General features: G+C 45.3%; 2 protein-coding genes across 10 annotated transcripts; one reads left to right on the plus strand and one right to left on the minus strand.

Moving 5' to 3' along the window:
- Window positions 1–13,756: 13,756 nt before the first annotated feature.
- PDLIM4 (PDZ and LIM domain 4) lies at window positions 13,757–28,274 on the minus strand. 4 transcript variants are annotated; one of them, XM_082835545.1, is made up of 7 exons: window positions 28,159–28,274; window positions 23,478–23,629; window positions 19,624–19,705; window positions 15,024–15,205; window positions 14,644–14,807; window positions 14,203–14,320; window positions 13,757–14,068 (listed from the first exon to the last, which is right to left on the minus strand). In XM_082835545.1, exons 1-7 carry the CDS (start codon window positions 28,249–28,251, stop codon window positions 13,864–13,866), a joined length of 996 nt encoding a protein of 331 aa, XP_082691671.1. In that variant the 5' UTR covers window positions 28,252–28,274; the 3' UTR covers window positions 13,757–13,863. The 4 variants fall into 4 exon arrangements, with proteins under 4 accessions (XP_082691671.1, XP_082691673.1, XP_082691672.1 ...); XM_082835547.1 differs by lacking the exons at window positions 23,478–23,629; window positions 28,159–28,274 and adding an exon at window positions 20,082–20,277 and having other exon boundaries at window positions 14,644–14,826; XM_082835548.1 differs by lacking the exon at window positions 14,203–14,320 and having other exon boundaries at window positions 13,869–14,068.
- Window positions 28,275–49,801: 21,527 nt separating this feature from the next.
- P4HA2 (prolyl 4-hydroxylase subunit alpha 2) lies at window positions 49,802–90,974 on the plus strand. Of its 6 annotated transcripts, none has more exons than XM_082837193.1 (16): window positions 49,802–49,840; window positions 50,385–50,645; window positions 58,717–58,816; window positions 59,426–59,522; window positions 59,810–59,961; window positions 62,948–63,085; window positions 66,548–66,787; window positions 68,072–68,265; window positions 69,049–69,225; window positions 73,077–73,147; window positions 73,384–73,483; window positions 77,577–77,630; window positions 78,072–78,131; window positions 80,010–80,078; window positions 80,471–80,567; window positions 90,508–90,974. In XM_082837193.1, the coding sequence occupies exons 2-16, from the start codon at window positions 50,610–50,612 to the stop codon at window positions 90,576–90,578; spliced, it is 1,656 nt and encodes a 551-aa protein (XP_082693319.1). In that variant the 5' UTR covers window positions 49,802–49,840; window positions 50,385–50,609; the 3' UTR covers window positions 90,579–90,974. The 6 variants fall into 6 exon arrangements, with proteins under 6 accessions (XP_082693319.1, XP_082693318.1, XP_082693317.1 ...); XM_082837192.1 differs by lacking the exon at window positions 78,072–78,131 and adding an exon at window positions 78,180–78,245; XM_082837191.1 differs by lacking the exon at window positions 90,508–90,974 and having other exon boundaries at window positions 80,471–80,919.
- Window positions 90,975–143,459: the final 52,485 nt, after the last annotated feature.

Consider the following 143,459-nt stretch of genomic DNA (forward strand, 5'->3'; position numbering starts at 1 on the left):
GTTGCATAGACCCTTGATGTCCCATTGGCAGGTATAGCCAAATAGCTGCTTTTCAAAAGGCAAATAGCTCCCTGCTACAGAAGGCATGACGTTGCTCTGGCACCCTAGAGATCTTACTGAAACTCTTTTATTATGGCTTATCAGAGACTTTACCCAGCATCCTTATCACCATGAACACCTCTAGCAACATTGATTCTGCTGGGTCATGTGGACCAAATGGCAGGGAACCTTGTACTATGGTTGGACACATTGTAGAGCTCTCTCTTGCTCTGGGCTTCACTCAAAGGTGGGAGCCTTCCAAGGCACCCATTAAATGGGTTAGAGCAGTATTCTCACCAAGCACTATGTCTTTTTATTAGTGGTAGAGGGTACAGGGTACAACAACTTGCCTTTACCTTACAGAGGATGGCCTGGCATGCTTCAGACTACTGGATCCCTAATAACTTCACCAGTTGGCTTGAAAATAACATGGGGCTTCCCTGGTGGCGCAGCGGTTGAGAGTCCGCCTGCCGATGCAGGGGTCACGGGTTCGTGCCCCAGTCCGGGAAGATCCCACATGCCGCGGAGCGGCTGGGCCTGTGAGCCATGGCCGCTGAGCCTGCGCGTCCGGAGCCTGTGCTCCGCGGCGGGAGGGGCCACAGCAGTGAGAGGCCCACGTACCGCAAAAGCAAAAACAAAAACAAAATAATATGGAATGAAAGAAGTGGGTGAGGATATAGATGAAATAAGATTGGCCATAATATTGGTCCTAGGGTTTCATTTTACTACTTTGTCAACTTTTATATACATTTAACTCACTCTGGAACAAAAAGGTAAAAAAACCTTCACCAGCATGGAAGGCCCTCAATCATACTTTTTATCTCCCATCTTCTGGTATGAACGTGTCTTACTAGGACATCTGTCACTAGGTTATGATATATTAGCATTATGTCATCAGTACAGTGGACCATCATGATGTTCTATGGAATATCAAGACAAAGTCACTAAATACTATATTGTGACAGAGAGCCAGAGAATTAACATAACCTAAGGGCAAGACAGTGATATGTACTGCTATTCATCCCACATAAAAAAAGCTTTTGATCCTCCATACTGAGGGATAAAAAGAAGAAAACCTTTGATGTTGGTGCTAATCTCTGTAATTCCTCCAAGGAGGTGTTTTTACTTCTGATGTAATAAATTGGTCAAAAATGTGGGTGTGTTAGAGGCTTCTGATTGGTCCTTCCTACCATAATTTCTCTTATTTAATAGGACAGGGAGTAAATGTTAGGGTCTTGCCAGCTGCTAAGTGTATCTCTCCTAGGTATGCACTTAGGGACCAGGGAACTACTAAAGATCCAGTGTGGATCTTTACATCCACTAGACTTGCTTGCAGGAGAACTCCATTTACCACCTGGCTTTCATGAGCCCCCAGTATAACTGGGGGACCCTCATGGTGCTTCCTGTCCATTAGTATCAGGGCCAGCTCATACTCTGTATCCAACAGCTCTTGACAGCTCTGGGTCTTTCCCTTTCCTCAGGCCAGAGTTACTCGGGTTAAAGGCCACTGCTATGGACTGAATTGCATCCCCCGCCCCCCCCCCCCCCCCCCCCCGCCAAATTCATATGTTAAAGCCCTAACCTCCAGTGTGGAAGTATGGTTGGAGATGGGGCCTTTGGGAAATAATTAGGTTTAGATTAGATCATGATGGGTAGTGCCCTTATGAGAAGGGACACCAGAGAGATATCTACAAGCCAGGAAAAAGACTCTCACAGGAACTGAATTGGCCAGTACTTGATCTTGGACTTTCCAGCCTTCAGAATTGTGAGAAATAAATTTCTATTGTTTAAGCAACCCAGTCTGTGGTATTTTGTTATAGCAGCCTGAGTAGTCTGAGATAGCCACAGATCCCTTACAGGGAAAGATTGGGGAAGTAATTATCATAAATACTTTAGCAGTATAGGAGGGTTCTTCCTTAAAGAGACTTGGACTCCTTTTCAATTAATAGGCTCTGAGCTCGTGAACTGGCCTGGATCTGGGAAATTTATGAGGAAACACTATTTTCCATTGTAGCAGTTGTCATCAGCCTTCTGATCACTAGCTCTTCCTTTTGGGGGTGAGGTTGTTATATAAGTCAAGTAATAGTCATCTGCCCATTTATTTAACTCCTAGGAAAAGCATGGTGTATTAGCCATCACCACAGATCCCATGGGTTGAAGCCCTCTGGTTGCCCCTTTAGTCTGTAATTACATCCACCCTGCCTCTGTTGTTTAAGTGTCACCATCCAGCCTCTGCTATTCTAGAATCCTACCATCCCCACTAACACTAGAGATCCACACCTGTGCATTTTGTATTGCCTTAGTGAAGGGAGTGTCTGATGAACTTGGCTTGGGAATATAATCCGGTGATAGGTTCTCTGGTCTTGCGTGTTAAAAACAATCTAACATTCTCACTCCCCTGGGCCTTCTGACTCCTTTGATACTGTCAAGAAAGCTCTGGTATTTCCACCTCATTTCCATAGGCCATAATTGTATCCAAGTACCGAAGAGCCATCTCAGAAGCTTATGAAGATGGTTTTATGTATCCTTGCTTGGATGTTAAACCCAGCGTAATGAGAGAATGCTTCCAGATTAGTAAATTCCCACACATTTTACCCCTGTTCCTACCAGAACATAGGTCCTGTCATTTTTTCAATATATATGCTATTTCCTTGTGGATCAGGGACTGTATTTCCCCACTTAGGCTATGCTGAAACCTAATTCTAGTATAGAGACCATGAGGGGAGGTAGGGAGGATCCGGAGGAGGATAGGCGTCACCTCTGGAGCCACTTGCCTTAGGAGGAGTCTTGGCAGGGATTCCAGTCAAGGAGAGGCTACTCTTCTGTAGTATGGGGAAGAGAGCTGCTGCTGCTGGCCTTGAAGGTTTGGGGGAATCCAGGAATTAAAAATTCTCAATTAACTGACCCAAATGTCCCTGTTCCATGTTCCAGAGTTCTGTGTATTTTGTATCAGGGCCATGACTTTGTCATAGACCTAACAAAGCTGTGCATGCAGCCTTTTGTTGTAGCTCTCCTACCCTTATAGTTACATCAATTAAATAAGCCCTGGGTTTGATTTCCAACACAGTCTGTCCTGTGGCTGCAGGAGATAAAGGTCTCTTTAAAAGCTTCTATGGAGGCCTCCTGGCTTTCACAGTGTACCTTGAGTATAGAGTTGGCTGACCTGGGACTATCATTTCTTTTTTCAAGGCTTCTAAAGCACTTAGCAAAAGTCAGTCAAGGCCATCATCCTTATAATCACCATTGTCCTCATATGTTCTCTGTGCCATAACCAGGGTTTCTCAATCTTGGCACTATTGAAATTCTGACCCAGATTATTCTTTCTTGTTAGGGGCTGTCCTGTGTATTTCAGGATGTTTAACAGCATCTCTGGCCTCTACCTATTAGATGCCATAGTACACTCTCCTAGTGGTACCAGGCATTTAGCAATGTCTCCAGACATTGCTAAATGTCCCCTGGGGGGTAAAATAGCCCCTGATTAAAAAGCACTGACACAAGCCAATGCTTCACTTTCCCCTTGCATCTCTTTCTAATCTCTAATCATAGGCGTTCTGGTAAATGATGCTACTGCATGCTGGGATTATTACCATCCTACTTACTAACAGTAATGGGGTCCTTATCTCTGTTAGAAAGGGGACTGTTCCAGTTCTAGAGTCCCTTCCTTGCAAGTCTGCCTTCTAGACTGTCTTCTATTTGGGAATGACTCTAAGGGAACAGGAGTAAGGGATGGTGGAGAGTAAAACAGAGAAGAAGAAAAGCAAGTACAAAGGTACAGCATAGGGTTGTTTACAGCTGTGGGGACCTGGGGGAATGTGTCTCAGAAATGTCTAAGATTCAGAAGTAGGCAACATTAATCCATAGGTTCCCACCCTTCTTGGTTCAGGTGTGCCCTGTTGGGTGTTAACCCCCCAGTACTTCCAGATTGCACACCCATGCATGTTGAGCGGGTTTCTATATGTGTTCCATGCCTCAGCGTCCGAGGGGTCCGGGAGCAGAAAGTGAGAAGTAAGCAGCACAGCTGAGATTGGGATACCCCAGAGAAGCTGGTGGCTATATCAGTGGCTGGTTGCTATAAACAGTGTGCCTGGAATATCTGAAGTTGTGAGCTTGAGGAGTCCTATGTGGTCATCCTACTTATATATGACCACAGAGGATACAGCCTGTGCTGCCCTTCATTGGGTGCTGCCCAGGAACATGAGGAAGGCTAGACCCTGGCAGCCTCATTTATAGGTTCAAACCCTGCCTCTGCTCCTTCTGACCAAAAGGGCCTGGAGTCAACTATGTGGGGCGGGTGGATCCCTGGGCCACCCCCTGGCACCCAGGCAATCTGCTCCAACCCAGACACCTGCCATGTGAACACTAAACCAGTGGTTGGGAAAGGCAGACGGATGAGATTGCAAAGGTTGGCAGAGGATAGACCATACTTGACCTAAAAGATTCTTAATTTTAAAAATTTAATTAGTTAATTAATTTTTATTGAAGTGTAGTTGATTTACAATATTCAGTTAGTTTCAGGTATACAGCACGGTGATCCAGACACATAAATATCTATATCTCCATATATATATATATATACTATATATTTTTAGATTTATATTTTAAAATATATATGTATTTCAGTTATATATATATATATTTTCAGATTCTTTTCCCTTGTAGATTATTAAAAAATATTGAGTATAGTTCTCTCTGCTGTACAAACCTAAGTGGAGTCACAGTAGGACAGTCAGCTTAAGATTGAGCCTGTAGGGGAAGAACCATCCCTTGGCTGGGCCTCTGAGCTCTATCCTCCCAGACTAATTCCAGTGGGACTGGGTGAGACTACAAAAAGAGGGCGGGGGAAGTTTGGAAGGGATCTATTATTAGGCAGTGCAAACAACCCAAGGCACTCTTGAGAATGAGCATTTGGAGAAGAAAGGAGAAGCTGGGCCAGAAGCTTGAGGAGGCTGGTGCCTCAGGGACAGGCAGGGGAGTGGACAGGAACACAGGCTGAGAAGGCACAGCATGAAGTGGGAGGGGGAGGTGGTGAGGAGTCAGAACAGCCCATTTAGTGCAGGGATCTGAACCTGACCCCAGGCCCAAGTCAGGCAGGTGTGGGAGTGGGTTCGTGCAAGCCAGAGTTTATGAACAGGTGCTGTGGGCACCAGCCTTGTCTACACCCAGACCCAGAGCTTCAGGGGTCACCTTGACTCAGCTCATCTTCCACCATTCCATGCTCCATGGAGGAGCCTGGCCCTGTGTGAAGAGCTGGTGCATCTGAGCTGCACTCTGGGCTGTTCTAGGGACCCTTGACAAGCAGAGATAGGCCAGCACCCTTCAGAAGTGTCCTGGCAAGAGTCACTAGGCCGTTGGTAGGACAGGCAATGTTCTCCAGGGAAGATGCGTACTTGCGACTGCCCTGGGTGTTCTTGCCATGGAGATCAGCTAACCAGCGTGTGACCTCGGCAAGTTTCTCAACCTTTCTAAGCTCATCCATGAAGTGAGGATAATAACTGTACTTCCTTTCAGGTTTATGTGAAGAGTAATATCAGTTCACTAAGGACTTGAAGATGAAGACCTGGGACATATTAGCTCCTATGATATTTCTTACCCAATTTGCATCCTCTGAGACTTCCTCTGAGTCTGTAACCACTCTGGCTTCCCATGAAACGTGCCTTTAGGCCAAGAATACCCTGGAGAGAAGCCGAGTGTCCTTCCACTGCTGCCTATATTGGTAAAGAAGCTGGTGTATGGTGTGGTGCTTCAGCCTCTGAGCTTCGCTAACCCAGTCAGACTGGGGAGACAGACCTGCTCACAGGGCTGGTCAGTCAGGTCTCTGAGCCCACATGGCTGAGGCCAACCCCAGACCCTGCAGGAACAGGCAGCCTTTCCTGGGATTTCTAGCCTCTGCCTTCAGCCACAGATGGTCCACATCAGACAGGAGCAAAGATAAAATTTGGTTTCCAAGTAGTTTCCTACTTGTGGTAGAGGGGGCACAGAAGAACAGTCCTTGCTTATTACAGACCCCTTTACTACCCTCATTTCTTTTTAGACTTCCACCTCTTTTCAGAGGTGCTAAGGACTATTTTTTGGGAAAATTTTGAACATTATGTGAGAAAATGATAAACCAGGAAATTACCCAGAGTTGTAGAAAGCAAATCAGGGGTTAGCATGGGGACTAAAGTCAAGAAGCTGTTACCCTGGGTAAGAATGAGCCCCAGGATGGAGCTGCACTGCAGATAAGCTGGGCAGGGGGACCCACAGGTGGAGGAGGGGGCAGGGCACTCCCTGAGTGGTCAGCAGGACTCTCTGGGCCCATAGACCAGGCTTCTGGACATCACAGTGCAGGTCACAACACCCCTAACTCAGCTGTTCATGGGCTGTTACCACAGGGCCAGGCTGCTGTGCCACCAAGAGGGGCTGAGTCCTTGGCCGGGAAGGGAGGGCTGGCTTGAAGGAGCATCTGGGTTTCTCCTGCCCTCACCCCTTTCCTTGGTTCTCAAGGTGGAAGTTGGGAGAATAAAGCTTATCACACAGAGAACCAGAAAGAAGGACTCAGTTTTCATTTCTAGCTCCTTGGAGGGTCAAGAAAGCCTGTAAGAGTCTGGAAAAAGATCTTGAGGAAGCTGAATTTACAGATCAGCACAACTGCCATTATGGGGACCTGAGGCAGGGCTGTCAGCAAATTTCAGCAGGGACTGCACCTCATGGGACCTTGTGGGCTGGGTTCAGGAGTTTAGACTTTGTCCTAATGGGACTTTGTCCTAATGGGAAGCCATGGAAGCTTTAATAGACAAGAGTGGCATAGTCAGATTTGCATTTTAAAAATCTCTCTTTGGGCTTCCCTGGTCGTGCAGTGGTTGAGAGTCTGCCTGCCGATGCAGGGGACACGGGTTCGTGCCCCAGTCTGGGAAGATCCCACAGGCCGCGGAGCGGCTGGGCCCGTAAGCCATGGCCGCTGAGCCTGCGCATCCGGAGCTTGTGCTCCGCAACGGGAGAGTCCACAACAGTGAGAGGCCCGCATACCGCAAAAAAAAAAAAAAAAAAAAAAAATCTCTCTTTGCTGTTGGGTGGAGAAAAGATTGAGGGGCCAGATGGGAGACAGGAAGGCCAGTCAGGAGGCTGTTACAGGCCAGGCAGGAGAATGTAGGGGCCTGAACTGGGTCTTGGAGCTATGGAGGACAGCTATGGAGGCTAGTTAGGGATTAGTCAGGGATGAATGCAGTCATGCCTACGAACTGGTCTCCTTGCTTCCACCTTTGCCCCTTACAGTCTATTCTCCATACAGCAGACACAGTCATCCTGGTTAAAACATAAAAGCCCAGGTCATGCCACTCCTCTGGCTTCTCCTCTCCGAGTAAAAGCCAAAGTCCTTCCTGAGGCTTACAAGGTCAACGTGGCCAGTCTTCCCACCCCCACGTCTCTCTGAGCTCGTATACTTCTACTGGCACCTCACTTACACTACTCCAGACATTTCTTCGCTGTTCTTAGGACAGGCAAGCACATGTCTCCTCCTCCCTGCCCCGTCCAGGGCCTCTATGTTCCCTGCTCCCTTGGCCTGAAATGCAGTTTACCAGATATCCACACAGATGCTCCCTTACTCCTTATTTTCTACTGTAATATCCTATTTATTTCCATTAAGCACTGCTTATCATCTGTGCTTTTAAAATATGTTTGTTCAAACTGTCTCCTAGTATGTAGCACAATGCCTGGAACATAGTAGATTCTTAGTAAATAATTAGTTGAATGAATGAGTTGAGGTTGAGGTTGAGGATGCAGGAATGAGGCAGTTGCCCTCTAGGCCTTACCTCCTCTTGAGGGTTTAGGCAGTATGCCAGCAGAAACTAGGAGAGCAAGGTGAGGATGAAAGTGGTAAGAGGCAGGGAGGCCCAAGGTATATGTGTGTCAGAGAGAGGGTCGGTGCTGGCCCCAGGGCCCCTGCACCTCTCCATGCCTGACCTGAGATCTGGGCAGGATGGTGGTAGGTCTGGGCCAGGCTCTGACCAAGGAGATCATAGGCTGTGTCAGAAGCATCAAGAAGGAATGGAAGGGGTAGGATGGAGGGCATGTGGATGGGAACTACTACTGATTTTGCCTGGGGATGGGCCGGTCAAGGCTTTGCTCTAGGGGAGGGGACAGTGGAGCTGGGCCTTAAAAAGTGAGTAGGAGTTTGCTGAATGAAGAAGAAAGAATAAAGGCATTTCGAGCTTGAGAAAAGGTCTGAGGGTATGAAAAGCCAGGATTGCTCAAAGAACGGTGAACAATCTTGGGTAGCAGAGGAAGTAAGACACACGGTCGGTCAGCAACCTGCAGTCCAAGAGGCCTTAAATGGTAGGCCTACAATTGATCGGTCAGGGGCTCTATCCTGAGGGCCCTGGGGCCATGTTGGCCAGGGGAGGGGGTCCATGAAGCAAGGGAATAAGAGAATTCTCCAGCTGTCCTGAAATGGGCCGCAGAAATGCTTAGGAGGCAGAACCCCAGACACAGTGATGGGTAGGATGGGATGGCTGGGGAGAAGGTGTAGAGAATGATGTCCAAGCCTCTGGTTTGAAGGCCCATGAGGTGAAGATGTGAGAGAGAGGCAGGTTTTGGGACAATAACGAGGGGTTGGTCTGGGGCAGGTGGGCTGGGATTTCTGAATTGGGGACCCTAGATCTGTGTCTCCTCCTGGAGACTCAGCTGCCCCGTCTCAGGACTGGGACCCTGGGTCACAAAGACCTTGTTCCGCAGCTTGTCCCAAGCTTTTCATGGTCCAGCACATTTGGGGTCAGTCAGGGCCCCTGGGCAAAGGAGGTAGTTGGGGGACTGGGTAGAGCCTGGGCCTTGAAGCAGGGAAGACTGGCAGCTCTGGCGCCACTCCTCTTGGCTACTGCCCCCCCTGCAGGATGCCTACCTTGGCAAGGGTTGATCTGGTTGTGAAACCGTGTACAAGCCCCTGTGTCCTTGTCTTTTGAAGTAAAAGGCTGACTCAAGAGTTAGTGATTGGGAAATGTGAAGATGTAGAAACAAAGAATAGCTGTTGGGCTGGGAAAATGGTAAAAATTAGACTATAAATCTGTCACATGGCAGAATCACCGAACTCCCAGTTCCCTGAAAGATATAAAGGTCTGACACACATTACTAAGCTGTGTTTATAGGAAGCAGCCCCCCTCCCACCAGATGAAAACTGCTGACCCCAAGAACATAGACCCTAGACTGGTTAAAGCCAGAAGGTTGATGATGCTTGAAACTTCACCTTATGCCAACCAGTCTGAGAACTGTCCACAAGCTGATAATGCCCTGCTCCTTGAACACTATAAAACTCCTCACTACCCCCCTCCAAGGTGGGTCACCCAGTCTCGAGGGCATTAGCTCACTATGGCCCCCTTTGCCTGGCAAAGCAATCAAAGCTATTCTTCTCTACTTCACCCCAAAACTCTGTTTCCGAGTTTCTATTCAGCACTGGTGAACAGAGGCTGAGTCTCCGCAACAGTTGCTGCAGCTTTGCTCGATCTTGATCTTAATGGTACCTAGGTAACTGGAGGACCCCTCAATTGGGGTGGGTAGGCCCCGTGTGGGGAGGTGGTGACTGTGGGATTAAGGCGAGTAAGGGCGGCTGCTGGGAGTGGGGAGCCAGGTTTCGGCAGGTTTGAGTCTGGGAGAGGGGTGGGGGCCTGTGCCTGAGGCTACAGGATTTTTTCACTGGAGATCCTGAGCCTAATAGCTTCCCCCGCTGCGGGCCAGTCCTCTGCTCACCGCATGAGCCGGTGGTGCCTGACCTTGTCTGCAGACTGCACGGGCCTGCAGGACCAGGGCACAAGACTCCAGCCACTCAATTCTCAGAGGACACTTGCACACTGCCCTGTGCTCCTTGAGGCAGGGGAGGGGTGGGGTCCGCGGGAGGAGCCTTGGAAGAAATTCCTAGGAACTAATTAAAGCAGGAACACAAGATCTATAAAAAGAAAATGGAAATAAAAATATACCAGAGTACTTCACAACACTCTGTCAATGAAAAAAGTTAATCAATAGTCAACCTAAGAAAGAAATGAAAGATTTTATTTGAGCCAAACTGAGGATTATAGCCCAGGAGACAGTCTGAGAGTGCTCTGAGAACTGTTCGTAGAGGTAGGTGGGGAGGTCAATATATATGTGATTTTGTTTAAGTGGATACTAGCAATCCAGCTCACATCTCAGTAGAAGGTTGCTGCTAGCCATGAGCAACAGACATCTTAGTTAATGGTTTTAGTGCTTTTCTCAGTATGAGAAGATGCAAGAATCAAGGTTCTTAAAAATTTCTCCTGAAAATATCTAACTCTCTGAAGGCCTGTTCTACCACCTTTCCCAGAACACAGAGTGCCTCATCCCGATCTTTGCCTTGAATTCTTTTCAGGGTCTACTGTAGGTCAGTGACTGAAGTGGCTAATGACTTGATTCTTGTAGAACTGGATGGTGGGCAACATTCTTTATTTTACAATCCCTTCCCTTTCAGTCTTAATTTCAACTGAGGTCTGGGGGCCAATTCATGACCAATTTGTCCCATGACACTAGGAATGTTCACTCCCAGGTCAGTCGAGGATTTCATTGATAGGCCACTCAATGTGCTATTACTGGACTAGGCCCTGTTAACAGTAACTAAAGGCCTCTGGACTGCCTATCTCACTAGTCTGTTATGGTCCCGGAAATGGTTCCCTGTTGTTGCTTCTTCACATATCTAGAGTTACACTATCACACTCATTGATCTTATAGATCTATATATTTGGTCAGTCATTTCAAGTTGCCTAATCATTAATTTTATCTGAGGCTCAGTCACACATTTGGTAATGCAAGAAACAATAATCTGGCAAAATAGGCAGAATATAAGAAATATATCGAGGGCTTCCCTGGTGGCGCAGTGGTTGAGAGTCCGCCTACCGATGCAGGGGACACGGGTTCGTGCCCCGGTCCGGGAAGATCCCACAGGCCGCGGAGCAGCTGGGCCTGTGAGCCATGGCCACTGAGTCTGCGTGTCCGGAGCCTGTGCTCCGCAGCAGGAGAGGCCACAACAGTGAGAGGCCCGCGTACCGGTTAAAAAAAATATATATATATATCGAGTAACATTAATAAGGTCATAAGTAAGTATTTAAGCTAAGAACTTCCACTAGGTGTGGCCCAGTATTTACCCAGGTCGTCTGACCAGTCTATTCTGTACCAATCACTATCTTTAAGGGAAATTATACACTGGCATGGTACATAAAGTTCACCAAAGAGGTAGGCACATACAAGGCAAGTGGAGGTGTGTCATCATGACCCCTTACAGGATTGAGAAAGGAATGTTACCTTCTAAGAGTTACATGGCTGGCACCAGGAGAAAAATTGATATTTATGGTTTAGGAGGTATTTCTGCCATTGGGGAGGTCTAGTTAACGCACATGGAAGCTGCGCAGTGCACACTAGGGGGAGGGAGGAGGCTAAAGGGCAGAGAAAAAGTTTTATGTTTAAATTTTTTTTGGTCTTGCCTTAAAATCTGAATTTTTATTTCATCAACCTGAATAAATGCAGAATAAGCACAGATCACAGTATTCTCTGGGAGGAAAGGATTCTAGCCAGTTCTCCCCAAGTGAGTCTCTAGAATCAGGGCAACCCCAGTCACGGTTCAAAGGGGTTTGTTGTCTGTTTTTCCAGAGCCTGATACTGAGTCTAAACCTCTGGACAATTGGAAATGTATGAGAATAACCTTGGCAAGTTTGTAAACGAAGAACAAGGAGGAGAGATTAGCACGTTAAACTCTTTAAGAGGTAATAATTAAATCAATATGATCGTTTCAATAATAAGAAAATATTTCAGTGGAATAGGGTCCAGTAACAAAGATTCTTGCAAAAATATGAAAAGTTCCTATCTATCATTAAGAAGTTAATCCTCAGAAAAATGAGTGAAGGATTTAGAGGAATTCTTGGAGGGAGAAGACCATTCTATTCCATGTTCATTCAGCACCCACCAGCAAACACAACAAATGTTTGTTGAATGAATGCTCATCTCTGGTAATCAGAGAAATGCAAATTAAAGTAACTACATATCGCATTTTACTTATCAGATTGGCAAAAATGAAAAATAACAACCTGGTAATACCCTGTGTTGCAAGAGCATGAGGAAATGAGTACTGTCACGTGCTGATGGTGAGAGTGTGAATCGGTAATGTTGCCGAAATATCGGCTTCCTGTGCACCAATGCCGAACAGAAATACAGAGACAGAGATTTCGGAGGAAGAGAGAGATGGCTTTATTTTTCTTCCATGCGCAAGGGAAGACAGAGCATGCAGCGCCTCAAGAACTGTGCCACTCTGTCCTGGGGAATTACAGGGGGTCTTATAGGTGGAACCCGCAGCCCAGGGTAAGTGAAAAGGATCAAAGTGGTGAACGTCTTGCATTCTTCTTCTTCTTCCAATATTTTAAAAGTTACTGCTGGCGTCAGGCAGCCTGGTAATTGGGTCTGTTCATCTCTGGGTTATCGGCCTGCGACCTTCTTTCTGAAATGTAAACAGCTAAGAGGGGTGATTTGCTACAAGAGAATGCAGCAAGAGTAAGTGCCAGGTGCAGGGTACAATTCATATGGAATCAGAGAGTAATTGGTTTTGCTTAGCTTTGTGAAGGACAAGTGTTTGTTAGTAGTAACAGCTAAAGTATAACCAAGATTGCTTAATTCTTTCAGGCCTGTTTATGCTGTTTCCCCAGCCTGCTCATTGTTTCTTATTTTCTTTGTTTATCAGAAGATTTCTATCTTTGCTGCAACAGTAACAGTCTTTTGTGGTCTGTGATAGTACAGAACTGAATATAGCACAATCGTCCATTACTCGGGGCTCACTAAATAAACGAGGCTGCTTCCTCTTCCGAGCAACCTAAGGAGAGGGTAGATCCACGTGACCCGGAGTCCAGGATGCGTCATCGAGTGCGAACAGCCACAATTCACCAACTCTGCTATCACTTATATTTTTTAAAAGTGCGAGTCTCTCCAGGAGTGTGCAACCGAGCTGTGAAAGGCCAGGCCTCGGAGAAGGAGTGGCGTGTACTCTGGAGGCGAGTGTTCTTTTCTTTCTACTAAAATCTTACACACACACACACACACACACACACACACACACACACACACACACACACACACACACACACACACACACGCCCTGCACGCTCCCTGGTGGGGAGAGTGGGAAAGGAGAAAGAATACAGTGGGGGGGTGGGGGTGGGCGGGGGCGGGAGGATCGGAGAGGACGGGAAGAAACCCGGAAGAGAGAAATGCTGAGATTGCCGGGAGGCAGATACCGCCCCCAACCAAACTGGTGATCTCCCCAGTCCTATCCGCCGCGGGGCAGTCCCTCCTGCAGCTGCTAGGGGCCGCCCGCGCTCGTGCTGGTGCCCACACGGGGCCTTTGCTGCCTGTGCTCGCCTTTGACATATCTTTGCACACAGATCCTCACGCTGTAGAGCTCTTCCCTCCCTCATCCCTTAGTTCTCTGCTGACACTTTCCCTGACTCCATCCAGGTCAAACCCTTTGGCGTGACGTCCCCTTCTAGCACCTCAGACCTCGCTTCCCTATTAACAGGACTGCCCTTGTGATTCATGTCTGCCATCCACCCAGGCTGTGGCTTCCTTGAGGGCACCACAGTACCTGTCTTGCTCCCCCTTGCACCCAGTGCCTAAGAAAATGCTTGGCACCTGAACAGGTGTAGCACTCAGGAGCCATGGCCTGTGCTGGAGGGAGGCAGGCCAGGGCACCGACACGTTTGAGGCCAAGCAGAGGGAATTTATTAGAGAGGCAAGGCGTAAACATATTTACACGGGTGCGCGGGGACATTAAAAAAAGCAGAGGCGGGGATGGGAGGTTCCGGGAGCGGCTCAGACGAGTTCCACCTTGGCATTGGGGTACACCGCCACCACGTCGTAGCCCTCGGGCGGTTTGACGCGCGCCTTGGCGTGGCTTTCGCAGTAGAGCCGGTCGTCCAGAAAGAAGTAACCGCGCTGCTTGAGGTTCAGGCCGCAGTCGCTGCACATGAAGCACTCGGGGTGGTAGAGCTTGTCCCGCGCCTTGACGATGGTACCCCTGACGGGTGATCGGAGAGGACAGCGTCAGGAGCTGACCGATCCGAGAGCACGCCCCCACTAAGGGCCTCGGGCGGGGTCAGGGGACCACGGGGGTGGGGGGCGGGGGGGGGGGAAGACGGGGGAGGTACTCACACGATGCCGTGGCCGCAGCGCGTGCACTCTGGCAGCCCCTGCAGGCCGCTCAGCGGAGCGCCTAGCTTGCCCGCCGTGGGCTTGAGGTTCCGGGGGCCGCCAGGCCCGGGCCGTTCCCCTGAAAGCCAGAGCACGATTGGCAAGAGCCCGGTGCGGAGGTCAGAAAAGGGAAAACTTCATTTCTGCGGAGTGTGGGTCTGGGCCCTGCTTCCGTAGCCACCGGCAAAGAGACTGGGATGGGGGTTGGAAGGGCGACAGGGGTTGGGTGGGAATGAGAAAGCCCGGGCGCAGCGAGGTGTGTGGGAGCGCGCTGAGCACACGGGGGGCGGGGCTCATGGCCGGGAGGCCGGACGTGGGGTCGCAAAGGCGTGGCTTGGGCTGGTTGGGGGCGCGGAGTTCGGTACCTCAGGGAGCGGGGAGGCAGGTGAGGTAAAATCTTACCGCCCTCGCCGGCCTCTAGCATGCCCTGCAAGTAGCGGAAGGAGCCTGACTGCTTGGGCTCCGCAGCCGTCGGCTCGGCCGACTCCCGAAGCATCCTGTACACCTCTGAGCCCAGGTCTACTCCGCAGTCGCGGCTCCGCGAAAGGCCTCTGGCCAGGTCAGTGCTGGGCGAAAGAAGATGCACTAAGGGACAGGGTTGCAGTACCAGTCTTCACTCTGCCAGCTCAAGGGTCTGGTGTGGTTTCATGAGTCAGAAGGCAATCAGCTGAGACCCAAGGATCAAGTGTTAAGGGTCAGGATGGGACCTGGTCTGAGATTTAAGGGCTCGGGGATTAGAATGGGATCTGGGTATGGCATCAAAGATTACGCCTCTGTACTACCTGTGGGGTGGAGACACGTGCAGGGTGCCCAACTGGGCCAGTAAAGTAGCCTCACTGCTGCTGCCGTTGTGAGGGACTGGGAGGCGAGGTGACTGCCCGTAAGGAGATCCCAGGCCTGGCCTGCCATCTTCTGGCCCAAGCCCCGTGGCTGAGGGCCACCTGCTTGTCGCTGGACTGCCATCCTAGGAGAGAGAGGAGCCTGAGGCACTGGGAGACCCTCTGGGGTAGGCCCTCTGGCCATTCCTTGTACACCCACCCCTGCCCTGCTATGCCAAGCCTTCTTGGGTGTTGGCTGGCTACTCTTGCTCGGGCATCTCTCGGCTGTGGTGCCCGGTCAGGGAAGGGGCTTGTGGGGAAAGGCTGAGCCTTGGGCCTGGTTCAATCCCTGCAGAAATGAGAAATGCTCATGGAAAGTCAGACACAAAAACCTGAGTCCCTGAGACTCAACGTTGGCTCATGAGCCCTGTGGTGGTTCTGACTACCAGTGCCCATGGGGGGCAGTGTTGGGGCAGGACCATCCCAAGAAGCTTTTTAAGGCCAGCATGTCTGGTTCTGAGTGTATGGCTTCCTTGCAGAGGTGGTCCTGATACCAAGTCTTCTTCCCTGTCAGAACTGTGCTGGGTACTGGATGGGCCCATGGCTGGGAATGCAAAAAAGGAATTCCTGTTCTGCAGCCAGGAAGGGTCATCAATCATTGTGTCCCAAGACCTTTTAGTGGGAGCAGGCTGAGGTTTAAAGGTACCATTGTGAGGTCAGCCCCCTCCAGGCCTGTATTTTTTCCCCCATTTCCTGCTTCCCAGGCCAAAATAGGTGGCCTTCTGTAGACACAGCAGATAGGGGCAAAGGCTTGGCCAGGGCTCAAAGCTCCCCACACCACCACCCCACAGCCAGCCTGATGCCCACGGCTGAAACATTTGAGGAAGAATGCCCTGAAAATGCCTCCTCAGTCCATGAGAAGAGGTCAGTGTCTCTGCAGGCGTGGTTTCTGAATTGGGACCTCAGATCTTTGTCGCTGCAGGGCCATGTTGCCCCTCGCTTGCAGGCACACAAGCCTGCCCTCAGCAGTGTGATAACAGGCATGCACACTCTCACAAGTACATTTACAGACATACCCATGCATGAAGGCAACACATAGGCACCAGCCAGTCCTCCACCTACATACACCTAATCACACAGACACAGTTACATATACTCAGAGCCAGTGCTGGTCATACTGGGGATGACCATGGTGACCTCCATGACACAGTTGGTGGCCAGAGCAGCCTGACTTTGGGGTGGGGCCCAAGAGCCCAGGCCATGAAGTTGTTCTCAGCCTCAGTCTGGGAGGTGACATGTAAATTTTTCCTCCCCTCTACAGTGTGAACAGGGATGCTAGGTGGGGAGGAAAGGACGCCTACCCTAGAGGGAAAGAGCAAGCCTTGGACTCGGTCAGCCTCCAGCTGGGGCACAGCTGAGCCTGCAGGGCTTTGCCCAAGCTGCTGCTTTCTACAGGCTCTGAGCTGGGCAGGGGCGTGAGGAATGGGCAAACTAGCAGCTGAGTGACTGAATGGGGGTGGTGTCCCAACTTCTCCCACCCCAACAGACAAAGGAGAGGGGGTCTCTCACTGCTCAGGTGGGCCCCCATCAACGAGGCAACAGCAGCAGAAAAACCTTTAGCCTTAGCCTCTGAGAAACCTGAGCACTCTCACACATGTGTCTGCAGGGCAGGCAGGCTGGGGCTGGCCTGGCCTCTAATGGGGACCAGATGGGCCATGGGCCGTGGGGGCAGGGCTGGGCCCCCGTACAGAACAGGCTTCAACAGGAAGGGGGAGCTGGAGGGACCTGGAGGGAGGAAGCCCTCACTGACCCCCACCCAGCAGGGTGTGGGAGTTTATTGCAGGATCATCAGAGCCACTGCCCCTCCCATGGCCACCCATGCAGCAGCCTCTCTAGGTCTGAACTCAGTGGTTAGGACACACGTGGTGACCTCAGTGTTGGTTTGAGTCTCAGCTCTATCACTCGCTCACTGAGCAAGTTACATCACCTCTCTGAACCTCAGTTTCTTCATCTGTGAAATGGGGATGATGGTTTCTATCATAAGTTCCTCGTGGAGATAAAATGAGACAGTTGCATACAAAGCACTTAGCATAGTGCCTGGCACACATCCATTTTTGGATGAATGGCTGTCATGGGCATTCCTGAGCCCCCATTCCTGGATTTCCCTTCTCCATGGTGTGCCTGGTACCATGTGTTCCCCGTGTCTGAGTACCCGCCAGCTGCTGATTTGGTTGTTGAAGTCTCAGTGGGCTAGTCAGCAGCATGGTGGTAACTGCTAGCTTGCTCATCAGCTCCAGCATGACTGTGGTCAGAATCTAGGACACTCAACTTGGACAGAGGTGGGCACTAATCCAGGTGAGCAGGTGGCACCTCCCAGAGGCCAAGCTCTAGCTCCCTGCCGGTCTGGAGAGGACAGGCTGAGTCCTGCGCTGCCTGCTGCACCTGGCTTGCCTTAACCTATCACCTGGTTCTCAGTTCAAATGCCACCCTCTCTGGGAAACCTTTTCTGATCACCATCCTTCCTCCACTCTGGGCTGTGTTCCCACGTAAGGGCTGAGAGAAGGAGACTCCAATGACTCTATATGGAAGGTGGGCCTGAAGCCCCAGTTGATGAGTGCCAGGGTACCTTGTGCTGGTCTTAGGGCCAGCTGTCGTCTTCCCCTCCTGTGATGGCTCCAGCTGGGCCCACCGCCCTCCCCACTGCAGGTAGAGGGTGGGAGCAGTATGGAGACAATGGGCCCTGTATCTGTGTTACTGAGGACACGGCCCTACAGGGGCTGGGTGTGGGTGTTTCTGTCCCCCCTTCCATGGAGCTTATGACCTTTTAAGTACGAAAGGGGGGCAGCAGCTGAGGGGCTGCCCTGTTGCTTGTGGAAAATCCCCCCGCTTCCAGCCTGAGCCCCACAGCCTGGCCCTTGAGGAGGTCAGGGAGGGAAAGTGTGGGACAGAGGGAGCTGTTCTCCAGCCCCCAGCCCCACTGGCCCAGAGCCTCTTCTGGAGGACTCAACAGACTTGAGCTTCATATTCCAAAGCTCAGGCCCCCTTGTCCTATCCATCTTGGTACTTACACACGAGAGCTGGGCTCACACATGAGCTGGGGGCCTATACTACGCTATTGCCGTTTCGCCCATGTCAAGCCTGGGTGATTTGTCTATGCCCCCCAACCCCTGTCCCCATGGGTCCATGGAACTACCAGAGCAAGCTTCTGAGACCCAGGTGTGGCCACAAATCTCTTCAAGAACAGCTGAGGTCCTGGGTAGAGGAAACCGAGAGCCTCTCTGTGCCCTCAGCCCTCACCTCTGCCCCCTGCCACCCCTGGGACTTTTTTCTCTGAACCTACGGTGCACAATCTTACCTCTGGGCCTTTGTATGTGCTTCACTTTGTATGTGGCACACTTCTCTCCATGCCCCTTTGCCTCCCTTATTCTTCCAGACCCTTAGGTCTTGGCTTGGATACCCCCTCTTCCAGAGAGCGCCCTCTGACCCCTTGAGTCAGATACCTACTCTGGACTCCTTTGACCCCTGGCTTCTTCCATCCCAGAACTGCTAGGTGCCTCTCCCCTTCCAGAATGGGCACTCCCTGCGTATGGTAAGCACCTGGCCTCAGGGATGCCAGCAAAAGCAAGGTAGGGAACAAATGTCAGAGAAAGATGGAGACTGGGATAGGGGGTGAGGGAGAGGCCATGGCAAATCATTCCGTCTGGTACAGCAAAGCCTCCGTGGAGAGACAGTGGATATGAGCAGGCCCTGGGGGCCATGGTCCCACATGCTGGGTCCCAAGTTCTGGCTCCATCATAGACCAGTCGAGTCTCCGCCTTGCCCAAACTCAGTGGCCCAGAAATAACGAGTTCACTCTGGATACCTCAGCTTTGCCCACTTGGCCACCCCTCAAGCCCATGGCAAAATGAGGTCCTAAAGCAGCCTGGCTCCACCTCACGCTCCTTGAGGACAGCACCGTAGCTGTGACTCCTGTCATACACAGAAAGGTGAATGAGCAGACAGGCCTGCAGCCTGAGGTCTGCTAGCTGCGATCATGGAATGGCCAGGAGAAAACTTCAGTCTTGGATAGGGCAAGGCAGTGCCTTATATTCTAAGGTTGGCTCTGGCCAGGTAGGTGCCCAAGGCTAGGATGAGACAGAAGAGTGCCCCATAGCCTGAGGTCACTCCACAGCCTATGGCTGTCCCCCACCCCTCCCCCAAGTCTGGTGACTTCCTCCTGATCTGGCAACACTGGGCGACAGAGTGAAACCCAGCTGGGTAAGTGGTAGCCCTGAGCCAAGGCCTGGCCCAGTCCCTGCCCACCACAGGCACTATTGTCCCAGAATCCAGGACTGCTTAGAGTACTGACAGAGCCCACAGCAGGGACCCGTCACCTTGGGAGCCCCTGATGGGGCATGGACAGAGCCCAGAGAAACCTTCTGCTTCAGTCTCTGACCTGGGCATCTGAGAACCACAGTGAGGACATCCAACGCAGTTAAACCCGTGGACAAGGCCCGGCCTCTCTGCCCTGGGCTTGCTCTGAGCTAGGCCAGGCCAGGCCAGGCCAGGTGGTATATGTACATACCTGGGCCTCGGGATCGATGTGGATCCTGTGTACCTGAGCCTTGCTGTCCTCTGGGGTATTGGGCCAGCTCCTGCCTTCAGGCCTGTGGCAGGAATTAGGATTGTCAGAAATCTCTGCTTACTAGCCCACCGTGCCTGGGAACTAGGACCAAGAAGCGCTGGGGTCTGGGCCCAGGGCCACCCGGGACCAGGTTTGGTACCCTGCATGGATAAGGATACTACCCCAACTCTTTCCCCTGCGCCAGAATGCTGGCCTTCGTGGCAAGGAGACACAACTCTAGATCTGCCACTCACCTGGGGTAGGCTGTGTGCCCTTTCTCCACCAGCTGCTCCTTCCCCCTCTGGTCTGGTTCCTAGAAAGGAAGCCCTGCAGCTTCCCCACCTTTCCACCCTCTCTGTGGCCTATGGAAGCTCAGCATAAAGAGGGCCAAGCTCATGGCGGAGCAAGCCAGGCCTTACACGTTGATCAGCTAGGAGCCCATCCACTCCTCCCGCTTCCATTCACAGCCTCTGATGGGGCCTGGGAGTCAGGCATCCGTGGGCCCAGGAAAAGTGGAATGGAGGCTCTGAGGGGTGCACCTCCCTGACTGCTGCCGCTGGCAGAGTCATCATCAATGTCTGCCCAGCCCAGATGGGAAACAGGCCATTAGGAAATTCCTGCTTCGCCATAGAAACCAAAAGCCAAACACCACTCAGGAGGGAGAAAAACATCATAAACCTGCCATAAGTGGGGGCAGGCAGGGCCGAGAGGCTACAGGCCTGGGGCCCAGTCCTGCCACTGAGTAGTCCTGTGAGAAGGCAGGCCAGGAGGGTGTGTGGACCCCGGATTGGCAGGTGGGTGTGAGTGAGGCTGGTTACACCAGAGGGGAATAACGTCCCCACTCTGCCCCACAGGGCCTCCTGGGTCTTCTCAGGGGTCTTACCACTGGGCTAGCAGCTCAACCCTGCCCCTGTCCCCCGACTCAGCAGAGGATTTTAACAATCTGATTACACGTGTAGTCCACACTCACTCTGCTCTTCCTCACCATTGCCCATTCCTTGGTCCCCTGCAGGCTACCTCTCTTCTCCACAGCCTTTCAGAGGCCTGTGGCCCCAAGGCTCTGCTGTTCTATCCCCCACTGGCATCTGGCTCCAGCCCCCTCAGCCAGGCTCCCAACTGACTGCCCCAACTCACAGCTCTAACTATGGTCTCTATGCACTCAGAACTCTGCTGGAATAAACCTAGGACATCTTGTGTGGCTGTTTGGCCTTATACTTCCTTGAAGTCCTGCCCAGAAGAGAAGTACAAGCCTGCGGTCTGAAGATCAGAGGGTACAAAGTACCCAGAGCCATCAGAGTGGCCCAAAGGCATAAGATTGGAATGAGAGGCTTATTCATGTGTCAACCTCCACCCCCAGGTCTCCACACTTTAGGCTGAGCAGGTAGCTCCATCTGCCATCTTTAAGCCCACCAAAGGGTGGGCTGTACAAATCCATCCTGTATCCCATGTAACAGGTGACAGGGACCTCACCAGAGGCCCCAGGGTTGCAGCTGATGCCAGGAAGGTCCTGGACCTACAGAACATGCCCAGAAATTATGGGTTAGCTTGGATTGCTGGATACCTGGCTCTGAGTTCCAGACAAAGTAAGCATAGCGGGGAAGCTGGGCCTTTACTTCACTTTTCATCCTGTGGAGAAGTCTGTGGAGGAGTACAGCCCTCTGTACGCAAGAGGGCAGGTAGGGAAGCTGGCCTAGGTAGAGCTCTGGGAGCGCTGGCATAGAGTAGCTCCCTCCAAGCAGCTCACCAGGCCAATCTTCCACAGACCCCATGTTGGGGGTTGTCTTTGGAGGCTCAGGCATAAGTCCTGGCATGACAGGCAGGATAGAGAGCAGGGTCAGAGGCCTTGCAGGTGAGAAGGCACCCAGGAGAAGAGATGCTGGCACAGAAGATCAAGGTGGCCCCTGTGTCTTGATCCCCCAGAATCTGCATGTGTGAGAATTAGGGATAGGGGGCTGGGGGACAGGACATCAGGTTTTCACCCTGACGAAGCAGACCCTGTATGTCATCCTCACTCAATCCCAGATCCCCCATTTTGAAGTTGAGGAAGCTAAGGGCTCTGATATTAAATCACTAGGACAACACAGTTCTCAAGTGCAGAGCTGGGACTGGAACCCAGATCTGTGATAGGAGAGAGTGTGCTCTCACCTGCTCCATGGCCAGGCAGCATCTGGGGGCTCAAATACCCAGTGTGGAACAGGTCAGTGGACCCCTGGCTCATCCATGCCTGGCTTGGAACAAATGGCCAGGGAAGGAAGGAAGGAAGGAAGGGGGACCTCCACCCTGCCCCCACCCTGCTACCCTCCCCTGACATCATTCCCTCTGTGGACCTCCTGAATCAGGCCCCCTGTGAGCCTCCCCTGCCCCTTGTCCCACTACTATCAGGGCTTCCCTTATTCAGCCATGCAGAGACAAGGCCAGAGGTGAATCAGGGCCCAGGAACCCAGCCAAGTTGGGTGGCCTCAGAGGCCCCTCGTGGGCAGAGCAGTGCTGATGCTTCCCCCAGACAGCCTGTTCCTCGGTCTCAGAGAGGGTGATGAATGTGATCCTGCTTTATGGAGAAGGAAACCCAGGCTCACAGAGGTCATCTGGTGAGCCTAAGAGCCCAAAAAGTCTGGAAGAGGGCCAGCTCTGCTGAACTCCCAGGACAGAGCCTCCTCACTGCAGGCCAGGTGGAGTGTACAAGGCCCTGGACTTGCAGCTGGGCCCACTCAGCGCCGAGAGCAGAGTCAGGGTCCTGACTTCAACACGGACCTGGGCCAGACATAAATGGGGCTACTTCAGAAGGCTTCCCACCATGTTTAACGGCTCTGAGCCCATGGATTACACGCTGCCCTGCTGGCTCTAAGGCCTGGTTAGCCGTGTTGTGGTTTGAGGAGGATTCACCTACACACACCCACATGGGGTCGTGGAAAGTCGCTGTTAACAGTGAACGGGGCAGAGGTGAGCAGTTATGTCTGACTTCCCTGGATCTAGGCAAGACAGGGGGAGGGAGATCCTGCCCAGCCCGGACCCAGCCGACTGCCATCAGCCTGAGCAAGGCTGGAGATGCCCCAGGTAGACCTTCCATCCTGGAGCATGTCCAGGGCACAGATGGGGCTTGGTGACCCCCCAATCCTCCCCTTCCTGATGGGCAGTATAGCATTACACAGTCCACGGCATCCAGATTTAAGCAGGGCAGAGGTTTGGGCCATAGTGGGGACAGCTGAGGCAGGGCAGCTGTGGGGCTCATAGAAGTGGTCAGCAGTCAAGCAGAAGGAATGGAGTCTTTGGGAGTGAGGGAGACCTGAGGTCAGATCTTGCTTCACCACTGCTCTGCTGTGTGACTTGAAGCACCCTCCAAACTTTCTGAGTCTCAGTTGTCTCACGTGTAAAGTGGAGACTATATCAGGTTTTACCTTATCGAGTTGGTTTGACAGTTAAACAAGGTGTTGAACGATAGAATTCTTTGAACTGGTCATCGAGCTCGTCACTCATGGGTGGGAAAAGGACTGAAATCACACACACCTCACCCCCGGTTTGAGGCTACTCAAGGTCTTCGTTCAGCCCTGATTTTGGGCTGCCTACCCCCTGCCGTAAGTCCCCCAACATAGTTCCAGCCATAGGTTAAATGGGTGCTTCTTCCTCTCTTAAGCCACCTGCATCTCCAAACAGTGCCTGTCAAACCCCTGTGAAAGTGCTGCTCCATAGGAGTGGGGTGCCAGGAACTGAAGCAGAGAGGCTGTGTGAGGCCCAGCTCACCCAGGATGTTGGCCACCCAGAACCGAGCCTCCCCTGATTCACCCGCATCATCCTGGCCCAGCCTGCCCTGTGCGTACCTGCTCACGGAGAGTATGAGGTGGTCATGGCAGCCCTTGATGCGGTTCTGTGCCTCCAGGTGTGTCATGAGCTCTGTGCTCTCACCATTGATGGCCTGGATCAGGTCTCCAGGGCACAGTGCAGCCAGGGCAGCCTTGCTGCCAGCATGGACCTGTGGATGGACAAGCCAGATGGCTGGACATTGGTCATTACGTGGCCTTGCTGCGGGCTCTGTTCTAGACCCCTTCCAACCTCAGAACTGGGCCAGTGTAGCCCTGCTGCCAATGTGACCTGTGGGTGGGCAAGTTGAGTTCCCACATGGCTTTGCTGAAGCCTCTGCTCCAAACAAGCCCAACTGCAGCACCTGGAGGTCTGGTGAGGTATGAAGGGCATATGAGAGGGGCTTCCTCTGGGTTGGGACAAATGGGATGTCACTCTTGCAGCCTGCATACATGCAAGGGACACAGAAGGATATGTGTTCTCCAGCAGATACAAAGCATGGACATGTCACATGTACCCTGTATTGCCCCACCCAGACAGACCACATAGTAGCCCCTTGACCTGATGTTCAAACTCTTAGTGAACTTTTTTCCTCTCATCCCCACCCCTCCACATTTACCTCCACACACCCACACTCTATCCAGACCATCTGAACGTCAAGGGGGTACTCACGGGTACCAGATAGCTCTCACCTTCACACTTCTACAGATGCTGTTCCCTCTACCTGGAACACACTTTCCTTTGACCCCAAACCCTAATTACCAGCTTACGCCTCCTCATCCTTCAGGTCTCAGGCTCTCAGCAGAGGCCATTTCTCCTGGAAGCCTCTCCTCTGGGGTCCCACAGTACCCTGTGCACCCCCTTTCCCACTAGGCTCCCCTAACATTGTTAGTGCCTCATTCTGTGCTGTCACCTCCCCAGGCAAGTCGAGGGCCATCTACTTTTAGCTGCCAGCCTGCACTCCCGGGTCACAATTTCACCTCCCTTTCCTCTGGAGGACAGGCACAAAGGCCACCCCAGTGCCACTGTTGATCCCAGAGGGTCAAGCAGTGTCCACATCTGGAGCCTCCTACAATGCCGGTCCCTTGACATGTGCCACATGAGGTTGGGAATAAGCTCACAGGAGGCCTAAGTAAGCAGCCTCGGGAGGGAATTCAGGCAACAGGACATCCTTTACCCTGTCCCTGGTCCCAGCACAGCCTTTGGAAAGAGACTTTAGGGGCCCTCATTCCTCCCAGCCTCTCAAGTTGTGGCTCAAGAGCTGTCAGTGGCACTGTCCCCGTTGGGGTGGGAGCTCCTGGAGGCCTGGCCAGGCTCAGCTTAGCCAGTTCTCTGTAGTGAGTGGACAAAGCTGAGGTGCTGGCAGCTCCTTGGCTGGAGTCCTGGTGTGGGTACTGCCAAGCAACCTGCCCTGAAATAGGCTGCCCCAAGGAATGTTCTTCTGGAGCATGCTACCCTCAGCCAACCAGCCCACCATTAATGTTCCTTTGTAGGGCATGGGCACCTACACAGGCCTGTCTTCCCAGGGAAGGCACCCACTTGGCACCATCCCACCCTCCCCCCAAGGCCCTGCTCTAGGCCCCCTCTCCTACACGGATACCTGCTCTGTGACATGGCCTGGGCTCAGTGCTTTAGCCATAACTAGCTCATGGCAACCTCTCAACCACCTGATGAGACAGAGGCTGTTCTCATTCCTATTTTCAGATGAAGAAAGAGAGGCTTTGGGGATGGGGCGTTTTGCCCCAGTCCCCATGCTGGAGAGGAGTCTTCTTCCTCAGGGGGGTGGCTAGCTGCAGGCTGACTCAGCCAGCACAAGGGGTGCATTCAGGCCCCTGTGGGTGGAGGAAGTTCTCGAAAGCAGGGGTGGCTGGGACTCTGCCAGTTCCGTTAGCTTGGGAGTTCTGGTCAGAGAGGGCGTGAGGCCAGGAAACCGTGACTCTTCCAACTGCCTTTACATGCATTGTTTCATTAGTCCTCAAGGCAAGCCTATTTCCTAGATGAGGAAACCAAGGTCCAGAGAAGTACAGGACACTCAACTGATAAACGGCAGAGTTAGGATTTCAGTCCAGACCAACCAATTCCAAATGCTATGCTCTTAACCAGTGTGCTTTTCTGCAAAAGGGAGTGAGGGGAGAGACAGTGTCCCAAGTAGAAGGATCAGCATGTGTAATGGTTCATCTGGGAGTGAAAGTAAAAGCAGGCTCCTGTGGCAAAAATATCACCAAAATATCGGTGAGGAGAGAGTGGAAGAGATGAAATGAGAGGAAAAAGCAGGGACCAGACCTACAGGCCTTGTAGGCCCAGGCGAGAGGATTCTAAACAGGGACATCGCATGACAGAGTTGAATTCAGGCTGATCCTTCTGGCTGCTGAGTGCAGGATAAACAGACAGAAGGAAGAGAGAGGGGAGTGGTGAAGTCAGCTGGGAGGCTGGGGCGTGAACCAGCCCCTTCACCTATAGCAGCTACATTTAAAGCCCCTGTGTCACTCCACCTGGCCTAGAGGCAAAAAGCCCCTACAGGGAGCTGGGCATACAGTTAGTGGTGTTCATTCCAGGCACTAGTTTCTAGGGACCTGGTGGCAACAACCCATTAGGATTCCAAGGTCAGTAGTCACTATAGTTTGTGAGGAAGGAGCCCTGGGCAATGTTTGGGGGGGCTCCCAGAGGCTTTGTGGGCTGAGGTTGCATAGTCCCAGCTCTGCCAGGCAGCCAGCCTCCTCTCTGTCTGAGTGTGGCTGTCTCCACTGGGTGGGGGAAGTCCCGTAAGCACGGGAGGGGTCGGGTCTTGAACCCCCTCGATGAGGACACTCCCACATATAATCAGTGTCTGTAGACCTGCCCTTGAGGTACCTGCTGGGCAAGCTGTGGCCTGTGTCTCCTCAGCCCTGTAAATCTCCCCAGATCCCACCCAAACCCAGGCTCAGCCATCCTGGCTCCTCAGGCCTTAGCTGCTGCTCTGAGACTTTGGGGGGACAAGGCGGGGGTGTTCTTCCTGGTAAACCCTTTCCAGCCTGTCTGCCTGCCAGCGGCCTGCATCCCGATTAGCTCCAAACAAGGCCGCCGCTGTTGCTGCCGCTGTGACGTGTGGAGGCCTTTCCTCGGCGGGCAGGCAGCCGCGTGGGCAACAGATGTCTCTGCTCCCTGCTGCCTGCGGCCGTCAGCCGCTGCCACTTAGCCTGTCAGCGGCCTCACGCCCAGGGTGCCTGGCCCGCCGGCTGGCCTAGCACCCCCAACAGCCTGCCTTGGTGGTGGACACACAGCATGACACTCACTGGCAGACACAGATGTGCACTCTCTCTCTCTCTGTCTCTCTGTCTCTGTCTCTCTCTCTCTCTCTCTCTCTCTCACACACACACACACACACACACACACACACACACACACAGGCCCCCAGCAGGGCTCTCTCAGGGAAGTGGGAGATGAAAGGCTCCCGGATGTGTTGAAGGCCCACCTCACTCAGCCCCAAAGGACCTGGTGGCCATGGGGTGAGGGCAGATGTGGGAATCCTCCCAGGACAGCTGGGCCTGCCTGTCACCCTGGCCCCCAGAAACGGGATTCCATGATTCCATGCTCCACCAGGTGCCCACCCCTTCCCCTAAACTGGAAAGAAGACTCTGAAAGCCCAGCCAGCTTGGTCCAGCCCCCATGGCCAGAGGTGGCGGAAGGGTGGGGGGAAGGTGCTCTCAGTTCCCCCGATACAGGGCCCCGAAGACCAGAGCAGCTTGTATGGGGTCAAGGGATGGCCCCAGGTCCCCTTCTCTCTTCCCTTCAGACTGGGAGCCCCCAAGGGCAGGGCCTGGGTTCTCTCCTCTTCTGTCCCCTAGGCTGGGACCCCCAGGGGCAGCGTCTGAGTCCCGTCTTCTGGCCCTTCAAATATGGGACCCCAAGGCTGGGCCAGGATCCTGTCTTTCCCAGTTTGGGCACCCCCCTCTGACAGGGCCCGAGTCATGTCCTCTGTTCCTCTGTCCTCAGATTAGCCACCGCCTGGGGTGGTGCCCCCTCCTCCTCCTCCTCTGCCTAAACCTGGGGCAGTGCATGGCCACAGAAACTTGAGGAACTGGGTGGAGGTTATCCTGGCCCCCGGCCTTGTGTGTCTTGTGGCAAGGGGGTCTCACAACTGCATAGTCAAGTCTCCCTTTCCCTGGAAGCCCAAAATTCCTCCTGGTCACTTCCCCTTAGGACAAGTGAGGTCATGGATGAGAGACTGACCAAAACCAGAGTGGGGAACTGGATGGATCTTTCTTTCTTCAGTTTCAGAGAGGACCCCAGACCTCCTTGGGATCACTCAGCTCTACTGGCAGGGACCCTTGATAAGCAGAGTCTCTCAAGTCATTTCGCTTGAAATTTTCAGGCTGCGTTCAGTCGAAGCAGCATCTCTGGGCCTCTGGAGATCAGTCCAGATCTCTGGCCCATGACTTTGGCCTGCAGTGAGTCCCCCAGAATGAGGCCAGCAGGGAGGCTGGTTTGTGAGCTCTTGGGGGGAATCCTTCAAGGGATAAGGGCAGGTAGGCCCAGCGGGAGGGGGAGGGGGCTGTGGCGACGCTGCCCAGCCTGGAAGCCTCCTCTACAGCCTGTGGGTCACCGAGGCCAACCCTTGGCCTTCGAGCCTCCAGGACGTCGGGGATCCGGGTCCCGGGTGGACTGTAAGGACTGGGTCTCAGATTCAGGACCTCCCCGCCGCCCTGTGGCCGCTGGACTCACCCGCGAGATGGTGAGGGGTACGCTGAAGTCCCGGCCGCCCACCAGGCGGAAGCCCCAGGGCGAAGGGCCGCGCAGGGTCACGGAGTGGGGCATCGCGAGCCGGAGCTGCGGCCGGAGCTTGAGCCGGACACTGAGGAGTCGCCGCCGCCGCCGCCGCCGCCGCCGCCGCCGCCGCCTGGACGCCGCGCCCCGCCCCTGGCCCGCCCGCCCCCGTACACCCCTTCTCCCGGCCCCCGCCCCTGCTCCCCGCGCGCCGGGATTGGCCCCGCGGCCGACCCGACCCTCCCACTTCGGGGGGCTCAGAGGACCCGCCCCTCAGCCCCGGCCGCCTGCAGCCCGGCACCCCCGCCAGGTTCTCAGAGAGCCCGGACTGGAACGGCCCCGACGTCCGAGATCCTGCCCCGGCCTCCGCTCTGCGGGCCGCGGACCGGAGCCCGGCTGTGGAAGCTCAAGCCTGGCCCTTTGAAGTCGCTTCTGCGGGGCGGCGCCCCAGCCCGGGGAAGGATGGGGGGCAGGGGCAGCCCAGATGGGGGATGGGGCCGTGCCTTGCTCCGAAACCTCCTCAAGGTCCTGGCAGGCAAACCTGCGACCCCACCCCTCAGTGCGAGGAGTCCTCTGAACAGCGAACGAGCACTGATGGGGAGCCCTGGGCCTGAGCAGGCCTGGGCCAGTGTCACAGACCCAGGATGACAGTGGGCAGTGCCAAGTATGGGAGCAGGAACAAAAAAGTATCCAACCTCATTTGGAGAGGTCAGGAAGGCTCTCTGAAAGAGGTGACCGCTGACTTGAGTTTAGAAGCAAGGTGCCCTGTCTTGTCCTTCCAGGTGTCATTGCTTCCCCAGGACACTCAGGCCTTCTCCAGCTGCCCTGTCCTTCCAGGCCTTATCCCTGCGTACATGACCCCCTTCCTTCCTCCCTTGCAAGGAGCTTCGTTTCCCCAGGCTACCTAGAAAAGGAGCAGCTAGGGTAGCTGGGGTCTTGGCTGTGCCACGTTGGAGGTGTGTGAAGTACTGAGGGGAGTGGAATTTGGGGCAGTCCTTCTCTTGGGACCCTCCCTAGTCTTCTCTCCACTCTCAACCATTGTCCTCCAGGAACAGCCTTTGCAGGTGCCATGGCCTAGCCAGGGCCCCACTTACCACTCTCAGACCCTCCTGGACACTTTGGTCTGGCTACATCAGGGCGGCACTATCTGTCGTTCCAGACCCTGAGGGGCCCCTAACTTAGCCATTCTTGATAACCCTGTGTGCCCTCTTGTCCAAGTTCTGTTATGGATGCCACCCTTGGGATGCTAACAGGTTATGGGGGAAGATGTGTCTATGGAATCTGTAACACCTCAAGAAGGAGGACGCTTGAGAGGCACAAACTTAGGGTAGTCCAAGGAAGTGCGGGTGCCCTTCAGGGTGGAATATGGATGCCTTTCTGGGAGACGGGGTGCTGCTGTCTGTTCAGCTGGCAGAGAAACATGAGGGGTGTGTGTGGCAGTGGTGTGTGTGGGGGAGGATGTATATGGGTGTGTGTGTGTGTATGTGTACATATCCAGGGAGTGCCAGCCATTGGGCTCTCAATACTGTGAGGGAGAAGGTTTCTGCTCAGCTCTGTACAGACTTAGGCTCAACGGGGACCGAGTGGAAGGCCCAGTAAGAGAGTTGGCTGCTGGATGGTCTCTTGGGAACCCTTAGGCCAGAGGCTTCCCGGGACTTGGACCCCATTGGATTATGTGAAGATTGGGCGCAACTATCACTATCACTGACTGTCCGAGGATTAAGTGCACAGCATGGCTGGGTGGTCAGAAACCTCATCGGGACTCCAAGAGCCATGGTGAATGAAAATGGTGCAGAGCTTTGCTGTGGGGAGGGGGACCTCAGGAGTCTGTGGAAGTTCCTGCCCAAGGCATCCCACAGTGGATTCCTGAAACTCTTCCTTAGACGTTGCTTCCTTCTCCCAATTTACACACCCCCAGGGACTGCCAACCCCACCACCCACCATCATGAAATCGCTTCATTACCTTCCTGTTTACTTCCATTTGGGGGGGAGCATATCACCCCCTTGCAGAAGTGGTCCTCCCGAGTATGACTTTCCTAGCCCTTCAGCATCTGGGCTGTGTAATCCACCTCTGAAGGCTTCTCGCAGAGGGTTGAAGACAGGGGTGTGGTGGGGAGTGGCTCTTCTAGAATCAGGCGAATAAACTTTCCCCATTTCACTGAGCAGTTTCTGGGGTAGTTCCAGGGTCCATGCCAGTCATCCCCCACAGTGGGTCCTTGATGGCATCCCTGTCTTGAGAGGACATCAGAGGCCCACTTCTGACAGCACCCTCCCACAGGACACAGGCCTGGACAAGGCTGTGCTCCTGAAGACTGGAAGCAGCCCTTCTTAGGGGCCACACTGTAGGCTCATTCCTGAGATACCCTGCATCCTGGACAGCAGGTTAGACAAGCTGCTACCAATGCATCCCTAATACTCCCTCCAGGAAACTCAGAATTTCCTTTTCACGCTTAATGCCCTTGTTCCTGGGGGATTGCTGTATTGCTGAATCTCTATCATGCTGGAGCACCAGGTCATGGGACAATTTACAAGGGTCTGGGAGCCTTCTCCAAGGTGGGGGTGGTGGTGGCTGAGTCACACCTCACCTCTGCCCTAGTGGCCTTCACTTGTTCACTGCACACCCCACCAGGCATCTGTGCTGCTGAGTATAACCAGACTGCTCATTTCATGCATTCTTTATTCATTCAACACAAACGTATTGGGTGCTTTCCATATGCCATGGCCTATGCCTGCCCAGCGCTGTGGTAGAGGCATCCATGGGGACAAGGACTGTGTCTATCTTATTTATTTACGTTTCCCCAGCACCCACAGAGAGCCTGGCACACAGAGGGTGTTCAAAAACATTTGTTAGTAACAATATTATTACCGTTATGGGAATTATTATCACAGCTCACCCCCAGGCCACAGCCCAGAGAGAGGCAGGGAGGGCATGAGGGGGCCCAGGAGGGGGAAGACTTCTGCTCCTGCTGTGTTGGAAGCACACTCAGTGGCCCTGTCTTTCAAGGGAGCCCCAAGTAGCTCAGGGCACTATGCCTAGGTCTGCTGTGTGTGGCCAGGTCTGTCCAAGGTCAGGAGAAACTACAATGCTTTTTCCCCAATGGACTGGCAGGCTCCAGCAGGAGCAGATGCCCTTGGAAGATGCCTTTGGGACTGAGCGCAGGGTGAGCAGGAGGGAAGGGCCAGAACAAGAACAACCTCAGGCTGAGGTTGAGGCCCACCCCAGGGACCATCCAGAGTTGGAAGCAGCCCTGGGTGGAGTGTGTAGTGAAGCTGATGGAGCAGCCCTTTAGGATACCTTCCTGTGAGGTGCCAGGGGCTGCCCAGAGAGCTCAGACCCTAACCTGCCCTGTCCTGGCCCCGTGACCACAGGTCTCTGGGTAGAATCTGCTCCATTCAGGCCAATACATCTTTCCTTCAAGGCCGAGTTCTCTCTCTTCAGTCAATAGCTTGGATTCCAAGGGGATCTGAATCTTGATGGGGCATTTCCTCTTCATGGGATGCCCACTCCCCAGTACTGGCCACTCCAGGGCTCAGAGGGTAGCCAAAGAAGAACCTGAGAAGCCCTCATTTCAGTGTGGTCTAATGTGGCCTAATGTGGCCCAACTCCCAGGTCCCATGGCCTCTGGCCTCCTTGGGGTCTGCTCTCCAAGAGGCCTGCTGGTCAAGGCTAGGAACCTGTGAGTCTGTAGGGTGGAGAGGACAGCAGTCTGTGGCAGGGCTGGATGGGGAGGGGCTATGTGGGCCTTCTGCAGGGCCGGGGCTTGGCGCCACAGTGGTAGGGAGCAAGGCAGGCCTAGGCAAGGTTTGAGGGGCTCTGAAAGGAGTGAAGGCAGCCAGGGGCATGGGCACCAGGCGACATCCAAAAGGAAGGTCTGGGGTGGTGTAGCTTTTGGGCTGGCTGAGTATCTGATGCCCCACATATCCTGGGATGACAAGACTAGTCAAGGAGGCAACAAAGCTGGCCTTCGGTGCAGCAGAACACAGGGGAGGGCATGCCTGTGACAAAGGGAGTTTCCCAGCTCTAGTTTTGTGCCATTCGATCCCTCAACAAACTCTTATTGAGTGCCTGCTGTGTGTCTAGCCTAGACCTGATTCGCTAGACTTGGGGGTGTGGTGGGGACTCCCCACTCTGTTGCACCTCCTCTGGGGGCTGAGAGGCTACAGGCTCTAGAGAGAACCGGTCTCTGAAGGTCCAAACAGGGAGAAAGCCAATTCTAACAATTGGAGCCTATTCCAGGGCGGACACGAAAGCAGAACCAATTCTCATCAGGAAACCGAGCCTTGGAAAGGGTGAGCGTCCAACCCAAGCTCACATAGCTTCTAAGCAGTTGATCAGGGGTTTAGACGCTGCATTGGTGACATTGCCATGCCCCTTGCACCAGGGACTAGACGTGTCTCAGTCATACTTGCAATCCCCAATAGCACCCCTGTCAGACCTGCTTTGTCTCTGTTTTTACAGAGAAAACCCATCTGCTCTGCGACCCAACAAAGGGACTGCCACGCAGCAGGGCGGGGCAGGTTTACCCAGCCGGGCCCAGGGAGGCCCTGGCCCTGAGGGCTGGGAGTGAAGGGTGTTGGGAAGAGTGGAGGGAAGCAGCAGACAGGTGGGAGAGCCAGGGGCAGCTCAGCCCAGCCCAGGCAGGGAGGTGACAGAACAGGCTGTGGGAGGTGGCGGTGAGGCCCATGTAATTGAGTGCTGTGCTACTGGGGCCACAGGAAAGCAGCTTACAAAGCCACCATGGTCTCAGCCCCTGCCTCAAGGACACCCCCCATCTTACCCTCCCTCCTACTTCAGACCAGAGGGTGCAGGCAGCCTGCCCTAGATCACCCAGCCTCTCCTAGCACCAAATGCCTCAGTTCTACCTGTAGCCCCAAAATAGAAGTCCAGTGCAGGTGTTCTCAAATTTCCAGCTTCCCCTGAGAGTTGAAGGCTTCTATCAGCCAGCCACACTGGTCCCTGTGCAGAGAAAGTACCTCCTTTTACAAATCAGCTTCTCCAGGCAGAACAGCAGAGGGATCAGAGAGCAACTGGACTGTTCATTTTGTTCCCTGGACGCTCTTGGCCCTGGCCCGATCATCACCATGCTCTAGCATAAGCAGGACTATTCCCTCTGCAGCTCAGGAGGAGAGACATGACTGTCAGGTGCAGGTAAGGCTCTACCAAAGGTGCAGGCATGACAGAGAGGAAACAAGCATGGGAAGCAGGCCAGGAATCTAATCATTGGGGCTCCTGAGACACACACCTCTATTTGTCTGTCAACTTGGGACTTGCTACCTGGGCCTGGACTCCTGGCACAGCTTAGCTCTACCCCAGTCCACACATCCACAGACACTCACATTTGGCAGTGACCTGGCCAGGATACTCTGTTCTTCTGGCTGAGGACTTTCCTCCTCTTCCTGACCATTAGAGCTGACACCCAGGCCACTCAGGGAGAGCAGGAGTGGTCCTGGCCACTTGCATATTTCTAAGCTCTCAGTGAAATAAAAATGGAAAAAATGTGAAAATAGTGTTTTAAGAATCATGGCATATGTTATTTTTGCTTTGGTCATTTATTCAACAAATATTTTTGAGAGCCTCCTATAGGTCAGGCATTGTTTTAAGCCTGAGTATCAAACAATTGAATGTCCGTAACACACATAAAAATGTGTAGCCTCATTTGGAGATAACTTCAGAGATTTAAATTCTAGTCTTCCTAGTCCTTCTCCTCGAGATGAACCTTAACAGCCCCTACCCCTCGTAGTTTTCTTACCGGTATAGATTTGGCCTCTGTCCCTGGCTACCCAAGAGTCTTGGGGACCACAGTGAGATTGGTGGAGGCCACGAAGCCTTCCTCAGGAGTCCAGCAAGCATGGCCCTGTTTCCAGCTTGTCTTCCCAGCTGCATCTTTTCTATGTCTAAGGACCACCCACCCCACTACAGCACCAGCAACTTTAGGCACTGGCTGGTCTTGGTGAAATTCCCTGCCCCGTGGAGCACAGCTCTGCCAAGTCGTGCCTGTGGTGCCTCTAGTGGCTGAGTCACGGGCTGGCAGGGACTGTTCAGGCTGACTTCACCTCCGGGCCTGGCAATGGGACACCCCAGCTGTGGCCACCTGGTGTGAGCCTGACCACCCCGGTTGCTGGGAGAGTGGGGCAGAGCTGTGCCCGCAGAGTGCAGCAGTCACCAGCTGGCCCCAGGGTGTGGGAAACCAGGTGCAGGGGGCCACGGAGATTAGAGCAGAAAGAGCCAGATACAGGCCTGGAAGGGTGAAGCTGGGTTGAGGCTTCTCCAGGCCCATGGGGTGAATGGACTGGAGCAGGACCCATGAGTGAGCCTCAGGTCCTGGGTGGCTATTTTTTGCCTCCCAAGAATTTTCAAAAAAATCCTTTCCCACTTACTTTCCCTCCCAAGGCTAGGTCCATAGCTGTGCAGACCCAGGCTCAGCAGTGGGAAGTGGGCAGAGCCCTCAGTGTTGGGGGCTGAGCTCCTCACACCCCACATCTCTCATACCCGCCCACAGTGGAAAGAGTGTATATGTGATGTGAGCCCCCGCTGAGAGGACACTGGATCAGACTGTTTGCTGCCTGTGAGATCATTGTATTTCCAGGAAGGTAGGCTTGCCAAAGAACAGGGGAGGTGGGGCTGGGGGGTGCAGAGGGCTGCCTCTCCCACACAAGAAGCCAGGATTGCTCGCAGAGAATGTATAATGAGCATTCTGTGTGCTGAGAGTTAAGCAAGAACCGTCTCATCTCAGGGAAGATGAAGGGAAAATGGCAGGTCCGGACTAGACATGCACTGAGTGTTGGAATGGGCCCTGCCCAGAACTCTGGAACCAGCAGGCCCTGAGAGGTAGCTGTGTCTAGCATTAAAACAAGTGACCACAAAGAGCTGTGACGTTGAGCATTCAAGCATGAAGCATTGTTGGCCCAGATAAGGAACACAAGCATTCTCCCTCTGAGAACGGTGGTGCTCCAGAGCCAGCGCAAGATGGAGAGCTTCCACAATTATTGTTAAGATCTATTTATTATCCTAACACCCAGGCAGCCCCTTGCAGAGAAAATGGCAGATCCATCTAATTTGTGAATATAACAAAGTGGCTTCCGTAGTGTGATAAAATAGTTATCAACTTGGCGATTTTTTTCTAGGATTGCAAGCTTGATTTAACATTATAAAATCCATTGATTAATAGATTAAAGAGAAAAAAGGAGCACTGTGATCATCTCAAAAGGCATTTGATAAAATTCACCAGCCATTCACAGTAAACAGTTAGAAAATCATGAAGAGAAGGAAACGTTAACACTTTAAATAACATACACTAGAAACCAAAAGGCGATATTGGACTTAAGACTCTAAAATTCCCATTAATGTCAGGATCCAAACAATGTCCCTTTTGCTACTACTGTGCGGTGTTGTTTTGGAGGTGCTTACTAGGACGATAAGGTGGAAAAAAAGAAATAATGGATAAGTAAAAAAAATAAGTAATGGAAAGAGTCAAAAGGGTCATTATTGCCAGATGTTATTATGGTTGTGCCTTCATAAAATCCAGGAGAATCAACTACTATGACTAGGAGAGGGATCTAGTCAGATGGAGCAGAATAAGGTATATTCGTATATGTATACAGGTTTTAATAGCTTTTAAAAGTATTAAGTCACAACTAATTAAAAAATATGATGTAAACAATTTACCATTCACAATAACAGTGACACATGAGAAATACCTAGAAACTGACTTAGGGCACATGGAAGGCATATAAGTTTTGCTCTAGGATAAATAGAAAAGAAAACAAAATAAATAGAGGCATATGTCATATGTTCCTGGAAGACTCAGTATGTTACATTTAGTTAATTGATAAATTCAAAGTAATTCTAATCAAAATTTATTTGGGTGAGGAGAATTGGCAAGATGATTCTAAGATCAACTGGAAGGGTAAATATGGACAAAAACCAGAGATTTGCCCTACAGGCATTGAAATATGTGATAAAGCTGAAGTAATTGAGTGTGGTGCAGCATAGGAAAAGACAAATATATCAATGGAACAAGACAGCTCATAGCATGTGGTAAAGGATACATCTTAATTCAGAGGATAAATAGTAGTTTATTCAATAAATCGTGTTGGAGTCATTTATTATCTATACAAAAAAGTATGGTTATAATCCTGTATACTATATACTTCTCCATACTATAAAATGACTTCCAAACTGATTCACAAATTATGTTTCAGTTTTTCTGATCTGAGTGTTCTTATAAACTATTCATATACTTAAACACAAAAAAGGGCTGGTAGAAATTATAGACAAATATTTTATAATATCTTTTTCATCAAGATAAATACTTTAAATATGGCTTTCTGTTATATATAGATTAAAAAAAGTCAAAGCAATATACTGCAAACTATTGAGAGTTATTGCTGGTGATAGTGTTTTGTGACATTTACATTTTCCAGGTTATGTATTTCTACAGTGTTTTAATTTTATATAAATAAATTTGTATGGTATTTATAACTAGAAAGATGAAGATAATAAAATGAAAAATAAAGAAGAAAAGGATAAATTTTGCTTCTTAGACAATGTAAAAACCTTACAATAATATACTTCCATTTACCGCCCCCCTTCCTTTTTACTATGTTGTTGTACATTTACTTCTACAAATGCCATAAACTCCATAATGAAGAGTTGTTATTTTTGCTTTAAACAGTCAGGTGTCTCTTAAATAATTTAGGAAACAAGAAAACATATTTTATATTTACTTATTACAAGTCTGTTCCCTTGTTTAGAGCCAAATTTCCATCAGGTATCATTTCCCCTCAGCCTTAAGAACTTCCTTAAACATTTCTTTTAAAAAAATGTATATATATATATATATTTATTTATTTGGTTGCACCGGGTCTTAGTTGCGGCAGGTGGGCTCCTTAGTTGCGGCATGCATGTGGGATCTAGTTCCCTGATCAGGGATCGAACCTGGGCCCCCTACATTGGGACCGTGGAGCCTTATCCACTGCGCCACCAGGGAAGTCCCCTCCTTTAACATTTCTGATAGTGCAGGCCCACTGGTGATGAATTCTTTCAGCTTTTTTTTTTTAATCTGAAAATATTTTTATTTCTCATTTCTTTTTTAAAGATAATTTCTCTGGACATAGAATTCTAGGTTGCTTTTAATAGCATATTTAATATGCAATATATCATCTTATGTTTCCATGTTTTCTGGCTTACATTACTTTTGATGACTCATAAATGTTCATTCTTATCATTGCTCTTCTTAATGTAATGTGTTTGTGCTCTTTCACTGTTTTTAAGATGTTCTCTTTGGTTTTAAGATATTTGATTATGATTTGCCTGGACATGGTTTCTTTTGTGTTTATCCTGCCTGGGGTTTTATTATCCTAAGCTTTGGAGGATGATGAGTTAATAATTTTTAAAATCAAATTTAGTATTTCAGTTACTATTCTTTTGAAGTTTTGCTGCAATCTCTTTCTCTCCTTTCCTTCTGGAACTTCAGTTCTATGTATACTAGTCTGCTTGATATTGTTTCCAGGTCACTTCACCGAGGCTCTATTCACATTTCTTCAGTCCTTTTTTTTTCTATGTTTCCATTTAGATGGTCTCTATTGACTTAACTTCAAGTTTACTGAACTTTTCTTCTGCAGTGTCCAGTCTGCTCGTAAGACCACCTGGTAAATTTTTCATTTTATATATTATATTTTTCAGTTCTAGAATTTCCATTTAGTTCTTTTTTACAGTTTCCAATTCTCTGCTGAGATGGCTCATCTGTTCATTTATTATGTCTCTCTTACAACTCAAAATTCTTGAACATATTTATAATAGGTGTTTTAAAGTCCTTATCTGCGAATTCCAATATCTGTGTTATCTCTGAATCTGTTTCTATTCATTATTGTTTCTCTTGGTTATAGATCATATTTTCCTGCTTCTTCACATGTCTGGTAATATTTGATTGTATGTTGGGAATTGTGGACAATACATTGTTGAGAGTCTGGACTATGCTCTTCTTTATAGAGTGTTGAGTTTGTTCCACTAGGCAGTAAATCTACTAGAGGATTAATTTGATCCTGTTGAGACTTTGTTAGAACAGGTGTAAAACTAACGCATTTTGTATGGCTAGAGTAGCCCTATTCCTAAGGTACGGACTTTCTAAGATTTTAATTAAATGCTCAGGGTGTTCAGCAAGGTCTTTCCACTCTGACCAGAACAGGTCTCAGCACTGTGTTAACTCTGGAATCCCCATTTAGTTCACAGACTCAGAGTTTTTATCCATCAGGCCTCAAAGATTCTTTCCTTGCACATGTACAACTTAGACAAAGCCTCAAGAGTGCATCTATGCAGATTTCTAGAGCTCTTTCTCCATGCAGCTCCCTCCTCTTTAATACCCTGCCCCCGAAGTTCAGCCACCTCAGTATCCTCTATCTCTGATCTCTGTTTCCTTTACTCAGGGAGACCATTGCTCTGTTGGGGCTCCACTTCCCTCTGCCATAGTTGGGAAAATGCCCTAGGCAAAGAACTTTAGTGAATGTGGAATTCACCTCATGTGTTTCCTTTCTCTCAAGGACGAAGTCTATTTGATGTCCAGTGCCTGTAATCAGTTGCTATAAATGTTTTATCTAGCTTTCTAGTTGTTTAGGTGGAGAAGTAAGTCTGTTACCAATTACTCACCCGTGTTTGGAATCCAATAAAATTTTAAAAGAAGAAAGGAAAACAGGGAGCCCTAATTCAGAATGTGGATCTGATACCACAGGTGTCTAAGAATATAAGCTGGAGCTGAAAGCAGCTGGGCCAGTGGGGCCTATCTCTTTCCAATATTTTCTAATCTGGCATCAGAATTGGACTAAATAAAACTTCCAGTTCTGGCCATGGTGGTAGGTTGTATCAGACTAATACTCTTGCCAAAAACATTTATGAAAGTTGGACAAAATATAAAGAACAACTATTTGAGGGTACTGGAGAACAACCAATACAGGTAAGAATTGAAGGATTATGATCCTTGAGAAAGGGAATAATGTGTAGTGAGTTCCACACTTACCCTGGCTTTTTCTGGGGGCATTTCCCACATTGTTGCATGGAACAACGGGAACTCTCATACATTGCTGCTGGGAGAGTAATTTTGTGCAACCACCTAGAAAAATGGTTGGAAGTAACTACTATAGCTAAATATATGTGTATCCTATGACCTATCAATTCCACTCCTGGGTTTATGTTCTACGTAAATGAATGTTTATTTCCACTAAGAAATAAGAATGTATGCTAAGAATATACATGTGCAAACATATACAGAACAGCTTTATTTAAAAGCTTTATTGCTTTATTTAAAAACAATCCAAATGTTCACCTACAATAGAATGGGTAAATTGTGATATATTCAAACTCTGGAATACCACACAGCAATGAAATAGAATGATGTACTACCAAAAGCAGCAAGGTGGATTGCTATCACAACCATAATGTTGAGTTTAAGAAGCAGACATAAAAGTATACAGTGTATATGTTCACTTTTATAAAATTCAAAATCTGTCAAAAATAATCAAAAGAGAAAGAAGAAAGAATAGTAGTCAACTTTGGGAGATTTTATTGACTACCACGGGGTACAAGGGAATCTTTTGATATTGCAGAAATAGTCTATATCTTGATCTAGGTGATGCTTATATGAATTTATATATATCCAAAACACATTGAGCTATATATTAAGATATGTATAGTTTTCTGTATGTTAATTATATCTTAATAAGAAGTTTTTAAACAAAAGTTTAAAACGGCACTGGCTGCCCATGCCATCCCACCCCTGCTAGTAGGGGTCTGTGAAGTTCAAGCAGGAGATACTAGCTTTCCAGTGGGTGGAATGAGGCCCTGCCTGGCCACCACAGGCTTCCATGTGAATTAGTCATCCCCTGCCCCAGCCTTTCTATTTTTTAATTTTTGGCCATACCACGTGGCTTGTGGGATCTTAGTTCCCTGACCAGGGATTGAACCGGGCCTTCGGCAGTGATAGTACAGAGTCCTAACCACTGGACCGCCAGGGAATTCCCTCACCCCCACCCCCACCCCAGCCTTTGTTCCCTCTGTCTCCCAGACCTCCAATACTCCCCCTGGCTGAATACTTAGGGAGCCCCAAACCCCACTCCCTTACCTGACCACTCAGCAGGTGAGATGCCCCTTCTGCAGTTTCCCTCAACCCCTAGGATTCATTATCAGTTTCCTGTCTGTGTCCTTTGCCCCCCTCAAAAAAAAAAAAACAAAAAAAAACCCTTTAGCTCTGTCAGACGCCTTTGTCAGACTCATCTCTGTATCTATGTCCCTGGGCACCTAGGACTGGACACAGAGAAGGTGTCAGCAAATATTTATTGACATGGGTAAGTGAGGGTGTAGAAGGCTTCTGAGTCCTCGGGCTGAGTGATCCAGTGTGAATGCCCTTCTAGAGCAGATGGGCCTGGCTGCCCTTCAGTATAGCCAGGGCAGCTCAAAGACAGTCCTGAGGCTGAGTAGGTCACTGAGCCAGGCCCTCAAGTGTAGGCTGCAGGCAACTTCCCCAAAGTCCGTTTCCTCCCTCTGGCTGACCATTTCTTGGTACTCCCCATTGGTTGAATCTAATCAATAGTCACATGGCAGGAGCACCTGTTGATGTCATCCATATGGGTAAGCAGCCAGGAGCACAGAGCAAGGGAAGGGAGAGAGACAGGGATCTGAAGGAGCAAGCAGAAGCCATCCAGCACAGACGATGTCTGCGAAGTGTTAGGTTACACTTGGTACCAGGAGAACGCTCCCTCCATTAGCTGCCCTATTACAGAAGCACTTGGAGCATCAGGGGAACCCAGATGAGGATTGCCCATTCCTTCTCCTCTGGCCCCTCTCTTTAAAGGAATTATCTCAACAGGAGCCATGATATTCTAGGTACGTTCAGAGTCCTGTCAGTGGCCTCCCCCATCTCCTTACCTAACTTCACTGCACTACTGGCCCTTGGTTTTTCTTTAGGCCTATTGGCTCCTATGGCCTGAGTCTCCCCCAAGGCTGCAAGTCAGCTTAATTGGATGTGAAGGGCCTTGGTCACCCATGGCTGAATAAGGGGTTTGGGACCCTCCCAACATCCTCCCTGCCTTTCCCACCACTAGAGGTCCCAGCATTGGAGGCATTCCTTATGGCCTGGTAAACATCTCTATCTGCCCCAGTTGCTCATGATTATGCAGTTCTAGGCAAGGGTCCCAGTTAAACCTTGGCAGCTTGGAGGGGTAGAGCATGGGATCAAGAACTGAGGAGCTTTTTCAGCAAGGCTGGGACTGCTCCTTTGACTGGGTGGCCCATGGTGGGCTCCATACACCCTCTGCTGGCCATCCTCATTTTTGCAGATGCAGCTCTGGGCAGGACCAGAGCAGCAGAATTCTCCCAAAGGGTTTTGAGGCCCCATGCATCTTAGCCCAGGGACACAGATAACTGCTATTGTCCTGGGATGGAGTAAAGATAAAACCCCAGGTTTTGATGAAGGCAGGGTGTCAGCCTGGCCTAGAGATATTGGGTGACTGTTGGGATGAGAGAATAACGCTTGCTTCCAAGACTATTGACGCATGATAGTGTCTGATGGCTAGACACTGTGGGAAAGCCATGTCTCCGCCTTCACCATCTGGATCACTCACTCTTCAGCCAGGGAGATACGCTGTCCAAGTCATCCCTGATCCCTTTGGGGGTGTGATTTCTGCAGATGATGGAAGTGGACATCTTTCTGTTTCTAAGCCTCAGCTGACTGGTTCAAGGTCAGGGATAAGGTCAGATTCTGTTTCAAAGTTAATATTAAGTTGTGAGAGAGAGTCAAGCTTAAGGGCAGAGCCAGAGTACAGATCACAGAACCTCCTCCTCCTCATGTGAGAGGCCAAGTTCCACAGGCTTGTGCATGCCTGCACATCCCTGTGTGCATGTGTGTGTGTGCCTGCGTGTCCAGTGGGTAAAGATTCTCCTACCAAAGGCTGTGGCCAAGTCATTCTGTCTTTCAGCACTAGAGGCACAGGGATCATCAAGCTTCTCACAGGTTCATGCAAATGATGGAGACAGGAAAAAATGTAGAAAACTACAAAAAAGAAAATGTAAGTACTAAATGCTAGCAAATATAACATTATGTCATGGAAACTAGTTAACTGTGACTCAGCCATGTTCTTACTGGGGAAGTATAAAATGTACTTATATGAGATGTGGGTGTACTGCAGTGTGTTTGATGTGGTGTGGGGTAGTCAAGGCGTCCAGAGGAATGAGTGCCTTGGCCTCCCTGTGGTGGGTCAGAGTCCTGGGCAGTGTCCCTCGGGCAGAGGACAGGGCTCACCAGTAAGTTCAGGTGACTGTGTCTACTCAAGGGGCTGGGGGAGAGTCAGAGCCACAACCAGAGCTGATACAGGCAGGATAGTTGAGAACAGGAGAGAGCCTACAGGAGTTGGGGTCCTTAAGGCCTTATCGAAAAGGGTGACTCAGGATCCTATGATTATGTGGAGGTAGATGTACCAAATCATATGGTGATTTTTTACAAATCAGCAAAGAATACCCCATTTGCAATTCACTTTATTTCCATCTACTGGTAAGTTGTAATAAATAATCAAATCTACAATGTCTGTGATGTGGATGGAGCCCCAGGCTTGTGCAGCACAGAATTTGCACGACTTGACTGGGCTAGGGTCAGTCATGGATGGATATCCATCTCATTACAAAAAGGATATAAGGCCCCTTAGAAACATGTAGCACTAGAGCAGAAGTACATTCATTTAAAAATAGGAGGGGGGGACTTCCCTGGGGGCGCAGTTGTTGGGAATCCACCTGGCAATGCCGGGGACACGGGTTTGAGCCCTGGTCCGGGAAGATTCCACATGACGCAGAGCATCTGAGCCCGTACACCACAACTACTGAGCTTGCGCTCTAGAGCCCGCAAGCCACAACTACTGAGCCTGCGTGCCACAACTACTGAAGCCGGCACATGTAGAGCCTGTGCTCCACTACAAGAGAAGCCACTGCAATGAGAAGCCCACGCACCGCAGCAAAGAGTGGCCCCCGCTCGCTGCAACTAGAGAAAGCCCGTGCACAGCAACGAAGACCCAATGCAGCCAAAAATAAATAAATAAATTTACCCCCCAAAATAAATAATTAATTGATTAAAAATAGGAGGGGGAAATGAAGCACAGGGAGAGGAAGGGTGACGTTAGTAAGTTAGTGCCAAGACCATCATTAACTGGGTGGTTACCTTGTTGTAGAAGGAGCCTCACGACTGAGGAAACCAGACGCTGTGATTAGGATTCCATGTCAGTCTAAAACTCCAAAGGGTGCTGGTGTGTTCTCTGGGGGTAACCAACTTGCTCCCCATTCTTGTGTTTTCTGAGGGCTGCCACTGATTTCCTTTAGCAGGGCCTGCTTTGCAACGGCAGGGCTGAGGGAGCCAAGGGTGAAAAGACCTCATTCTGGATGTGAAGTAGGGCCTCATCCCGAAGAGGGAGCGCAGAATGGGGAGCAGAGCATTCAATAAATGTTTGTTGAATAAATGAATGGACATAGACTTCCTGTTTTACCTCCTTATGAATTCTTAAATCTGCCCCCTTCTTTCTCTATGCATTGCCATTCCCTACTTCAGATCACCATTCAGCCGTCATGTAGACTTTGCACCAGCCCCGTCCCCAGTCGTTTCCGGGCTCTGCTCTTCCTTCTCCCCCTTCCCCGACAGTAGGCAGGCGGGGTGCTCTTCCTGGATCCCAAATGGGATCCTGCTCCTCCCTAGCTTTCACTCTGGGGTGGCTGCTCCCTGCCCTCAGCATGACATCCAAATCCATTTTGGGGGGCCCACGAAGGATGATCTGCCCCGGGACCTCTGCAGCCTCACCTCTCGCTTCTCCTCTACCCTCTGCTGTACTGGCTTCCTGACATTTTCACAAGGCCTGAAAAAAATAGTAAACCCACTGAACGTTTGGTCTTTTAAACAGTAGCTAAGTCAGATGTCCAATAACTATCCCCACTCTCACCTCATCCTCACCCATCCCTAATCCCTACCCAGCCCAAGGCTGGGGGAGGAGGGACAGGGATGGGAGTGGGGGTGGGATGAGCTTCTGTGTTGTAATAATAATAATTTTTAAAAATATATTTACACTGTATGCATTAAAATATCAAGATCTGTAAGCACCATACCTAGCTAACTCCTGGCCTTCTGGGTATTTGCACCAGCCCAGAAGTTCCTTGCTCAAGATGGAAGTGGGGAGAGTGTGGTGAGGAGGGAAGCTGAAGTCAAAGCCCACTGACTCGACCCTGAGGGTCTGTCCTGGACCTGCTGCATAACTATGGTTCCCAGAGGCCCTGGATGCCTCTCTCTACCCTGTAATGACAGCCCAGCTTGTGCTGGCTCTGCTTGGGCTGCAGGGGTCCATGGGGGAGGCAGCTGGGAGGGGACTTGTTGACATTCTCTCAGGCCTGCCTCATCTTTTGCATGTACCAGGTGGGCACTCTGTGGGGACCCACTTGGCCCTGTCCAGGGCTGGCATTGCAGGCTCCTGGGGTTTCTGCCAGATTCTCTGTCTCTACCCCAGTGTCCTACACCAGGCTGTAAGACCAGACTACCTGGCAAGGCCCTATTTCTGAAGCAGTAAGGCCACCACTAGGTGGCCCCACTCAAGCTGCACCCTCTCTCACTGGCCTTGAGTCAAAAGTGCTGGTCAATTGGGACACATCCAGTCTTTTCTTGGTCCCTAAAGGAAGAACCTGGAGGGGAGGGTTGGTCCCAAGGTCCAGTGGACAGTTCTTTGCTGACGGTGCTGAAAGGTACAGATGTGTATGTATAATACCCTCTGCGGCATTCGTTAATCCCGGGAGCCCTGCTCTGGGGAATCCCATGAAGGGACCAGGTGCTCATAAACCCTGGCCAGGCTTCCACATGCTGTGGTAGTTGCCAGGCCCTAAAAGTGCCATCAGCAGTCAGGGAGGCCTCAGTGTCAGGCAGTGGAAGCTGACCTTTCCTCTTCTCCAGGGCAGGGATCACAGGTGAGTGGGCGAAGGCAGAAGCAGGGCAAGCTGAGGATGCCTCTGTTTAGAGGGAGAGCCTGCACCACACCTGCCCTCCCATTCATCCAGTTACCTGTCCATCCAGCACAGATATTTTTGCCATCCTTTTCTGGAGAGATACCAGGTTCTTCTCCTGGGATGAGGGTGGTGGGCAGACAAGTCTAGCCTGCTTTGAGGAGCCATTGGCCAGGGCTGTCACTTAGGGACAGCGTGGGGCTAGGGCTTCATTTGGCAATGCTCCTGGCCAGGCTGGGGTCAGTGGTGGCAGTGCATACCTGATCTTGAGCCTGGGAAGGGTCTCTAAGACTGGGACTAGGCAGGTAGCACCTTCTGTCACCAGTTGGAAATGGCTGGGCATTTCCCTCCCTGGGTAAGTTTGCTTTGTGGGTCTCTGTTCACCTGCCAGTTTTCCCCACTAGACAGAGCCCTTTGATCTTCATGGTCCCTGAATCCCCAGCCAGGGCCTCAACTGGTGCCCAGCAAATGTTTGTGGAATGAATGCATGAATGAATAGGGTAGAGCCATTACCAGAAGGGAGGTGTGACTTTATTTACACAGTAGATTTGGGGGAAAGGAGTGTGACATGGCTGCTCAAGATGGCTGTTGATTTATTAAGTGACCCAAAATGGGTGTGCTTAGTGAGGCCTGCTGGAGGCCACATTAGTGGAGGATGTTCATTCATTCATTTATTCATTCATTTATTCATGTATTTTTCTTCCCCACTCCCTCTCTAGGTCCTGGATTCCAGACCCTATGCTAGAGCTGGAGACATAGTGGTAAACAGGACAGAAGCAGCCCCCATTCCTAGGAAGGCAAAGTGGTGAAGGAAGTAGACATGAGAGTCAGATAGCCTGCATGAAATTCATCCACGAGGAGCTATGGGGTCTATGCAGGGACCTGGCTCAGGCTTGGTCCAAAGGGAAAACCTTTTGGAGTGTTCCAGACAGGAAGAATGACACAGTCAAAGGTCAGGGAACTGAAAAATGCCTCAGGTGCTGGAGCATCAAGTTTGAGGCTACACATGATAAGAGAGGCCATCAGGGCTGTATAAAGGGGATTGGCAGCCTTGGTGAGATCTGTGTCTATCCTTGTGGCAGGGACACCTTTGAGAGAGGTTCTATGTATGGAAATGACATGATCAGAATCACACTGTTAAAATATCACTCTGCTTGTGGTGTGAAATAAGGATGGAAGGAGCTGAGTGAAAGCTGTGGGCCAGGATGGACCGTCCAGGTAAGAGATGGTGGTGTCCTGAATTTGAGCTGTGGCTACAGGAATGGAGAGCAGTAAATGGATTGAGTGATCTACTAGGTAAGATCTACAATGGGGGAATGTGATGGGGAAGAAAATGGAAATGACCAGGAGATGTTGATTCTGCTTCCTGAGATATGGGAAATGCTGGGGTGGAAGGAAGTGTGGGCAGTGTGAGGTAGAGTGTGGGGAGATAATGAGTTCACCCATCAAGTGGCCTCAAAGAAAATGCTATGTGGGTCTGGAGTGGGCCTGGGCTGGAGAACTAAGAGCCAAGGATTTATAAGGGGCCCAGGAGCCCCTGGAGGGCATGAGGGCATGTCAAGTGTAGTAGGTTGAATTGTGGCCCTGAAAAGATATGTCCATGTCCTAATACCTGGACACTGTGGATGTGACCTTATTTAGAAAGAGGAATTTTGCAGATGTAATTTAAGGATCATGAGGTGAGATCATCCTGATTACCCAGGTGAGTCCTAAGTCCAATAAGTATCCTTATAAGAGACAGAAGAGGAATAGAAGCAGACACTGAGGAATGAGTGGGGTCCAGGACTCTGAGGCCCTGTGGAGGCTTTAGTCAGAACTTTGGCTATGGTTTTGTGGAGCAAGGCATTAAGGAGACACCCATCCCTTCATATAATCATGAAATATTTATTGAGTCCAGTTCTGTCGTAGTTGCTGAGGATGTCATGATGGACAAAACACACATTGTTTACGTACACCCAGGCCAGTGGTGTGGGGGGGGGGAGGGGGGCAGACATGAATCAAACAAACATTCAACTGTGGCAAGTGTTAGGAAGCATGTAGGACATGAGAGGCTGTTATAGGAGATTTTGACCTGACCAGGGAAGTGAGGAAATTCCCTCTGGGAGGACCTGAAGGATTTAATTGGGGAGGAGGGACATTTTCCTAGACAGAAAGAACAGCATGTGAAAAGGCCTGGGAGTGGAATGGGGAGGGAGAATGACCAGTTAGAGGGACTGGAGAGGAATGTCAGTGTGGCTAGAGGAGTGAGCAGGGACCAAACCATGCCGGGCCTTATAGGCCACTTTCAGGACTTTTCCTAAGAACAATGCAATTTACGAAGCTGAGAGTGATGGGTTCAGATCTGCATTCTGAGGAGGTCACTGTGGTTGCCGTGTGGAAGAGAGACGGGAGGAAGTAAGAATGGAGGGGGACAGTCAGCCGAGAAACTGTTGCGATCATTCAAGTGAAAGAGGATGGAGAGAAATGAATGAATTAGAGAGGGATTTAGGTGGTAGAATTGAATGGACGTGGGATATGGAAGGACAGGGTTTGGGGGCGGGGCAGAGGGAAGTGCTGAGGGTGATTCCCAGGCTTCTAGTTAGGTAACTGGTGGTGGTGCAGGGGGCTGGGTGGCTCCCTCAGTGAAGCAGGGAATATGAGAGGTATGGGGGTGGGGGAAGGGCAGAGAGCATGAACTCAGTGCTGGGCACGTTGTGATTGAGGTGCCTGTGGACACTCAGCGGAGGCGTAGACTCAGCAGCCATTCATACGTGTCTGGAGCTCAGGAGTCAGGGCAAGGGTAGAGAGAGAAATTTGTGTCATCTGTGTATAGGAAGAAATTATAGAAAGAGGAGAGGAAAGTAGAGTGCCTAGGCCTGAACTCTGAGGAACCCCCAACCTTTATCGACTAATGGGGAGAGAGGGAAAGGCGGGTGAGCTGGGTCGAAGATGCCTGGGCAGAGGTGGCCAGAGAGGTTAGTGGCAACCGAGGGAAAAAAGTGTTCAAGGGAGACAGTGGCCAAACACTGCTGGGGTGTCAGGTGCTGCTGGGGGCTTTGGCAGATGACGACTGAAGAGTGGCTGTTGAATTTAGACTTGGAGGTTATAGAGAGTTTGTTGAGATCTGGTTTGGTCTTGTCGGGAGGCCAGAAGGCCCACTGCAGGGTTCTGAGGGGTGGGAGCAAAGTGAGGACAGACTGCTCTTTCGGGGAATTTTGCTGTGGTTGAGAAGGAGAGAGGCACTGCAATAGTTGGTGGGGTCTAATGAGGGTTTTGTTTCCATACTAGAGACCTGAAAATATTTACAGGTCAAGGGATGTATCCATTTAAGGAGAGGAGGTTGAACATTCAAGTGAGAGAAGGGATGATTCACAGGGCAAGCTCCTGAGAAGGGGGAGAGGATGGGAGAACCTGAGCAGACTGAGAGAGACTCCTGCGGCATAACAGGATGTAGCAGAGGCAGGAAGATTTCTGTCTGGTTTTAGTTGAGCTCTGGGGAGGTCAGCTGGTGGCTGAGGAAGAGCAGAACAGTGGCTCATTCTGTGTTTTATGTGTCTTGTGTGTATTTTTCTGCGTGTTCATGCCTTCCCCAGGTCTGGGCTGCCAGCCTGGATGGTGTGCCATAGGGAATATCCCCACACTGGACTGGGCAGAGGCTGAGCACCTCCCATTCTGGCCTAGCTCTCTGATGAGATTCTCAGACACCGTTTCCCCTCATTCATGACTAGGAAGGTTCACAGAGCAGGCGTGGGAACCTGCTTGGCGGCCAGGGACTCCTCTAGCCCAGGTTGAGATTTGCAGCATCCCTGCCTTCACTCCCTCCCAGCCTGGATTGGCTGAAAGAAGTGTCTACTGTTTTTGGCCCATGTTGTATGTAAGGGCTTGGGGAAAACGAAGGTTAGATCCAGGGTGCCCCCCTTCCCCCCCCCCAACGCCCCCAGGAGGAGTGTCGGATCCAGGAGCTGGGGACAGTCTGAATCCCTTTGGGAGCTTGGCCCTGGGGGTGGATGCCAGGTCTCCAGTCTTCTTAAGGTCCTTCTCCACTGTCCCCAACCCTGAGAATCCAGCTCCTGGGCCGGGTGACCCCACCCCCTGTAACCTGATGGTGGTGATGATGGGGAGGCAGCAGTAGGAGCCGTGTATACAGCAGGACCACGGAGGAAATGGGCATGAGCTGGGGCCAGGGTAGCTGGCCAGCAATCAGGGATGCTCCCCGCGACAGCACCGGCTTCAGGATCGGGTCGTGGGCCCCTCTCCAGCCGCCCAGGGGCCGGGGAGGAGGGCGGGCCGAGTCCCACAGGTGCGAGCGCCAAGGAGAGGCGGGCGCCGTGTACGTGCGGCGAGCGGCGGGCGGCATGAAGGGCGCGAGCGGCGGCCCCAGGCCCGCTCCCGGCTTCCGCGCGGCCGGGCGGCCTCGCCCTTCCCGGGGGTCGCTGTCTGCGGTGGTGACCCCTGGCCGAGGCTGTCTGGGCGCGGAGCCAGGGGCCGGGGGCGGGGGAGCGGGGGGCGGGGCGGGAGGTGGGGACGTGGCTGCCGGTCAAGCGGGCGGAGCCCGGCGACGACGGGAGGTGGAGCCGCCGAGGGAGGAGGGCCCGAGCGAGCTGGGTGCCGCCGCGGGAGGTTCTGGAAAAGCCGGGAGCGGCGCGTGTCCGGGTGAGCGTCCCGCGCGCCCGCCCCCCGGGTCCGCAGCGGAGCTCGGGCGCGGGCCGGGGTCGCCGGTTCGAGCCTTCTGCCCGCGCGGGGCTGGGAGCTGGGGACCGGGCGTCGCGCCGTCCGGGCCGCAGCCCCGCGACCTCCGCTCTGTTTCTACACCCGTGTGGGTTCCTGTCCCGCCGCCGCGTCGCCTCCCCGAGCTCAGGGTGGTGAGGTCAGCCGCACTCTTCCTTCCAGTCCCCTCGGGGCGGCCGGACCTGGCGGGCAGCGTGGCCGCCCCGCCTGTCAGGCTCCCGGGAAGGGGCGGCCTGGCCCGAAGGCTGCCAGAGGTTGGAGGCGGAGGCAGGGGCGCCGGGCAGGCCCTGAGGGGCCGCTTAGTATTAGGGAGGTCCACCATCCTGCCTCCAAAGGGCTGGGAGTCTGCGGCCATGGCCCCGCTTGCTGCCCATTGAGACAGGCTGTTGGATGAGAAAGTTTTGTTTTTGTTTTTCTTTTTTCCCCCTCCAGACATCCTTTTCTAACCTGCATGGTTTTGCCTCAGCAGGCGCGGAGACTTGTAACTAGTTAATTAATTCAACAAACGGACCCTTCTTCGTATCAGAAACTGCGAGGAGTTGCTAGCCCAGTGGGGCAGGCAGACTGGAAGACCAGGAAAGGCCAGGCCCCGGGCAGTGTGGTGAGTGCTGTGCTGGGAAGGAGCACCGGACTGTGGGTACTTGGTAGAGGACAGGATGCTTCAAGCCAGAGGGCTTCCTGGAGGAGGTGACCCATGAGCTGGAGTGGTCAGATGAAGGCAGAAGAAAGGGTAAGCCGGACAGAGGAACAGCGTGTGTGAGTGGAAGCAGACCTGGGCACTCTAGTGGAAGCAAGGTGATGGGGGAAGGGACACTTTAGGGAATAGCTGCCCATGGACCCTGTCCAAAGAGCTTCAAGTGAGAGGACAGTGCCTGGTATTGTGCCCTGTATGTGGAGGATGCTCAGTGAACCCTTGCACCATAAACATGGATCAGCATAAACCCTCCTTCTTCAGGGCAGAGGGCCTCTGTTTTCTAATCTGACACCTTTAAGGTGGTGTAGGAGAACATCAGAGCCCCTCCCAAGGCTGAGACTGGTGTCTTCTGCTGTAGAGTGACACCTAAGGCTTGTGCTGCTTGATGTAAACCATCTGAAGCTTAGCAACCTCAGTGCTTTTGCAAGAGATCCTGGCCCTGAGAGCAGGAGTTGGGGAACATTGCTTTGTAGCTTAGGGCATTCTCAAATGTCCCTGATTTTGCAGAGATCCACTGTCCACCTAAGAATTTATAGAATGGTTTTGCAAGCTGCTGCCCGTATCACATCTGGGATAGCAGGTTCCATGATTTAGTTCTCCGTTAAATGAACCATGGTTTCCTTTGGCTTGTGCTTAAACAGCCCCTGAAGCTTCCAGGGTGCAGTCTCTCATTTTATTCTGGGCCTCAAGGGCCAGCCTCTCTGTTCAGTTCTCCCTACTTATAAAACGTTTGGGCTTTGAATCCTTTTATCCTTGGGTATCATTTGTAGACGGCCAAGCCCACGCGCTGTGTGGCCCAGCCAAGGAAGCCACGTAGCAGAGTTGGAGTGTGTTGGCTGGGGGCCTCATCCCAGAGATGCTGTCATAGTGGGCCACCCTAGTGCTCTGAGAGGTCAGCAGGCAGACATGGTGGCGACTGAGTATTGTCTGTGGCTTGTGATAGGCCCTTCTACCCTGTCCAATGCTCTGAAATGGGTGTGCCCAGGAGAGTGCCTACTTTGTCACTGGTTTAGCCTGGCCACAGCCAATCTCTGTTCATTCCTGGAGTACCTCCTGTGTGCTGGGCTTCTGCTTAAAGTGTACCTGGGGCTGGAATGAGGGAGGAGGGAAAGGAGGCAGTGGCGGTGGCACTGTCCTTGCCCATGGGTGGCTCACAGTCTCTCTGAGATTGCTGTTTCACGCTGGCAGGTGGTCATGTGCCAGGGAGGAGCTCAGAGTGTGAGTGCTCGTGAGAAGGGGAGACCGCATGGGTACAGCCCTGACGAATGAGTGGGGTGAGAGAATCGGGGGTCTGCTCATTTCCTGAGAGAACCTCCCTTTTTGACTCTGCCCTCCCACATCCTTGGGAGGGTCTGAGACTGGATGGAGGACCTTGGCCAGTGTGTGGCCACGCTGGCTGTAGTGTGCATTGGGCTGGCCGGTGTGTCCCTGGCTCCTGGGATCTCTCAAGAGTTTAATTCTATGCAGATGGAAGTTGGCAGGAGATGCTGTGATGCAGGCACGTGCAAGCCCAGACAGGGTGCTGGAGTGAGAGTTAAGCTTTGAAAATGTTGCTCAAATCTAGCAGTTTGAACTTTTGAAGGGCACCAGGATGGGACATCAGTCTGTTCTTGAGCAGAGAGGGCTGGTGGCTCCTGTGGTCTCTGGGGTTTGAGCTGGAGATGTGGAATGAGGGATATAGTTTTTATTCTCAGAAGGAGCAGAGGAGCATGAAAAATTTGGATTAGAGACCGAGGAGACCTAGGTCTTGGAGACCTAGGAGAGAGTGTTTGTTCAAGTGGTGTCATTGCAGGGCAGAGGATTAAATGTTTGGGTAGTGAGTTCCCCAGCTCAAATAGGATGTGAGCCTGATCACAGACCAGCATCTGCTCTAGACCTTTCATGAAGTGCTTGCTAAAACATAGCCTGCTCTGTACCCGGCATTCCTGAGGGCCCAGGGTGTGGCCGCGATCCTGAGGCCTGGTACTTGTCGGAACTCGGAGTGAGCAGGTCAGAAACGTAGAAATATGTGAGATTCTAGAGTATTGGTCCAGTCACCTGTTTTTGCCAGAGAACTTTCCTTCCTTGCTGAGAGTTAGAGCCAGTGATAGACCAGTTTTCAGAGTTATTCCCTGATGGTCAATATGTTGCATTACGCCTGACTCCACCCTCTGCTGAATCTCTTAACACTCCTGGGACATGGAGTGTTAAGAGATTCAATTTCTGTCTTGTTTTCATCTTCACTGTCCCCTAGACTGGACCTCCTTTCTCTCCAGGGATCAGCTAGGAAGCTGGCTGCTTCAGGTCTATTGCCGTTCCTCTAGTACCCTTGGTGCTCTTGACTGGTATAAGTTGTGCCTGGTGCTAGGCTGCCCACTGACATCTGTCATCTTATTCAATCTTGAAAACAGCCCTATGATATGCAGATTCTATTATTTTAACTGTTAAATAGATGGGAAAACTGAGGCTCAAAGAGACCCTGTAACTTGTCTAAGGCCCCAAAGCCTGGAAGTGATTGTGGAGCTAAGCTTTAATTCTGGGGGTCTCTGACCCCAGGGTGGGTGTGCCTGCCTACTAGACTGTACTGTCTTGCCCTGATCTGGGCCATTCGGTCACTTGTGAGTGCTGTGGTGTCTGGGCAGGAGTGACTGCTCACTTGGACTTGAAGCACCATGTTTTTGTCTTCTGGGTCCATGTTGCTGTCTGTCGTCTGGTGGGATCCAGCCACGGACGTCATGAGGCTGCTTTGTGAACCACAATAAAGTCCTTGACCTGGGCAGGCCTGTTCTGCTAGGCCAAAGTGTGGCTCCTCCTTTTGGGAAGTCCTTGTGCTATAAGACAACAGATGTTACTGAGTAGGATTGAAGGCAGCAATAGATAGTAGAAAGTATGTTTCGGATTTGAGTCTGGGCTCTGCCATTAATTTCCTGTAGCATGTGAGGTGTGCAGGAAACTCTCAGTCTCAGTTATGTATCTTATATATCTATATCTGAAATGGAGATGATTATCTAGTTTACAAGGTGTTGGTGAGGATTAGATGGTAGAAATGAAAGATTTTTGGAAACATGAATAGTGGTTATCTTAGCCTAGAAAACAGAGCCCGAGGCAGAGCTTAAGTACTTAACGCTTTGTTAGAAGGTATGGTTGTGGAGTAGCAAGGGTAAGGGAAAATAAAAGTGAGGTCGAGAAGGAGGCGAAGCATATACAAGGTGGTGCATTAGCAAGCTGGCCAGTCTGCACAGAGATACACTAGTTGCTCAGCCATGAAGGACATCTTTGGGTGAACTCTTCAGAAGCCCCGTGCTGCAGAACAGTTTCTCAGTGAAGGCCTGGAGAGGGAATTTATCTGCTGACATCCTCTTGTTTCTGTCCTTCATTAGTCACAGTTCCCCCAGGAGGAGTTAATTCCCCCATGCTCACTCCTCAGTTGCACTCCCAGGGTCCTCTAGCAGCCCCTGGGGAGGTCAGCGTGGTGCTTCGCTGGAGTCTGGAAGTAGCAGGGAGAGTCAGAGATTTGGGGACTGCACAGTCTCCTTCACTGGGTCTGAGGCAGAGCAAGTGGCCCAGGGCCCAGAAGGCAGGTGAGGCCAGGAGAGTACAAGGTGGTATATCAGATGCATCCAGTATAGTGGTGTGTGGATTTTATTCTTTCCTGTAGTTCCTTATAAGGTAGTCTTACCTGGACTGCCAAGTCTTTGCCAGGACTGATTGAAAACCCAGCTGGCTTTTGCATGTTGGTTTATACAGCCTTTTCTGCTACTTAATTGTCTAGTTACTGAAGCAGGAGACTTTGGAGTTTTGATGGTACCCACGTGGGAAGTACAAGTCAACATGTCCAGGTACTGGATAGAGAAATTGCGGTCAGCCCTCCATATCCGCAGATGCAAAACCTGTGGATACGGAAGGCTGGCTGTACTACACCTATTATATAAGGGACTTGAGCATCTGTGGATGTTGGTATCTGCGGGGCCTTCTGGAACCAATCCCTTGTGGGTACTGAGGGACAACTGCATAAGGATAGGTATGCATGAACCTTTGTTAGGTTCTCAGTGAAGGAGAATGTTTTTCATGTGATGTGGTAGTTGAAGGTATGAAACCTGGAGTCATGAGATGGGGCTGGAGAGGGCAGTAGGGCCAGGTCACGCAGAGTCAAAAAGGCCCTTAGGGCTAAGTAATTTGGACTTTGTCCTGAGGGTAGTGGAGAGCCTTTGGAGGGTTCTTAGGGAGAAAGAGACTAAATGAGGAGCTGTAGTAAGCTGTGATGGCTATTTTGTAGAGCAGAGGTGGGAGGGAGGCCACGTAAGATGAGAGACCAGTGCAGGTAGGGGCCAGTATAGCTGTAAGAGGGACTTAGGGGTGGCTCAAATCAGGGTGATGATTGAGGCATGACATCAGGTAGGGAGAGTAGGGTGCCTCCCATGCTTCCCTGAGGTGCCAGTGAGAGCAGCTTATGGGCCCAAATGGACAGCCATGTGCATAGGTAGGTAGGGCCTTCTGGAGCCTCTGTTGAACTCTTCCTAGGTTGAGCATGCAGGTCCTCTTGGCTCTGCCATTCAGAGTTGGCCACACTACTGGTAAGACCAGTAAGGTAAGACCGCTGCGGGGAGCCCTGTTCAGGCTCATTTTGCCCCTTCACAGAAGGCAGGCAGCCTCTTGTTCAGAGCTAAGCCAGACAAATACATTGTTAAAACTCAAGCTGTTGCATTTGGGTTGCAGCTGGGAGCTTGGCAGAGGTTCCTGCCTGATGAGGTAAGGGGAGAAGCTAAGGACACTGCTGGTTTGCAGTTGGAAACATCTTTTCATGGTTATTTGGCCAGGTTGTAAACGTCCTTTCCAAAGAGCGGGCGTGCTAAGGCCTGTGATTGTATGTCTTGGAATTGTCCTGTGCTTAGAAATAGTGCCGGTCGCCTGGTGGGTGATTTATTGTCACTGGGGTGTTGGCAGGCTTTGGAGGACCTCCCTGTGGGGGTCCAAACTCAGGCTGCTGGGCCGCTTTGGAGTCCGTTTGAGAGGGCCTGCTTTGTTTTCTTTTCATTTTAAATATGAAATATATTTTAAATTTCCCATAGAACTCCTTGTGGAAAGATTAGGAAATAAAGTAAACATAAAGAGAAAAATAAAATGATTTCACCAATATACAACTAGATTTCTGACTCTCCGCTTGCATATATATGTAGGTATGTAAATTTCCATATATAAACATTTTTCCTCATAAAAATGAAATCATAGAGTATATCTTGTTTGGGAGCCTGCTTTTCTCACTTAACGGGATGCTTTGATCTTCTCTCAATGTTAATGTGCCCACAGTGTCCATTTTTACACAATCCATAACAATCCACTGTTTGGAAGAAATGTAACATCTTCTGTTGTTACAGTTTCCTGGAATGAACAAGTCTGTGGTGAGGGTTTTTTTTTTTTTTTGCTGTTGTTGTTGGGCCAGACTTTGTTCTGAACTTGGGATGCAGCTCAGAAAAAACTCAGTATTGGTTTTCTGTTCAGACTTGGTGATACTTTATTTTCATAAAAGGGGCCTCAATGTTGCCCATTTCTAGGCCTATTCAGCATAGATTTCTGAGGGTTCCTGGAGGGCTTTTGACAGCACTGGACACTGGTGGGGGCACTGGGCAGGCATACATGCTCCCACTTATTCTGTCATAAGCAAGCTCTGGGTATAGGTATGAGATGGGATGGGGGCATGTAGGTGGTTGGCTTTTCCCATTCTGTGGCACACAGTCTTTCTTGGAGACTGCCTCCTCCCAGCCTGACCCTGATTAGATGGCCTTTTGTACACCTAATACAAATTAGTGTTCGGGGGCTCAGGATCAGGAGAAATGGGCTGGGACTCTAGTGTACCTTTGCCTGGGGTGGCAGTGTTGATTGTGGTGGTCTGGGGGCTGCGTGGGAGCGCCTAGCTCTCTGGACCAGCAGGGTTGTCATCCCCCTCCTCCATCAGAGCAGGACTTCGTAGGCTCTTGGTCAGCCCAGAATCCCATCTGTGATTCTTTGGGCTCTGCCTCCAGGCTGGGATTCGTCGATAGGCTCAGTCTAAGCCAGATAGCACATTCCAGAGAAATGACAGCTGGTATTCATGTAATGAAGGAACTTGGCTGCTTTTTCCTGAGTGCTGTAAGGCATGAACCATGGGCAGTATCACCAGGGTGACTTGAAAGGAACAGAGAGTCTTCTCCCTCCCTTAAATTTGTTACCTGATCTCTGAATGGGCATGCTGCTGCAACTGGTGACGGAACAGGGGACAAACGCTGGTGCCCCCCAACTTCCAACCGTGTTTGGTCTGGTCTCCTGCCTGGGCACTGCTCTCCCATCACCCCAGCCTGATGGGTAGTTGGCTGATGCCTCATTGTCCACAGATACAGCCTCCTGGCTCTGGGTTTTTACTGTTCCCTCCCTACACACATACAGAAGGTGTTCTTCTGAGCTGATGAAGCCTCTTGAAGTACAAGGAGCAGACCCTAACCCTGTGAATGGGTCTTATGTAAGCAAGAAGAGAGGCCTTTTGGAATCCCAGGGTGGAGATGTGGTATGCTGAGACCTGGGAGCAGATTTGTGGCTGGCAAAAGGGGGATCTGGGCTTTACCTTGGGGTAGGCTGGGCCGTCTCACCTCTTCTCGGTGACTTGCTTTCATCTGCTGCCCTAACTTTATAATGGATCCCTTAGCCCATACTCCCTACCCTGCAGTAGGTTGTGGGCTGAAGGATCTTGTTCTGTGTATCTCTGGGCCCCTGACACCTAGGGTATTGATGGGCATGATGTCAGCTCTGCAGACATTTGGCAAGGGATGAACAAATGGGGACACTCACTTATTCTCTCCTCTTCCTCATATAGGAACCCGTTTGAGGGTGGGGGTCGTGGTTGGGCTTCTCTGAGCCTAATCTGGAACCACAGTGGATTGAAATTTCTTCTGAAAGGGTGAGGTGAGGAATGATGGGCGTGACTGTGCATCTAATCATCACAGGCAAAAAACTGCTGAGCTGGCGTTAGCTCAGACTTAGAATTCTGTGAGATAAGGCTTACATTTTGGAGAGAAAGCATTTGTATTTCCTTTATAGTCCTTGTTTTCTCTCAGTAAATTTCCAGTGGGGCTTGGCTGAAGTAGAGCAGGAAGAGGAGGGACTGACAGAACTGGGGCTTACGTGGGTGCTGTTCCTTCAGCGTGCTCCAGGCTGCATGGCTGAGCTTGGAGATGATGTCCAAAGCCTCCATTGTGTACTTGGGTCCATGGCCAGTGGGGCTTGCCCCATGGTGTGCCTGCTGCCTTCAGAGCTGGGTCTCGCTATTTCTAGGCTGATGAGAAGACAGCAGCTGGCCTCTTACTCATGTCAGCAACCCAGCCTGGCCTAAGGTTTTGGCCCTGTGTGGCCGATTCATTTTTGTATCCCGAGTGCGTAGCTCAGTGCCTGGCATATGTAGGTCTTTAGTAAATATTTGCGAATGGTGATTCTCCATGAGGACAGTGTCTTCCAAGGAGCTCACTACAGGAAGAGCAGTGTCTGCCCAGTCTGCTCTAACTGTGGCCAGGTGCAGACCAGCAGGGAGCAGTCTGATTTCTCTTCTGGCTCAGCATCTGCTGTGCACCTTATTTTGGGTGTGGGTCCCCTGGGGCATATTGTGTCAAGTTCTCTTTCTGTCATTGTCTCTCCTGTACTTTGTCTTCTTGTGGGCAGGGACTGTGTGTTACATCTGGGTCCTCAGCACCTGGCACTGTCCTCACACCTGTGTTGGAAGGAAAGACAGAAACAGAGAAGAGGTCTGGGCCAGAATCTTGAACTGACAGACTATTAGACCCAGAGGTGACCCTTGTCCACGGCCTCCACCTCCATTCAGCCTTCCCGTGCTGTCAGTGGTTACCAGAAGTCGAAAGGCAGAGTCTCTCCCAAGGGCACTTGGCCTCCCAGAGCAGGGGACAGAATTAAGCATACATCTCTGGTTCTATACCCTGGCATCTTTCCACTGGTGGTCCTGAATATTTTCCCTGGCTTCTGTGTGTTAGGTCAGGATTTTGGCATGTTTGAATGTGTATATATATGTGCACATGTGTATGTGTATCCTTACTTAAGTTGCTTTTTACCATTGTTGATCTAATGACTACTATCACTGAATGCCTTGCAGACACTGCCCTCTGTGACCATGAAACTCTGGGTATCCATGTTGCTGGTGGCCTGGTTTGGTGTCCTGGGCTGTGTGCAGGCTGAATTCTTTACTTCTATTGGTATGTGCCAACAGGACTGTTGTCTACCTGAGCAATCCTTGGCTCATGTGCCAGGGGATGTCACTGCCTGAGGCCTGTTCTCATTCAGGGTGGGATGGCCTCATCCACTGGTTTTGACCGGATCTGGGGAGAGCTGCTGTTTCCCCCTCTGAGCCCTGATGACCTGGATGTCCTTCCTGGGAGCCAGCTGTCTCAGCTGAGCCTCCACCCTGGGTAGTGCAGGCTGCTCCTGGGCTGCCTGGCATTTCTGACCAACTTTCTCCTGGACTAGAGAGTAGTTCTGAGCAGAGAAGCCCCCAGGATGTCTGTGTCCCATAACATGACCCAACTGGGTGGCAGTGGGAGAATGAGATTTGGGGTTTCTTCCTTAAGGTGTCCTCAGTGCACTTAACATTCCCTTGGAGCCTCTGCCTCTCTCTTCCTGAAGCGGGGGGCCAGGACCATACGAATGTCTAGGCCTCCTTTAACTCTAGGTCCCCATGATCCCAAGAGAGTTGATATGCCCCTGGCCCAGGGGGCTGGCCTCTGTGCTGACGTTTTGTGCCTCAGGTTTGGGAGCTGGATGTCCCTCATCCATTTCTTACTGGCCCTTTTTTCTCTCCCTTGCAGGGCACATGACAGACCTGATTTATGCAGAGAAGGACCTGGTGCTGTCCCTGAAGGAGTACATCTTAGTGGAGGAAGCCAAGCTCTCTAAGATTAAGAGGTGTCTAATGTCCTAAATCCCCACACCCACCCTGAGCCAGCCCTCCTCCCCTGCCCCAACCCCCACCCCCAGAACCCATCCTGGGTGCCCATAAGATGAAGCCCTTGAGGGGCCAATGTGGGGCTGGCCTGGAGGTTACTTCATGCCAGTCTCCCAGAGTAGCTAAGTATGTGGGCTAAGGACTCACTGCTTTTTCCTTTTTAAATAGAGACCCCCTGAATCGCTCCAGGAAAATTACCATAGGTCAAGATCCGTGTGTTAACCTTCCTTTTTCTCTGGTTCCACAGCTGGGCCAACAAAATGGAAGCCCTGACCAGCAAGTCAGCTGCTGACCCTGAAGGCTACCTGTCCCACCCTGTGAATGCCTATAAACTGGTGAAGCGACTAAACACAGACTGGCCTGCGCTGGAGGACCTTGTCCTGCAGAACTCAGCTGCAGGTGAGGGACAGTGAGCAGGTGGTTGGGTGAGCCAGTATGTCTGTGTGCTGGCACCTGGGGGGGTGTGGGTCTGAAACTGTCCTGGGTCGGGGTGTGCACGTGCAGTGTGTGAACATGCAGCCTGCCAGTCCAGTGGCTGTCATCTCTGTGGGGACCTGGCAGTTGTCTGTCCTTGCTTTTAATATGTCATAATAATCAGTTCTTTGGGATTCCCTAGTGGTCCAGTGGTTAGGACTCCGAGCTTCCACTGCAGGGGGCACGGATTTGATCCCTGGTCGGGAGCTAAGATCTTTCATGCCGTGCTACGTGGTCCAAAAAAAAAAAAAAAAATCAGTTCTTGCCTTTTCCTAGTGTTTTTGGGTCCCTTTTTTTTTTGGTAGTGACTTTTTTCTAATTACGCTTTAGTAATACATATTTATAGAAACGTTGGAAAACACAAAAACAATCATATAAGAAAATTACAGTTCTTAATCCAATTGCCTAGTGATAATCACTGTTAAAATTCTAGTCTTTTTACACATGTATATACATTTAAAAAAATGGAATCATACTTATATATCGTGGAATGCAAACTTATTTGCTTCGAGGGACCAAATGCATTAACAAAAGTAAGATAAGTGGGCTAAGTGGTGGGACCAGTGCAAGCTGGGGAGCACGGGCCTCACCTAAATTCATTCCCATTCATATCTTTTATTTCTTTTCTTTTCTTTTTTTTTGCTGTACGCGAGCCTCTCACTGTTGTGGCCTCTCCCACTGCGGAGCAGAGGCTCTGGACACGCAGGCTCAGTGGCCATGGCTCACGGGCCCAGCCGCTCCGCAGCATGTGGGATCTTCCCGGACCAGGGCACGAACCCGTGTCCCCTGCATCGACAGGCAGACTCTCAACCACTGCGCCACCAGGGAAGCCCACCATTCATATCTTTTAGAAAGAAAACATTATCTGTTGGCAGAGTTGTGACATAAGCATATACTGTTTTCCTGAATTTTTCAGCTTCTCTATATGTCCTTTAAATGTCCTTCTGCAACATGGTTTTAATGGCTGGACAGTAATATGTCATACTGGTGTAGTGTAAAACTGGTCAAGTCAGTGGATGTGGAATTGTTTCCAGATTATCAGCAATCTTAAACATATCTTTATGCCCATCTCTGATTATTTTCTCATGATAAATTCCTATAAGTGGGATTTGCAGGTTAGAGTATGAACTTATTTAAAGCTTTAACTGTGCTTAGTCTTTTACTATGGTAGTACTTTCTATGCTCTGATATTTTCCTCTTAGCAGGAGATGGTGGGGCAGGCCTGGAGGTGGGCCCTTCTAATTCCAGCCTTGAGCCCAGCCCCCCTGGACTCACTGTCTCTTCTCCCTGAGTTGGAAGTGCTGATTAACTTCAGACTCATCGTTGTCTCTCGGGGGCTGAGGCGTTTTAGCCCTTATGGCCAGACTGGGCTGGGCTTGGCTGGGAGCAGGGTGGCCTCCGGGCAGGGATTGGTGAGCTTAGCCGGGCGGAGCTGTGCCCAGTGACCTCACTGCCTCCAGAAGCCACGGCTGCCTTTCCCAGACCCTGCCTCCCAGCCTGAGCCTGTAGCTCAGAACTGGCTGTCCTGCCTGCAGTGTGGGAGAATAAGCCTGCCCATATGATCTTCTGTTCTCAAGTCTTGTTCTTCATACCCATCCCCCACCGTCAACATCTGGTTCCTCTGGAAAACCTTATAATTACCCGGAGGGAGACAGGACAGCCCCAGACAGCAATACATTGTTTTCACCTCTTTCTTTCAGAGTTTCCCGTGAAATGGGGAGAGGGGGAGGCAGGGAGACATGCTAACAATGTGGCTTTTTCTGGAAGCATTTTTTTCCCCTGGATTGTAAACTCATAGAGTCCCTGACCATGCAGCCGTGAGGAAGACAGGGTTGCAGCATCTTTGTCCCTGGGTCCCCAGGCAGGGCTAGAAGTGGGTGTTTGAGCCTGAGGTCGTGAGAGTAGGTGGATATGGGTCCTGCTGCTCTGGGGAAGAGGCCAGAGAAGAAATGGCCTTGGACTTCCCCTACTAATTCTCAGCTTATGAGCACAACTGAAGCCTCTGAATCAGCATGGGAGGGCCTGGCCTCCACCTGGAGTCCTGAGATTGCAGGAGGTGTATATCTTGCTTTACAACTAGGGTTTGGAGTCCCCAAACAGCTTCCTTGGGTGCTTCTGTGCTCAGGGGCTCTCCCAGGCTCCAGGCTGTGGTCTTGAGCTCCACAGTTGGGGAACTCATGCCCTGAGCTCATTGTGGGTCTGAGTGGTAGGAGTGCCCTAGTAAGCAGAGCAAGGCCCAGTGTGGTCTCTCAGGGGAACCATGCCGGGCTTATGCAGCCCCACCTAATACTGACCTTGGTCAGATGATTCTCCAGTCCCTAATCTTGGCGTGGGGACAGCACCAAACACCTCCAGGACTGTCATCATCACCCTTCTGGATGATAAGGGCTAGTGGTCAGTAATGAGTGGCCAGCTGGGCTCTCTGAGTTGACCACTTCTGTCCCTTGGGCTGTTCAACCTGAGATGTAGGCTAGGAATCTGTGATTACCTGGCCAGGCTAATAATCCTGGATCAAGGTTTTCCATGTGATTTGTTTTCCACTGAGTGGTCAGCAAGTCCTCCCTGAGTCCTTTCCTGTGTCCCTGTCAGTTACCCTCACTGTCCTCTTTTCCTTCTTTCTCCACGCCAAGACTCTCAGATTCCCATGTGTAAATTAGTGTTAGGGGGCCTTTCTCTTCAGTTCCAAATGAGCAGCACAGGCAGTTGGTACAGTGAGGAGTGAGAAAGGGGAGGTCTCCCTGGACTGGAGCCATCAAGGAGGGCTTCCTGGAGGAAGGGGAAACAGCCTTTGAGGGAAGGGGCAGGGAGATTGCACTAGCCAGAGACCCTCCGGTGGGTGCCTGTCTGGTTCCAGGTGGAATTCTATCCCTGGACCAGAGTAACCTTTTGTTCTCACTCTCTCCTTTGGAAGGCTTTATTGCTAACCTGTCAGTGCAGCGACAGTTCTTTCCCACTGATGAAGATGAAACAGGAGCCGCCAAGGCCTTGATGAGACTTCAGGACACATACAAACTGGACCCAGACACAATTTCCAAAGGCGAGCTTCCAGGTAACTCACCACTCCATGCAAAGCCTGTCCAGCCTGTGTGTCTGCTGTGGTGTATGGACAAGGATGGAGCCACTGCTGACTCATGGTCTCTACGCTCAGGCTCACCACGACCTCTGGCTGTAGTTCTTTCTTGGGTTTCCAGTTGGTGTCAGTCCTCTATTCCCATGACAACTGTCTCCCCTCAGCCCCTGCCCCACCACCTCCCTCCAGTATTAGCCCAGGCCTGTCCTCTCTCAGCTCAGAGAATGTCGATGTTGCTGCTCAGGACCTCCTTGGTCTCTGTCCCCAGGGCACCACTCAGGTCTGCATCCACACCCACTTCTATTCCCCACCCTCCGATTTCATCTTGCCTAAGACTGACCTCTGGATTCATTGCCCCATGTCCTGTGTGCCCTCAGTTACAGTCTCTGCCCCTGTTCATTCTGTGTCCACCTCTCTGGACTCTTCTCCACATGCTCTGTTCTTGCTTATCTAACAAACCACTCCCTCAGGATCCAAGGTCCTTTTGAGTCTCTGCTGCTGACTGATTTCTTCTCCCTCCTGGCTAGGCAGCTGGAGAGTCATCCACACTCTTTCTCTACTTCCTTGGTTCCTACGTCCTCTTGAACACGCAAAGTCTGGCATCTTTCCCCCCCATTGGCCAATCCTGCCCCTGCAAGGTCACCAGTGGCCACTTGGCTGGTAAAGCCAAGGTTTCAGGCAGGATGTTCTTTAGCTCTTCAGCAGCATTTGGCACACTGATTGCCCCATTCTTCCTGATAGTCTCCCCTCCTTTAAATGCTGGGGCACTGATCTTGGCTGTTTCTCTTTTGGCTCCTCTCTTTCTCATTTTTTTATAGGCCCCTTTTCAATTCGGTTGTCTGCCTCAGTATGTTTATAAGAAGACGTGTTGGGGTTTGGGGGCTATTAAAGGCCAATAAACCCAGGGATTCAGTTAGACTCCATTAGACCTTGGATGCCACCTCACCCGTGGGGACCCAGTAGGAGGCACAGCGGAGGGAATCACGGTGAGTGGGAGGGATGCACTGTGTTGCCAGCTGGTCAGGGCCTGGAGCCTTGGTACTGAGGAGTCCAGTGAGCCAACAGGAAGGAGTGTAGTCTTCTCCTTAATCCTCACTCAGTCAGGTTTTGGACCAAGCCAGGCCATGAGGCCAGAGAGAGAAGGTGGCTTGGGGCACCTGCAGGATATTTTCACCCTGTAGCTGTGAGAATGGTTGGTGGGAAGAGAGAGCCAGGCATTGACCTTTTACATTCAGTTAACAGGCCCGTGCATATCCTGGAGGGGAAATGAGGGGTGGATGGGAGTTGTTCCCCAGGATGCCACCCCTACCTGGTGTCTCCCTAAGCACCTTCTCCAAGTGAGCCCAGCCATTTCCATCACTTGAGGTATCACCTGTACATGGATGACATCCAGATCTGTGTTCCCTGTCAGGGCTTGTCTTCTGAGCTTTCAACCAGTGCAGGCAAATGGCTGTGGGACATCTCTACTTGGATGTTCCTTGGGCTCCTTAAAATTCACGTGTCCCAAACTGAAATCCTCATCCCTTTTTGAACTGTCTACTGTCTTTCCTCCTTACATCAGCAAAAAGCACTCCATCCACTGGCTGCTCTGGATTCTACCTCCCTACAATGTCTTTTGTACTTGGAGGCCCTGACTCCAGCCTCATGGTCACTTCTTTCTCAACTGGATTATTGAAATATTATTCTAATTTATTGTATACCTCCAGCTCACTCCTTAAAATCATCCTCCATGTGGTCTTAAGCACATATCTTTTTACACGAGTTCCTGATCACAATGCTTAACTTTTAGGGCTAAACCAAATTCCTCTTGATGTGTGGTTTTTGTGGTCCTGTGTGGCATCATCTCCCTGGCTTCCTTGTCTGTTGTACTAAAGCTTTGCCACTGCTCAGCTTCTTTGTTCATCCCACAACCTCTGCAGGAATACCTTTACCCCCTTCAGCTAGGTTTCATCACGTGTGATTGCCCTTCAGCCCTCAGCTCTGCTGGCATTCTCCAGGGAACGCTCTCTAGGGAGCAGACTTTCAAGTTGGCTTCTGGGAAGGATGCTGAGTGTCTGGGAGCCATTCTTGACATTCTTGGTATCTGTGAGACATGTTGATAATAGCTACTGATTATTACCACTCTGGGGAATCATAGGAGACACTTTCATATGTCGTCTTGTTGAATTCTTGGCGCAAGTCCTCTAAAACTGATGGTATTATCTCTATTTAGAGATAAGGGACTAAGAATCAGAGGGGCTACGTAACTTGTCCATAGTCACACAGTTGTGGGGTGCCATAGTTAGGCCCACACAGACCCTGTGTTGTCCAGTTCACTCAGCTGTGTTATACTGCCTCCATCAGTGTTCAGTCCCTCGGCCTACAGAGCCAGAGATCTGTGGAGGTACGTGGAGAGTGAACAGGGACTCAAGGACCTCCCCACCCCAATCTGTGGTCTGCCTACTAGCTCTGTCTTGTGTTTACTCTCCCCATTTTCCTATCCCACATTGTCTGTTCCTGAGCCATCATGGCGAGCAACCCTTGGTCTCTGAAGCAGCCAACACATTGCATCAGGGGTTTCATCCTGGACATCTTGGACATCAGGCAGCAAGAGCCTGCTTTGAGGCAACTCTTCCATGTCAGCCATGCCTAGGCTGCTCTTGATGGGGTTGTAGGGAAACTCCCTTGCTTTCCAGGGAGGGTCACAGCCTAAACCCTGCATCTCCCCATAGCTTACACACCACATCTCCTTTTTGACTTGAAACTCTCTTCATGGTCACTTTCCAGCGCTGAGCCAACAGCAGATGACCTGTAGTCACAGGACCTGCTGAATTGATCTTCACCAAGGGCCCCACCACCTAGTGGTCAAAGCTGGCACTGCAGTCTTATCTCTTGCTCTCCCTTGGCATCTGTCACATCACTCCTGCTCCTTCTGTTTCTTTCTCAGTGTTATTCACTCTGTCCTTTCTGTATAGGTGGTCTCCGGGGCCCTGGCCTCAGCCACCTTCTCTACTCTTTCCTGACACTATTTCTGGAAGCGATTATCTTCATCCATGGCTTTACCTGCCACCTAAGTTCTGTTTTTTTATATTTAACTTATTTTTCTGACTTCCAGTCTCAAATGGCCAGCTGCCTCATAGACATCTGCCATGTGGCTCACAGGACCTTTATACTTTCCTGAACACTATTCCTTGGGCTTCCTTGGCTCTTCCATAACAAAGGACCCTTCCCACTTGGGGAGTCTGCAGTTAGGAGGTAGGCTGTGCACCCCAGCCCGAGGTAGGGCCAGCCTGGCTGTGCTTTCTGTACTAATGGCCCTTGGAGGTGTGTGGTCTGAAATTCTGGTGGGGCTCTGCTGGGCTGATGCCCCCCCACCCAGGCACCCGGGCTCCCTCAATGGGGGAATCTTTCTCCCTAACCCAGAGGCTCTTTGAGCCTGACTATTTGCCTCTCCTGCTGCAGGAACCAAGTACCAGGCAGTGCTGAGTGTGGACGACTGCTTTGGGATGGGCCGCTCGGCCTACAATGAAGGAGACTATTACCACACAGTGCTGTGGATGGAACAGGTGCTGAAGCAGCTCGATGCAGGGGAGGAGGCCACCACATCCAAGGCCCAGGTGCTGGACTATCTGAGCTATGCCGTCTTCCAGTTGGGTGACCTGCACCGTGCCCTGGAGCTCACCCGCCGACTGCTCTCCCTTGGTAAGGAGGTTCTAGGGGAAGGTCAGATGCAGAGGGGGAGGTAGCAGGGGAACTGGTCACCCTGCTGGCCACTACCTGACTGCTCTCCAGGAACTGAGCCAGTCTGACCTGCCGCCTAGCCACTGACTAATGCTTTGCTGCTTTCAGGCGCAGTCCAGCTGCCAGCTAGCTCTTTACCCACTGTAGTTCTGGCTTAGCCCTTGCCCAATCACTGATGGATACACTCAGGCCTATGGCACCCGTGGCCCTACACATGGATCCCTAGTCCATTTCTAAATACGAATCCAGTGCTTCAGTGCATCTGCTGCTATGTAGGGTGGAGCCTATACTGCGTCAGGAATAGCTTGAGAGGCAAGCTGTATTTCAGGGTTGCTGCAGTGACAGTGACCTGACCTGTTAGAGCCCTGAGGTCTAACTGGTGGACTTGCCATGGCTTTGGTGATTTCAGTTGTCCTGTGGGGTTAGACTGAAGGGGATCAAAAGCACTGTGTCTTAAGAACCCATTTGTTCCACCTCTTACTCATATATGGGATATCATAGTCTGAGATTTCACAGACCAGCAAAGACTTCCTTTCACTGCTCCTTTTCATGGGCTTTGGGTCTGAGACCAGCTAGTGTGAATGTCTGTAAGATGGATGTAGGAAGAGAGCTTTTTTGGACTCTGTCGTGTTAGTAAGAGCCTTGTACAGGGAGTCAGGACGCCTGGATTCCTCTTCTGAATAACCTAACCTTAGTCTCTAACATCTTTGGGCCGCAGTTTCCTCATCTGAGGGGTAGCACAGTAATCCTGCCAAGCTTGCTCCTTCTTGTTGTGAGGCCCACAGGACAAAGCTGTGGGAGTGTCACGTGGCCCTTCTTGCCGCCGGTGTTTCAGCCTGCCTTCTAGCTGTGGCCAGCGTGTGATGTTACCAGTAGTGGATGTACTCTAGGGGACGGCTGTAACTAGCACACAGCCAAGTGGGGAGGAGGAGGCAGAACTCTGACCTGCTTCTCTGGACCTGTGTCCCTGGGACTTCCAGGGAATTCCGGAGGAGAGCCGCGTTGGTGGCTAAGCGTCCCCTGCGCCCCGCTCTTGTTGCTCATTTCTCATCTCTGACCAGAGTAGGGAGGGCCTCTGTTGGCCTTTCCTCTACGACCAGCAAACTGTGCTTAGGTGCTGTGGAAGGCAGAATGCTGCGTGCGAGTGAGCTGCTGGGAGAGAAAACCACTTACAGAATAATTTCTCTAAATGATCTAACAGATGTTTGTGGTTTCCTTTTGCTTCTTCTTCTTTGCTTTTTCTAGACCCAAGCCATGAACGAGCTGGAGGGAATCTGCGCTACTTTGAACGGTTGTTGGAGGAAGAAAGAGAAAAAATGTTATTGAATCACACAGAAGCTGAGCTAGCACCCCAGGAAGGCATATATGAGAGGCCTGTGGACTACCTGCCCGAGAGGGATATTTACGAGAGCCTCTGTCGTGGGGAGGGTGTCAAACTGGTGAGACACGTGGATGGGTCAGGGCCCAGGCTGTGGACCTAGACTTTGGCTCTGGACAGGCAGATCTGAGGAAGATGTTCCTCTGTCTGTAGGTAGTTTTCTCAATTCTTGGTAGCATCTGCTGAGGCTGACACGTGGGTGTGCTCTGAGGTATAGGACAGGAGACTTGTCTTCCCTGATGTCCTAGACAGAGTTTCAATCCTCTGAGTTATTACTGAGCTCCCCTCCCCACCCCAACAGGGCAGCTTCTACTTGACTCACTATTCTGAAGAAAGCCATGAGTGTGGATGTGCCTTGGGCCTCCACTGAAGTCATGATCTCTAGCAAAGACCAGGCAGTTGCTAGAGTTTGGTGTGGGGTATCACTGGCCTTTGAGAGCCCTTGGACCCCAGTGCTTCCTCAAGGAGGCTCAGGTGTGAGACAATCTCTCGGTCTTCTCCATGCCCATGTCTGCTTGGCTCCCACTGGCTCCTCTGTCTAGAAAGACTTCTCCCTGGCCCTAGCCCTCCTGATCTACTCATATCTCTGTGAGAGGGGCCAGGGATTACACCCTGCTACAGGACTTGTCAACATGAGGTATTCTTGGGAGGGAAGAAACATTGCATGATTTGGGGGGTATCATTTCATGCCAGTCAAACTGAGGGGCTTTCGTTTTCTTCTCTGGTGAGGCGGGAGGGAGCGGCTGCTGGACATGGGGTGTGAGGCCAGTGTCTGCAGCCAGCTAGCCTGGGACTGAGGGTTAGGACTCACTCATTTCAGGGCTTGTTGCTCTGTGCTCCTCAGACACCCCGAAGGCAGAAGAGGCTTTTCTGTAGGTACCACCATGGCAACGGGACGCCACAGCTGCTCATCGCCCCTTTCAAAGAGGAGGATGAGTGGGACAGTCCACACATCGTCAGGTACTACGATGTCATGTCTGACGAGGAAATCGAGAGGATCAAGGAAGTTGCAAAACCCAAAGTAGGTGTCTCTGCAGTTCCTTCTTGGGCCACTCACTCCTGGTACCATGGGGCAGTTTGGTTGCTTACCCGGCTGGCCTTTGCTTATGTCTTGCATGAGTCCACTGTCGGGTACTGAGGTACTACAGACTCAATTTGACCTTGAGGGTTCATAGTCCAGTGGGGGAAGAAAATTGAGGGAACCAGTATGGACAGACAAGAGCTGTGATAGAAGGGCACACTGGAAGCAGGGCAAGCCCACAGTGAGAAGTGTCACCTCACCGTGTTGGGGGCTGGTGTGTGGGCTAGTTTTTAGGAAGTTATGCCTTGGGGCACTGCCAAGCTGGGTCCTGTGGGTCTCCTGATTAGGATTGCAAAGAAGTGATTGACTTGGAGGAGCACGAACATCTCTACAGTATTGAGTCTTCTCATCCAAGAGCACTCTGGGTCTCTCTATTTATTCATATCTTTAAAATTGTTCTTCACCTAAGCCCTGCACTTTTCTTGTTAAATTTATTCCTAGGCAGTGTTTTTTTTTGTTGTTGTTATTGTAACTTCACAAAAAACTGTTTCTTTCGTCATTATGTTTTTACTGGTTACATTATTAAATTAGTTTACTATTATATACTAAACTATTGATTGTAAAAATATATTTCATAGTAATAGCTAATGTTTACTGAGTTGAGAAGTGTGGCAGGCCCTGGTTTTTTTTGTTTTTTTTTTTTTGGTAAATTTATTTATTTTATTTTATTTTTGGCTGTGTTGGGTCTTCGTTGCTGTGTGCGGGCTTTCTCTAGTTGTGGTGAGCAGGGGTACTCTTTTGAGGTGCACGGTCTTCTCATTGCAGTGGCTTCTCTTGCTGTGGAGCACGGGCTCTAGGCACATGGGCTCAGTAGTTGTGGCACGCGGGCTCAGTAGCTGTGGCTCACGGGCTCTGGAGCACAGGCTCAGTAGTTGTGGCGCACGGGCTTAGTTGCTCTGCGGCATGTGGGATCTTCCCGGACCAGGGCTCAAACCCGTGTCCCCTGCATTGGCAGGCGGATTCTTAACCACTGCACCACCAGGGAAGTCCTGGCAGGCCCTCTTCTAAGTCCTTAACATATGTTAACTGCTATGTCTATTTAGCAGGCTCTGTCATCATCTTCATTTTACCTGCAAGGAAACAGACATGGTGCAGATCACAGCTACTTGTTGAACTCACTTATTCTTCATTTGGATTTTAGCTAATCATCTTGGGTTGTCCAGATAGTATTAGCATCTGCAAATAAGAAAAATTTTGTTTTCTCCATCCTAATAGTTATAGTTCTTTTGTTTTTGTTGTCTTCTTGAACTCCCCAGAGCTTCTAGAGCATTTTTACAATAGGAATCTTAGTCTTGTTCCTGAATTTCATGGAAATTCTTTTGGTATTTCATTGCTGAGTATGCAGTTGGCTATTGGTTTTGTATATATTCATCATGTTATAAAATTATTCTTCTATTTCTAGTTCATAAAAGATTTTCTCCTTTTTGACATCTTTCAAAGAGAACTATTTTCTGCCATATCCCCATCCTTCTCCTATCACTGGTGATTAGAAGGGAGGATTTAGCTGGAGATCCTCTATTGCTCTGCTCCTAATAGAATTGTAGAGGCCAGGAGGCCCACACTCCTGGAGAGATCTAAAATAGGTTCCTATCCTAGGCCCTGGACTGTATCTTGGAACAGCCTTGGCTTGAGATACTAGGACATCTACGGCTCAGAGTCAGTTCTTAGTGTCATTGATGTCGCTGAGGGAGGGTCTAGCCAGTGTGTGTGGAGAATGGGGACCAGAAACACCTCGCCCCCTGCCCCCCAGCTTCCATTCCCTGGACCAGCTCCAGATTCCTCCAGGAAAGAAAACTGCTTTCTTGGCTGTCAGGTGGGAGAGGCACTGTTGTGCCATAACCTCCTGAGAGAGTTCTCCCTTGTCTCTCCGACCAAAGCACTAAAACATTGCTGTGTGTGTGTGTGTGTTGATGTTGGGTGCATGTGTGCACATGGGTGTGGCTGGGCAGTGTGGGCAGGGAGGAGCGTGTTGGGAAAATTTGTCTTTGAACAGAAGCCATGTGAAGAGCCAAACATGTTGGCTATTACAAGCTGACCTCTCCTTTCCGGAGCCTGTGAGGGACAGATGCTATGCTGGCTTTGAAGTAGGGCCCATGAGCTTAACTTGTCCTGTGGGGAATGCCTGGCAGCTGCCTGTGGGTCTCTGGTCTGCTTTCAAAATAGCCCTGTCTATCCCTGGGAGCAGAGCCCCAGCTGCCCAGAGCCTCCCTGTGGGTGTCAGGCCAGTGCTGCGGCTCACATGTTTGGGTGGGGTCTAGCTGCAGCTGCAGTTGTCATCAGGAAAGAACCGTAGATACGATCTCAGGGAAGCTCTCTGCTCTGGGTGCAGTGCCATCCTACCAGAATGTGCTGCAGCAGCTCGTGTCCAGGTTGGTTGATCTCACCTCCTGGCCAGTCTTCTAGTCCATCCACCCCCTCCATCCCTTCTGCCACCTCTTGCCCTGACCTCTCCCTTACATCCTCACTGGCCTCCTTCTTCCTGCTTTGACACCTCCTTAGCCAGCCCTCCATGATGTCTCCACAGTGATCCTTCTTACATTCAGATTGTGGTGTCCCTCCCCTGCATAAAGCCTTCCCTGCTTCTCATTGGTCATAGGTTGCATCCAGCCCAACCCCCACTTGCCTCCTCAGCCTATTCTCATCTCTTTGCTCTGAGTTCTAACCCACAGTCATAGTGCCACATCCATTTTCACCTCTGGGCGTCTGCATCACTGTTCTTTCCCTGTTCCTGTAATGTTCTCCCACCTGGCTAACTCCTACTTACCCTTCAGATCTCAGCTAGGTGGTCCCCCCTGTAGGAAACCATTCTTGACCCTGTAGACTGAGCTCCCACAGACATTGAGCTTCCCCTCTCCCAGTACCTACCATGCTGTGCTGTGATTACCCAGCTAGTTTTCTGCCTTCCCCACTTGACTGAGTTGTATGAGGGCAGGGGCCATGTCTTAGTCACCCAGCAGTGCCAGGCACATAGTAAGCACTCATTAGGACAGTCCACAGCCGAAGCACTGGGGGCTGGCTCCAGGCAGCAGGTCCTTCCTGGGAGTATCACTGCACCAGTCTGTGGAGACTGGGGGGATATGAGGTAGGTGAGGTGGGGTGTGTGCGTGTGTGTGTGTGAGTGTGTGTGTGTATGAGTGAGTATGTAGAGGTGGCTTCCAGGCAGCAGTTTACTTATTGCATCTTGTAGATTCCTTTCCTATTCTATCATCTGACCTCGCAGGCCTCCCAAGGTAGTGAAAACTGTGCCTTCTTTTTTTGTTCCTTGCAGCAGTGGGAGGCCAGCGTGGGCTGGTGCAGTAGGAGAGTGTTTGGGTAGGTTTCTGGGCAGAGAAGGCCGCTGAGGTTCAGAAGGACAGTGTAGTTGACCACGTTGAGAGGAGCATGCAAGATTGAGGCTCAGGGATGGCAGCACAGTCTGAATGTGATAGGAGCAGCCAGGTGCAGGAAGGTGTGGTGGGTGGGCCTGGTGAGAAAGGGGCTGTCCAGGCAGATGGGCAGATGGACAAAGCAGACTCCATAGGCATAATTCTGCAGACAGCATGGACCTGGGAGGGAGCAGGGGCAGGCAGCAGCCAAGCAGGGTAGTGGCTAGGGTCTGATAGAGCAGGAATTTGGAGGCCCCAGACCACTGCCCTGGCCTGGCTTGCAGGATCATGGGGCCTTGGCTAGAGCCACTGACTGCAGAGCTCCTTCCCGCACTGGCCTGATTGACAGATCAGGTCCCAGTCTCTCCAAGAAAAAAATACTCAAGGCAAAGAATGATACGTCTGCCCTTTCTTCCTGCCTTCCAGCTTGCACGAGCCACTGTTCGTGATCCCAAGACAGGTGTTCTCACTGTTGCCAGCTACAGAGTTTCCAAAAGGTTAGCAAAGGTGATGGTGGTGGTGGGGTGGCTGCTCAAGCCCCAACTCCTGGGCCTCCCAGTTCCTATTGAAGGGAGGGTGGCTTGGTTTGTCCTCCCTGCTGGCACCTCCCCTACATGGAGCGCGCACCCTGTGCTGCCTGTTAGTGCTGGCCCTGATGCTGGGGAGAGAGTGCAGAACCGCATCGAAACCTGCCTTCCCCACCTTCCTTTCTCTCCCTCTTGTTTTGGCTTAGCTCCTGGCTGGAGGAGGATGATGACCCTGTTGTGGCTCGAGTGAACCTTCGGATGCAGCACATCACAGGCCTAACAGTAAAGACTGCAGAATTGTTGCAGGTATGGCTTGTTTCTGGGAACCCTGGAGTTGGGAAGGGAGTATTTCTAGCTAGATGTTCTTCCAGGGTGCTCAGGGCCAGACATAGGGAGGCTTGCCCAGTAAACTGTAGGACTGCAGGATGCTATGAGTATGGAGTGGCCTCGTGTTGGGAAGCCAGAATTAAGTATGCCCACTGGCATTCAACAAGTAGCATTGAACAAATGTCAACTGAATGTCTTTTGTGTGCCCAAGTATCATACTCGGAGCTAGGGATCATTGGTGGGCACGCAGGCCCATTTATGTCTTCTTGACTACAAAAGCTGAAATCCTGAGTTGTTTCAGGGACACCTCTAAGAGCTATAAATATCTTCATAGGTCATGGTTCTGAGTCATAGTCAAATGCACTTGGAGGTAAAGTGTTCTGTAATACATTGGTAGCATTGAGAGGCCTGGACTGGTTGGCTGGTGAAGGTGGAATGCTCCTTTCTAAGTACCCCCTTGGGACCCTGGCCTCCTGTTTTTCATTTCAGAGGTGATTGTGAAGAAACATGGTAGCACCATGCTGAAAATTTTGGGTAAAGCTCCTACTAATGTGTTGTCTATTCTGTTGAGTTCAAATCAGTACTGGCCACACTCCCTTCTGAACATCCCAACTTCTGGGTTCTGCTGTAAAATGACGATCTGAGACACTGCCAGAGAAGTTTCATTGGCATTTTTCTTGAGCCCCCTGGATCTGTTTGGCCAGAGTTCCTGTGTATTTAAGAATATCACACTTTACCTGATCAACCATGGCTCTTCAGTAGAATACTGAACTGAGATCACTTGGAAAAGAGTCTCTGAACTTTTGCCTGGACACATACAAGCAAATCAGCACTCATTTCCCCCCCCCCCCCATAGCTGTGTCAGCAATCAAAACCAATTTTGAAGGTCCTCCTTATGAATTTATGTGAAGTCCACCAGAGTTTTGAAAAACATGCTGATTATCTTACAGTCCTGTGAAATTTTAATATAATTTTTTCATTTCAACTCAACTTAGTGTTGAGTTTGTAAGCCTAATTTTGGGGTAAGTTCTGCAGACAAGCACATCAAGAGAGGACTTCTGCCACATCTCCCACTTTCCTCTTACGTGTGAGAACACCACCATTTCAAGAGCGATAGGGGCTCTCCATGCCCTGGGTGCATCCCTGTTGGCGTAGTTGTGATTCATATCTTCCTGGAGCAGCTTTGTTGTTGTTGTTAAGACATCTACCACTGCATATCAGAGCCAGTGTTAGGACTGTTGTGGCCCTTACTGAGGATGATGTTCTTCTTGGTTGCTGATTCTGTACCCTGGACCAAGAGGCTGAAAAGAGTGTACAGGACCTGTGCCCCTGTTGCTCTCCTGGCTGCACCCTCTGAACCCTATCTCACATGCAACCCCAGAAGACAGCAGCTTCGTGCTTGGACCGGCTTCTCTGCCACAACCCTGGTTTCATCTTAACTGATATCTTGTCATGTTGTAACTCAATTGATGAATGGGATCTGAATGCCGCAACTCCAGTGGAGGGGCTTTTATGGTCAGGGCTCTTCTGGAAGAAGACCACAGCTGCCAGGAGGTTGAGACACCATTTTTGTTTGCTTTCATTCTCTAGGAACTGTCTTGGCATTTTCTTGGCCAGCCAGCATTGTTGAAACCTTTGATCCTACATGGTCTGAGGATAGGAACCTGGGTTTCAGTACCTGTCTGTGCTCATTCCACATTCCATGCAGTGTGATACATGCCTAGGCACCAGCAACAGCCTTCTCACCAGGGTCCCTACAGGCTTCTGGAAATGAACTGGTTTTTATGCTATCTATTGACACTCTTTCATCTGTAGTCGATGTGTTTGCTATAGATTATTTGGAAGAAAGGGCAAAAGAGGCTTTCTTTTGAATTGGATGAGGGCCTAAGAGTGGAAGAGATGCTACCTTGCCAGAATTCTTGAAGATTGAAGACACTTCCGACTAGATGTGTCAACCTCACCAAATAAGTGATTTCTAACCATTTTTTCCCCTTCATTCTGACCTCAGTATCATAAATACCCACATTTTTCAAAGGACTGATTCTTCTACTTTTGTAACAAATGAATACCTCCTCCCAGGAATCAGTTTTGATTGTTATTAAAGGTATGGGTCTGTGGTCCGGAGTTTTCCCAGGTGGTGATTCTGATGGCTGCACATCCGGAAGTTCCCGTGACCCTTGTACTATTTGGGGACAGTATTAAAATAGTATAGGTATAATAGCTTTAGCACCATGATCAGATGTGATTCCCAAAACTGTTAAAAGATGAGCCAGCTGTTAACAATACAGCTTCTTTCATTATCCCCAGGTAGTGAAAGTTTAAGCACTCCATCCAACAAGTGGGAGTGTTGGAAAATGCAGTCATACCCTGCTGCTCCAACAACAAGCAGCAACTGGATTTTCCTGAGTGCACTGGCAAATTGATCACAGTCATGTTTAAAATTTTCTTCAAGTTCTCGACTATAGTGGATCCAAAGAAAAAGCATTTGTAATGTCACTTCATCAACTGCTCTAGAACTTCCCTGCTTAGATGAACCTCCAGGCTTAGGGTCACCTGCTGACCTCCTTGCACTAGGCCTCCTTGCACTGTTGATAGGATTTCTAGCTATTTTTGGTGTGGGACTCTTTTTTTTTTTTAATTGTTTAAAAAATAAATTTATGTATTTTTGGCCTCGTTGGGTCTTCGTTGCTGGGTGCGGGCTTTTTCTCTAGTTGCTGCGAGCAGGGGCTTCTCTTGTTGCGGAGCACGGGGTCTAGGCGCGCGGGCTCAGTAGTTGTGGCGCATGGGCTTAGTTGCTCCACGGCATGTGGGATCTTCCCTGACCAGGGCTCAAACCTGTGGCCCCTGCATTGGCAGGCGGATTCTTAACCACTGTGCCACCAGGGAAGCCCCTGGTGTGGGAATCTTGAAGGCTAAAGCAGTATATGACAGCATATTTTCTCACTGATCCTGATTCTTCATATCAACATTTTAATTTTGTTGGACACGGAAAAATCATGCTGCCGAAAATCCACATTTCATCACATTTGATAAATACTGTTTTTTACTCCAAGAGGAGGATTTTCTCTCTTGTAAAGCTCACCCGTCCTCTCTCTCCCTCATGTCCATGGGTCGCCATTATTGCCAGTTTTGCAGCATCTTTCACCTGTTAGAATTGCCAAAACGGATATACAAAATCAATTTTCTGAGGACTAATATTTGAACTCCAAAGGTGTGTATGGTTTCATTAAGATACAGTAACCAAGTGTTCCCAGATGGACATTGGTGGTACCATTTGGTACATCAGCTTTCATGTCAGATTCTGTATTTTGTCTTGAACTTCATCTCTCATCTAGCTACTGAAGCTAAAATAACCATTGTGATTTAGGACTTATATTGTGCTGATAAACTGTTCATAAAGGCATTTATGATTTCTAATCCAATTAGTGGCACCTGAGGTGGCTCAGGCCCTATTCCAGGTCCAGGCTTCCACTGGGGGCACTGAGGTAGAGCAGCAGTTTTGGTCCCCCTGCAGCCAGCCGCCCATTCCCTGCTGCTTCACTTGGATGCAGAATTACTCTGTGCAGTGTACCACTGTGAGATGGAGTGGGATTTGTTTGTCCTATTCAGACTGACCAAGAAGAGCTTCTGGGGCATGGTGACAGAGGTGACAGGAGCACTGCCAGGCACTGAGTAGCTTCCAAACTAGCATTAAAAAAAAACCCAATCCTGAGTTTGTTGTTGGCATTCTTCTGGATCACCATCTCATTATCTTCCAAATAATCAGGGCCCAGGCCAGGGCCTGCCTCAAGGAGGGCTCCCTCTGCTGCTGCCCTGAAGGGCTGGAGCTTCTCCACAGTGGTCATCTGCAGCTTGCCCATCTTTTCCTTTTTGGGAAACCACATTTGTGCTGCACCCTTCCTCTTGGACACAGCTGTAGACCTGTTTGCAGCATTTTTTCTGCCCATACTGGCAGGGGATAGTTACCCTCCTTAGAGAGGTTGCTCTTGGGGATCTGGTTGTTACCTAGGGAGATGGGCTGCTTCAGGGTGGTTCATGCTGCTAACAGTCCAATGCTGTTTTTTCCCACCAGGTTGCTAATTATGGAATGGGAGGACAGTACGAGCCACACTTTGACTTCTCTAGGGTAAGGCCCAAATCACAGGTGCTTTCAAGGGCTCTGCTGTAGCTGGTTTGAGAAGGCTGGAGCTTTTAGGAGCACTGTGGCCTTCACATCAGGGCCCCCTGCCTCAGCAGGGCCCCCTCTTTGTTGCTGGAGAAGCCCAAGTCCAGAGCCAAGTGCAGCCCAGCTGTTTCCCCTGTGAGGTCAGGAGTAGTCCCCCTGGCCTAAGCCTGCCATTCTTTGCCCTGACTCTAAAGCGGAGGACCTCACTAGGTCTCTGTGAAAGCTGTTCCTGCCCCCTCTTCCCCATGCCTGGCCAGGGTTTCCTTTGCAGCCTTGGCCCCTGGTCCAGGCCAATATATGGAACACATACTTAGTACCTTCCCTTGACCTTTTTGGCCCCAGTCCTGTGGGTGGCGGGTGAAGTCAGTTGCAAACTCGGGTGAAAGTTGTTATCTATTGCAGCGACCTTTTGACAGCGGCCTCAAAACGGAGGGAAATAGGTTAGCGACGTTTCTTAACTATGTAAGTATTGGGTACAGGCCCACTGTTTACTCTCACTTAATTTTATAGAAGGATGAGCAAGATGCTTTCAAGCGTTTAGGGACGGGGAATCGTGTGGCCACGTTCTTAAACTACGTGAGTATGACGCGTGCAGTGTATGGGCCTTAAGGGGAGCCTGGGTCCAGAGTGCTCTCTTATATCCACTCCTGTCAGAGCTGATACCACCAGCTGTTGCTTGATGGCTGGGCCCTTCTGGCCCTCAGTGCCCGTCTTGGCTGGAGTAGAGAGTTGCCCTTTGTTCCCATTTGTGTGCTTCCCCCAACCCCTGTGACTTTTACATCCCTGGCTCCTATTAGATGGCCCAGAGCTAGTCTGGACTTTTGGGATGGGCGTCCCGGAGGGTTCCCTGCTTGGCAGCAGAGTGAGGAGGTAGCTTGGAAGTGCTCTTAGATGAAGCTGCCTTCGTTTCCCCAGAGCTCAGTGGCCTGCCTGCCTGCCTGCCACCTGCTGCCTGTACTCCAGCCACAAGCTGTTGGGTTTACCTCTCACACAAGGAACAGTTTCCTCTCCCCTCTGCTGAGACAGCCAGGTCTAGAGAGGCATAGAAGCTGTCAAGTAACTTAGAGACAGAAGCCTGTGTCCACTTTTCCCTTTGGTGTCTCATTTAAGTTTTTATCATGTGGTTATTATGTGCTGGGGACTGCCGTGAACATGCTGGTGAGCAGGACATTTGTGGTCTCTCTTAGGCTTACGGTCCTAATATGAAAGACTTACTTTTAAACATAGGAGAGGTAATTGTTTAGTTACCATAGTGAGAAGTGCTTTGAAGAAGTAGTGCAGAGTTGGGGTTCAGAGAAGGCCTACCTTGGGAAGTAACATGTCGGTTGAGACTTGAAGATTGAGTGGAAATTAGTTGGTGGAACATGATTTCTGGTAGAGAAGAGAATGTGTGGAGACCTGGAAGAGGGAAGGAGATTGGGATGTTGGAAAAAGAGAAAAAGGGTTGTGGGTCTCAGAGATAGTGCATTAATTTGGGGTGGCTAGAGGGAGAGGCTGGTGAGACTGCCAGGACCTTCAGCTTCTAGGAAAGAGCCTGGATTTGATCCCCACTCTGGTGGGAAGCCATCAGGGGTTTTCATCTTATTCATTTACCATATGTCTGTTGGGTGCTTTTCAGTCTGTCTGGTATGTGTCCTGTGGAAATATTTTAGCTCCACGTTTGATTACATTACAGGCAAAAAACTTGAAGTAAGAGACAGATGAGAAAGAAGTGGCGCTTTGGGCATGAGCTGAGGCACGCTCTGTGGGCATGAGTGCAGCCTTGCTACTGTGAATATTGTGTTCCATTTAGTTTGAGGTTTTACTGTGGGAGAAAGCAGGCCTTCTGGAGACACAGTGCCCTAGCTGGCCCTGGGGACGGTAGCTGTTCTGGGAAGGTGAGGGTCTGACTAGACCTGCACGTTACTCAAGCCAGAGAAACAGAATCCATAGTTGGGACCACAGATGGTGTTAGAAGCTTCAGGGAGCTCCTGGTCAGGGAAGCTCACAGAGCACAGTGGCTTAGGCAGGCCAGCCTGGATGAGGATAAAGGGGGTGGGGTCAGTCAGGCATTTTCCCAGTACAGACTCAGATTTTTCCCACTTGAGAACAGCCAAGATATTGGTATCCTGCAGGCCTACATCTCTCCATGGCATGGAGACTGTCCTGATGAACCACACAGGTTAAACAGGGTTTAGGGAGGGGCAGGGTGTGGGAAGAGCCTTTCTTGGCCAAAGGGCTGGTGGTGGAGTTGTTCATGCTCACAGGAGGGTGATCCGCATACTTTGTCATGTCCTTGGTGGCTCAGTTGCTCTGAGAGCATTGAGTAGAAGGGCCAAGCTCTATGCCTTGTATTCCCAGATGAGCGATGTGGAAGCTGGTGGTGCCACTGTCTTTCCTGATCTGGGGGCTGCACTTTGGCCTAAGAAGGTAAGTTCTGGTTCTTGTGGGTCAAAAGTTGAAGTGCAGAACTCAGACCTCATCCATGTCTCCTAGTCCCATTCTCTGGCCTGCTTGAATATCAGTTTGAGGGGCCTTAGCCCCTTCCTGCCTGAACCCTGACCTGTGGTCTCAGCTTCCATCTGGCGAGATGGGATGGAGAGGGAAGTCCCTTCAGGGCCAGGTGGGATTCCAAACATCCACGCTACCGTGAAGGGTAGGTGCTTTCTGGGGAGCTTCTCTGTACTGGAGTCCCAAAGCCCTGTGCCCCTGGACATGGGAAAGTGAGGGTGTTTCTACTCAGGGAGGGCTCTTTGGTACTCGGGGTCAGATCGTTCAGCCCAATATCTAAGGGTGTTGTATGACAGGGCTTCTCTTTCCAGGGTACGGCTGTATTCTGGTACAACCTCCTGCGGAGCGGGGAAGGTGACTACCGAACGAGACATGCTGCCTGCCCCGTGCTTGTGGGCTGCAAGTGGGGTGAGTGGCTTAAGCTGTGGTGTTGGCCTCTGGGCTCTAGTGGTCAGCCTGAGACTCTGAGCTGGGTGACAGTTGCTGCTAAATTTTCACAAAGCCAAGACTGTCTCCCTTTTTGAGATTTGGCTTTTTGTTTTTGTTTTTTCTTGCTAACAGGTAGTCCCACCCAGCCATGTTGCTGTCCACTCAGCTAGTTATGTGCCAAGACAGCTGGTTGGGAACACTCCCAGAGATGCCTAGAGAGCTAAGGAAGCCCCAAGGAAGAATAGCTACATAAGCTTCGTAGGTCCAGGATGGCTCCCCAGAAAAGTGGACTCTGGCAAGGGTTCTGAGGTTGCAGTGGGGGAGAACTGGAAACAGAGAGGAGAGGGTGTCCCAGGCAAGCAAAACCCACGTGGAACAAGGCACAGGCTAAAACCAGCATCGTAGGTGTGGGGGCTGGCTGCCTTTGTCTCTTGTGCAAGGGGAGGCCCGTGGCACAGGGGCCAAGAGATGAGGCTAAAGTCTGGGACCAAACTGTGGAGGCTGAAGTTGAGCTTTATTCTGGAAGCAGCTGTGGTGAGTCATAGAGAGGCTTGAAGCAGGATGTGACAGGAAGTGATCACAAAGAGATAAGTTTATAGCCCTCTTGGAGAGTTATGGGGATAAAGAGTGATAGGTTCAGAGAAAATTAAGCAAATGAAAAAGAAAATGAGAAAAGAAAAAGTTGTACAAGAAAGCAAATATAAGTACAGTTGACCCTTGAACAAAGCAGGGGAGGAGCTTCAAAATGGCAGAAGAGGGCTTCCATGGTGATGCAGTGGTTAAGATTCCGCCTGCCAATGCAGGGAACACGGGTTCGGGCCCTGGTCCAGGAAGATCCCACATGCTGCGGAGCACCTAAGCCCGTGCACCACGACTACTGAGCTTGCGCTCTAGAGCCCATGAGCCACAACTACAGAAGCCCATGCGCTTAGAGCCTGTGCTCTGCAACAAGAGCAGCCACCGCAATGAGAAACCCGCACACTGCAACGAAGAGGAGCCCCTGCTCGCCGCAAGTAGAGAAAAGCCCGTGCGGATCAGTGAAGACCCAACGCAGCCAGAAAAAAAAAAGATGGCGGAAGAGTAAGATGTGGAGATCACCTTCCTCCCCACAAATACATCAGAAATACATCTACATGTGGAACAACCCCTATAGAACACCCACTGAACGCTGGCAGAAGAACTCAGACCTGCCAAAAGGCAAGAAACTCCCCACATACCTGGGTAGGGCAAAAGAAGAAAGAAAAAACAGAGACAAAAGAAGAGAGATGGGACCTGCACTAGTGGGAGGGAGCTGTGAAGGAGGAAAGGATTCTACACAGTAGGAAGCCCCTTCATGGGTGGTGGAGGGGGGAAGCTTCAGAGCCACGGAGGAGAGCACAGCAACAGGGCTGCGGAGGGCAAAGCAGAGAGATTCCTGCATGGAGGATTGATGCCGGCCAGCACTCACCAGCCCGAGAGGCATGTCTGCTCACCCGCCAGGGGGTGGGGGTGTGGGAGCTGGGAGCTGAGGCTCGGGCTTTTGGGGTCAGACCCCAGGGAGAGGACTGGGGTTGGCTGCGTGAACACAGCCTGAAGGGGGTTAGTGTGCCACAGCTAGCCGGGAGGGAGTCTGGGAAAAGGTCTGGAGGTGCCGAAGAGGCAAGAGACTTTTTCTTGCCTCTTTGTTTCGCGGTGCGCAAGGAGAGGGGATTAAGAGCACTGCTTAAAGGAGCTCCAGAGACGGGCGTGAGCAGTGGTTATCAGTGCGGACCCCAGAGACGGGCATGAGACACTAAGCCTGCTGTTGCAGCTACCAAGAAGCCTGTGTGCAAGCACAGGTCACTATCCACACCTCCCTTCCTGGGAGCCTGTGCAGCACACCACTGCCAGGGTCCCATGATCCAGGGACAGCATCCCTGGGAGAACACATGGCGTGCCTCATGCTGGTGCAACGTCATGCTGGCATCTGCCACCGCAGGCTTGCCCAGCATTCTGTACCCCTCCCTCCCCCCCGGCCTGGGTGAGCCAGAGCGCCCTAATCAGCTGATACTTTAATCCCATCCTGTCTGAGTGGGGAACAGATGCCCTCAGGCCACCTACACGCAAAGACAGCGCCCAATCCAAAGCTGAACCCCAGGAGCTGTGTGAACAATGAAGAGAAAGGGAAATCTCTCCCAGCAGCCTCAGGAGCAGTGGATTAAATCTCCACAATCAACTTGATGTACCCTGCATCTATGGAATACCTGAATAGACAACAAATCATCCCAAATTGAGGCGGTGGACTTTGGGAGCAACGATATATATATATATTTTTCCTTTTTCTCTTTTTGTGAGTGTGTATGTGTATGCTTCTGTGTGTGATTTTGTCTGTATAGCTTTGCTTTTACCATTTGTCCTAGGGTTCTGTCTGTTTTTTTTTTCTTTTTAGTATAGATTTTAGCGCTTGTTATCATTGGTGGATTCGTTTTTTGGTTTGGTTGCTCTCTTTCTTTTTTATTACTTTTTAAATTTTTAAAAAAATTTAATACCTATTTTTTATTTTAATAACTTTATTCTATTTTATTATTATTATTATTTCCTTTCTTTCTTTTTTTCTCCCCTTTATTCTGAGCCGTGTGGATGACAGGGTCTTCGTGCTGCGGCTCCGGCTGTGTCAGGCCTGTGCCTCTGAGGTGTGAGAGCCGAGTTCAGGACATTGGTCCATCAGAGACCTCCCAGCTCCATGTAATATCAAATGGTGAAAATCTCCCAGAAATCTCCATCTCAACGCCAAGACCCAGCTCCACTCAATGACCAGCAAGCTACAGTGCTGGACACCCTATGCCAAACAGCCAGCAAGACAGGAACACAACCCCACCCATTAGCAGAGACGCTGCCTAAGATCATAATAAGGTCACAGACACCGCAAAACACACCATCAGACGCGGACCTGCCCACCAGAAAGACAAGATCCAGCCTCATCCACCAGAACACAGGCACTAGTCCCCTCCACCAGGAAGCCTACACAGCCCACTCAACCAACCTTAGCCACTGGGGGAAGACACCAAAAACAACGGAAACTACAAACCTGCAGCCTGCAAAAAGGAGACCCTAAACACAGTAAGTTAAGCAAAATGAGAAGACAGAGAAACACACAGCAGATGAAGGAGAAAGGTAAAAACCCACCAGACCAAACAAATGAAGAGGAAATTGGCAGTCTACCTGAAAAAGAATTCAGACTAATGATAGTAAAGATGACCCAAAATCTTGGAAGTAGAATGGAGAAAATACAAGAAACGTTTAACAAGGACCTAGAAGAACTAAAGAGTAAACAAATGATGAACGACACAATAAATGAAATTAAAAACTCTCTAGAAGGAACCAATAGCAGAATAACTGAGGCAGAAGAATGGATAAGTGACCTGGAAGATAAAATAGTGGAAATAACTACTGCAGAGCAGAATAAAAAAAAAGAATGAAAACAATTGAGGACAGTCTCAGAGACCTCTGATACATCTGGGACAACATTAAATGCACCGACATTCAAATTACAGGGGTCCCAGAAGAACAAGAGAAAAAGAAAGGGACTGAGAAAATATCTGAAGAGATTATAGTTGAAAAACGTCCCTAATATGGGAAAGGAAATAGTTAATCAAGTCCAGGAAGCACAGAGAGTACCATACAGGATAAATCCAAGGAGAAACACGTTAAGACACATATTAATCAAACTGTCAAAAATTAAATACAGGGCTTCCCTGGTGGCGCAGTGGTTGAGAGTCCGCTTGCTGATGCAGGGGACATGGGTTTGTGCCCCGGTCCAGGAAGATCCCACATGCTGCGGAGCGGCTGGGCCTGTGAGCCGTGGCCGCTGAGCCTGCGCGTCCGGAACCTGTGCTCCGCAGCTGGAGAGGCCACAACAGTGAGAGGCCCGCATACCGCAAAAAAAAAAAAAAAAAAGCAAAGAAAACATATTAAAAGCAGCAAGGGAAAAACAACAAATAACATACAAGGGAATCCCCATAAGGTTAACAGCTGATATTTCAGCAGAAACTCTGCAAGCCAGAAGGGACTGGCAGGACATATTTAAAGTGATGAAAGGGAAAAACCTACAACCAAGATTACCCAGCAGGATCTCATCATATTTGATGGAGAAATTAAAACCTTTACAGACAAGCAAAAGCTAAGAGAATTCAGCACCACCAAACCAGCTCTACAACAAATGCTAAAGGAACTTCTCTAGGCAAGAAATACAAGAGAAGGAAAAGACCTACAATAACAAACCCAAAACAATTAAGAAAATGGGAATAGGAACATACATATTGGTAATTACCTTAAGTGTAAATGGGTTAAATGCCCCAACCAAGAGACATAGACTGGCTGAATAGATACAAAGACAAGACCCATATATCTGCTGTCTACAAGAGACCCACTTCAGACCTAGGGACACATACAGACTGAAAGTGAGGGGATAGGAAAAGATATTCCGTGCAAATGGAAATCAAAAGAAAGCTGGAGTAGCAATTCTCATATCAGACAAAATAGACTTTAAAACAAGGAGACAAAGAAGGACACTACAAAATGATCAAGGGATCAATCCAAGAAGAAGATATAACAATTGTAAATATTTATGCACCCAACATAGGAGCACCTCAATACATAAGGCAAATACTAACAGCCATAAAAGGGGAAATTGACAGTAACACAATCATAGTAGGGGACTTTAACAACCCACTTTCACCAATGAACAGATTATCCAAAATGAAAATAAATAAGGAAACACAAGCTTTAAATGATACATTAAACGAGATGGACTTAATTGATATTTATAGGACCTTCCATCCAAAAACAACAGAATACACTTTCTTCTCAAGTGCTCATGGAACATTCTACAGTATACATCATATCTTGGGTCACAAATCAAGCTTTGGTAAATTTAAGAAAATTGAAATCGTATCAAGTATCTTTTCCAACCACCACACTCTGAGACTAGATATCATTTACAGGGAAAAAATCTGTCAAAATTACAAACACATGGAGGCTGAACAGTACACTACTTAATAACCAAGAGATCCCTGAAGAGATCAAAGGGAGAAGAGATCAAAGAGATCAAAATTACCTAGAAACAAATGACAATGAAAACATGACGACCCAAAACCTGTGGGATGCAGCAAAAGCAGTTCTAAGAGGGAAGTTTATAGCAATACAATCCTACCTTAAGAAACAGGAAACAGCTCAAATAAACAACCTAACCTTACACCTAAAGCAAGTAGAGAAAGAAGGACAAAACCCCCCCAAAGTTAGCATAGGAAAGAAATCATAAAGATCAGATCAGAAATAAATGAAAAAGAAATGAAGGAGACAATAGCAAAGATCAATAAAACTAAAAGCTGGTTCTTTGAGAAGATAAACAAAATTGATAAACCATTAGCCAGACTCATCCAGAAAAAAAGGGAGAAGATTCAAATCAATAGAAATTAAAAAGGAAAAGTAACAACTGATACTGCAGAAATACAAAGTATCATGAGAGATTACTACAAGCAACTCTATGCCAATAAAATGGACAACCTTGAAGAAATGGACAAATTCTTAGAAATGCACAACCTTCCGAGACTGAACCAGGAAGAAATATAAACAGACTGATCACAAGCACTGAAATTGAGACTGTGATTAAAAATCTTCCAGCAAACAAAAGCCCAGGACCAGATGGCTTCAAAGGCGAATTCTCTCAAACATTTAAAGAAGAACTAACACCTATCCTTCTCAAACTCTTCCAAAATATAGCAGAGGGAGGAACACTCCCAAACTCATTCTGCGAGGCCACCATCACCCTGATACCAAAACCAAAGATGTCACAAAGAAAACTACAGGCCAATATCACTGATGAACATAGATGCAAAAATCCTCAACAAAATACTAGCAAACAGAATCCAACAGCACATTAAAAGGATCATACACCATGATCAAGTGGGGTTTATCCCAAGAATGTAAGGATTCTTCAGTATACATGAATCAATCAAAGGGATACACCATATTAACAAATTGAAGAATAAAAACCATATGAACATCTCAATAGATGCAGAAAAAGCTTTTGACAAAATTCAACACACATTTATGATAAAAACCCTCCAGAAAGTAGGCATAGAGGGAGCTTACCTCAAATAACAGAGGCCATATATGACAAACCCACAGCCAACATTGTCCTCAGTGGTGAAAAACTGAAAGCATTTCCACTAAGATCAGGAACAATACAAGGCTGTCCACACTCACCACTATTATTCAACATTGTTGTGGAGTCTTAGCCACAGCAATCAGAGAAAAAAAAGTAAAAGGAATCCAAATCGGAAAAGAAGAAGTAAAGCTGTCACTGTTTGCAGATGACTTGATACTATACATAGAGAATCCTAAAGATGCTACCAGAAAGCTACTAGAGGTAATCAATGAATTTGTTAAAGTAGCAGGATACAAAATTAATGCACAGAATCTCTTGCATTCCTATACACTAATGATGAAAAATCTGAAAGTGAAATTAAGGAAACACTACCATTTACCATTGCAACAAAAAGAATAAATTACCTAGGAATAAACCTACCTAAGGAGACAAAAGACCTGTAGGCAGAAAACTATAAGACACTGATGAAAGAAATTAAAGATGATACAAATAGATGGAGATATATGCCATGTGCTTGGAATGGAAGAATCAACATTGTGAAAATGACTATACTACCCAAATCAATCTACAGATTCAGTGCAATCCCTGTCAAACTACCAATGGCATTTTCCACAGAACTAGAAAAAAAATTTCACAATTTGTATGGAAACACAAAAGACCCCAAATAGCCCAAGCAATCTTGGGAAGAGCTGGAGGAATCAGGCTGTTGGACTTCAGACTATACTACCAAGCTACAGTAATCAAGACACTATGGTACTGGTACAAAAACAGAAATATAGATCAATGGAACAGGATAGAAAGCCCTGAAATAAACCCACGCACATATGGTCACCTTATTTTTGATAAAGGAGGCAAGAATATACAACAGATAAAAGACAGCCTCTTCAATAAGTGGTGCTGGGAAATCTGGACAGGTACATGTAAATGTATGAGATTAGAACACTCGCTAACACCATACACAAAAATAAGCTCAAAATGGATTAAAGACCTAAATATAAGGCCAGAAACTATCAAACTCTTAGAGGAAAACATAGGCAGAACACTCTATGACATAAATCATAGCAAGATCCTTTTTGACCCACCTCCTAGAGAAATGGAAATAAAAACAAAAATAAATGAGACCTAATGAAACTTAAAAGCTTTTGCACAGCAAAGGAAACTATAAACAAGATGAAAACACAGCCTTCAGCATGGGAGAAAATATTTGCAAATGAAGCAACTGACATAGGATTAATCTCCAAAATTTACAAGCAGTGCATGGAGCTCAATATCAAAAGAAACGAACAACCAAATCCAAAAATGGGCAGAAGACCTAAATAGACATTTCTCCAAAGAAGATATACAGAGTGCCAACAAACACATGAAAGAATGCTCAACATCATTAATCATTAGAGAAATGGAGATCCAAGCTACAATGAGATATCACGTCATACCAGTCAGAATGGCCATCAGAAAATCTACAAACAATAAATGCTGGAGAAAAGGGAACCCTCTTGCACTGTTGGTGGGAATGTAAATTGATACAGCCACTATGGAGAACAGTGTGGAGGTTCCTTAAAAAACTAAAAATAGAACTACCATACGACCCAGCAATCCCACTACTGGGCGTATACCCTGAGAAAGCCATAATTCAAAAAGAGTCATGTATCACAATGTTCAGTGCAGCTCTATTTACAATGGCCAGGACATGGAAGCAACCTAAGTGTCCATTGATGGATGGATAAAGAAAATGTGGCACATATATACAATGGAATATTAGTCTGCCAGAAAAAGAAACGAAATTGAGTTATTTGTAGTGAGGTGGATGGGCCTAGAGTCTGTCATACAGAGTGAAGTAAATCAGAAAGAGAAAAACAAGTAATGTATGCTAACACATATATATGGAATTTAAAAAAAAAAAAGGTCATGAGGAACCTAGGGGCAGGATGGGAATAAAGACGCAGACCTACTGGAGAATGGACTTGAGACCACAGGGAGGGGGAATGGTAAGCTGGGACAAAGTGAGAGAGTGGCATGGATATATATACACTACCAAATGTAAAACTGATAGCTGGTAGGAAGCAGCCACATTGCACAGGGAGATCAGCTCGGTGGTTTGTGACCACCTAGGGGGTGGGATAGGGAGGGAGACACAAGAGGGAAGAGATATGGGGATATACATATATGTATAGCTGATTCACTTTGGTATAAAGCAGAAACTAACACACTGTTGTAAATCAGTTATACTCCAATAAAGATGTTGAAAAAAACCCCCCCAAAACAAAGCAGGGGTTAGGGGTGCTGACCCTCTGCACAGCTGAAAATCCGTGTCTTTTTTTTTTTTTTTTTTTTTGCGGTACGCGGTACTCTCACTGCTGTGGCCTCTCCCGTTGCGGAGCACAGGCTCTGGACGCGCAGGCTCAGCGGCCATGGCTCACGGGCCCAGCCGCTCCGCGGCATGTGGGATCTTCCCGGACCGGGGCAGGAACCCGTGTCCCCTGCATCGGCAGGCGGACTCTCAACCACTGCGCCACCAGGGAAGGCCCCGTGTCTCATTTATAGTTGGCCCTCCATATGCACGGTTCCTCCATATCCAAGGTTCTGCATTTTCAAATTCAGCCAATTGCGGATCATGTAGTACTGTAGTACTTACTAATGAAAAAAATCCGCATATAAGTGGACTCGCTCAGTTCAAACGTGTTGTTCAAGGGTGAGCTGTATCATCTATTCGGTAGCTCAAGTGTGAGTAATATTTACATGACATAATAATGTAAATACTGAATATTAAGTTAACTAGAACTTGTGATTTAACTATATTGGGGGATGGGAGGGGGATCTATGTATTTTAAGAGTGGTGTAAAAAATTCCAAATCTCCATATTCTATGGTAGACTGTCAACATATAAGATCTAAAGTTGGAAGTCAAGAAATAACATTATGTTTTAGAAAAATGAGGATAAATATCAGAAGAAACAAGAGTTGAATGTTAGAGGAAGTGGGGATTGGTGGTGTAAAGGAGTAGGTAGGAATTGCTATTTATCATTATAAGCCTTGTAGAACAATTTGATTTTTTCAACTAAGTTCGTGTATTACTTACAAAAATTAGTTATTATTAATTGTATTTTAAAAGTACTATGACTTCATTAGTACATTAAAAGCAATTTGTTTTTTCATTCATTATGAACGAGTCTATATTGAGAAGTGAAATTGTGGTTTGTGAACATGTAAGACACAACTTTAGGTGATAGTGCTACCATCAGCTCTGCTTCTCTGCTACCCACAGAACACAAGATTGATCTGCCGGCCCAGAGCTCCTGAGGTTGACATCCAGGCCCTCCACAATCCTGACAGGCTTCCTCGTCTCTTACCTCTGAGTTCCCACCCACCACATCCCAGTAATATCAAACTTGTTGGGGTCTTTGACACATACCAGCGTGGATCATGCCTTGATGTCTTTCTCATCCTGTTCCCACTTCCTAGACCCCCTTGGTATAGGAACCACCTGTTCTGTCCATCTTCTTCCCTGGATAACTCCTATTCAGGGAGTCCCAGCCCTGGGGTTTCATCTTCCCCCACATGGTTAGATGCCCTTTGGCTCTGTTTCCATAGCAACCTACACACATGTGTCGTGTGTCACTGACAGAGTTTTGTACGATTATCTCTCTTTCTCACTAGCTCGTAAGCAACTTGATGCCCGAAACCAAGTCTTACTCATGTCTGATTCCCAGGCCCAATGTAGGAGTCATCAAGAAGGAATCATTAATTTTGGCTGCTGAACCAACAGGATTGTAACATACTTTCTATCTGTTCACAGTCTCCAATAAGTGGTTCCATGAACGAGGACAGGAGTTCTTGAGGCCATGTGGATCAACAGAAGTTGACTGACATCCTTTTCTGCCCTTCACCTCCCTGGCCCCACAGCCCATGTTGTCTTCAAGTTCAACGTGACAGACCCCCTCTACTTTCCAGCCTTTGTCAGGCGGGTCTTTGGAGGCATGAATGTTTGTCTGGAGCAGAGATGGTCCTGGGGAAGGTCCTGGGTGACTTGGGTGACCTGGGTCCCAGCCTCACCTGTCAGCTATCTCTGGCCGCAAGGATAGGGTTGGAGCAGAGTCAGGTGGTCTAGTACCTAGCAAGGTGCTTTTGTACCTCAGGTGCTTTAGGTGTGAGATGTTTCAGTGAACCAAAGTTCTGATACCTTGTTTACATGCTTGTTTTTATGGAATTTCTATTAATGTGGCTTTAACCAAAAAATAAAATGTCCCTGCCAGAAGCCTTAAAGAGCCTTATTTGGAGTATTTTTTTAAGACGGGGAGCTTCTACCAAGTTCACCATTTCCTATGCATCTTCTCTGTACAGGCAGAATCTAGGTAATGAATACTTGAGTGGCAAACCTGAAGTTAGGTTCTAGACCAGGTTTCAACACTTATTTTTTCTCTAAGCTTCAGTGTCCTTTCTGCAAAGTAAGGGACACAGTCCCTCCTTGCATCTCAGAGAACATAGAGATCATGTATGTCCATGATTGTGATGCTGTTATAATTTGAAGTTTCTAACTTTAAAAATTTGAGATATACACACAATTGTTTGTGATACATAGACGTACAGTTTAAAGAATATGCAGGTGAGCACGAGCACCCATGTCACCATCACCTGGGTTAGAGAAGAGATTATTTTCAAATTTACACCTCAGGACCTGCTGTGAGTCCCTCCATGATCACATTTCTGACCTTCCCCCCATACCTCAGTGGTAACCATTGTCTAGTGATTTGTGGTAGTCATGCTTTTGCTTTTCTTTGTAGTTTTACTATATGTGTCTATATCCCTAAATAAATAGTAATAAAAAATAAATAAAAATTTTATTTTAGATAAAATTTATTTTAAAATAAAAATTTTATTACTAAATAAATAGTAATAAAAATAAATAAAAAATTTGTTTTCCCTTATTTTGAACTTACTGTAATGGAATCAGTATATTTTGGGGGGTGTTTGGCTTCGTTTATTTTACAGTTGTTTCATGTTACTGTGCAGCTGTAGTTTATGTTAACTCGTGTAGTTCAGTTCTGTTAGTGTATTTGGTAGGACAACACCATATTATAGCTGATATACTGTTGATAGACATTTGAGTTGGTTTCAGTCTTTTATATTATGAATAAGGCTGCCATTGCATTTTTATATGTGATTTCTGGTGCAAATAAACACATTTCTGTAGAATGTATTTCTAGAAGTGAAAATTTTGAGTCTAAGTAGGTGTGTCTTCAACTTTACCATATAATGTATTCCAGAGTGGTTATGCACATTGTCACCAGGAGTAAATAAGAGTCCTTGTTATCCCAGCCTTCTCCAATATCTGGTATTATCATACTTTTGCATTTTAGCTAGCTTGTTATGTGTATAGTGTTATCTATTTTAACATGATTATTGACATTGAACACCTTTTTGTATGTTTATTAGTCTTTAGGTTTCATCTTTGTCTATTAAAGTCTTTTTCTTACTAATTCACAGGAATTTTTAATATATTAGGGACACAGGCTCTTTGTTGGTTACATGTTTTGCAAATATCTTTTTTCTAGTTTGTCTTTTCACTCCTAGTTCTGTCTTTTGATGAACAAAAGTTCTTAATTTCTATGTCAAATTTATCAAGATTTTTTTTTGATTTATGGTTTTTATGTCTTGTTTAAGAAATTCTTCTGTATCCCAAGATTATGAAGATATTTCTTATATTCTTTTTTTTTTTTTTCGCGGTATGCGGGCCTCTCACTGTTGTGGCCTCTCCCGTTGCGGAACACAGGCTCCGGACGCGCAGGCTCAGCGGCCATGGCTCACAGACCTAGCCGCTCCGCGGCATGTGGGATCTTCCCGGACTGGGGCATGAACCCGTGTCCCCTGCATCGGCAGGCGGACTCTCAACCACTGCGCCACCAGGGTAGCCCTCTTGTATTCTTTTCTAAAATCATTATAGTCATATCTTTTACATTTGTATCTTTAATATACCTAGGTTTTATTTTTGTATATGAGGTGCAAGGGCCTACTTAAAAAGATTCTTTTTACGTATTTTATTAGGCTAGGCTAATGCTAGAGTAATAAAATAATCCCGAAATATCAGTGGCTTAATGTATAAAACTCTCTCTCATGCAAAAAAATCACTGGCTCTAGGGCAACTGTTACCTATCTTCTGCCATGCAATGTCCCTCTAGTGCCTTCCACCATCAGAACCTAACAGGAAGCCAGCTAGTAAGGGAATCTGAGAAATATAGAGAGTTGCAACTCCAGTATAACAGCAGAGTATAGAAAAATGAGTTTAGAGCTGAGAAACAACAAAAATTACTGGCAAGCTAGGTGGGTTGGTTGGTTGGTTTGTTTTTGGTCCTGTTTGAGATTCTTTGGGCTTTTTGAATCCGTGCAGTTTGGGATAATTATTTAATCAGTTTGGGATAATTATTCAATCCTTTTCTCTTTCAATGTTTTCTGCATTCCTTCTGGAACTCTGGTTAAATGTAAATTAGAGTATATTGTACTATTCTTATCTCTTAAGCTGTCTTTCATATTTTTAATATCTATGCTATGTTTTTGGGTAATTTTTACAACTGTCTTCTTATATACTAATTCATTTCTATTAAATATATCTAGGAGTTTTTTTTTTAACCACTTTAAAGATGTAATTCCATTCTTTTTTGTCTATACTATTTCTGTTGAAAATTCAGCAATCTTGTCATTTTGTTGCTCTTTTGAAAGTAATCCCCACCCCCACCCCCTCCCTACTATCTGAATTTAAATTGTTTTGGTTTTCACTAGTTTTACTATGATGTACCTAGTGTGAGTTTCTCTTTTTATTTTCTGGCCTGGCATTTACAGAGCTTCTGGAATTTGTGGGTGATGTCTTTGATCAGTTTTGAAAGTTTCTCAGACATTATTCAAATATTGTTTCTGTCTCATTTTCTGTCTCTCCTCTCTTTCTGGGGTCCCAGTAATCTGGATTTTCATTGTGTTTCATTATGTCTCCTTTTCTGTATCTTCCATTCTTTTTCCCCCTTATGCTTCAGACTAGATATTTTCTATTAATCTGTCTTCTAATTCATTCATCTATTTTTCAGTTCTAGAATGTCTTTTCAGTTTTTTTAAATTCTAATTCTCTGGGGAATTTACCTTTTGTTTTCTCCATGTTTTTCTTTAACTAATGAATCAGTTATTTTAAAGTTCTTGTCTGATAACTCCATGATTTAGATTTTCTATGTATCTCTTTCTATTGTCTTTTTTTCCTGTGGTTTCTGGTCATTTGGTCCATTCTGTTGGTATGCCCGATAATTTTTGATTGAATGCTGGACACTGTGTATGACAAATTATAGAGGCTCTGGATGGTGATAACCTCCTACACCACTCTCCTACTAGGCAGAGTGAGGACTGATCACCTTAATCCAGTCAGGGCCTGGGCTGACTTAATTAAGGCTGGGTTGCAGTTTTCTTCAGACACTACCTCTGGGTTACCCTTGTTATCCCGTCAGGGAGGGGAAAATTTCCCCTTCTTCTCCTCTTGAGCTCTTGTGGCTGGTATAATAATAAAATTGATATAAGACAGATTAACAGGAGAAAAAAACATTTTAAATCATGCATACAGAGGTCTCATAGAAATGGGATCTAAGAAGTGGCCAAAGCAGGCAGCTTTTATACCTTTTAGACAAAGAGACAATAAAGTTGTGAAGCATTGACAGGACAAAGAAACTTAGGTTTTGGGTGCTCAATTAATAAAAAATCAAAACAGAATTTGGACTTAGGGTGGTAAATTAAATAAGTAACAACATTTATGCAGGCTCCTCAGTCTGAATGATAATGATATCACTTAACTCTGGTGATAAGGGTGTCCTTCTACCTCCAGATGCAAGGAGGGCACCTTTCACACGAGAGATTTATTTCCTGCTTTCAGGGAGACAGAAAGGAGGGTCAGAGTGTCCCCCTTGTGATGTCTATTTCTTAAGTAACTTTGATTCAAAATAATATGCCATTGAGGTACATTTTGGGGTGGCCTACCCTGGGCCCCAATACCCCCTTACAGGATATATAGTCCACCAGGGATTTTTTAGTTGACAGCCTAGAGTGTTCCCTGGATCTGTCTCACTGGCAGTTCTACACTTCTAATCCTTGTATTCTCAGTATCTAGACACTGCCCCCCAAATCCATTTTTTTCCCAGATGTTTTCTGCTTAGCTTCTTAATCTTCCATTGTGCATGGCTTCAGATTTCAGAAAATGTCCTAATGGGTAAACAGTCTGAGTGGTTTACTAAGTTCCACACCCCTCCCTCGTATTCAATATGCTAAAAAAATTAGTCTTAGTTTTGTCTTACAGTGCCCTTTGAGACCACCAAGACCTCTGCTGGTTTCTCTTAGCAGTTGCCCATTGCTTGGGTCCTTTGTCTGGATCCTCAGTCTCTTATGCTATGCCTAGAATCAGTAAATGATCAAAGGATAAAAGAGGCCAGACTTTTGGCTCACCCACCTGAGATTCATCCTTCCCCAGGATCTTGATGCTTAAGCCCTTTTTGCTTCAGCAGTCTGTTGATGTCTTCAGATTTTTAAGAGATTTATCCAGCTTTCATGGTTGTTTTTGACATGAAAGTTGATCTACCACAAGCTATTCCATCTTAGCTACGAGTAGAATTCTCTTATTCGAGTTTTTGACATTAATATTCATGTGAAATGAAATACAGATATCATTTGCCTTTGATATCTTCCTTTGTTACCTGGTATAATAAGATGTTCCACATTCATCTTAAACATTTCCTGCATTAAGCATGGAATCAGCTATTAAGGAATCTGTTATGTGTTGTTGCCTTCCTGTCAACCCCTGTATGGTCCTGGAAACAAACAGAAGATAACCTTAGAGATATGGCATTGTTTTCAGTAATCTTTATTAACCTACTTAGCTAAGTATTAACATGTTCACTATGGCACCAAAGAGTTGAACATTTCAGTGTGCGTGAGGTAGTGCGCTAGGAATGTTGCAGTCTGTTATTTCAAACTCACAACTCCTTAGAACAGATACAGAAGAAGCTGAAGGTCAGAAAGGTTAGATAATGTATCTGAGGTCACATGAGGTCTCTTTGCTGGTTAGTGAAAGGCTTGGAAATCAGACCCTGATCTGGCAGCTTCCCAAAGCCTTTGGCCTAAAAAAAGTAATTTATATTTTTATTCATTCAACAGTTATTAAAGATTTGATGTGGTAGCAAAGATAAATACTGCCTTTACCTTTAAATAATTTTGGGTAATGGAACAGATTCATAAATAGATGAGTAAAGTTTGAGAGGTTTGATAACAGAGAACCTAGTGCTTGAGTAGCATAGGAGAGTGAGGTCTCATTTAACGAGGGAGTTGGCACCACATTAGATCTGGGTCTTAAAGTATAAATAGAAATTTTTTTCCTCTGCTATCCCAGTTTGAAATACATGCACATGGCTTAAAAAATAAGGAACAGAAGAGCTTACCATGAATAATGCTTTCCCACCCTACTCTCTCCTCCTGTGGTCCCCCTTCTTAGAGGAACTTTTTCAATTGTCTTTAATTGTTCTGACTCTAAAGCATATATTTACAAAGTGCTGTCTCTTGATTTTTCCACTTTAGAAATTTGAGAGATGATCATCTAGCTTTATTCACCATCCTACATTACATCTTTCCCCTCCCTTTGTCACTTTTTGATAGCTACAGTCCTTTCTTCTTTGCCTGGTAACACAAACATCTTTTTTGTTCTGTAAGCCTAAGGTAACATCTCTGACATTTTAGTATGTGAGCTGAAGATCTAGTGTTTGACCAAACAACTGGTCACCATAGTCTAGCCAAGTTAACATATAAAATTAGCTTTCACATGCCTTTTCACCTCCCAACTTGTGTCAGTTATACTTTGGACACTTTTAATATCCAGGATAAGTTGAGTTTAAAAGTTGGAAAACAAAAACTACGTATGTATCTTAGTTTAAGTCATTATGATGTTGATGTAGCTATCGTAAAAAGGAATCTGTGCCTTATTTGTCTAATAAAATTCAAAACAAATTTACAATGTGTGTTAGTTTGCTAGGGCTGTCAAAACAAAATATCACAGACTGGGTTGTTTAAAACAAATTTATTTTCTCACAGTTCTGGAGGCTAGAAGTCCAAGATGAAGGTGTCAGGAAGTTTGGTTTCTTCTGAGGCCTTTCTCCTTGGCTTGCAGATAGTCACTTTCTCACTGTGTCTTCACATGGTCACCCCTTGATGTGTCTGTGTACAAATCTCCTCTTATAAGGACACCAGTTATATTAGATTAGGGCCCACCCATATGACCTCATCTTACCTTAATTACCTCTTTAAGGCCCTAGTTCCATATACAGTTGCATTTCAAGGTACTAGGTGTCAGGACTTTTTTTTTTTTTTTTTGCGGTACGCGGGCCTCTCACTGTTGTGGCCTCTCCCGTTGCGGAGCACAGGCTCCGGACGCGCAGGCCCAGCGGCCATGGCTCACAGACCCAGCCACTATGCGGCATGTGGGATCTTCCCGGACCGGGGCAGGAACCCGTGTCCCCTGCATCGGCAGGCGGACTCTCAACCACTGCGCCACCAGGGAAGCCAAGGTGTCAGGACTTGAACGTATGAATTTCAGGGAGGTACATAATGCTGCTAGGAAATCATATTAGATCTGCAACATTACTGGGAATAAAAGAGGCAAAATACTTTCTCTTACTTTTTGTATATCAGATGTAGCCCATCATGAACAAGTGTGTCAGATTTTTCAGTATGTCTGCATTAAGAATATCGTAACAGGGACTTCCCTGGTGGTCCAGTGGTTAGGAATCTGACTTCCAATGTAGGGGATGCAGGTTCGATCCCTGGTCGGGGAACTAAGATCCCACATGCCCCAGGGCAACCAAGCCCGCACACTCTAGAGCCCATGCACCACAACTAGAGAGCCTGTGCGCTGCAACTACTAAGCCTGCACGTGCTCTGGATACCGTGCGCCACAAATAGAAGCCCGTGTATCGCAACGAAAGATGCCACATGCCACAACGATGATCCTGTGTGCCACAATTAAGACCTGACGCAGCCAAATAAATAAATAAATATTAATAAGAATATAACAGAAGAAATTTTGATTTTACTGAAGAGATGAAGAGATAAAGAGATTAAGGGATATGAGCTATCTTATGAAATGAAACTTTTAATAAAATATCTTTGAGGCCAGAGTTATGTTAATGGAACATATATTGCAGGTGTGTATATAAGGTATACAAGCCACTTTCCCCCAAAAATGATTATGCCAAATTTGTGCCTTGCTCAGCTCATAATGTAATGTGCCAAAAGACTGCTTTCAGTGACTTCAAATATAACCTTTTCAGTACTGTACAGAAGATATAGATATACTGATAGATATAGATAGATAGATATAAAATTCATTGAGCAGTTAGAATATTATGACTGTTCTAAAAACTACATTGAAATACAAATGCTAATCCTGAGGGGCATCAAGATCAAATGCAATCAAGGCACTTCACACAAATTAAAGATGTTTGTCAAATGTTAAAAGATATAACATCAAATGACAAAATACAACATGCTGAAACATAAAGCATCATTGTGCAAATAGATTACAAATTTTTATGCAAGTTATATGTTTGGGATGATATTTTGAACTAAAAAAAGTTTTTAAAAGATCACGACTATATACAAAGCTGCATGCTTAACAGAAGTCCTATCCCTTTGCTTATAACAAATGAGAGCAAGTAACTGAAAGTATGTTTGATTAATGTTAAACTTTAGCAAGAGGTATGAATATACTTCCTGAATTTGAAAATGAAAAGAAATTAGGAATGTAAAAATTATTGAATGAGTCTATCAATTATTATAAAAAAGTGTTTATCAAATAGAAATTAAAGAGATTATAGATATCCTAGATGTGGACTTACCAAGTGAAGTGTCTTCAGATATTCTGAATTTTTACCTGGAGAAAAGTTACTTTCTATGAATACATCTGATTTACAAAAAGCAGCCTGTTAAATAGTCTGATAATTTAAATACTACGGACATTTCACCTGAAGTAGTTTTAATGATTTGTAATATCAAATCAGCATTGTGATTGGATCCTCTAAAACTGATTCACAAATTTTTCTTAGTGCAATCTTACATAAACTTGGAAGTGGTCTAGGGAATTTTATTCTAAATACCAGTCACAGTGGCAACCTACAAAAGAAGTTTCAGGGCTTCCCTGGAGCCGCAGTGGTTGGGAGTCCGCCTGCCAGTGCAGGGGGGGTGGGTTCGAGCCCTGTTCCGGGGGGATCCCACATGGCGCGGAGCGACTGAGCCTGTGCGCCACAGCTGCTGAGCCTGCGCTCTGGAGCCCGTGCTCCGCAAAAAGAGAGGCCACCGCGGTGGGAGGCCCACGCACCGCAGGGAGAGGAGTGGTCCCCCACTCTCCCCAACTGGAGAAAGCACGCACACAGCTTCAAAGACCCAATGCAGCCAAAAAAAAAAAAAAAAAAAAAAATTAAATAAATTGAAAAAAAGAGAAAAGCATTAAAAAATATATGTATCTAAAAAAAAGCTTCAGTAAACTGAAGCTAATTTAAGATGACTTAAGATTGCATTTGGTCAAGAGAGGTAAATTTTGTAATTTTTACTGACGAGTCTGCCTCCACTAAAACCAAGAAAATAGAACATAGTAATTTTTATTTTTGGTATAAATATAAAATACTTAAAAATAATGTGAATTTTAATATACCAATCTTTTCAATTTTGCAATATTTTCAACTAATTTACTACGTTGGGAACACTAACAAAACTACACAAAAACATGTATATGAGGGGCACGCGATTTCTTCTGTCTCAGGTTCTAATATGGCTTGGCACAGCACCGTGCTTAATTTTCCAAACCTAGCATCTGAACTCCAACATTAGGATTGCCAGGTTTAACAAACAAAAATACAGGACACCCAGTTAAACTTTAATTTCAGATAAACATCGAATAATTTTGCATGAGAGGTATTAAAAAATTATTCGTTGCGTATCCGAACTTCAAATTTAATTGGGCATCCTGTATATTATCTTCCCACCCTAAACATCATTATTTTACATGGACGAGAAAGCTGCCTGCCTGTTTCTGGGTCCACCATGGCCGCCTCGTCACCCTGACCGCTGGTTATGCAGAGGTGACTGGGGCTCCTAGGGGCAGTCGCCTGGCTTCGAGTCACGCTGAGCGGCCTATAGGCACGTCCAATCCTTCCAGGTAGGGGGACCCCCCCGCGCCCTCACCCTCACGGAGGGCGAGCGGCTGGCGAAGGCGGAGAGCACCTTCCGTTCCACCACCCTCCCTCCCCTATGCCTGCGCTCCAACACACTGGCCTCCTCAGGCCTTTGTGCTTGCTGGTCCCTCTGCCTGGAATGTTCTTCCCGCAGGTAGTCAGAGAGTTTCTGTCCTCATTCCCTTCCGACTGACCAAGTCCTACCTTCTCAGGCATCTCATCAGACAGGCCTTTCAAGACTTCCGTGAAGATCTGCGTCATTTCCCTACCCCGCTCTGCTTTCTTCATAGCACACACCGCCACCGTTAAATGACAAACTTATTTGTGCATTAGGTTTTAACCCAACTCGAATAGGAACCCCCTAAGGGAAGGAGCTTTGTCTTCCCACTTCTCTATCGCCAGCGCCCCAAACGGCGCTTGACTACCTGCAGCCCTCCCTCAACAGTCGATAAAGCGCGGCCATGCGGAGGGAAATAAATACCCGGATGAGGCTAAGTACCTGGATGGGGAGGGGCCTGTGAGCAGCCTTGGGAAGGGGTGGGGCTTGTTGTGGCAGTCTGCAGGAAGGGCGGGGCTCGGGGTTTCCCGAAAGGATTTGGGCGTGTGGCGCGTGATCCCAGAGGTGAGGCGGTGCGAGCTGGTTCTGCGGGCCTCGACGGTAAGGCAGTCTGTGTAGCCACTGTGTTTTAGGGCTTCTGGCCCGCCCGTCTGCTCAGGCCAGTCCTGTCGGAGCAGGCTCTTAGGGGCAGGTTGGTCCTGAGGGGCAGGTTGGTCCTGTGTCCCTGTGAGGGGGCGCTCACAGTGCAGGTGGCGTGGAGTGCGCGCCCTGAGGGAGGGCTGGGGAGTGCCCAGCGCTGTATGAGACATCATTTACGAGGCTGAGGCCACTTTGAAGAGGTTTTTTAAACTTTTGTGAAGATTTTTTTATTCCTCTAAACTCGGGGAAATTTTTTTGTGTGTGAAGTGTTTGGGGGTTAAGAGAATAAGTGGAAGGAAAAGGCCACGGGTATTGGGCAAACCCGAAGCTTCGTGTTTTAAAGTAACTTTTCGGTGTGTTTCTCAAAGTGCTTTTATAATATAGGGGATCAGCAAACCCCCAGGTGGTCTCTTGTCCCTGACAATACTCTCTTCTCTGAAAAGTCAGCCTCTTTCTTTCCCTTGCTTCATGAATTTGCAGCCACTGAGCCTCGCTGAAGTCATAACCAAAACCTCTGATGGGATCACAGATGTCCTCTTGTCTGTCTTCTTGATTCATCGGCAAGCTACTTAAAACTATATAGTATACTGTCTTTTCACCTCCCATTCTTTATTTTTTGGCATAGTAAATCTACCACAACTAATTCCCTGAAATTGTCTGTTGAAGTATTCAGGGTCCTCCTAGTGGCCAAACTCAGTAGACACTTTTGACTTTTTTTAAGTGAAGGAAAAATAGCTTCATGATTCTTGATTTTTCTTTCTCTCCCAGCCTCCCTTGCTCGCTTCTCTTCATTGGGCCACATTTCTCCTGTGTATGTTCCCCAGTCCATGTTTCCTTTTCGCAATACTATTCTGTAGGAGGAGGGATCTTATTTACGCTCAGTGCTGTAACAGTCGTTTATGTGCTTATGACTTATTAAACTGCTCTCAAATCTTTCTCTTGAATTCTGTTCTAGACCCTTATGTCCAGCTTCCTAGTGGACATATCTACCTGGACCTCGCACATAAGTCTGGAATGGATGTCACAAATTATGCAGTGAATCATCATGAATAGGGCCTAAGGTGGAAAAAAAATACAGTTATAGTGACTATTAACTTTTGGGGTGACAGACCCTCTTGCAAATATTATGAAATTGAGGACTTTCTCCCTAAAAAGGTGCACACTAATTTTTGCTTGTGGTTTCAGAACTTGCCAGACCTGCTACAGTTCCAGAACTTAGATTTTGAGTTAGGGTTTCCTCAAGTGATGATAAAATGAGAAAGTGTGTTTTCATAGATTTACATCGGATTTAGAGCTTTTCCATGAGAATACATTGTATTCCATTCTCCATTGACCAATAACTCAAATTAATCCATCAGACTTATTTATAGAAACTTGGTCTTTAGAAGTAGAATCAAGAATGAAAAGCCAGGAGCCCAAAGAAGAGCATTTCTGATTAATTATGTAGATTTTGTGTATCACAGTCCAAATGGGATCTACCTTAGCCTGGTCAGAGATCAGGGTCTGCTGCAGACCTTTCAGAAAGTGCTTGCTAGTGAGAGTGTAGCCTGCTCCTCTCCTCTGAGTACAGGTCTGAGGCCTGGTGCTTGGCAAAAGCCCTTGAGTAAGGAGGCAAGAATGATAGAGGTGCATGAGAGTTCAGGTTTGTTGTTGTTGTTTTAGCAGAACCTTCGTTTGATGATTCATAGGGCCAGTGATAAGTGGTTTCTCAGTTCCAGAGTTATTCCCTTGATGGTCAGTGAGTGCTACTTTGAGACTGACCCCACTCTCTCCTGAATTAAATCTATTTCATCTCTTTTGTTCTTGTGCCAATAGTCTACGGAATATGTTTTTTTTTAATAGAGATGAGATCTAAGGAAACATTAACCACTTTAAAACAAAAACAAAAACGTTCTCTTGGCTTCCATGGGAAGACAAACCAGTTGTCTTCTGCTTTTTCTTCTATCTCTTTGACTACAACTACTCGACTCTCCCCTGGCCCTTCCTTGTCAATCCTTAGTTATGGCCCAGAGTTTCTTTATGCCCCTTTTGCTTTCCCCTGAAGGCTCATGATATCCAAATACTGCCTATGTATTGACAACTCTTGAATCTTTAATTGTAGCTTTTATTGCTTTCCAGCTAGCAGCTATAGCTCTGCTTAAAGGGCCCACAAGTTCTTCCATGTTAATATATCCCAAACCAGCTTCATTATACTTCCCTTAAGTGGTTCCTATTTCTGTTTTTCCTGTCTCTGTGAATGGCAAAAATAACTGATCGCTTCTCTAGCTACAAACTCCTGTGAGATCCCAGATTCCATCTTCTTTCTCCACTGCTCTTCATAACTAATCATGTGAACTTTCTAACTTTCTTTTTTTTTTTTTTTTACTGCACCAGGAAATTGATGATTTGTTTCCATTTTGTTTTTAGTGTTTACAGTAACCTTGGAGTTTAGGTATGTACTTTCCATTTTTACCCATGGGAAAATAGCCTTAGTTTTTAGATTATTAATTACATAAAGAACATGTATGTACATATTACTGCTAAACAATTTAGGCAAAACAGAAATAGAGCAAAATGTTACAGTGTTTCCTCCCCCCATTTTCCTCCTATCTTTAATGCAGTGGGTTTTTTTTTGGTTTTTTTTTTAGTATTTATTGGCTTATTCTATTGATCACTCTGAAGTCTCTCCCAGGGTTCTTACAGTGTGGTCCACAGTAACTTGTTTTTCTTTTTCTTTTTTTTTTACAGTTATTTTATTTTTTTATTTTATTGGAGTATAATTGCCTTACAATGTTGTGTTAGTTTCTGCTGTACAATGAAGTGAATCAGCTATATGTATACCTATATCCCCTCCCTCTTGGACCTCCCTCCCACCTCCACCCCCATCCCACCCATCTTGGTCGGCACAGAGCACCGAGCTCAGCTCCCTGTGCTATAAAGCAGGTTCTCAGTAGCTTTCTGTTTTACACATGGTAGTGTATTTATGTCAAATCTAATCTCCCAATTCATCCTACCCTCCCCTTCCCCCCTGTGTCCACATATCCTTTCTCTACATCTACGTCTCTATTCCTGTCCTGCAAATAGGTTCATCTGTACCATTTTTCTAGATTCCACGTATATGCATTAATATACGATATTTGTTTTTCTCTTTCTGGCTTACTTCACTCTGTATGGTAGACTCTAGGTCCATCCACATCTCTACAAATGACCCAATTTCATTCCTTTTTATGGTTGAGTAATATTCCATTGTATATATATACCACATCTTTTTTATCCATTCATCTGTTGGACATTTAGGTTGTTTCCATGTCCTGGCTATTGTAAATAGTGCTGCAATGAACATTGGGGTACATGTGTCATTTTGAATTATGGTTTTCTCAGGGTATTTGCCCAGTAGTGGGATTGCTGGGTCATATGGTAGTTCTGATTTTAGTTTTTTAAGGAACCTCCATACTGTTCTCCATAGTGGCTGTATCAATTTACATTCCCACTAACAATGCAAAAGGGTTCTCTTTCAGTTGGACACTATTTGCCCCACAGGGAACATTTGGCAAGGTCTGAAGATAATTTTGATTATCATTACTGAGAGGATACTATCGGCATCTAGAGGATAAAAGCTAGGGATGCTTCTAAATATCTGCAGTGTGTAACCCCAACAGTAAAGAATTATTGGGTCCCAAATGTCAATGGTGCTGAGGTTGAGAGACACTGTTCTAGAGGTAATCATTATATATTTATCTATAACTACACTGTCCAAACTGTAGACACTAGCCACATGAGGCTGTTTAAATTGAAAGTAGTTCAAATTAAATTAAAACTTCAGTTCCTCAGTTGTATTAGCTACATTTTAAGTGTTCAACAGCCACATGTGGCTACTGAATTGAACAGTAGATTACAGAACATTTCCATTATTGCAGTAAGTTTTATTGAACAATGCCTCAGGTATATATCATGCAAATAAATTATGTTTTATATAAATAGAATCATATTAAACATATTGTTCTGCAGTTTACTTTTGTTAGTAATATGTCTTGAAGATTTTTATTTATCTATTTATTTATGGCTGCGTTGGGTCTTTGTTGCTGCGCATGGGCTTCCTCTAGTTGTGGCGAGTGGGGGCTACTTTTCATTGTGGTGTGTGGGCTTCTCATTGCGGTGGCTTCTCTTGTTGCGGAGCATAGGCTCTAGGCATGTGGGCTTCAGTAGTTGTGGCCCGTGGGCTCAGTAGTTGTGGCTCGTGGGCTCTAGAGCACAGGCTCAGTAGTTGTGGCACACAGGCTTAGTTGCTCCACGGCTTGTGGGATCTTCCCAGACCAGGGCTCCAACCCGTGTCCCCTGCATTGGCAGGCGGATTCTTAACCACTGCACCACCAGAGAAATCCAAGATTTTTCTGTTCTTTGTATATACAACTAAATATTTAAATGTAATGGTCTTGTGAGATAATTCAATTTTATAATTTAGCAATATAATTTTACCTTTTTAAAAGTTTATGTTCATGAACTCATACACTGTTCTATTAGGTCTAGTTTATTTTATTCAGTGTTACATTTTTAAGATATATCCATGTTATTTTTGTGTATCTTGTGTAATATGTGTAGTTCATTCCTTTTAAGTACTCTGTGGTATTCAATTGGATAGAAACTGTGGTATATCATACTTTCTTTCTCTGTGCTACTATTGATGGACATTTGAGTTTCTTCTACTTTAGGGATATGATGAACTCTGGTATGAATGTTCTTTTTTTTTTTAAATGAAGTTCTTTTTTATTTTTAATTTAATTTTTACTTTATATTGGAGTATAGTTGATTTACAGTGTTGTGTTAGTTTCAGGTGTACAGCAAAGTGATTCTGTTATACATATACATATACCCATTCTTTCTCAGATTCATTTCCCATATAGGTTATTACAGAATATTGAGTAGAGTTTCCTTTGCTAAACAGTATGTCCTGTTGATTATCTCTTTTATATATAGTAGTGCATATATGTTAATCCCAAACTCCTAATTTATCCCTCCCCCCCACCTTTCCCCTTTGGTAACCATAAGTTTGTTTTCGACGTCTGTGAGTCTGTTTCTGTTTTGTAAAGAAGTTCATTTATATCATTTTTCAGATTCCACATATAAGTGATATCGTATGTTATTTGTCGTTGTCTGACTTCACTTAGTATGATAGTCTCTAGGTCTGTCCATGTTGTTGCAAATAGCATTATTTTATTGTTTATTTTTATGGGTGAGCAACATTCCATTCTCTTTCTGTCTCTCTCTACATATATATATGCCACATCTTTATCCATTTCTCTGTCAATGGACATTTAGGTTGCTTCCATGTCTTGGCTGTTGTACGTAGTGCTGCAATGAACATAGGGATGTGTGTATGTTTTTTTTGTTTTGTCTTAAATTTATTTATTTATTTATTTGGTTGCGCCAGGTCTTAGTTGAGGCAGGCGGGCTCCTTAGTTTTGGCACATGGGCTCCTCAGTTGTGGCATGCAAACTGTTAGTTGCGGCATGTATGTGGGATCTAGTTTCCTGACCAGGGATTGAACCTGGGCCCCCTGCATTGGGAGCGTGGAGTCTTATCCACTGGGACACCTGGGAAGTCCTGCATGTATCTTTTTGAATTATATTTTTTTTCCTGGGTAGATGCCCAGGAGTGGGATTGCTGGATCATATGGGAACACTTTATTTATTTATTTATTTATTTATTATTTATTTATGGCTGCACTGCACAGCATGCAGAATCCTAGTTCCCTGACCAGGGATTGGACCAGTGCCCCCTGCAGTGGAAGTGTGGAGTATTAACCACTGGACCGCAGGGAAGTCCCTCTATTTTTAGTTTTTTAAGGAATCTCCATGCTGTTCTCCATAATGGCTGTACCAATTTATATTCCCACCAACAGTGTAGGAGGGTTCCCTTTTCTCCACACCCTGTCCAGCATTTATTGATTGTAGGTTTTTTTTCTCACATCTTTATTGGAGTATAAATGCTTTATAATGTTGTGTTAGTTTCTGGTGTACAACAAAGTGAAATCAGTTACATATATACATATATCCCCACATCCCCTCCCTGTTGAGCCTCCCTCCCAACCTCCCTGTTCCATCCCTCTAGGTCATCACAAAGCATCAAATTGATCTCCTTGTGCTATGCAGCAGGTTCCCACTAGCCATCCATTTTACATTTGGTAGCTGTTTATAGACTTTTTGATGGTGGCCATTCTAACCAGTGTGAGGTGATACCTCATTGTAGTTTTGATTTGCATTTCTCTAATAATTAGCGATATTGAGCATCTTCTCATGTGCTTTTTGGCCACCTGTATGTCTTCTTTGGAGAAATGTCTCTTTAGGTCTTCTGCCCATTTTTTGATTGGGTTTTTTGTTTTTTTGATATTGAGCTGTATGAGCTGTCTCTATATTTTGGAGATTAATCCCTTGTCAGTCACTTCATTTGCAAATATTTTCTCCCATTCTGTGGGTTGTCTTTCCTTTTGTTTATGGTTTCCTTTGCTGTGTAAAAGCTTTTAAGTTTAATTAGGTCCCATTTGTTTATTTTTGTTTTCATTACTCTAGGAGGTGTATCAAAAAAGATATTGCTGCGATTTAGGTCAGAGAGTGTTCTGCCTATGTTTTCCTCTAAGAGTTTTATAGTATCCAGCTTTACATTTAGGTCCTTGATCCATTTTGAGTTTATTTTTGTGTATGGTGTTAAAGAATGTTCTAATTTCATTCTTTTACATGTAGCTGTTTGGTTTTCCAAGCACCACTTATTGAAGAGACTGTCTTTTCTCCATTGTATAGTCTTGCCTCCTTTGTCATAAATTAGGTGACCGTATGTGTGTGGGTTTATTTCTGGGCTTTCTATCCTGTTCCATTGATCTATATTTCTGTCTCTGTGCCAGTACCATACTGTTTTGATGACTGTAGCTTTGTAGTGTAGTCTGAAGTCAGGGAGCCTGATTCCTCCAGCTCCATTTTTCTTTCTCAGGATTGCTTTGACTCTGGTGAATATTCTTGTACTTGTTTCTTGTACACATATTCCTATTCAGTTCATGGGAATGAAATTATTATTTATTTCATGGAAATGGAATTACTGGGTCATTGAAATTTGTTAGATTATGCCACTTTCTCAGAACAGTTGTGTTTTCACTTTGCCAGCCATGTGATTGCACGGCAATCCTTACCAATATTTTGTATTTGTAAGACTCTTAAATTTCAGACCTTCTAGTGGTGTGTAGTTGTATCGTATAGTTTTATTTTGCATTGCTCTGATTATGAATGGTACTGAACACTTTTCATATTTTTATTGGCCATATGGATATCTCCTTTTATGAGTTCTTTTTGAGTCTCTAGCCCAACTTAACATTGAGTAGTTTTTCTTACTCATTTGTAGGAATACTTTATATATTCTGGATACAAGGTTTTTATTGGTAGTCTATGTTGCAAAAATATTCTTTGGCTTTAGTGGCTTGCTTTTTCTCTCTCTCTCAATGGTGACCTTTTTGTTTTTTTGGAAGAGAAATACCAATGTTTCTTCCTAAAATCATTCAGCAACAGTAAAATGACAATGAGAAACTGCTTTCAGTTTAAGTGAGTTTAGTTCCTCAGTTCTACAGTTTATAATCACTTTAATATAATCTAAAAAGAAAAATATTTCTATAAATCATGGTCAGTGTAAAAATTAGTTAAACCTTCTCTGTTCTCTTATATTGTGTTCTAAGTTTGGAGATAGCCACCAGTAAATCGTCAACAATTGTCAATACATGGACATACCACTTAAATGTTTAGAGCATTGGGTTCTTCCAAACAGTGGGAAAGATCTTGTCTTATCTACTTTATAGAGTTTGTGGGATGCTATATCAGTACTAACTAATACTTAGAACATGATTATTCACTTTTTAAGCTCTTCATATCCTGGTTAGAGAGTAAGATACCTGAGTCCACCCCTTAACTCCGTGACCTAAGGCAAGTTAACTTAATGGTGCTGTGCATTAATTTCCTTAGCTATGAAAGTTGGATAACATATCAATTCCATAACTTTGTTGTTACAGCAAGTAGTCTATTGTTTAGGTAGAACAATTGAGAGAATTTATGAACAAAAGGCCTAAACAGATGATTTAGTTTTCCTAATTGGTCAGCTTAAGGGGGAGAGTTATAAGGATTATAGAGTTCTAGATGAAATTATAGCATACCTCAAAGAGACAGCCACTTACCCCCTGGTTAGATGTTCTTCCTGAAGTATTTCTTGGGGATGGGGGCAAGTGAGGATGCAGTCATGAGCCTGACCTCAAGTTACTAATAGGGAAATGAGTGGTCTTCCCATTTATTTCAGGGGGCTAAGCATAAATGTCCTTTAGGGGAGACGTCCCTTGTCTTTCAGGTAATATAAGCCTTTCAACTTCATTCTTTTTCAAGATTTCTCAAAATTTTTCTAATTTTTGGTTATTCTGGTGTGAAGTGTGAAATAAACTGGAGTCACTTATGTCAAAGAAATTTTTAATGGAGAAAGGAGGTCATTAAGGAGGTAAACCAGGTGGAACCGAACTTTTGAACTGGGCCAAACCACAAATATTCCAAGGACTCTGCAAGAACACCTGCAGCTTGTCACAGTAACGAACTTTTACTTGCTTCTAGTGATAGCCTTAGCACTCAATCATATTTAGCCAAGACTAACTTCTGCCTCCAACTCCAATTACATTTGTTTGTAATGCAAACCTTCTTTCTCTGCCTTTAAAAGCCCCTGACTTTTACTCCCTAGTGGGGCACTGGGTTGCTACCCAAATCTGTGTGCCCCATATTTCAATTCTTTGATCCCAAATAAATGCTTTTTGCTTGATTATTGCCTCCTAGGTTTGTTTGGGTTGACACTGGATGCCTTGCATTTCCATATGAATTTTAGAATCACCTTGGCAATTTCTGCAAAAATGCCAGCTGAGATTTCAGGAGGGATTGTATTGAATCTTTGAATCAATTTGGGGAGCATTTTGCCAACTTAATGTTAAGTCTTCCAGTCCACAAGCATGGAATTTTTTTCATATATTTAAAGTTTTAAAAATTTCTCTCAGCAGTGTTTTGTAGTTTGCAATGTATAAGTCTTATACTTTTTGTTAAATTTGATTCTATATAGTATATTATTCTTGAAGCTGTTGTTAATGGAATTTTCTTAATTCCATTTTTTTATGTTCCTTGTTAAGATATATAAATGTAATTGATTTTGATATGTTGATTTTATACCCTGTCATCTTGCTGAATTTTTCCATTAGTTCTAGTAGTTTTCTTGTGAATTCCTTGGATTTTCTACCTGTAGTCTGTAAATGATGGTTTCATGTCTTCTTTTCTAATTTTAAAAAATTATCTTATTGCTCTGGCTAGAACTTCTAGTACAGTGTCGAACAGAAGTGGCAAGAGTAGACAACCTTACTTTGTCCCTGTTCTTAGCAGGAAAGCATTTGGTCTTTCACCATTAAATATGATGTTAGCTATGAGAGTTTCACACATGTCTTTATCAGGTTAAGGAAGTTCTTTTCTATTTATGTTTTGGTGAGGGTTTTTTTTTCTAAGTCATGAATGAGTGTTAAATTATGTCACATGCTCTTTCTGCATCTGTTGAGGTGATCGTGTTTTTTGTCCTTTATTTTAGATAGTATCGTACATTAGTTGAATGTTAAACCAACCTTATATTCTTATATATTATATTCTTATATTAAATAAGATAAATCTCACTTAATCATGGTGTTTAAATCCTTTCTACATATTGCTGGATTTGGTTTGCTAATAGTTTAGGATTTCCATGAGGCTTCTGTAGTTTTCTTTTCATATGATGTCTTTGTCTGGCTTTGGTATCTAGATAATATTGACATTATATATTTAGCTGGGAAGTGCTCTCTGTTTTCTGAGAGGGCTTGTGAAGGATTAGTATTATTTTTTAGTTAAGTGTTTGATAGAATTCACCAGCATTCACCATCTGGGCCTGGATATTTCTCTATGGTAATATTTTAAATTACTAATTCAATATCTTTAGTTGCTATAGATCTATTTAGATTTTCTGTACCTTCTTGAGTTTGTCTTGGTAATTGTACCTTTCTGGGAATTTTTCTCTTTCATCTAAGTTGTTTGCTTTGTTAGCATAAAGATGTTTATAATATTCCCTTATAATTTCTTAAGTTTCTGTAGGGTTGATACTGCTGTTCTCTGTTTCATTACTTTATTCCTTTATTTATTTGTTTATTTTCTCTTTTTTCCTTGTCACTTGAACTAAAAGTTTGTTAATTTTGTTCATCTTTTCAAATAAACAGTATTTGGCTTCCTTTATTTTCTCTATTGTTTTTATGTTTTTTATTTCATTCATTTCTGTTCTTATCCTTATTATTTCATTCCTCTACTTGCTTTGATTAGTTTAATCAAAGCAAGTTTCTTAAGGTGGAAACTTAGGTTATTGATTTGAGACCTTTGTTTTCTGATACAGGCATTTAAAGCTATACATTTCCTTCTAAATATTGCTTTAAGCTGCGCCCATAGATTTTTACATATTGTAGTTTTGTTTTTACTCAGTTCAAAATGTTTTCTAATTTCCACTGCAAATTTTTCTTTGACCTATGGGTTATTGAGAAGTATGTTGTTCAATTTCCAAATATTTGAGGATGTCTAGGATTTCTTGCAGTTTTTTATTTTTGATTTTATTCCATGTGATTGGAGAATGTATGATTTAAATCTTTAAAAATTCATTGAAACTTATTTTATGACCTAGCATATGATCTGTCCTGGAGAATGTTTTGTGTGAACTTAAAAGTTATGTGTATCTGATGTTATTTGGTGGAGTATTCTATAGATGTCAGGTCAAGTTGGTTGATATTGCAGGGGAAGCAAAACTTTATATCTACTCTTTTAGGGCCTAGGTCTGGGCCTGAGAACGAAATTGATATGACAGATTAACAGGAGAAAAACATGTAGAATTTAAAATGTACATGAGAGTCCCCATAGGAAAATGAAAATTCCTAAAATGGATAGGCCGAAGTGCTTATATACTAGGTTGAACAAAGAGTAGCAAATGTGGAAAACTGACTAAAATACATGGGGATACTAAAAGAAGTTGCGTTATTTTAACAAGGTCTGTTTGTACAGATTTCTCTTGGCCTCTACTCCCAATCTCTGGGGATTAGAATGTTGCTTTCATCCTGGTATTCAGAGAACATCTTTCACATTAAGTTTTATCTCCTGCTTTCCAGGAGAAAAGAGGAGGTCAGAGTGCCCTACTTGCACTTGCTGTTTTTCTAGTGTCTTTAGCTCAAAATAATTCTTATGCCAAAATAACATAAGGGTGCCATATTAGGGTGCCATATTCTGCCACTCCAATAATATTATTCAAGTCTTCTGTATTCCTCCTGATTTTTTGTGTAGTTGTTCTATCAATATGGTTGCTGTTTGCATGGTATATCTTTTACCTCCCTTTACTTTCCAGTTTTCTTAGATTATTTTAATTTAAAGTGTGTTTTTGTATGTAGTATGTATTTAGATCTTGTTTTATTTACTCAAACTGGAAAACTCTGTCTTTTGCTAAGGGAAATCAAAAGTGATGGAGAATCTTCAGGCAGGAGGATTTCAGATAGGATGTTCAGGGAAGACCTCTTTGTGAAGGTGATATATAAACTGAGACCTAAAGATTAGAAGGAATCAGAGTGTAAAGAAAGGAAGGGAAATAGCATTGTAGGTAAAGGGAACAGATTCTGAGTTGTAAGAGAGCTTGACGTTTTGAATAACTGAAAAAGAAGGCTGGTACATAGGGAGCCAGAAGACTGTGGGGACAGATGAGGTTAGAGTGCTAAAAAAGAGCAAGCTCATATAGAGTCTTGAAGACTATGATCAGGAATTTGTATTTTATCCAAAATATTTAAATATTTGAACAAGAGAAGAAACTTGATCCAAATTATGTGTAGTAAGTCTGAATCTAAAGCCTGGTAAGCAAGAAATAGCATATGCTGAAAATTTTCATTAATTCAAATTAAATATGATTTACAGCCTCTTTCCTGTGCTGGTGAGAAATTTACTGTCAGTCACTACGGGAGTTCTGTTCTTTGCAAAGTTCCCATCAAAGTGTAGCAACCTAACAAGGTCCACAGAAAATAGAAGGAAGCCTTCCAACTTTGACTTTGTCCTGGTCATTGCTGATAGTATATGGATGTTTGTTGACATCCACAGTGTTTCCTTAAAAGATGACAGTTTTCTGCTTGTGTGCCACATTGAGGTTCAGGAATCTGTGGAGGCTGAGAATCCTGGTACTCCTTTTGGTGTACCATAGAACCATCATTTCTGAGGCCTAATTCTTTCTTAGAGATGCTGCATGTGAATGTAGTATTCAGTTCTCTTAACTAGACTTTTGTCTTTTTCCTCTCTCTACTGACCTTTTTTTCTGTTTTGAGAAGTTGCTCAGTTTCTCTTGTTCTCGTTAAAAGCTCTGAGCATGGTCTCACTTAGATTTTTACAAGACAGGAGCAACAGTTATTTCTGATTATCTTCTTTTATGAAGAAAAATAAAACAGCCTAAGGGGATAGAGAGGAATGGAGTCTGATATTTATGGAGATAAGGGCGAGTCCTCTCTTAGTAGAGTCCTGAATGCAATAAAGAAGAAGAGCATTTAAGTCAGAAGGAATAATAAATATAAATTACCTGGAGATGGAGAATGATTGGTGCTTTTGAGGAACAGTAAAGGTCAGGCCACTGTGGCTGGAGTGGACAAGCAAGGGTGGGGAGGTTTAGCAGATGAAGTAGGCAGATACCAGAGCATGGAGGACCTTGCAGGCTGGGGCAAGGACGTCAGGATTTTACTGTGAGTGAGACCATAGAGGATCAATCACTTCTGGTTGCTCTGTGAAGAATAGACTGTAGAGGTGGCAAGATAGAAGAAAACCCTGCTAAGAGACTACTGCATTCATTCAGGAAAGAGGTTATAGTAGCTTGGATGAGAGTGGTTGTGATGAAAGTAATGAGAAATGATTGCATTTGATATACATTTTGAAGGTAGAGATGACAGGGTATGGTAATGGATCTCGTGTTTGTTATGAAAGCAAAAAGGAAGTCAAAGATGATTCCATGGCTTTTTGGTTGAATGGGTTGAATGGTGTGCCAATTACTGAGATGGGGAGTGAATGAAATAATATTTATAAAGCATATATTCTGATACCAGGTACAAAGTACTCAGTAAAAAGCAGACTTTAAAAACATTAGACCCGTGCCCTATATTCTGAATGCTTTGTTACCTTGGTGAGGTAATTATCTTTTCCTAGACTCCATTTCAAACAGTGGTAACGATTCAATAAATGTTAGCTATCCATCAGAGAATGAGAACAAGGCTAAGCAGTTATAGAAGAAGTCTTCTGCCATAGGAAGGATGTACGGCGTTGGTGTTTGAGCTGTGCCATCAGCGTGTTGTAGGATTCTCCTTTGAGTGCTGCTTAGCTGGATCCTCACTATATCACTATCAACTGATTTATTTATTTATTTTTTTTACTATCCACTGATTTTTTTTAACATCTTTATTGGAGTATAATTGCTTTACAATGGTGTGTTAGTTTCTACTGTTGAACAAAGTGAATCAGCTATATGCATACGTATATCCCCATATCCCCTCCCTCTTGCGTCTCCCTCCCACCCTCCCTATCCCACCCCTCTAGGTGGTCACAAAGCCCCGAGCTGATCTCCCTGTGCTATGTGGCTGCCTCCTACTAGCTATTTTACCTATGATAGCGTATGTATGTCCATGCCACTCTCTCACTTCGTCCCAGCTTACCCTTCCCCCTCCCCGTGTCCTCAAGTCCATCCTCTATGTCTGCATCTTTATTCCTGTCCTGCCCCTAGGTTCTTCAGAACCTTTTTTTTTAGACTCCATATATATGTGTTAGCATATGGTATTTGTTTTTCTCTTTCTGACTTACTTCACTCTGTATGAGAGACTCTAGGTCCATCCACCTCACTACAAATAACTCAGTTTCTCAACTGATTTTATAAAAATGGTATTTTGTAAATTGTCTTTACAAATTTGGCCATAGGGACCCAACCCATAGGACCCAACCCACAGGGACAGAAATTCCATTGGCTGGTTCTGACACCCTCCTGGCTTCAGCCTTGTTTTAAAATTTTGATCCAAAGCACTGGATATTAGATTTGGAAATTGTCTGCTTAAGTGTGTTATTTGAGGTAGCTATGGCATGGTGGTTGAGAACATGAACTTTAGGGACTTCCATGGCGGTCCAGTGGTTGACTTCGCCTTCCAATGCAGCGGGTGTGGGTTTGATCCCTGGTCGGGGAGCTAAGATCCCACGTGCCTTGCAGCCAAAAAACTAAAACATAAAACAGAAGCAATATTGCAACAAATTCAATAAAGACTTTAAAACTGGTTCACATCAAAAAAAAAAAGCTAATAAAGAAAAAGGAACATGAACTTTAAAGCTTGAATGCTTGATTTTGACACTTTATTAGCTATGTGACCTTGGGCAGGTTATTTAATCTCACTATGCTCAATTTCCACAAATATTAAATGGTGAAAAGAGTTCCTACCCTCATAGAATTGTTGTGAGGGTTAAATGAGTTTACACATGATGATATGTAGAAGAGTGGTAACCACTCAATAAATGTTAGCTACTATTATTATTAAAAAGATAGAGAGGGAGAAGTAGACTAAGGGCAGAGTTTGGGCAAACATAGCAACATAAAAAAAGCAGACACTTTTTATGTTTTATGTTTATGAAACAATGATGGCTGTAGTTATCTTTAATGGAATGATGGCTGTGTGCCAGTCACATTAAATCTATTATTTAATCCTCATTACACTAACCACATACAGAGTAAAATCAGAACTTTAAACATAAATAAACTTGCCCAAGACATCGCAGCTAGTAAATGGATAAACTATCATGCACCAGAGTTACCACAATATATACCTATATTGTATTTCTTCTTTGAGGCAGGATTTGATAAATATCATAGACCCTCTTTGAAACTAGAGGTGGCCTTAAAGATCATGATATCCAGATATACCATTTTACTGATGCAGAAATTTGTCCTTTGAAAAGTGAATAATTGATCTGTGTTTCCTGAGTCTAAATGTTCAGCTTTTTTTGTTATGTGCTCACTTATGTTCTTGTTTATTCTCCCAATGGGATCTGAAACTTTCCAGGACATGCTCCTCTCCTTTTGACCTTAAGGACCAAATTTAAATAAAGACAGCTGAGTACTCTGTGAATCTAGAATTATACCTTGTCTGTTCGAGCTTATTTTTCTTGTTGAGCTCTGCCAGTTTTGGAGACCATAGACTTTTAACCAGCTAATAGTTTGGACTTGGCTTTTTAATGAATTGTGTGCTCAGCTTTGATCATTTTATTTCTAGACTGAACTGTTTAGTTTCAAGTATCATAGCATGCTTAACTTACGGTTCCCAGCAGCCAGCTTATATTGATCATCCTGGCATTTAAAAACTCCTTGACTTACATTTAGTTACTTCCCAACTGGTTGCTTCCCTCTAGTGCTTGGTTTCCTGAAGAGCATATAATCAGATAGTTTCCTTTTAGCTTTCACAGTGTAAGTCAATTACTGTGGTTTGTGTTGTGTGTATTTGCACATGTGCATGCATTTGTATTAGTCTCCTCACATTAGTCCCTCTTTTTTTAACTATAGTGGTCTAATGAATGTTACTAAATGCCTTGCAGATGCTGACCTCTGGAATCAAGAAACTCCAAACCTCCATGCTAGTGATGGCCTTGTTTGGTTTTCTCGGCTGCACATGGGCTGACATCTTCACATCTTGGTATGGGCCAGGCAAGGTAGTATTCTCCACAAATGATTCTTAGTTCCCAGCATCAGGTGTGGCCCACTTGTTCTCTATCAGGGTGGAAAAGTCTCACCACATGTTTTTAGTTATAACTAGGGGACAGTGAGAAAGGAGTTTCCAGAAATTAATACTTTTCATTTTGGAGGCCATTAAGGGACTGAACCTCACATAGCCCAAAGGCTTTTTTCTGGGAAACATGTGTTTATGGTGTGTATACTTTTTGTGAGGTCTAGATATTCTCAGGACCTTTAGGAATGTTCAGATACCTTTTGTGGAATGTCAGTGATTGTGGGTAGTGTATATTGTATGACCTGAGAATCCAGTCTGCTCTTTTCTTCCTCACCTGAAACTTCAGTGTTCATTCCTATGTATTGAAGTGGTTTTATCCTACAGGGTTTCCATGCCCCACATGATAAGATTACCTATAGGGTGAAAGGATGAGATAAAGGTCCTTTCCTGAGGACATAGTTCACTGTATGGGCAAAGTGTTCAACGTCCCACTGGGAGTGCCTTTCTCTCTTTCTTGAAGCCAAAGGCTAGAACATTGTGACCATCATATCTCCTTTAGCTCCTCAACTCAGTGATGCAGAAAGAGCTGACTCTCTCCTGGCTCAGGGGACCTGCCTTTCATTGGAGCTTTGGTCCCAGTGAAGCAAGCTGGGAAGCCACTTGTCCAGTTCCGATGGGCCCTTTCTTCTATCCCCTTGTAGGGCGCATGGCTAACTTGATTTCTGTGGAAGAACAACTGGCCCAGGCTCTGAAATAATATATTGTTTTGGATGAAGCCAAACTGTCTGATGAAAAGGTAAAGATAATTAATTATTCCCATAGTCAGTCTAGGACCTTGCCCTTTTCTCACTCTCCAGACATAGAAATTTACATGAATATGATCCTCTAGTGTGCCTACTGTGCCATTCCTAGTAAATGGAAATCTTCTCTGAAGGGACACACCACTTTAAATCCAGGTCACACAGGCCCTGCTGAACATGAGTTCACAATTCTAAATTCCAAAACCCATTCACTATAAGTGTCAGCAGAAACAATAGAAAACAAAATTAAAATTAGACCCCCAAGAACTTTTGAGATAATAGAGGCTTGTAAGATAACTATATTTAAAATAATTAAACATACAAAAAATGAAATAGAAAATGTTAGAAAGCAACAAAATTCATCAGAAGGCCATACAGATTTGAAAAGAACCAAATATATATTCTTTTTTTAAAAATAAATTTATTTGTTTATTTTTGGCTGCGTTGGGTCTTCGTTGCTGTGCGTGGGCTTTCTCTAGTTGCAGCGAGTGGGGACTACTCTCCGTTGCGGTGTGTGGGCTTCTCATTGCAGTGGCTTCTCTTGTTGTGCTCAAATACGGGCTCTAGGTGCGTGGGCTTCAGTAGTAGTGGCTCACAGGCTCTAGAGCGCAGGCTCAGTAGTTGTGGTGCATGGGCTTAGTTGCTCCGCGGCACATGGGATCTTCCCGGACCAGGGCTTGAACCTGTGTCCTCTGCATTGGCAGGAGAATTCTTAACCACTGTGCCACCAAGGATGTCCCCAAATATATATTCTAAAAGTAAAAAGCAGTTCTTGAAAGTGAAAGCTCACCAGATGGGTTAAATGACATGTACTGGTTATTAAGCTATCCAAGAGACATTTTGTATCCAACCTTACCCTTCTATATTCTGCTTTGGTCCTGGAGCTAGGACTTGGCAAACTACATTTCTCCTTTATTAATTGGCTTCCTGTCAGTTTCTGCCAACTGGAAGGCACTAAAGGTAGAATGAAATGCAGTAGGAAGAAGAAATGACCTGTACTCTTCCTTTTTGCTTGCTGTTCCTGTGAATGTCAATCCATGAATAGTTGTCAACTTCAGCATTGGAAGGTGTTCCCAGTTTTTTCCCAGTCTCCTAGAAGCAGTCTTATTTTGTGTTCATAGATAGCAGTTTCATGAAGTCAGTGCTCTTTCTTAAAAGGCTTGAGTCTCAGACCTTTGGTGCCCCGCTCTGCACTCTAGAAATAGTCAGACAGCATCATCCTCTTCAGAAATCTGTGTTATAGCTCTGCAGGGTCCCTAGGTTTAAACCATGGCCCTCCTTATACCTCTTCCCTTGTTCCCCTAGCTGTAGGGATGGGAGCAGCTTCTGTAGTTACTATCACTGTGTTATTTCAGTGTTCCTTTTCTGTCTTTTCATTCCCTGTAGTGAGTTCTCTTTGATTTAATTGTGTGGCTTCATAGCAGATTAGGCCAGCTAAAGAAAGAATAGGTATCCTGGAAGATTGCCTGGAGAAGTCAACCAGACATAAAAAGCCACATATTGTATGATTCCATTTATATGAAATGTTTAGAGTAGGCAAATACATAGATACGGGTGTTAGATTAGGGGTTGCCTAGGGCTGGGCGGGGGGAAGGACATTGGGGAGTGACTTCTAATGAGTATAGCGTTTCTTTATGGGGAAATGAAAATGTTCTGCAATTAGTGGTAATGTACAATTCTGTGAATATTCTAAAAACTACTCAGTCGTACATGTTAAACATTAATTTTCTGGTATGTAAATTTTATATCAATAAAGCTATTATTTTAAAAAGTGAGTTCACTCAGCTTTACATATAAGACAAAAATCCCCAATTATGGTGAATGAGAGAGCCCATTTACTTCATCAAGGCAAATATGTTGACCAAAGAACATTTCAATGAAGGATTCCATCAATTCTTGAATTTCCTGGTCAGGATAGAACTGGTTGGCTAGCAAGAAAAAGCTGTAATTTTTCAGAAATTTACCTTTTGTTCCTTAGATGCTCTACTATTTTTAATATGCATTAAAAATAACATTGTAGAAATAAATCTGAATATAATAGTAATCACAAGAAATGTAAATGCATTAAACTTAGCAATTAAAAGAGAAATAGTCATTTACTATTCAACAAATACTCATGAAGTGTATACTTTATGCCAGGTCCTATTGTAAACACTTGGGACATCAGTGAGTAAAACAGACAAGGATTCCCATTCTCAGAAACTAACATTCTAGCTAAGGGAAAGAGACAATACAATATACTGGATAAGTATGTTATATAGTATGTTAAAATATAAAAAGTACTATGAAAAAAGGAGAAAAATAGAATAGGGTAAGCAAGACTCAAGGTGCTAGGAAGCTACGATTTAACTGATATATTCTCAGATTCAGTAAAAAAATTTTAGCTATATTATGTTTACAAAAGAGACAGAAAACTCAAGAATACAGAAAGGTTGAACAGAATTAAAGAATTCTGTAAAATTCTATAAAATTCTGTAAAAGAATTGTAAAATATACTCCAGGCAATTATTAAAGCCAGTATGGCAAATTAATATCAGACAAAATGATCTTTAAGGCAAATAATGATTTTAGGGATACTGAACTTGTTTGGGTATATTATAATATAGTATACAAATACTAAAACAAATATTTATAAAATTGCTGGGAAGAATTGATAAAGCCATAATTATTGTGAGATATTTTAACATACATACACAGTCCTTGATAGATCAAGCAAATAAAAACACATTAAAGTAGTAGATGATTTTAATAATACAGTCAATAAGCTTGGTATAATGAGCGCATATAGAATCTTGCATGCTCATTTCAAGTGCATATAGAACATAAACAAATTCCTTACACACTAGGTTATAAGATAAACTTCAGCTTTAAGAATAGATATCAGACAGACCATGTTTTCCAATCACCATTCCGTGAAGTTAGAAAGTAACAAAAATAACTTTTAAAAGTTCATGTTTAAAAAACAAATATATATATATATTTATTATATATATAAAATAAAATAAAATAAAATATATAACAAATATATATATAATGAATCGGTAATGATATCATCATAGAAATTAGAAAATATTTAATGGAATGACTATAATGAAAATATCAAATCTTGAGGGATGCATCTAGATTGTCTTGGAGGGATATTTATAGCCTTAGATGCCTAAATTCCAAAGGGAGAAAGGCTGGAATTAATGAGGTAAGCTTTGTTAAGGTAAATGAAAATTCTGCATTGTATTTTAAGCCTCAAAAACTGCCATCACTTTATTTTTTAATTGTAAAATTGGTTTTACAAGGATGAGTGTCTCATCTATGTTCTGAATGTTAAGAGAATCTTTACAATTATTTTAAACAATTTTGTTGACTAGCACATAATGCTCTGATTGTCAGGAATAATGTCTGACAATGTCTGACAAATATAGTTTACGTCTTTAATGACGTAAACTATACCCTTTCTAAACATATACCCTTTCTACAGAAATTATTTTAAAAATCTTCCTTTCCTATAGTAAACCCTTATAGTCTCAAAGTTATAAATTAAACATATTTTGGAATTATTAAAACAAACCTTTCAACATGACTCAGAAGCTTGATTACATATAATGACAAGATAAAAAAATAAGTATACATGTAAGTTAAACTGTGTAAGAATAGACATTAAAGATTTGGTAACCTTTTCCTTATCGATCAGACGAGTTGTAATTGTAACATGGCTTGTCTTTTCTGAATACCTTTAAGAGTCTCCTATGCTTTCAAAGTTCGTTCAAGTTGTTAACTGAGGCTTGCCAACCCCTGACTTTATTTAAACTTTTTTACACAAATTGAGTTAGCAACTATGGTGCTTACAGTTTTCTCTTTCCACAGTGTGCCAGTCAAAGAGTTAGAAAAATAACAGGGGAAACCCCCAAGAAAGTAGAAGAAAGGAAACAATTCAGATAAAGCAGAAATTAGTGAAGTTAGAAAAAAAGAAGGTGCAATTTAGAGAAGCATCAAAACCAGAAGCTGGTAATGTTTGTAAACATTAACAAGATAATCAATCCTCTGGCTGGGATGGTCAAGAAAAAAAAATACAGATAAACAATATTAAAAGTAAAAATTGGGACATAACTATATATACCATGAAGTTAAAAATGAATGTACAACGTGATTCACATGATTCAGAAATGGGCAGAGGAATTGAATAGACATTTCTCCAAAAAAGATACTCAAATGGCCAACACGCATCTGAAAGTACACTCAGCATCACAAGTCATTAGGGAAATGCTAATCAAAACCACAATGAGATACCACATCACACCTGTTAGGATGGCTACTATCAAAAAACAAAGCCAGAAAACAATCAGAAAATAACAAATATTGACAAGGATGTGAAGAAATTGGAACCCTTGTGCACTGTTGGTGGGAATGTAAAATGATGCTGATCCTGTGGAAAGCAATATGGCGATGCCTCAGAAAATTTAAAATAGAATTACCATATGATCTAGCAATTCTACTTCCGGTGTATATCCAAAAGAATTGGAGGCAGAGTTTCCAGGACTTATTTGTACACCTGTGTTTATAACAGTATTATTCACAACAGTCAAAAAGTGGAAGCAAGCCAAGTGTCCATCTACAGATGAATGGGTAAACACAATGTGGTATAGACATACAATGGAATTTCATTCAGCCTTGAAGAGGAAGGAAATTCTGGTACATGCTACAATGTGGATGAACCTTAAGGATATTATGCTAAGTGAAGTAAGCCAATCATAAAAAGACTGTATGGTTCCATTTGTATTAGGTATTTAGAGTAGTCAAATTCATAGAAAGAGAAAGTGGAGTGGTGGTTGACGGGGGCTGCCAGGAGAGGGGAAAAGGGGGAGTTGTTGGTTAGTAGGTAAAGAGTTTAAGTTTTGCAAGATGTAAAAGTTCTGGAGATTGGTTGCGCAGCAGTGAATATATTTAACACTGCTGAACTGTACACTTAAAAATATTTAAGATGGTAAATTTTATAAGTATTTTAGCACAATTAAAATTTTTTAATTAATATTAATAATTTTAAAATTATGAACAACTGTATGCTAATAATTTTGAAAAGTTAAGTGAAATGGACAATATCTTAGAAAAATGTAAATTACCAAAACTGAAAACATGAATAGATCTATAATTATTAAAGACATTAATTCAAAAGTTTAATACTGGGCTTCCCTGGTGGCACAGTGGTTAAGAATCCACCTGCCAATGCAGGGGACACGGGTTTGAGCCCTGGTCCAGGAAGATCCCACATGCCACAGAGCAACTAAGCCCGTGCGCCACAACTACTGAGCCTGCGCTCGAGAGCCTGTGAGCCACAACTGCTGAGCCCGTGTGCCACAACTACTGAAGCCCGCATGCCTAGAGCCTGTGCTCCACAACAAGAGAAGCCACTGCAATGAGAAGCCTGCGCACCGCAAAGAAGAGTAGCCCTTGCTTGCCACAACTTAGGGAAAGCCCGCATGCTGCAACGAAGACCCAACACAGCCAAAAATAAATGATAAAAAAAAAAATCTTATCTATGAAGTTTAATACTGCCCAAAAAAGATAAAAACATTGTTACTTTGGTTCCCACATTCTTCTCTGACTGACCTCAGCCCTTCTCATCTGTGCTAGTGAGAGCAGTGAGGGAAGAGTTCATGGATCAGCACGTTGGAGCCTGTGTCCCTTCTCTATGTGGTCCCAGCCACTTGGAGCTTTAAATCCCATTGCTTCCCTCTACCCACCTTCTGCTTCAGTCAGTCTAATCTCTTCAGTCTTTCCTCATAGTCTCTGTTTTGAAACTGTCTTTGTATAGCTTCTGCTTGGAAGCCTGCCTTTTCATTTATTTTTCCAGTTGTCCATTATTAGGGTCCATTTAAAATCTCAGCTGATCAAGGGCTTGATAAGACTCTGGGAGGCTTTCCTACTAGCCTAAGCCTTGATGGTTCATCCTCAAAAAGTGTGGATTTGACATTTCACATGCTTACTTTGAAATTGCTCATTTTGCCCTGTCCTGTTTTGGGTTTTACCCATTGTCACCTGTTCGATGTATTCCCCCTCGTGTCATGGGTGATACGTGGATAGTTAGAGCGTGAGTCCAGGGTTCTTGAGGGTGGGGGAGAAGGGGACAGTTACTCTGCTAAGAATGCTCACCTCTTCAGCTAAGCTGCTAATGACCAGACTCCCTTCCGGACTCTCTGTCTGCTTGTTGCTTCCCTGGGGTTCCGATTACACCCTGGAAGCCTAGTTCACAGCACGTTTCCTGCACTTGTACTCAGCTATCTGACCTATTAAGATATATGGATAGTTTCCTGGCTACCTTAAGTTTCTTGTGTCTCAGATAAGGTTGACTGAGAGGTATTTTTGGAACAATGACAATGGTTTCATTACCCCTCCTCCCTTTAATCATGTATTCAACTCGCAGCAAATATTTAGTGAGTAATTATCATGTGCCAGACACTGTTTTTGGAGCTAGACTACAGCAGTAAAAAACAAAAAAATAATTCTAACCCCAGTAGCAAGGGGTGACAAAACAAACAAACAAATAAACAAACATAGGAGTAAATTATTTGCTATTGTAGAAGGTGTAAAGAATCATGGGAAAAAAGAAAAGTGTAACAGGGTAAAGGGTATCTGGAGTGCTGGAAGTAAGGACTATTTATACTACTACATAGGATGGGCAATGTAGTCCTCATCAAGGAAGTGATATTTAAGCCAAACAGTGATGTGAGGAAGATATCCAGATGGCTGTACAAGGAAGGAATATCCTAGGTATGAAGAACATCTACAGCGAAGGTCCTAAAGGAGGAGTTTGTCTGGTGGGTTTAAGGAGTAGTGGAAAGCCAGAATGAGGAAGGCATAGAGTAAGCAAGGGGGAGAGTAGTAGAAGATGAGGTCAGCGAGGGAGTGAAGGGCCAGATTATGTAGGACCTTGTAAACCATGGAGACTTATTTTTACTGAGTGAAAGTGGAAGTTTTTGGAAGAGTTTGATCAGAGGAGTAACATGGTCTACTCTTATTTTGAAAGGATCTCTCTGGCTCTTATATTGAGAATAGATTGACCTGTTAGGAAAGTTATTGGAAAAATCTAACTAAGAGAACATGGTGGCTTGGACCAGAGTGGTCATGGAGGAGTTGGTGAGAAGTTGTCATATCCTAGGGTAATTTTGAAGGTAGAACCATTGTTATTTCATGATGGAGTAGAGAAGGAAAGCAAGACAGAAAATGAGAGTGAATCTAGTTTTCAGCCTTAAGAGCTGGAAGAATAGAGTTGTTAACTGAGATGGGGAAGGCCGTGAGTGGGTGGAGCATGTTTGGGGGCAAAGTTCAGCCGTTGAATTTGAGTTATCTGTTATACTTCTAAGTAGAGATGTCAAAATCATACATTAACATTGTAAACAAAATTAAGACTATACAAAAGTTTTTAATTAGAGATGCTTTTGGCAGACAATAATAGCTTAAACAGTGAGGAAAATGTAATATCACATATAAAAAGAAATCCCAAGATCAGGCAGTTTTAGGGCTGGTTGATTGAGAGACTCAAACATGTTATGAACTCAGGTTCTTTTCATCTCTTCTCTTGTTAATGTATCTGCTTCTCCTCAGTTTAGCTGTCTTTAATTAACATGTCTTTAATAATTTAGGTATCATATTTAGAGACAGCACAATAACCAGCTAAAGAGCTATTTTTTACTTTTATTTATAACACTGAAGAAACCTTTTCTGATGTCTCCCAGTAAACTTATATCTCATTGGCCTAAATTGCATTAGTTGCCCATGCTGAAACAAATCACTAGCAAGGGGAACAGGACCATCATGATTAATTTAGACTACTCAGTACATGATCAGTGGACGGCCCCAGCTTTCCTTGAAGCATTTTGTATGTTGAGGGGGTTGGATACCTGAACAGAGTTATTTTCATGGGAAGCTAGAAGATGATTATTAACATGAGAGCAGAGTTGGCAACCAACATGACACTTGTAGCAATAAAGAAATAAAAACCACCTGTAATCTACCTGATAAAAATAAACATGATGTCTATATGTTTACAGGCTTTTTTTTTCTTACATACACTGGCATAAAAATATATACAGGCACACTTCAGAGATATTGTGGGTTTTCTTCCAGACCACTACAGTAAAGCAAATATTGAAATAAAGTGAGTGACATGAATTTTTTGGTATCCCAGCGCATATAAGTTATGTTTACACTATACTGTAGTCTGTTAAGTGTGCAATGGCATTATATCTAAAAAGCAATGTACATACCTTAATTAAAAAATACTTTATTGCTGAAAAGTGCTAACCATCATGACAACACAGAGTTGCCACAGACTTTCAATTTGCAAAAACACAGTGTGAATGCAGGGAAGCAAAACACAATAAAATAAGGTATGCCTGTATTTCTTTTGACCAAATTTAGTTAAATTAAGTTTTAACCAAAATTGTATCATAATATTTACTATTTTATAACATGGTTTGCTAGCTAATGCCTTTCTGTTAGTAAATGTGGATTTCATCATCATTTTAATGGTGCACTATTCTATTATGTAGCTGCATCATAATTAACAAAGTTCCTCCTGTTGAACATTTTGAATATTTGGAAAAACGCTTCAGTGAACGGTGTTTGTTAGTCTTACATGTTTGCACACTTCCTTGTTGTAATGTCATACAAATGAAATTGCTGAATCCTAGACTTGTAGGGTTGTCCTTCAGAGAGATTATATCTAGCTGACTGTGGATGTACTTATCATCTTTCCTAACCTGTTCAACCAGATATTGCTGATATATTTGTTGATCTGTGAGGCAGTTATAGCTTAGTGATTAAAAGCATTGGTTTGGGAGTTACACCTACCTGGGCTTATATCCTGACTCTATTATTTATCAATTGTATGACTTTGGGAAGTCATATGACTTAACTTTTCTGAGCTGGTTTTATCTGTATAGTTGGATAGGGGAGGTGTTAATACTTGATTTATGGGATAGTTGGGAAGATTAATGGAGATAATTTTTAAATTCCTTATTCTAGGGCCTGGTATATAGTAAAGTCATAGTATTTGAGAGATGCATTTTAAATTTAAGATAAAATCTCTTAATTTTGATTATTCTTATCTTCTCACTCACCCCCCCCCCGCCCCGCCCCCGACAAATCCCATAGCTGGGCTGAGAAAAGAGATGCACTGAACCTTCTAATCCCTGAAGATAAGGAAGACTTGGGAAAATTAGTGGATCTGTACAAGGTGCTGAAGCATCTAAATATGGTTTGGTCATTAGTGGAGAGCTTTGTCCTTCAGGACCCATCCATTGGTGAGCTGGCTTTGTGTGTGTGTGTGCATGTGCACATGTGGGTGTATATACGTGTGTATGTGAGCTTTCTCTCATATTTCTGAATCTCTTTCTGAACTTGTGAGGGTACTTGAGAATAATGTGTTGCTTGAAAGTTTATTAGATCTTACAAATAAAACTTTTATTTTAGGGATTTCTTTTACAGACAGGTATTTGATGTATTTTTATTTCATAAATGTTTATTGGTCTATTTAAGCTTTGTGTTTCTTGTACCCCCTTTTGTCACTTTGTCTTTTCTAGGTTTTAGAATTTATTGGCCTATATTTGTTCAAATTTATTCCTTTATGATATTAGAAATACTTTGCATTGTTGATTATTTTTCTTATCTCACTATTTAATTTATATCTTTTATTCTTGACCATTTTGACTATTTAAAAAATGTTTTTAAAGAATCAGCTTTTGGTTTTATTTATTTATTTATTTTTTTGCGGTACGTGGGCCTCTCACTGCTGTGGCCTCTCCCGTTGCGGAGCACAGGCTCCGGACGCACAGGCTCAGCAGCCATGGCTCACAGGCCCAGCTGCTCCGCGGCATGTGGGATCTTCCCGGACCGGGACACGAACCCGTGTCCCCTGCATCGGCAGGTGGACTCTCAACCACTGCGCCACCAGGGAAGCCTGGTTTTATTTTTTTCTGTTCTTTATTGTGGTAAAATATGCATAACATAATATTTATCATTTTAACCACTTGTGAGTGTGCAATTCAGTGGCATTAATTAATTCACAAGATAGTGTTGTACCCATCAGCACTGTCTGTCTCAAAACTTTTTCTTTTGTTATCTCCAACATAAACTGTGTAACTGTTAAACGGTAACTCTCCCTTCTCCTCTTCCACTAGCCCCTGGTAACTTCTATTCTGCTTTCTGTTTCTGTGAATTTGCCTATTCTAGTATAAAAGCAGTATTTGATCTCTGTGTTTGCCTTAAGTCAATAAGCGTGTTTTTGAGGTCCATCCATGTTGTAGCATATATCAAAATTTTATTATCTTTTATGGCTGAATAGTATTCTGTTGTGTGTTTGTGCCACATTTTGTTTATCCCTTCATCTGTTGATGGATACTTGAGCTGTTTCCACCTTTTGGCTGTTGTGAATAATGCTGCTATGAATATTGGTCTACTGATACCTGTTCGAGTCCCTTCTTTCTGTTCCTTTGGATGTATACCTAGGAGCTGTATTGCTTGTTCATGTGTATGTTTAACTTCTTGAGAAATCGAGAACTGTTTTCCACAGTGGCTGCATCATTTTACTTTCCCACCAGCAATGCGTGAGGGTTCCTATTTCTCCACATCCTTGCCAACACTTCTTATTTTCCATTTTAAAAAATTATACCCATCCTATTAGGTATGAAGTGGTATCTCATTGTGGTTTTGATTTGCGTTTCCTTAATGACTAATGATATTGAGTATCTTTTCATGTGCTTATTGGGCATTTGTATCTTTTCTATCTTATTGGGCATCTTCTTTGGAGAAATGTCTACTCAAGTCTCTTGCCCATTTTTTAAAAAAAATTAATTTATTTATTTTGGGCTGCGGTGGGCCTTCGTTGCTGCATGTGGACTTTCTCTAGTTGCAGTGAACTGGGGCTACTCTTTGTTGCGGTGCACGGGCTTCTCATTGCAGTGGCTTCTCTTGTTGTGGAGTATGGGCTCTAGGCGCGCGGGCTTCATTATTTCTTTGCACATGGGCTCAGTAGTTGTGGTTCGTGGGCTATAGAGCGCAGGCTCAGTAGTTGTGGCATATGGGTTTCATTGCTCCGTGGCATGTGGGATCTTCCCCGACCCGGGCTCGAACCCGTGTCCACTTAATTGGCAGGTGGATTCTTAACCACTGCACCACCAGGGAAGCCCATTGCCTGTTTTTTAATTAGGTTGTTTTGTTGTTGAATTTTAGGAGTTCTTTATCTTTTCTGAATATTAATTCCTTATCAGGTATGATTTTTAAATATTTTCTCACAATCAGTAGGTTGTTTCTTCACCTTCTAGTATTCTTTGATGCTCATAAGTTCTTCATTTTAATGAAGTTGGGTTGTTTTTGTTGCCTGTCATTTGGTCATATTGTTGCCAAATCTGGTGTTATGAAGATTTTCCCCAGTGTTTTTTCCTAAAAGTTTATAGTTTTTGCTCTTAAGTGTAGATCTTTGACTAAACTTAATGGATTAAACTAAATGGCTTTCAAGTTAATTTTTGTATATGACATAAGGTAAAGGTCCAATTTCATTCTCTTTCATGTGGATATCCAGTTTTCCCAACACCATTCATTTTTTTTTTTTTTTTTTTTGCGGTACGCGGGCCTCTCACTGCTGCGGCCTCTCCCGCTGCGGAGCACAGGCTCCGGACACGCAGGCTCAGCAGCCATGGCTCACGGGCCCAGCCACTCCGCGGCATGTGGGATCTTCCCGGACCGGGGCACAAACCCGCGTCCCCCGCATCTGCAGGCGGACCCTCAACCACTGCGCCACCAGGGAAGCCCAACACCATTCATTTTTAAGAGAGTTCTTTCCTCATTAAATGATCACATCATTTTTGTCAGAAATCAGTTGACAGTTTATATGAGGGTTTATTTCTGGGCTTTCTATACTATTCTCTTGGTTTATATATGTGTCCTTTGGCCAGTTACATAAAAAATTTTTTTAATAGTGGTAAAATACATATAACATAAAATTTACCGTCTTAGCCATTTTTAAGCATACAGTTCAGTAGTGTTACATACACTTCGTATTTGTGCCACCAATCTCCAGAAATATTTTTATTTTGTAAAAGTGAAACTCTATACTCCATTTCACCTTTCCCCTTTCCCCTGGCAATCACTCTTCTACTTTAGGTCTCTATGATTTGACTACTCTAGGTACTTTATATACATGGAATCATACAGTATTAGCCTTTTTTTGTAACTGGCTTATTTCACTTAGCAGTTGTCCTCAAAGTTCACCCACATTGTAGCATATGTCAGAATTTCCATCTTTTTTAAGGCTGAATAATATTACATTGTATGTATATACCACATTGTGTTTATCCATTCATCTGTCTTTGGACACTTGGATTGCTTCCAACTTTCGACTTTTGTGATTAATGCTGCTGTGAATATAAGTGTACAAATAAATCTTCGAGACCCTGCCTCCAATTCTTTTGGGTATATATATCCAGAATTGGACTTGCTGGATCATATGGTAATTCTATTTTTAATTTTTGAGAACTGCTGTCCTCTTTTCCGTATTGATTGTACCATTTTACATTCACCCCAACAGTACATAAGAGTTTCAATATCTCCAAATCCTCATCATCACTAGGTTTTTGGTTTTGTTTTTGTTTTTTTGATATCAGCCATCCTAATGGGTATAAGGTGGTATCTCATTGTGGTTTTGGTTTACATTTCCTTAATGATTAGAGGTATAGAGCATCTTTTCATGTGCTTATTAGGTATTTGCATATCTTCTTTGGGCAAATGTCTATTTAAGTCCTTTGCACATTTTTAAAACTCAGGTTTTTTTGGTTGTTGTTGTTCTTTCATACTCTTTAATTGCTGTAGTGGCTTTGTAGTAAGTTTTGAAGTCAGGAAGTGTGAGTCCTCCAACTTTATTCATGTTTTCAAGACTGGCTATTTGGGATCCCTTACAATTCTAGGTGAATCTGAGGATCAGCTTTTCCATTTCTGCAAAAAAGGCTATAGGAAATTTGATAGGGATTGCATTGAACCTGTAGATTGTTTTGGGTATAGTATTGACAGATGAACAGTGGCTTAAGACTTCCTATCCCTTCCATTTATTTAGGTCTTTTAAAATTTCTTTTAGCAATTCTTTGTAGTTTTCATTATACAAGTCTTTCACCTCCTTGGTTAGATTTATTCCTAAGTATTTAATTCTTTTATATGCTATTATAAAAGGAATTGCTTTCTTAATATTTTTTGCAGATTGTTCATTGCTGGTGTACAGAAACACAACTTTTTGTGTGTTTATCTTGTACCCAGCAACTTTGCGTTTAGTTTATTAGCATGAGTAGCTTTCTTGTGGATTTTTTTTGGAGATTTTGTTTATATAGAATCATGCTATCTGTGAATAGAGATTGTTTTACTTCTTCCTTTCCAATATGGATGCCTTTTATTTCTTTTGTTGTCTAATGGCTCTGGCTAGAACTTCCAGTACAGTGTTGAATAGTAGTGGTGAAAATGGACATCCTTGTCTTGTTCTGGATCTTCGGGGGAAAGCTTTCAGTCTTTTGCCAATGAGTATGATGTTAACTGTGAGTTTTTCATGAATGCTCTTTATCGTGTTGAGGAATTTTCCCCTCTATTCCTAGTTTTATGAGATTATTTTTTATCATAAAAGGGTGTTGGATTATGTCTAATGAGAATCCTGCATCAATTGAGATGATCAAGTGGTTTTTTTACCCCTTTGTTCTATTATATGTGATATATTGCATTGATCCACTTTTTTAAAAAAAATAAATTTATTCATTTATTTATATTTGGCTGCGTTGGGTCTTCGTTGCTGTGTGCAGACTTTCTCTAGTTGCAGCGAGCAGGGGCTACTCTTCGTTGTGGTATGCAGGTTTCTCATTGTGGTGTCTTCTCTTGTTGTGGAGCACGGACTCTAGGTGCACGGGCTTGAGTAGTTGCGGTACACGGGCTTAGGAGTTGTGGCTCTCAGACTCTAGAGCGCAGGCTCAGTACCTGTGGCACATGGGCTTAGTTGCTCCACGGCATGTGGGGTCTTCCTGGACCAGGGCTCAAACCCGTGTCCCCTGCACTGGCAGGTGGATTCTTAACCACTGTGCCACCAGGGAAGCCCAAAGGCAAATATATTTTAATGTAACAAGATGGAGGAATTATACTAAGCTAACACTAATAAAAAGAAAGCTGCAATAGCTATAGTAATTTCAGACAAAATGGATTTTGGAGCAAAGAAAATTATCAGAGATAAAGAGAGATAATTATATATATTAAAGGAGTTTATTCTCTAAGAAGACATAACAAACCTGAATGTATATGCTCCTAACAGCATAAAATGAAAATACATGAAGCAAAAACTGATAGAACTGAAAGTAAAAATAGGAAAATCTACTATAATTGTCAGAGACTTCAACATTCCCCTATCAGTAATTCACAGATGCAGCAGGTAGAAAATCAGTAATGATATAGTTGAACTGAACAGCACCATCAGTCAACTGGATTTAATTGGCATTTATAGAATACTTCATCCAACAAGGGCAGCATACATATTCTTCTCAAACTCACATGGTACATTCACCAAGATAGTCCACATCTTGAGACATAAAACACATCTTAAAAAATTTGAAAAAATAATAAGACATACAAAAAGTATGTTCTCAGACCACAACAGAGTTAAACTAGAAATCAACAACAGAAAGACAACTGGAAAATTCCAAAGTATTTGGAGATTAAACAGCATACTTCTAAATAAAATATAAATCAAAGAAAAAGTCTCAAGAGGAATTTAGAAAGTTTGATCTAATGAAAATGAAAATATTACAATGTATCAAAATTTGATGCAGCAGAAGTAGTGCTTAGAGGAAAGTTTATAGCATTCAATACATATGTATTGGAAAAAGAAGAAAGGTCTAAAAGCAGTAATCCAAGCTTCTACCCTAGGGAACTAGAAAAAGAAGAGCAAATTAAGTCAAAAGTAAGCAGAAGAAAAGAAGTAATAAAAATTAGAGCATAGGGAATTCCCTGGCATTCCAGTGGTTAGGACTCTGCGTTTTTACTGACAAGGGCCTGGCTTCAATCCCTGCTCAGGGAACTAAGATCCTGCAAGCTGAGTGGCACAGCCAAAAAAAAAAAAGAGCAGAAATCAATGAAATTGCAAACAAGAAAACAATAGAGAAAATCAACAAAGTCAAAAGTTGGTTATTTGGAAAGGTGAATGACATTGATAAGCTTCTTGAAGAAAAAAGAGAGAAGATACAAATTACTAATATCAAAAATGAAAGAGGGGCCATCAGTAATGATCCCATGGACATTAAATGGATAATAAGGGGAATGTTATGAACAATTCATGCCTACAAATTTGATAACTTAGATGAAATGCATCAGTTTTTTGAAAGACTCAATCTACCAAAAATCACACAAGGAGAAAACAGATAATCTGAATAGGCCTGTAGGTATTAAGGAAATTGAATCAGTAATTAATAACCTTCAAAAACAGAAAGCACCAGGCCTAGATGGGTTTACTGGTGAATTCTACCAAACATTTGAAGAAGAAATAATACAAATTCTGTATAGTATCTTCTAGAAGATAGAAGCAGAAGAAATACTTCCTGACTTATTTTATGAGGCCAGCATTATTCCAATTTCCAAATCATAAGAAGGCATTACAAGAAAAGAAAACTACAAACCGATATCTATCATGAACAATGCAAAAATGTTAAACATTGGTAGATCGAATTCAATGATGTAGAGAAAGAATTATACACCACGACCAAGTGAGATTTATTTCAAGAATGCAGGACTGGTTCAGCACTCAAAAGTCAATTAATGTAATCCACTATATCAATAGGTTAAGAAGAAAAATGATATTGTATCAACAGATGCAGAAAAAACATTTGACAAAATTCAACACTCATTTATGATTAAAAAAAAAACTCTTAGGAAAACTAGGGATACACAGAAACTTTCTCAATTTGGTAAAGAACATCTACAAAAAACCTATAGGTAACATCATACTGGTGAGAAAGTAGATTCTTTCCCCACCTAAGACCAGGAACAAGACAAGGATGTCATCTCTCACCACTCCTATTCAACATTGTACTAGAAGTCCTAGCTAATGCAGTAAGACAAGAAAAGAAATAAAAATTATAAAGATTGGGAAGGAAGAAATAAAATGTCTTTATTTGCAGTAGAAAATTCCAAAGAATCAACAACTTCTAGAACTAATGATTATAGTAAGGTTGCAGGATTTAAGGCTAATATACAAAAGTCAATTGTTTTCCTAAATACCAGCAATGAACAATTGGAATTTGAAATTAAAAAACACAACACCATTTATATTAGCATACACAAAAAGAAATGTTTAGATGTAAATCTAACAAAATATTTGCAAAATTTATGTGAAGAAAACTATCAGGCTTCCCTGGTGGCTCAGTGGTTGAGAGTCTGCCTGCTGATGCAGGGGACACGGGTTCGTGCCCCGGTCCAGGAAGATCCCACATGCCGTGGAGCGGCTGGGCCTGTGAGCCATGGCCGCTGAGCCTGCGCGTACAGAGCCTGTGCTCCACAACGGGAGAGGCCACAGCAGTGAGAGGCCCACGTAACGCAAAATAAATAAATAAATAAAGTAAAAATGGGGGAAATTAAGAATATTAAAAAAAAACAAAAAAACGATCAGACTTTGAGGAAAGAAATTGAAGAATATATAAATCAGTGAGGAGAATGCTATGTTCATGGATAGGAAGACTCAAATTTTTAAGATGTCTGTTATTTCCAAACTGATCTGTAATAGGTCCAACACAATCCAAATCCTTGTTGATGTTGACAAATTGGTTCTAAAGTTTATTTGGAGAAGCAAAAGTCCCAGCACAGCCAAGTCAAAGTTGAAGGTGAAAACAAAGTTGGAGGACTGATGCTACTTGTCTTTAAGACTTAATATAAAGCTACAATAAACAAGACAGTGTGGTACTGGTGAAAAAATAAACAATGGAACAGAATAGAGAGCTCAGAAATAGAATAAATATAGTTAACTGATCTTTGAAAATGAGCAAAGGCAATTTAACAGAGAAAGAATAGTTTTTCAACAAATGATGATGGAACAACTAAATGTCTACATGCCAAAAAAAAAAAATGAGTTGAGAATTCTCTCTTCTGTTACCTAAAAGAGTTTTTATAGGATTGAATTATTTCTTTTTAAAAAATTATTTATTTATTTATTTGGCTGCACCAGGTGTTAGTTGTGGCATGTGGGATCTTGTTCTCTGATCAGGGATAGAACCTGGGCCCCCTGCATTGGGAGTGCGGAGTCCTAACCACTGGACCACCAAGGAAGTCCTGAATTATTCCTTCTTAAATATTTGGTAAGTTCTATTGTGTGTGTGTGAAAGTTTTAAATTACAAATTAAATTTCTTCAATATATATTGGTCTTCTCAGAATTTTCTTTAGTTTACTCTGTTTTTGTAATTTGTGTTCTTCAGGGGATTTGTACATTTTATATAAACTGTCGTATTTCTTGATATAAAGTTGCTTGTAATATTTTCACTGTATTTTTAATGTAGTGGGATCTGTAGTTACATTTACCCTTACATTCCTGATACTGGCAATTTGTATCTTCTCTATTATTTTGTGATCAGCCTAGCTAGAAGTTTATTACTTGTATTGATTCTTTTCAAAGTTTTACTTGTATTCTTTTCAAAGCTTATTACTTGTATTGATTCTTTTCATTCTTTTGATATTCTTCGTCCATTTTCTGTATTATCAGTTTCTGCTCCCATCTTATCATTCCCTTCCTTCTATTTATTCTGGGCTTAACTTTCTAGATTCCTAAAGGGGAAGATTACATCATTGATTTTTCACATTTCTTACTTTTTAATATAAACATTAAAAACCATAAAATGCCCTCTGAGCATTGCTTCAGCTGCATTCCACAAATTCACGTAGGTTGTGTTATCATTTAGTTCAAAGTATTTTATGATATTCCTTGTTATTTCTTCTTTGACTCTTGTTTAGTTTAGGAATGTTATATTTTGTAAATTGGGGGGGATTTTTCAGATACCTTTTGTTACTGTTTTCTAATTTAATTCCACTGTGATCAAAGAACATTATGATTTCAGTCTCTTGATATTTATTGAGACTTGTTTTATGTTTACACATATGGTTTATTTTGATTAATGTTTCATTTCCTTATGAAAATAATTCTCTTCTTGTTAATGGAGTAATTTATGTCAGTGGATGAAGCTGTTTGATAGCATTGCTCGATTTTTTTTATATTCTTACAGCTATCCTGTCTACTTTTCTGTCAGTTACTAAGAGAACATTTCAAAATATCCAACTATAATTGTGGATTATCTATTTCCCCTTTTAGTTCTGTCAGTTTGTTCCTCAGCGTTTTTGTTTGTTTGTTTGTTTGTTTGAAACTGTGTACACGCACAGTTAGGATTGATATAACTCTTTGATGAATTGCTCCCTTTATACAGGCATACCTCGTTTTATTGTGCTTTGCTTTATCACTCTTTGAGGATATTGTTTATCTATTTTTACAAATTGAAGGTTTGTGGCAACCCTGCGTTGTCAGATGATGATTAGCATTTTTTAGCAATAAAGTATTTTAAAATTAAGGTATGTACATTGTTTTGTTATACATAATGCTGTTGTACACTTAATAGACTACAGTATAGTGTTAACATAACGTTTATATGAAATGTGAAACCAAAAAATTCATGTGACTTGCTTTATTATGATATTCATTTTATTGCAGTGGTCTGGAACCCAACCCACAATATCTCTGAGGTATGCCTATATTTATGAAATCGCCTTTGTCCATGGTGATATTACTTGTTCTGAATTCTACTTTGTTTGATATTAATATAATCAGTCCAGCTTTCTTATGATTAGTTTTTGCATGATGTATATTTTTTCATCTTTTTACTTTTAACCTATTGTTGTTATGTTTAAAGTGCTTTTCTTATGGACAGGTGGGCAGAAAAATGTTATCATGGCAGGTCTGAGACTACTGTTCTTAGAAAGGCCTGCTTGCAAAGTTGACCTTTGAGTGGCATCTGGAACTTGGATTTTAGGAATGTTTGTCCCACCATTCTCTAACTGATAGTCATGGCTCATTGTGCCTAAACTCTATAAACAGTTTATGCTGATTGCCTGCCATCCTTCTGGGATTCTGGAATTTTGCTGTGTGCTAGGCAGAGTGTGTAAACAACCAGCCTTTAATCAAAACCTGTGGCATTGAGTCTCTAAGGAGCTTCTTTGGTACACAATATTTTCATACGTTTTGTCACAGTTTATTTCTGAAGAATTAAGTGCTTCCTGTGTGACTCCACTGGGAGGGAACTCTTGGAAATTTGCACCTGGTGTCCTCCAAACTTCGCTCCATGTTCCTTTTTTCTTTGCTGATTCTGCTTTGTATTCTTTCACTGTAAGTCATATCCATGAATACAACTAAATGTCAAGACGTGGATCTTCCTAGTGAGTCACTGAACCTGTAGATCGTTTTGGGATCCTCAATGCAACAGCATGGAGTTGGGCTCCTCTTTTTTATCCAGTCTCATTATCTCTGCCTTTTAATTGAGATGTTTAGACCATTTACATTAATTTAGGTATCTAAATAGTTTGGTTTAAATCAACCATCTTGCTCTTCTGTCTTTTCAATATCTCAATGATTCCTTTTCTCATTTTGGATTTACAGAGTATTTTTATTATTCTATTTTATCTCCACCATTGGTTTTTTAGCCCTAATTTTTTTTTAATTTGTGTAATGTTTGCTTTGGGGTATACAGTATGCATATTTAACTTACTGTATAAAGGCCTTTACATATTATTATGCCTCTTTACTAAATGTAAAAAGTTTATAACACTATGCCTCCATTTTCTCCTTCTCTTCCTTTTTGCTATTGTAGTAATACATTTTTCTTGGACATATATTATGAACCAAACAGTACCTTGCTATTATTTTCCTTTAAACAGTCAATTGTTTTTTTTTTAAGAAATTAAATAATGAGGAAGCATCTTTTTATATATATAAAATAATAATATAAATATTTTATAATTACCATTTCCAGCACTCTATTCCTTTGTGTATATGCAGATTTCCATCTGGTATAATTTTCTTTCTGTCCAAGGAACTTTCTTTAATTTTCTTGTTATGGAGATCTGGTGATAAGTATTTAACTTATATTTGTCTCAAAACTCTTCGTTTCAGTTTTATTTTTTAAAGATATTTTCATGAAGTATAAAATACTCCATTGGCTTATTTTCTTTCAGCAATTTAAAGATGTCATTTCACTTTCTTCTGGCTGCATACTTTCATATTTTCAGTAAGATATCTAATGTCATCTTGTTAGCGCAAGTTCGTGTGCCCAATGCAGTGAGGCCAAACAAACTAAAACATCGGAGTTTGGAGCAGAGAAAGGTTTATTTCAGGGCCATGTAAGGAGGCAGGTGGCTCACTGCCTAAAAACCCCCCGAGCTCCCAAAGGCAAAGCATTTTTAAAAGCCAGGTGAGGGAGTGGGGTCGCAGGATAAGTGATCAGCTCGTGCATAATTCTCCGATTGGCTGATGGTGAGGGAACAGGGTAGTGTCACAGGGGTTTAACTTTGTCAGTCCTTAGGCTCCAGGAGGCCTGGGGATATGTGCTCATGGTCATCAATTAGTTAACATCTTGCATTTGGTGGTGGGGTTTTCACATCTTTAAAGCAACTCAGGAAATGTGCATCAAATACTGTTATCTAGGTATTTCAGAGGAGCTAAAGCAGAGGATATGGGGGGAAGGCGTGTCCTGGGAAGGCCCCATAGGGGCCTGCTCGGTTACAATTTTGTCTTTGTTCCTCTGGACATAATGATTTCATCTTCATATCTGTTTTTATAAATAATTTGGTTATGATGTGCCTTAGTGTTTTTTTTTTTTTTTGGTTCTTGTGCGTATGTTTATCATATTTGGGTTCCTCGAGCCTCTGAAATCTATGCATTTATAGTTGTTGTTTTTTTTAAATTAATTAACTTATTTATTTTTGGCTGTGTTGGGTCTTGTTGTGTGCGGGCTTTCTCTAGTCCCAGAGAGCGGGGGCTACTCTTCGTTGCGGTGTGCAGGCTTCTCATTGTGGTGGCTTCTCTTGTCGCGGAGCACAGGCTCTAGGTGCATGGGCTTCAGTAGTTGTGGCACACGGGCTTAGTTGCTCTGTGGCATGTGGGATCTTCCTGGACCAGGGCCCAAACCCGTGTCCCCTGCATCAGCAGGCGGATTCTTAACCACTGCGCCACCAGGGAAGCCCTATAGTTTTTATCATTTAAAATAATTTTAGCTCTCAGATTTTTAAACACTTTTTTTCACTTCTCCTACTCTTTCTCTTCTCTTTCTGGGAATTTGACTTCATATATATTAGCCTGCTTTATATTGTCCCACAGATCACTGAGGTTTTGTTCCTATATTTTCAGTGTTTTTTATTTGTTTTTAAATCTCTCTTTTTATATTTGGATTGTTCTGTCACTGTTTTCTCATTCACTGATCTTTTCTTTTGTTAATCTCTCATAGTGATAATTTTACTTCAAATATCATTTTTTTAACATCTTTATTGGGGTATAATTGCTTTACAATGGTGTGTTAGTTTCTGCTTTATAACAAAGTGAATCAGTTATACATATACATATGTTCCCATATCTCTTCCCTCTTGCGTCTCCCTCCCTCCCATCCTCCCTATCCCACCCCTCCAGGCGGTCACAAAGCACTGAGCCGATATCCCTGTGCCATGCGGCTGCTTCCCACTAGCTATCTACCTTACGTTTGGTAGTGTATATATGTCCATGACTCTCTCTCGCCCTGTCACAGCTCACCCTTCCCCCTCTCCATATCCTCAAGTCCGTTCTCCAGTAGCTCTGTGTCTTTATTCCTGTCTTACCCCTAGGTTCTTCATGACATTTTTTTTTCTTAAATTCCATATATATGTGTTAGCATACGGTATTGGTCTTTTTCTTTCTGACTTACTTCACTCTGTATGACAGACTCTAGGTCTATCCACCTCATTACAAATAGCTCAATTTTGTTTCTTTTTATGGCTGAGTAATATTCCATTGTATATATGTGGCACATCTGCTTTATCCATTCATCTGATGATGAGCACTTAGGTTGTTTCCATCTCCGGGCTATTGTAAATAGAGCTGCAATGAACATTTTGGTACATGACTCTTTTTGAATTTTGGTTTTCTCAGGGTATATGCCCAGTAGTGGGATTGCTGGGTCGTATGGTAGTTCTATTTTTAGATTTTTAAGGGGCCGCCATACTGCTCTCCATAGTGGCTGAACCAATTCACATTCCCACCAGCAATGCAAGAGTGTTCCCTTTTCTCCACACCCTCTTCAGCATTTATTGTTTCTAGATTTTTTGATGATGGCCATTCTGACTGGTGTGAGATGATATCTCATTGTAGTTTTGATTTGCATTTCTCTAATGATTAATGATGTTGAGCATTCTTTCATGTGTTTGTTGGCAGTCTGTATATCTTCTTTGGAGAAATGTCTGTTTAGGTCTTCTGCCCATTTTTGGATTGGGTTGTTTGTTTTTTTGTTATTGAACTGCATGAGCTGCTTGTAAATTTTGGAGATTAATCCTTTGTCAGTTGCTTCATTTGCAAATATTTTCTCCCATTCTGAGGGTTGTCTTTTGGTCTTGTTTATGGTTTCCTTTGCTGTGCAAAAGCTTTGAAGTTTCATTAGGTCCCATTTGTTTATTTTTGTTTTTATTTCCATTTCTCTAGGAGGTGGGTAAGAAAGGATCTTGCTGTGATTTATGTCATAAAGTGTTCTGCCTGTGTTTCCTCTAAGAGTTTGATAGTTTCTGGCCTTACATTTAGGTCTTTAATCCATTTTGAGCTTATTTTTGTGTATGGTGTTAGAGAGTGATCTAATCTCATACTTTTACATGTATCTGTCCAGTTTTCCCAGCACCACTTATTGAAGAGGCTGTCCTTTCTCCACTGTACATTCCTGCCACCTTTATCAAAGATAAGATGTCCATATGTGCGTGGGTTTATCTCTGGTCTTTCTATCCTGTTCCATTGATCTATATTTCTGTTTTTGTGCCAGTACCATACTGTTTTGATTACTGTAGCTTTGTAGTATAGTCTGAAGTCAGAGAGCCTGATACCTCTATCTCCGTTTTTCGTTCTCAAGATTGCTTTGGCTATTCGGGGTCTTTTGTGTTTCCATACAAATTGCGAATTTTTTTGTTCTAGTTTTGTGAAAAATGCCAGTGGTAGTTTGATAGGGATTGCATTGAATCTATAGATTGCTTTGGGTAGTAGACTCATTTTCACAATGTTGATTCTTCCAATCCAAGAACATGGTATATCTCTCCATCTATTTGTATCATCTTTAATTTCTTTCATCAGTGTCTTATAATTTTCTGCATACAGGTCTTTTGTCTCCTTAGATAGGTTTATTCTTAGATATTTTATTCTTTTTGTTGCAGTGGTAAATGGGAGTGTTTTCTTGATTTCACTTTCAGATTTTTCATCATTAGTATATAGGGATGCCAGAGATTTCTGTACATTAATTTTGTATCCTGCTACTTTACCAAATTCATTGATTAGCACTAGTAGTTTTCTGGCAGCATCTTTAGGATTCTCTATGTATAGTATCATGTCATCTGCAAACAGTGACAGCTTTACTTCTTCTTTTCCGATTTGGATTCCTTTTATTTCCTTTTCTTCTCTGATTGCTGTGGCTAAAACTTCCAAAACTATGTTGAATAAGAGTGGTGAGAGTGGGCAACCTTGTCTTGTTCCTGATCTTAGTGGAAATGCTTTCAGTTTTTCACCATTGAGGACAATGTTGGCTGTGGGTTTGTCATATATGGCCTTTATTATGTTGAGGAAAGTTCCCTCTATGCCTACTTTCTGTAGGGTTTTTATCATAAATGGGTGTTGAATTTTGTCGAAAGCTTTCTCTGCATCTATTGAGATGATCATATGGTTTTTCTCCTTCAATTTGTTAATATGGTGTATCACATTGATTGATTTGCATATATTGAAGAATCCTTGCATTCCTGGGATAAACCCCACTTGATCATGGTGTATGATCCTTTTAATGTGCTTGTTGGATTCTGTTTGCCAGTGTTTTGTTGAGGATTTTTGAATCTATGTTCATCAGTGATATTGGCCTGTAGTTTTATTTCTTTGTGACATCCTTGTCTGGTTTTGGTATCAGGGTGATGGTGGCCTTGTAGAATGAGTTTGGGAGTGTTCCTCCCTCTGCTATATTTTGGAAGACTTTGAGAAGTATAGGTGTTAGCTCTTCTCTAAATGTTTGATAGAATTGGCCTGTGAAGGCATCTGGTCCTCGGCTTTTGTTTGTTGGAAGATTTTTAATCACCGTTTCAATTTCAGTGCTTGTGATTGGTCTGTTCATATTTTCTATTTGTTCCTGATTCAGTCTTGGCAGGTTGTGCATTTCTAAGAATTTGTCCATATCTTCCAGATTGTCCATTTTATTGGCAAAGAGTTGCTTGTAGTAATCTCTCATGATCCTTTGTATTTCTGCAGTGTCTGTTTTTACTTCTTTTTTTCATTTCTAATTCTATTGATTTGAGTCTTCTCCCTTTTTTTCTTGATGAGTCTGGCTAATGGTTTATCAATTTTGTTTATCTTCTCAAAGAACCAGCTTTTAGTTTTATTGATCTTTGCTATTGTTTCCTTCATTTCTTTTTCATTTATTTCTGATCTGATCTTTATGATTTCTTTCCTTCTGCTAACTTTGGGGGTTTTTTGTTCTTCCTTCTCTAATTGCTTTAGGTGCAAGGTTAGGTTGTTTATTTGTGATGTTTCCTGTTTCTTAAGGTAGGATTGTATTACTATAAATTTCCCTCTTAGAACTGCTTTTGCTGCATCCCACAGGTTTTGGGTCGTCGTGTCTCCATTGTCATTTGTTTCTAGGAATTTTTTGATTTCCTCTTTGATTTCTTCAGTGATCACTTTGTTATTAAGTTGTGTATTGTTTAGCCTCCGTGTGTTTGTATTTTTTACAGATCTTTTCCTGTAATTGATATCTAGTCTCATAGCGTTGTGGTTGGAAAATATACTTGATACAATTTCAATTTTCTTAAATTTACCAAGGCTTGATTTGTGACCCAAGATATGATCTATCCTGGAGAATGTTCCATGAACACTTGAGAAAAATGTGTATTCTCTTGTTTGGGGATGGAATGTCCTATAAATATCAATTAAGTCCATCTTGTTTAATGTATCATTTAAAGCCTGTGTTTCCTTATTTATTTTCATTTTGGATGATCTGTCCATTGGTGAAAGTGGGGTGTTAAAGTCCCCTACTATGAATGTGTTACTGTTGCTTCCCCTTTTTATGGCTGTTAGTATTTGCCTTATGTATTGAGGTGCTCCTATGTTGGGTGCATAAATATTTACAATTGTTATATCTTCTTCTTAGATCGATCCCTTGATCATTATGTAGTGTCCTCCTTTGTCTCTTGTAATAGTCTTTATTTTAAAGTCTGTTTTGTCTGATATGAGAATTGCTACTGCAGCTTTCTTTTGATTTCCATTTGCATGGAATATCTTTATCCATCCCCTTACTTTCAGTCTGTATGTGTCTCTAGGTCTGAAGTGGGTGTCTTGTAGATCGCATATATATGGGTCTTGTTTTTGTATCCATTCAGCCATTCTGTGTCTTTTGATGGGAGCATTTAATCCATTTACATTTAAGGTAATTATCGATATGTATTTTCCTATTCCCATTTTCTTAATTGTTTTGGGTTTGTTATTGTAAGTCGTTTCCTTCTCTTGTGTTTCTTGCCTAGAGAAATTTATTTACCATTTGTTGTAAAGCTGGTTTGGTGGTGCTGAACTTTCTCAGCTTTTGCTTGTCTGTAAAGGTTTTAATTTCTCCATCAAATCTGAATGAGATCCTTGCTGGGTAGAGTAATCTTGGTTGTAGGTTTTTCTCTTTCATCACTTTAAGTATATCCTGCCACTCCCTTCTGGCCTGCAGAGTTTCTGCTGAAAAATCAGCTGATAACCTTTTGGGGATTCCTTTGTATGTTATTTTTTGTTTTTCCCTTGCTGCTTTTAGTATTTTTTCTTCAAATTTAATTTTTGTTAGTTTGATTAATATGTGTCTTAGTGTGTTTTTCCAAGGGTTTATTCTGTATGGGACTCTCTCCGCTTCCTGGGCTTGGGTGACTATTTCCTTTCCCATGTTAAGGAA

Source organism: Leucopleurus acutus, assembly GCF_964270905.1.
Source record: "Leucopleurus acutus genome assembly, chromosome: 3".
NCBI lineage: Eukaryota > Metazoa > Chordata > Mammalia > Artiodactyla > Delphinidae > Leucopleurus > Leucopleurus acutus.

What these genes read in the sequence shown, in the direction of transcription:
- PDLIM4 (XM_082835545.1), bottom strand. Translation starts at nt 28,251, where the DNA reads ATGCCCCACTCCGTGACCCTGCGCGGCCCTTCGCCCTGGGGCTTCCGC. An exon ending in CACGTGTCTCCACCCCACAG is followed by an intron (nt 14,808 to 15,023) that starts GTAGTACAGAGG and finishes TCTTTCGCCCAG; the next exon opens with CACTGACCTGGCCAGAGGCC. An exon ending in GCTAGAGGCCGGCGAGGGCG is followed by an intron (nt 14,321 to 14,643) that starts GTAAGATTTTAC and finishes TCTGGCTTTCAG; the next exon opens with GGGAACGGCCCGGGCCTGGC.
- P4HA2 (XM_082837190.1), top strand. Translation starts at nt 50,610, where the DNA reads ATGAGCTGGAGTGGTCAGATGAAGGCAGAAGAAAGG. An exon ending in TGAATTCTTTACTTCTATTG is followed by an intron (nt 58,817 to 59,425) that starts GTATGTGCCAAC and finishes TCTCCCTTGCAG; the next exon opens with GGCACATGACAGACCTGATT. An exon ending in AGACTGCAGAATTGTTGCAG is followed by an intron (nt 73,484 to 77,576) that starts GTATGGCTTGTT and finishes TTTTCCCACCAG; the next exon opens with GTTGCTAATTATGGAATGGG.